Genomic DNA, 144,179 nt, shown 5'->3' on the forward strand with positions numbered 1-144,179 from the left:
CCCTTGTAGACTAACTGCCTTCAAGGGATGATATAGTCATCCCTTGGTACAGGTGGTTTAGAATTTGTTCCAAGAACCTCCAAGAACCTACGCTGATTCCAAATTCAGGGGATGCTCAAGTCCCTTATTTTAAATAACATAAAAAATAAAAATAAATAAATTAGTTGGGCATGGTGGCGTGTGTCTGTAGTCCCAACTACTCAGGACACTGAGACAGGAAGAATGCTTAAGTGCAAGCCCCCCAGGAGCTCCAGGCTGCAGTGTGCTATGATCGCATCACTGCACTCCAACCTCTGCATCAGAGTGAAACCCTGTCTTCATAAATAAATAAATAAAAGGACATAGTATGGCCCACTGTATTTGCCAATTCTACATTCACATATTCAACAAACCATGGATCAAAACTACAATATTTTCTGCCAGGCACAGTGGCTCATGTCTGTAATCCCAGCACTTTGGGAGGCCGAGGTGGGCGGATCACAAGGTCAGGAGATCGAGACCATCCTGACCAACATGGTGAAAACCTGTCCCTACTTAAATTAGCTGGGCGTGGTGGCGTGTGCCTGTAGTCCCAGCTACTAGGGAGGCTGAGGCAGGAGAACTGCTTGAACCCTGGAGGCAGAGGTTGCAATGTTTATACCACTATAAATATAAAATATAAAAGACATTATGTCAATTTCAACACTAAAAAAAGGACATCAGAATCAGTCTATATACCTATTAAGAAGGAATTAGTTACATATTAATATCTATATGATGAAATTCTACATTTTCATTCAAAAGCATAATGTTCTGCTATGGAAGAGATTCTTGGTATATCATTACTGGAGGAAAAATAAATCATATAAAAATGTGATTATTATGTCTTATTTATGTTTGCTAAGGTATTGCTGCTTTTATAGAAACTACGACAATCACATTTCAAACATTTGTCAACATTATTTTGTATCAAAACATGCTCAAAATATTATTCAAGTTATATTTAAGAATAATCTAAATAATTAAAACCTCTCCTAAATTCTAAAGAAAAGTTTAAATTTTACTAATCCCCAATTTTCTGATGTTAAGTATTTATAACAATCTTAGTGACATCTAAAAATATTATACTCTTAAGTATTTTATTCAATATAGGACTTCTGATAACAAATTCTCTAAACAAATTCAGAAAAGCAGTATCCACTGGTGTTTTGGAATGTGTAAGATTATTATTAATCAATTAAACAAATAATTTTTGATAATATGTCTAGTATATAATCAAACAGATTACAGGATGAAACTGTATATATATCAAATAAACATCAAAATAATGTGAAGTTATCTTTTGAATCAACTTGTAGACATTCAGCAGAAAAAGTCACATGTAGAAATGTCATCTGTATAATAAACAAGCATGTCAATTCTCCCTCACCAAAATCATGCGATAGGCAGCAGAATATTGATGCTAATTGGTATATGTTTTTCTTTTAGAAGTGAAAATTCTAACCTTTCACTTGACAGATGTTTGGGTAAAATGCCATGTAACATTTTGAAAGCTTATCTGTGCTCTTTACAGTTGTGTTTCTGCTGCCACACATTCGGGAGCAAACAAAGGAAAAAGTAAACAAGAGTAAAAATATGACTGCATTAGCTATTTACAGATAAACATATAAATCATAAGCAGGTTAATCTCAAATATGTAAAAATGTGTAACTGATTAATCAAATAAAATATCAACGTAGAAAGCATATTTCAAAATGTTTGGAACATTTAAGAATAAACAGCATATAGGATTGTTAAGAGAGTTGTAATTTTAAATAGATATGAAAATTATATCACTTATGAACACAAATTTCTAATTCTCAAATGCTCATTATGTTCCTTTCTGTCATAATTTAGCTACAAATGACTACCAATGCAATAATTATAGTGACGACTGTTTTTTAGAGTTAGTGAAAATTTTTTCAAATATAATCTGGTTCCCACGAATGTGGGTAGAAGGAATATCAGATATTTTATTAACATTTTTGAGATGAGAAAATTTAGCCTCTGTGAAGTTAGCTGACTTGCCTACTAACTAGACTAAATGAAAACCAAGGTACTCCAATAACATTTCCAACCTTATTAATGAACTGTCCACCCCCTCCCCACCTCAACAGTTATTAGAAACATTTAGGCACAATTAAGACTGCCAATAATTCTGTGTGTTTTATTATGTATTATTATTATGAATGTATTGTTAAATGAACTTATTAATGTTTCTATTGAAAACATTGGCCGTGTGGCTCAGGCTGTAATCCCAGAAATTTGGGAGGCCAAGGCAGGCAGATCACAAGATCAGGAGATCTAGATGATCCTGGCTAATACGGTGAAACCTCGTCTCTACTAAAAATACAAAAAAATTAGCCAGCCATGGTGGTGTGCACCTGTAGTCCCAGCTACTCGGGAGGCTGAGGCAGGAGAATCACTTGAACCCAGGAGGCAGAGGTTGTGGTGAGCCAAGATCGCGCCACTGCACTCCACCCTGCGGAACAAGGAGGAAAAAAAAAAAATACACAAAAAAAAAAAAAAAAAAAAAAAAAAAAAAGAAAGAAAGAAAGAAAAGAAAAAAGAAAATGTTTACTAAGTCCACATAAATCAATGAGTCGTAGACATCTTTTTAAAAATTTTTTATTATTATTATTTTTAACAGAGATGAGGTCTTGCTGTGTTGCCCAGGCTGATCTGGATCTCTTGAGCTTAGGTGATCCTCCCAAAGCATTGAGATTACAGGCATGAGTCACTGCTCCTGGCCTTGTGTCATAGTGTCATAGATATCTTAAGCACATCAAGATAAAAGATAAATATATTTGATTGAAAAGAAACACAGAGAACTGTGTTACAGTAAATTAATTCATACTTTCATAAACAATAGTTTATCAGTGTAGCACTAATGTAATTGATCCACTAAAAAATCTCATCAGATATTGGACCTTATATACACAGTAATATTAAAATATAACAATTTAGTATTCCTAATCTATGGAGTTAAGTAACAGAAATAAAAGCAGAAAGTAGTAATAAGTATTTTTTTCCTTTGTAATGTTAAGTTACAGCATAGCATATCAATAGGTTCTTATTTCATTTACCTATAAACTATTTTCTCCTTTCATTAGCTGATGTCTCAGCAATGCATTAAAATAAAAAGATTGTTAGTCATGCACCTATACCTAGATTGCTGTTATTCTACATAGGGGATAAATCATTTACTACAACTGTTATAATGGAAATCAAGAGAAAGTAGTATAATCAGTTGTTTGCTGTGGAACTCTCGGGTTTTGGAAAACAGATTTCTGTGAAAGAAAAGATTTGCCTGGTGACAAGAACAAAAGCAAACATGGAAACTGATATTGCTTATATGAGAGGCAGTGAAGTATAAGATACTAAATGTATTGGTGAGGGAAAATTGTACTACCTATTTTTATATTTTTTTAACGTAAATTAATATGCGTTCATAAAAAAAATTTATAAAATACAAGATGTTAAGAAGTCACCCACCATTCTACCACTCAGACATTAATACTTACAGTACGTCTTTATAAATGCTTCATGTTTTCCTCACCACTTATATTTCAACATACAAATGTGTACACACATGTTTTAAGAATGTTTTAATATTATATACTGTACTCTGTTACTATTTTGTTTTAGTATAAATTTTAACTGTTTCCATTTTATTAATTTTTATATTAACATTTTGGTAGAATGCTGTCATACAAGTTGCATAATTTATTTATTCAATTATTTTGTGGTTAGTCAGAATGCTACATTATATGGAAAAAAAGTACTTTGCAGATTTAACTAAGGTTGCAGGCTGATTCAGGGAAATTGTCCTGAGTTATCTGACTGGACCCAACCTAATAACATAAGCCCTTAAAAGCAGAGAATTTTCTTCTGCTGGAGGCCAAAGAAATAACACAGGAGGAGAAGTCAGACAGATTTAAAGCTTGAGAAGGATCAGGCTTTGCTGGTTTGAATATGGAAGGGCAACATGGTAAAGAATGCAGACTGCTGAGGGAGTCTCTTATCTAAGAACCTGCAAGGAAATGTGGACCTCCCTCCCACAGTGACACACCGAATTTATACAAATTTGGACCTTGGATGAAGCACCTTCCTTGTCTGCCTCATTCACTATTATAATTCCATGCCCTAAAATTTACGTCTCATTTGTCAAGTCAATAAATAAATTATATTCTTTTTTTTTTGAGATTGTTCTTTGATATCACTTGCTGAAGATTTTTTTTCTTTTCCTTGAGGAATAATTCCACTTTTCTTGTTGATTTGTGGGAGCTCAAATTTCTATACAGGTATTACATACTTAGTATTTGTTAGGATGAGAAATTCAGAAGACAAATCTGTCTTATAGAAGAAGAAAAGGACATGAAAGTGACTTAATGAGAATTAAAATAAATGAAAATTTAAGGAAAATTAAAAGAAAAGTATTTTTTTGCATAAAATGCAATTTATATGCAAAATTGGGTGGTCTCCCAAAGCAGTTCTGGAAAGCATAAATTGTGGTTGCCCCTTAACGAAACTTTTTTTCATCATCCTTGAATTTCAGTTGTCGGGGGAATATGTCTATGTTGGTTTTTACATTTTGCTGGTAGCCGACGAGCTGGTCTAATTTATGAACCTAGGCCTTTTCAATCTTTTTTCCTCATTTTTATGGTTACAGATTTTCCCCACTTTTCCCATTTTATTTTGTTTTCTTCTTTTAAACTTTCTGTTATTTGTTACTATATTCTGGTAATGGATAGCCTGTACTTGTCATTATATTTATTTTTCTCTGATTTTAGTTATCTCTTCATCCATCCCATTGTTCTAAGTTGTAGAAAAATATCTGAACTTTCCCATGCATTTCTCTAAGTTTTCTGCAATATTCTTTCTTCTACTGACTGCACTTACTGTAGTTTTGCATTTCACAGCCATGCTATTTTGAATTTCATCACTTTTTCTTCATGGTCACCTATTCAAGTTTCATAGATTCACTTTTTCCAAAAATCTTTCTGAGACCATTGTTATATCGAGTGAGTTAGAAGGAAAGTGCTACACTCTGAGTTCCAAATTAAGAGTCCTTATTTGCCAGCGACTGAGAGATGGCTAAGGCTCAAAACTCTCTCGGCCCCAAGGAAGGGGCTTGATTCCTTTTTATACCTTGATTTAGGTAGGGGAGGGGGAGCCTAGCTGAAGCGGAATTTTATAGAAGCAGAATGAGCAGGTTAGCGGGATGTGGTTGCAGGCCAGGGTATTTTCCAAACAATCACCAAGGGAGTTCCAAGGAGCAGATGTGCTTGCCAAGCAGGATGTAGTTACAACGGTTATATGGTAGGGTAAGCACAGGGTCAGCGTGACATAAGAACAACGTCAGTGTGGCCCAGTTATGCACCCGAGGGAGACATGGCAGGGAAGGAAAGGCAAAAATGGAGTTTACAACTAAGATGGAGTCAGTTAAGCCGGCACAAGCTAGGTTATTACACCATGATGTAGAATTTTTACAAAGACTTTCTTCTGTTTCTGCATTAATCCCACTTTGTAAGAGAAGGTATACTTTGATTCCTCAATGCGGTCCTGAAGCTCTAGCTTATAGTACTATTTTTCATGATGATACACTTAACCTTGCTTATCTTCACAGAGGGAAATCCTTGAGGGTTAGGATAGGTTCCCTGAGAGCCTGCAGATTTTTATCAAATCCAGACAAAAGTGAAGGCTGAAACTTCTGATTCAATTTTTATAGCTACTGATAAAATAAAATTTGCAACCACTACATTCCACAACCTACTCTTTGTGCATCTACTCTTCATGGACATATTTACATTATTTCAGGATCTCTTCCTCTTACTCCCACGGAAGTGACTCTGGGGAGCTAAGACTTGTGAAATGTCCTTCAATCTAGTTCCATCTCACCTGTATCTATAAAGCACTCTTAGTTAATCAGATATGTCACTGTTGCTCTTTCTAGAATCATGCACAATTTTCTTTGTATTTTTTTCCTCATATTTTTAATGACAGTTTAGCAAGATTTGAGGCAAAGGAGGAATACATGACAACTGCACATGTCACTAATTCAATTTAAAACTAGGACAAATCTTTAAACTGTGTTTAATCTTAGGTAGTTCTTAGATGTTAAGTTTCTTCTAATCTGGAGTCCAGGGATCATAAGCAATTTCGTAGCTTGCTTCTTCATGAATACCTTTTTAAAAGCATGTCATATTTTAAATGTAATGCTTTTATATGCAAACATATTGGAACTGTATTTAGAATTCAAATGCATTCAGCAGATTCTTGGAAGGGTGCATGACTTAAGAAGCTAGTTACCACTTTTAGAATATTGTTAATTTATATTTGTTGAAATGGCTGAGCCATAAAATAAACTTTTAAATCTTCACCATTTTTATGCCCTTCTCTGACTGCTCTTGCCTGTTCACATCAGTAGTGCCCTTTACCTCTAACTAAACGGAATTATACCATCCATCTTTCACCAGTCAGCGTGAGAAAGATCTCTACATCTCAATGGATTTGCTGCTGCTAAGCCTGAATAGTAAAGTAAAAAGGCTGCACCCTGGACCATCTTTTCATTCTTTCCTGGTTGTGAGATGCACTTGAACCACAATAGTTATAAGCTTCCCATTGTAAATGAAGTTTCTGGTCATAAGTACAGGAAGCTATTTGTATAAATAGATTTTTCAATTATTAAAATATGAGCATATTGTGTAATGCATTACACAAACTCATTTCACCTTTCTTAAAATTTTAATATTAGCAGATCAAAGCTAATTTCTGATAATTTTTCCAAACAGAGCTTCTTCAATGTTTGCAAACAGTGAGTATGCTAGTCAACTATATACAATTCCTACAAGCATTTATGAAATGAATTTACAGATCACCAACAAAATTATTGGAAAGAGGTTTTGTGGCATTCAGCATATTCTTGAATGGATCTTTGTAGCAAAGGAGTTTAAGTAGCATTATTCCTTATTGATATACTTTCAAAATATTGTTAATTTATATTTGTGTAAATGGCTGAGCAGTACAATAAATTTTAAATTCATCTATTTTTGTGCCTTTCTTTGGGTCTTATTCCCCGAGCATATTATTCAAAGAGGGGAAAATGGATCACCCTGACTCATATAATTATTATAACCAATATGTTTCTGAATTTAATCTATATTTTTCTGAGAAAACTTGGCCAATATTTAAATAAGCACTCGAGAATCTAAATTCCTTTTTTCTAATACTACACTTATGGTTGTCACATATCAAATGTATATTACAATAAGCATTCTAATAAGGAATTAAGATGTCTCACTTATTTACTACCAAAGTTCTACTTAGGTCTTTCAACATTTAATTAAAATATTATAAATTGTTCTATTTCTGTTTCAGTATTGGCAATTTGTAAATGACCATGGCCTCTTCCCTACACATTCTTCTTATCTTTACTCTTACCACTGGAAACAAGTGACAGTGACTCAGAAAGCTATAGATACTCTTTAAATATCTGAGTATAGAGATAGATTAGATTTCTGTAGGTCCCAAAATCAATTCAGCCCTGTTAATGTTAAAGATGTTTCATTCCAGTGGTTCCTTCTATTTAATATGTAACATAATTTCAAAAATATCACTCAAGTAAGAACAGAAATTATTTCACTGGGTGTGTACTTGTTTATGAATATTTTTGGGGAAAAAAAACTAAACAAAGGTGCTTTACCTAAAACAAGAGTGTGCTATTTTGAGGGTGACAGACAATAGCTGTTTAACAGCACTTGGTTTTCAATAGAAATGCTTCGAGTTTTAAAAGATAAGAGAAAATAATATGCTTAGCTCACTGAAAAGAGGAATTTACATAAGCAGAACGTAATTATCCAAGCAAGACCTAGTCGCTGAAACTTGGGAGGGTTAATGATTATGATGATAATTAAAATGCAGGGATTTGTAGAGTACTTATTTGCTTTCTGAAGAGCTCAGCGTACTTTTATATTTTTCTCATTGATCTCTGTGCGAGAGCTATACAACAGGCTGTTTAAATACCTCAGACTTATGGAAAGAAACATATGGCTTGTTATATCCATAAGTTATTATAAGCTTTTGGCTTTTGCCTCACCTGAAAGGCAGGACCTCCTGTGACACAGCTTTTTGAAACATCATTTTAGGTCATTGTTACTAAACTGACTCTGAGGAAAGAGTGCCACCTACTGAATCAAATTTCCCGGGTTCCCTCCAAGGGCTGATCTCCAGTTTTAGAATTGCCCTAACATGCTTAACTGTAAGAAATAAGGGGATTGCTGCACCATGCATGAAATCATGATCTTTATTTCCAGATTTAGCCACTTTATTTTAACAATCCAGTGGTCACATCTATAAATTAACTATTTAATTCATAAGCTTTTCATTTGTTTTTAAAAAGTACTGTACAAAGATTAAACAAACCTAATTTTCCTAAGAAGTAAATTTCCCTAATGCCTGAATGTCTCTCTCTATTGTCAATGTAACCACAAGGAGGAGCTAGCATGTAACTTCTTATGGGGCAGGTGCATTGAGGTTGTGTAATGAAGTGATCTTACTTCTGGCTGACAAATTAGGAAGGGATGGGAATATGCCACTTGAAACTCATGAAGCTCAAGACAGTTTTTCTCTGAATTACATTTTGCACAATGTAATCTAACTTTTCTTCTTAATATGTACTAGCTAGTACATCAGATAGAGTGTAACATATATTTTTTGGTCAGACAATTGCTTTTAATCCATAGTCAAGTCTACCTATACATACACAATTTATTTTGACCACACTACATGACGCTCAACTTTAAAACTTAAATGTACAAATCTTAAAATAATTTTAAATATGTCTCAGTACTTCAGAATATGCCCTGAAATATGCATCACTATTCAAGAGGTAGTCATTGACTACTAATTTATATTTACTTCTGACTTAGAAACTTAAAATTGTACATAAAGTACATAAATTTAGTTCATTTATTGCATGAATTACAAATTAATCTCTTGTATATGTTATTTCCTGTCTTTGTAGGGTTAATATGTGTTAACAAAAACACATATTAATAGATATGTATGTTATTATACAGTTACATGTCATAACATAGACATAATATTGAAGAAAATTAAAATATATTTCCTGATTAATTTTTTTCTAATACCAACACTTTGCAATTGTAATAAAAACAAAAAAGTTCAATATTAAATGTAAAATGTTGTCTGCTTATAGAAATATTTTATACTTTTTCTTATTATATTGCTCTGTAGGCAACATTGAGCTCTCAAAAAATTTAAAAATAAACAATAAATATATTTTTTAAATTATAAACAGATTTTTAAATGTTTTCCAGAATTTTAAAAATTCTTGTTAAATTACATTGCTTTTATACAGTCCACATTTAACATCAAGGAGAAAGAAATGTCTTAGCAATTGTCCAGTGGATTTCTCATTTGTTAAAAGGTAAAGCTTTGATAAAAAGTCAGAAAATAGTTGTGGACTGTGTATTAGAGGTGAGCCACACATATCTCTAAAACAAAAGGGCAGCTAAGGGAACTAGCTGTGAAGGAACTACTATCATTCATTTGATAATTTAAATGTGACATGGAAATCTTTGACACATATTTTATCTAAAACAGTTTAGCTATTAAATTTGCTTTTGAAAATTTTCTGTTAACGAATAAAAATATATAAAACCAGGCAGTGAAATGACGGTAAAAACGATAGAAAAAGAGAAAATAATTGTGGAGAGAATAATTTTTTATTCATATGAACAATGACTGCATTGAGAACATCAGCATTAAAAATGTCTCTTAAGAACTGTATTTTATTGAACTCAAGAACACAGCAAGTAGGACAAGTTGCTGAAGAATGTTAAAACTGATGCTATTATGACTGCATGCATCCACTCTCAGAACTACTACAACAAATAAATATGTATTTTAAAGAGTCTTTTTGAGCAAAGTTAAATAAGTTATATTACACGAAATTTGATAAAATAGCATTTTTAGTCTCCTCATTCTTTAATAATAGTGCTATTAATTCAATTATTGGAACACAATAGCAATGCTAATCATTTTTATCCATCTATAAAAATAGATTTTAATCCTTGTCGTTTTGAAGCTATTCCAACATAACGATCAATTTACCTTTAAAACTTACCTAGGCTAGTATATTTTGTTAATTAGACAAAATCTATTTATATGTCTTTCCAAATACTTTTCCCAATGAGTATGCAAACATAAGTAGTTTGAATAACTCACAAAATCCTTAGATGTTTAATGTATGTGTATTAAAAGACATAATTTTTGTTTAAGGTTAAGACCATCGTTTGTAACAATAAATAGCAATTATCAATCAGTCTCTTCTTAGGAATGTGAGACTGCAGGTATCTTAAGTTATTTATATACAACATACATTCTTCTAGATTACTCAGCTTGGGATTCTATGTCTATAGCCTTCTATGGTATTAAAAAAAAATTTCTGGGCCAGTCGCGGTGGCTCACGCCTATAATCCCAGCACCTTGGGAGGCTGCGGCGGACGGATCACGAGTTCAAGAGATTGAGACCCTCCTGGCCCACATGGTGAAACACGTCTCTACTAAAAATACAAAAAATTAGTCGGGCATGGTGGTGTGTGTCTGTATTCCCAGCTACTCAGGAGGCTGGGAGAACTGCTTGAAACCAGAAAACGGAAGTTGCAGTGAGCCGGGTTCGCGCCACTGCACTCCAGCCTGGCGACAGAGCAAGACTCCGTCTCAAAACACAAAAAAACAAACAAACAAAATTAGCCAGGGGTGTTGGCGGGCACCTGTAATCCCAGCTACTCAGAAGGCTGAGGCAAGAGAATCGCTTGAACTCGGGAGGCGAAGGTTGCAGTGAGCCAAGATCACACCATTGCACTCCAGCCTGGGCGACAGAGCAAGACTCTGTCTCAAATATATATATATATGTGTATATATATATATATATACACACACACACACACACACACACACACACACACACATACATACAATGAAGTCATTGTATATATATATATAATTTCTGAACTATTTGACGATACTTATATTATCTCTCTTTTTAAATTTAAGTTTAATATTTTAAATATAGTTAAAATATACTTCTCAATAATTATATTGTAAACAAAAAATATTTGGGGAAAATATAAGTCTTAAGAGATGGTTAAAAATTAAGAGTAATTATTGTGGTTAAAGGAAAGCCAAGTCATTGGAAATGAGATGTCAGTTAATTTCACTTCCTTTGAACATAAACTAGTTATGGGACATAAGGAAGAAAATTAATTTCCTTGGTTATATGTCAGTATTCAACAATAAAAGTTAATACTACAGGTTAAATAAAACAAATAAGATGTGTGATACATTTCTCTGTAGACACCCTGCGGTAGTCACTTAAAGTATGGTAGTTCTCCTTATATACACTAGGGGGCGATGTGACATAATTACTCCGGAGGGGTTATAAGCAAATTTATCTCTATGAGGATGTATTTTCATATCACTGGGTCGCTTAAACACTGTATTTCTAACAACTCTCAATTGCATGCCAGCATATATCATTAAGGCTAATCAATAAACCATAATACCCTTTCCTTGGAATTTTTTCCATTCTTTAGTTTTTGCTTTATGGCAAACCTCAAGGATATTTTTTGACTTTCTTTGAATTAGTGTGTAATGCAAAAAAGACATAGATTTGCTGTATTTAAAAAGTAATGATTAATAAATGAATGTGCAGTCACTATTCTTTATTTAAGTTAGCTGCTGCTTTTAAAGCCTTAAAGCCTCTGATCCTCAGCTCCCAAAATACATGCCTTGGGACAGAGGTATGAATCCCAAAGAGACATAAAACTGGCTTTTCCCAAGGCAGCATGGTTAAGCACCCACTCAGGAAAACAATCCAGATTTCTACAAAGCTCTAGCTCTCCCATTCAGCAATAGTACATGCGTGACAAGCTACCTATATAGAAAATACAAAGACATTTTAGGATTTAAAAGTCTGGCTGTAAACAGCTTCTCTTTGAAATTTTAAACTGTTAGAGTCTCATAAGTGAGTGGCGAATTTTGGATACAGATCAGACTGCAAATTCAGACTATAGGTTATCTCATTGAATACTCCAGGAAATAAATAGCTCCTATATCTGAATCTTTAGGCAATTATCCCAATAAGTCTTCAGAACTTTCTTTTAATTGTTTCGGATTTGATTTTCTTTGAATGCTGAATGATTCATGTTACAGACTTGTATGTTAGTCATTCACAATTTATAAATGGCAACTTAACTTCAGTATTTATGAATTGTGATCAATACTCTAGCAATCAAAACACTCACCTTTTCTATTTCAATACTTCAATTTTCTTTTTTGTTCTTAACTGTTTCTCAGAACTGCTGGATCACGAGCAAACCAGTCTCCAGTTGCAGTTGTTTGTGATAATAGGGAAGAAACCGGCTCTGAGATTAGTAAATGAAATTGGAGAATAGATGAATCAGAAAGCAGTGTGTGTATGTGTGTTTTGTATGTGGTGTGTGTGTGTGCGTGTGTGTGCGTGTGTTACGGTTTACAAAACAGGAATTTTAGATCTCCTAATGATTGGCCTTCATGTTTTATAGTTTTGTTTTCATGGAGCTTTGGCAAATGCGGTTATCAAGGGCTATTTGGTTTTAAGGATAAAAAATCAAATTACAATGTTACACTTTAATAACAAGAATGGAGGTGAACAAAACACCAAAATGTGTGTGTGTGTGTGTGTCGGGGGTGGGGGGTGGGTATCCACTTTATCTTGAACCTGGGCTGAGATGGTGGGGAAAGATGCCTCAAAAGGGCAGAACCTTAAGTAGTATTCAGCAGATTTGAGTTTTAACATGCTACAAAGCATGTATTGACAGGGAGTCTTTCTCCTTAAAGGGGAGGCTCTATTCCTCTTAGGAGACATGGCCTCTCTTTCAAGGGCGTCTGCTTTTCTTCTGAAACAGTTTCATAATTAAGTGACTTTCCTTGCATGGGTGGCTGGGGACCGCTGATTTTTCTCAGAGGATGAAGAAAGTTACCTATTGATTGCTATTGCTTGCGGCGTGTTCGTACCAGCGCGGGCAGAAACGGGCTCACGAGCGCCCTCGAATTCACACACACTCACCAAAATACACATCTCAGCCCGTGGAAACGCGCTCGCACACACCCACATACACGCCTCCGCACCTCATTCAGATGGGTCCACGCGGAGTCAGGGCTGCGCTTCCCTTGGCACAGGCGTGTGTGCGGCGAGGGCGTGTGTGCGCGCGTGTGTGAGTGTGTGTAGAGAAACCCATGAGGCAGACCGCAGCTACCTTATTCTGCAAGCATGCCGCGATTCCCGATCCTGTGTCTGTAAGACCACAAAAAAACTAAATCGCTGTTAAACTTTTTTTTGTCGATTCTCTTTTCCGAAGGAAGGCGGTGGAAGAATCTATTCCCGATAGCTAAAGACCCGCGAGACCCGGCGGCGAAGCCCGGGGCGCGTCCGCCTTGGCAGAGCGCTGGGCTCAGCCAGCCCAACTGGTTCCCCATCTAACTGATCTAATCAATGACTCCGAAGAGCTGGGGCTCCTGGCCCCGCCCTCGCCAGCCTCTTCTCCGCCTCTCATTGGACGCAGGCCGAGAAGGCAGGGCCTTGCTCCCTGCTCGGATTGGCTGGCAGGGAATCAGTATCAATGTTTAAGCGGCGGCGTGAGGTGAATAGAGTCAGTCAGCAAGAGACGCTGGGGAGAGAGCAGGGATCGCGAGCCCGGCGGATGCGGCAGCGGCGGAGGGCGGCTGGGGAGACGCTACTCCAACTGTTGAATTGAATTTTCACCTTTCCTTTCATCCGCTACTTTGCTTGCGGAGATGGATTTATTTGCTTTGAAATCCGCACATCTTTCTCAGACTGTGGGGTGATCCCGAGAGGCACCAGACTGAAAGAGGCCACCCGTGACAGAAAAGGAGGAATTAAAAAAAAAAAAAAAACCTCCACAACAGACTGCACAATTAACTATACACACGGATGCTGGACTTTGTGAATAGAGAAAATTGAGAGGAAAATCTTGAACTGTGATGAGAGGCTAAGCTGGGAACAATTACAGGAAACCTGATTTTGTTTTTCCTTTACCAAGACTGAAAGATTTCGGGGTGCCTCTCGCCTAACCAAGAGGAAAGGCTTTTAAAATAGTAATAATAATAAATAAATAAACCAATACACCTAGCAAAGCAGACGCCTTGTTTTCCAGAACCTCGGACTCCGGCAGAAAGAGGTAGAGTAAAAGTGCTGCTGGATTCAGCTTCACCTTCCTCCCTCCATCCCTTTCTCTTGCTTTTTCTTTTTCCCCCAAAACATGAATCTGGTTTTTCTTTCTATAGACTGAGTCAGAGAAAGCATTAGGAAGAAGCCGCAACTAATGTCTGTGAAGGGAGGACCATGAGGCGAGAGTGAATACGATTCGTTCCGCTGCTTCTGACTCATCCGGCAGATCGGAACACCTGCATTTCTGGATGTGTCATTCCCGTATGTCGAGGCGCCTCCAGAACCCGAAATAATGTGTAGACAGACCTGTGCCTAACATCTCCCCGGGGTGAGCGCCCCTGGCTGGACTGCCTTGGCCGCAGCTCCGAACCCCCTGCCCTCCCTGAGTCGCCCAGAAAGACTGAGAGCGAGACTGCAGAATGCATCACGCCAAACCTTGATGTGTTGCTTTCATACAGCCCACTCCTTCTACTATAAGAGAAAATTGAAGGGGGAAAAAACGTACTTTATTTGCTTCAAATATTCATCACTTTTATTTCTCGCCAAGGTTTTCTTTTCTAGATGAAGAGGACTGGGAGGCAGGGCTATTGGAAGGAGATGCTGAATAGAAAGAAAAGAGAGGCACTTGACAGCCCAGCCCTGTGAATGCAGAGACTGTTTCCCTTCTAGCAAGAGACAGGGAGAGTGTGTGTGCGAGGACTGGGAGGGAGGCTCCCCCTTCCTTTTTATTCCGCCACCCCTCCCCCTTCAAATCTGCACGTCCAACCATGAGTTGCCTGTTGATTTCCCTTCGCCTGGGAAGAAAAGCAAACTGGAATTAAACTGCTTGGAGAGAAGTCCTTGCTCGCGGGGATAGGATGGGATGGTAGCGGCGGCTACTGGCTTGGCTTAGAGAAATCACAGAGTGTGTTCTACAAACAGAGGCGAAGATATATCTCTCTATTTCCCCCTTCCCAATAGACTCACACAGCCAACGCTGATCAGGCTGTGGCTTTCTTGATTTCGGGGGAGAGCCTTTTCCGAGGAAGAGAGGGAGGAGCCTGGTGGGGAGAGGAAACTACAAATCGGGACACTAGTTCTTTACGCTGCATTTCCTCCCCTCCCTTTGGCTGCTCGGAAAGGAGAGAGAGAGAAAAAAAAAAAATACGCTTGGCTGGGAGATGCAGTCCGCCGCCGCCGCTGCCTCAGCCAGCAATGCAAGATTAGATCTCTAAATGCAGCAAAACACTGCCTGAAAACACACCAGCCCGCGCAGCAAGCAGACGTTTCACGGTGAGCTGGGGAAGCTTCAGAATATATCTGTGACTCTGTATTCGTGGCTCTTCATCCCCATCAGTTTCATCACCGGAGGCGAGCAGCAAGTAAGAATTTCACTTTCGGATCTGCCTAGAGACACACCTCCCTGCTCCCTCCCACCTCGATGTGAGGAGTATTCCGGAGGCTCCGGGCGGGAGTAGATTTGCAGCACCCTAGCGGGAGCGAGGAAAATCTACTGATTCTTTAGCTCATTATCATCTCTCCCAGACGAGATTTCCTTCTTATCGCCTGCCTCATCGCTCAAGTTTAAAGCCTCCCGAAGTCCAGGCAGGAGAGACCAAACCCCCGGCTCGCCCCCAGCCGCAGGAAGCCGCCGCCTTGCTCCAAGCCCCTGCGGCTCTGCTGCACCGCAGCTTCTCTCCCAGTGCGGATGCTGTAGATCAACAGGTTCAGGGAACTTGAGCTGAATAAGGAGAGACCACCGGGTGCCTCAGCTCGGGTGCAAAGGGAAGGAAGGACCCGTAGACTTGTGGTTCGCGTCGCGTACGCACCCTGCTCCAGGGCCCCAGGCTGGCGCTCCCTCTCTCGCTGGCCCCTCCAGTCCGCCTTTTCCTGCCCCCAACTTACAGGTCTGGGATGTACCTTTCCATCTGTTGCTGTTTCCTTCTATGGGCCCCTGCCCTCACGCTCAAGAACCTCAACTACTCCGTGCCGGAGGAGCAAGGGGCCGGCACGGTGATCGGGAACATCGGCAAGGATGCACGACTACAGCCCGGGCTTCCGCCGGCAGAGCGCGGCGGCGGAGGGCGCAGCAAGTCGGGTAGCTACCGGGTGCTGGAGAACTCCGCTCCGCACCTGCTGGACGTGGACGCAGACAGCGGGCTCCTCTACACCAAGCAGCGCATCGACCGCGAGTCCCTGTGCCGCCACAACGCCAAGTGCCAGCTGTCTCTCGAGGTGTTCGCCAACGACAAGGAGATCTGCATGATCAAGGTAGAGATCCAGGACATCAACGACAATGCGCCTTCCTTCCCTTCGGATCAGATCGAAATGGACATCTCGGAGAACGCTGCCCCGGGCACCCGCTTCCCCCTCACCAGCGCACATGACCCCGACGCCGGCGAGAACGGGCTCCGCACCTACCTGCTTACGCGCGACGACCACGGCCTCTTTGCACTGGACGTCAAGTCCCGCGGCGACGGCACCAAGTTCCCAGAGCTGGTCATCCAGAAGGCCTTGGACCGCGAGCAGCAGAACCACCATACGCTCGTGCTGACTGCCCTGGACGGTGGCGAGCCTCCACGTTCCGCCACCGTACAGATCAACGTGAAGGTGATTGACTCCAATGACAACAGCCCGGTCTTCGAGGCACCGTCCTACTTGGTGGAACTGCCCGAGAACGCTCCGCTGGGCACCGTGGTCATCGATCTGAACGCCACCGACGCCGACGAGGGTCCCAATGGCGAAGTGCTCTACTCCTTCAGCAGCTACGTGCCCGACCGCGTGCGGGAGCTCTTCTCCATCGACCCCAAGACCGGCCTCATCCGTGTGAAGGGCAACCTGGACTATGAGGAGAATGGGATGCTGGAGATCGACGTGCAGGCCCGAGACCTGGGTCCTAACCCCATCCCAGCCCACTGCAAGGTCACGGTCAAGCTCATCGACCGCAACGACAACGCGCCGTCCATCGGTTTCGTCTCCGTGCGCCAGGGGGCGCTGAGCGAGGCCGCCCCTCCCGGCACCGTCATCGCCCTGGTGCGGGTCACTGACCGAGACTCGGGCAAGAACGGGCAGCTGCAGTGTCGGGTCCTGGGCGGAGGAGGGACCGGCGGCGGCGGGGGCCTAGGCGGGCCCGGGGGTTCCGTCCCCTTCAAGCTTGAGGAGAACTACGACAACTTCTACACAGTGGTGACTGACCGCCCGCTGGACCGCGAGACGCAAGACGAGTACAACGTGACCATCGTGGCGCGGGACGGGGGCTCGCCTCCCCTCAACTCCACCAAGTCGTTCGCGGTCAAGATTCTAGACGAGAACGACAACCCGCCTCGGTTCACCAAAGGGCTCTACGTGCTTCAGGTGCACGAGAACAACATCCCGGGAGAGTACCTGGGCTCTGTGCTCGCCCAGGATCCCGACCTGGGCCAGAACGGCACCGTGTCCTACTCTATCCTGCCCTCGCACATCGGCGACGTGTCCATCTACACCTACGTGTCTGTCAATCCCACGAACGGGGCTATCTACGCCCTGCGCTCCTTTAACTTCGAGCAGACCAAGTCTTTCGAGTTCAAGGTGCTTGCTAAGGACTCGGGGGCGCCCGCGCACTTGGAGAGCAACGCCACGGTGAGGGTGACAGTGCTAGACGTGAATGACAACGCGCCGGTGATCGTACTTCCCACGCTGCAGAACGACACCGCGGAGCTGCAGGTGCCGCGCAACGCCGGCCTGGGCTATCTGGTGAGCACCGTGCGCGCCCTAGACAGCGACTTCGGCGAGAGCGGGCGCCTCACCTACGAGATCGTGGATGGCAACGACGACCACCTGTTTGAGATCGACCCGTCCAGCGGCGAGATCCGCACGCTGCACCCCTTCTGGGAGGACGTGACGCCCGTGGTGGAGCTGGTGGTGAAAGTGACCGACCACGGCAAGCCCACCCTGTCCGCAGTTGCCAAGCTCATCATCCGCTCGGTGAGCGGCTCCCTTCCCGAGGGGGTACCACGGGTGAATGGCGAGCAGCACCACTGGGACATGTCGCTGCCGCTCATCGTGACTCTGAGCACTATTTCCATCATCCTCCTAGCGGCCATGATCACCATCGCCGTCAAGTGCAAGCGCGAGAACAAGGAGATCCGCACTTACAACTGCCGCATCGCCGAGTACAGCCACCCGCAGCTGGGCGGGGGCAAGGGCAAGAAGAAGAAGATCAACAAAAATGATATCATGCTGGTGCAGAGCGAAGTGGAGGAGAGGAACGCCATGAACGTCATGAACGTGGTGAGCAGCCCCTCCCTGGCCACCTCCCCCATGTACTTCGACTACCAGACCCGCCTGCCCCTCAGCTCGCCCCGGTCGGAGGTGATGTATCTCAAACCGGCCTCCAACAACCTGACTGTCCCTCAGGGGCACGCGGGCTGCCACACCAGCTTCACCGGACAAGGGACTAATGCAAGCGACACCCCTGCCACTCGGATGTCCATAATTCAGGTAGGAGACTTTTAGCATAACTGGGACTTCACTTTATTGCTGGTTTTGGAGCTGCCCTGAAACCTTTGGAACAGGGCAAGCTACTCTGCCAGCAGCAGGGAGAGGGAAAAACATTGAAATGAAAACGGTTTACACTTTTGACACTGTATACATCACATTCTACACATAACCCCTCCCATGTGAATAGTCTCAAGTCTACAAGATGTAAATATCTTACTCCTGTTTCATTTTAAAATTTATTTTTATAGGTTTAAAAGTGTTAGCAGTGTTCAATAATCATAACTTATTTTACTTATTTTTATTTGTTAGTTTACATTTCTTTTCATAAAAGAATTCCCAGAGCAGAAACAAATGTTTTAGTTAGTTGTCTTGAAAATATTTTAATTCTTTTTTGAAGTGATGCCAAAAATGAAATAAATTTATAACCAAATATTAAGAAGTTAACTTCTTGAAGTACAAAATAGCAACCAGTCAGAATTTCAGAGTTTAATCAATTTGAACTAACTTTTCACCCCTTAAAAAGTCGTTTCATATTTTAAAGGTGAGGTGCTTTAAAGAACATGAATCTCACTTATTCATCATTCCATTATGCTAAAACTTCCGCATAATGCATTAATACATCTAAAGCTTTTGAAATGTGAGTTATACTCTGAAGCACTTTGAAAAGTCTGAATACATGCGGGCTCTGCATAATGACCAGGAACTATCCATGAAAAGTTTTCATTTGTTTTGTCTTGTGGTTATCTTGATTTGTTTCTTGGAGTCACTGAGGAGTAAATGAAAACAGCAGAGGACCAGAGACTCATTTCGTGCTATTGAAAAAAGGAGGCAAAGTTACACTGAAGGCAGTTGATGTGCCAAAAAGAATCCAAGATGCATTTAGTTTGTATAGTGTGTATTCTATGTATATCTCAGTGATATTTAATATATATAAGATAGTATGATTTAAAGTTATTGATAATATGACAAAACTAAATGACTGGATCCAGCCTGAACATAGATTCTAACAGCAGCACGTGACTATACAATGCCTAGTCATTGTCTTGTTTCTTTTACCCACTATTGAGTTGTGTCACAGAGAAACTTAATTCTTGCTTATTATAATTGTATGTTGCAACAAATTACTCTGGATGAGCAGTATGTGGAATTCAAAATTGAGCTTAACTGAAAGTGACACCTTGCAAGGAAGATTAGTTTGGGGCAAATGAAAATAATTTGTTCATAATTTTATGCTTTGAGAAGCAAATAACTTTTGATGACACTTGACTCGGAAATGTTTTTATGGTTAAGATGGAGAAGTAAAATTTCATAATCTTATTATTTCTAACATAAGTACACCAAACACTAATACTTAGAAAAATATATTTTCCTATAATAAAGTCCTTGTAAAACAATCTCACACTTGACACTACTAAATATTAAAATATCAATTGTAGTATTAAATCTTACAACTTACAGTGTTTACTGTATATCAGTGATCATGATTTTCTGAGGTTTATATAAAACCAAAAAAGAAATTCCTCACTTTAAAAAAATGTGGTTTGTCTGAAAGTCTTTCTGTGACTTTGTAAAACTGGCATTTATGATAATCAATACGTATTTAGAATGAGATCTTAAAACACGTGTTTACAGATTTGCTACATTCATTTTATAAACACACATGTTATATACCTTTCTTATATTATTATTATTGACAGTTACAAAGATGTCACAGAGGGTTAATGCTTCCATTTAAAGTGCTGTGAGTTAAATTTTCATTTAGTTTCCAGTAAAAATGAAGATGGTGCAGAATTTTCAACAAGCCTGTTTCCTTGGTTAGACTAATGAGGAACAATCTTCAATTGAAATATCCAGAGGTTTTGAGAAGTAGTGATGCCTGTAGTATATTGCACCATGCTGTTCTTGAAGGTAGTCATTGCTTAGGGAGGGGTTGATGATTTCTCTCATGAGCAGTAAAACTCAAGCCAAAGCAGACAGACACGTTTTTAAACAGACTCCAAAGGGAAAACTTTTTTCCCATTCCCTTTCTTCTAGACTCTTAATTCATGCCATAAAGACACAAACTATATTTTTGTTTTAAGTCCTTGAGATGTTTTGTGGAAATATGGCTCATTTTCCCATGTTTCTTCTGCCCTAGAAATATCCCCAACATGCGTTGTTTAAACAGGATTTTCTTTTCTATTCAAATTTTATAATCCTCTAAGGGGTGCTTTGTGGGTTCTTAATATGTTAATTCTCTTTTAAATATATCAGGTTTACCTCAATATTAATTATGGAGAACAGAGTAAATTAACTACAGGGACTTTTTTTTTTTTCTTAACTAGTGTGCTGCAAACACATTGTGCTACAATGACATTCATAAATTAAAGCATTTAGGTATTCCACAATTTTTTTCAGGTGCTTTTATTAGTGTATATATGTAATACAGCAACCTAAGGAAACACCCTATTAGTCTCATATGTATTTCTGAAGGCGGAATATTAATCCACAGAGTGCACTTGGCCTAACTGCTACTACGTCTGATTCATCTTTATTTCATAGCATCTGTGTTCTGTTTGGAAGCACGATGTATTCTATTGATGGAATGAAAAGAATTTTATAATTGTGTTGAAATACACTGGTACAGTGTGGTGATATGAAATTTAGGGATTTTATGATTTATGGAGGCTCACATTACAGCTAACGTAAGACTTGTTTAAGTATCAAGCATTTTGTGTGGGTCAAAGGGTCTAAAATGTTAAGATTAATGTCTGTAGGTTCTCCTTGGGCATAGGAGTACTTTTAATAAGTACAGATGCTAAGCATTCATATAAGCTGATATAGAAACAGTGTCGTTTGTGAGAAGAAACTTTATTTTAGATTTTCTTCAAGTTCCTTGAAAAAATTAAAGTATAAAGTATATAAACAGTAGATTAGCAACTAAATACCCACAATAGGGTGAATCATAATACAACACAGTTATAACTAAATATTGAATTATTTTTAAACCTATAAAACTGATTTTGAAGAATAGGAGAACAGATTTTGCAGTATATAAGGCAAATAGTTGATTATCCAAATTCATAAGAGCACTTTTATAGGAGCAGTTTTCATGTGAATTATTTTATGTGTTAATATGCAATCTAAAGTCAAGTAGAGAGACTATTACTAGTTCTCAAGAATAACTGCTTATCGCGATTTATCAATAATTAGTTGCTAAGTCTCAGGGTGACTTCTCAACAGGTGTTTTCAACGAAGGCCTTGTTGGAAAGAGAGGAGGAGGCTGGGGCCTTCTCACTGATGGAGACTTCCCAGTTTGTTTGAACATCTGTGTTTTCACATTTTTTCTAGCACTACTACAAGTCATTTTAATATGCTCTCATAGAAGGAAATATATTGAGCCAGCAGAATAAGATCTACTAAAATAAATTTTGAAAAGGAATACATTCTTACTCAGTGTTTTACAAATCAATTTCAAACTATTCACATTTGGGTTGACTTTAGAGTCTTTATGCTAGGAAGATAAAATCCTTTTGATAGATGTACATGGCCTTTTCAATAACAGGGAATTAAGGATATGGTAAATACCTAGAGCCAATCCAAATATATAAAAATGATATTGAAGTGTAGAGGACTAAAGTATCATAGTGTAAACAATAAACTCAATATTGCAGAATAAAAAGGTGAAAGGAGACTCCATCTTTAACACAACATTATCCACTGTATGCGTTTATTCCCACTTGGCTCTCCTACAAGAAGATTTTCACTGTGGGACTTATTCAGATAAGTTCCCAAGATCATGATCTTCAAAATTTCATCCTCTAGCCTATTAATTATTTCAGTAAGAAGCACAAAGTGCGTGAACAATTTCTTTTGACATTTATGATTTTGGAGATATTTTACTATGATTTTTATTCTAAGACAGCTGTTTAATTAGTATATGCGGTAGTTTCCATAACCTATATATACATCTCTAGTTACAGGCATTCTGGTATCTTGAGTAGGAAAGGAACACCCCTTTCTTACTGCGTGCCTTCCAGAGTGTTTAGTTCACTCGCTTATTTCTAAAAGGTTTTGAAAAGATAGAATGAGTGATTCCTATTTGAGATTAACATGAGTACACAATAATTACATTTTTTCTGTTTTATAATGCATTAAAAGTAGTGTAAATAAAGTAAATGAACTTAGTTTAAATATGATAAGATATTCAGTGTTTAGGGTATTTTTGGAGATGAGTTTAAAACCCCTAAAAATCTAAAAATTGGTATCATCATGCTTAATATATTGTTACTTTTATTTTTATATGCATCTATGAAAATTTTAGCTCCAATTTTAATGTGCCATTTCTCTATTTCCCAATAAATGAAAACACAGGAAGTATAAAGTATAACAATATGAGCTAGAAACAAGAGAATCTTGTTATTTTATATACAACTTTTTGTAAGGTAATAACTTCTTGATTCCATTAGCTTTTGGTTTTCAATAAAATTTTCAAAATGCAAACAAGTTAATATTTTATCATTCTTATTTTGAGATCACAATCCTTCAGCCTTTTGGAAATGTCAAGAATAAGATAATTTTTAATTTTACTTGAGTTATATGAGTTCTATAATTTCAATAAATATTACCATATGTAAGCATATGGCAAAAAATTTGGAATTTTGTTCTTGGCATCTTCATGTTCTTTAAGGCTGTATTTTATCATGAAAATATCAGCATAGAAAAGTATGCCCTAAAATTGTTATTTCAACTACTTGGATATACTTTTCCAGTCAAGGAAAAAGAAAAAAATTACCACCTTTGAATACATTGTTCAACATACAAAACACATATAAAATCCCCCAAAATTTCCAGAATGTTTTCTCCATAAAGTTGATGCTATAACATATATTATTCACTTTTTTCAAGTGCATAGATATAGATTTTGTATATGAGGTTAAAATAACCCCAAATATCATCTCTCTTTAAAAAACTAAGAAGTACACTTTCCAAAGATATATTTTATTTTAAAAGAAAAACTCTTCAAAAATTTCAGGTAATATTTAATCCTGTTTAAATATATAGCATTTATACTTTTATCATGTTTCAGTACTATTCTTCTGTTTCAGGTTTCGAATTTTTCACTGTTAGAGCTGCTTATGTACTATAACAAAAAGAAATGTATCTACAAATATAAAGGGTATACATTAACAAAAAATACATTTAAGATTAATAAAGGTTCACATGCATTTATTGAAATGAAATTTGGCTATGTCTATATTTATAAAAATATAAAAATAATTTTTTTGGTAAAATTAAGTATGTGTATAAATGTATATGTCTTTATATTTTCAATATAATATATGTAAGTACTTAAGCACAAATACTAGTCCAATTTTATACTTTTTACTTCAAAAGCAATTCTTCTCTATTTAAGGAACAGCTCAAGCTTTTATTTTTCTTTGAAAATATGTTAAAACTTTACTGTTTTAAAGTTTCAAACAATTTGAAGTCCCATAAAATAGAGTTAGTGACCCTAAAGAGGAGGATTTAAGGACCACCTGGCTTTCAGTGGGCAATAATCTTGAGCCCATATAGACAAAGAGAAACAAAAATCTTCCCCAAGTTTCTGATTCTTTTGAGAAGATGGCAGGAGACCTGGAAGCATTGTGAGAATATAGGCTGTGAGCCTGATGATGAAACACCAACAGGAGAAAGAAGAAGCCACCATAACTGGGCTCATGCCAGTAAGGAAGTAAAACTTAACTCCCTAATGCTGAGAAGTCATTGAATGCCATACACTCAATAGTGGGTAAATTCTTACAAATGCACCTGCTAATTACAATATTAGTCATTGTTCTAGAATGTATTCCCCTCAGAGATACTTCTGTTTAATAAATCCCACACGGCATTATCTTAAGGTCGTATTTTAGTAAAGCCATTAGGGAGGGGATTTTTTTTTGTACTAATTCCTTCAACCAATGACTGTACATTAGTTAGAGAATAGCATGAAGTTCATTTTGCCTATCATTTAGAAGCTAATGTGACTTCTGCCACCCACCTACAAAACACTTTTAAAGTTCATTAGACCTACACTAATTTATTGTCAAACTATTTTAGTAAAGAAGGCTTTGACAAGAATTTTCTTCAATGACATACAGTATTTTACAGTTAGTCATAAGCTTTCACCACTCCTTTGACAATGACATATTGCTATCTCTGGTCTTCTGAAATAAGTTGTGGACAATAAAGAAGTCCTTAATGATATCAACATCCCTATTGTGACTAAGAGAAGCATGTTTATGCTTCCTTGCTACTGTAGAAATACTAAGATCAATATGTTTAAGATAAAGCAAATAATAATAATAACAAAATATAGATGAAAAATTGTGACTCTGTGGGTGGCATCCTTTGCTTGTATGCACCAAGTTCTTCCAGGGACAGACTATAAAATTGGTTTCAGACAGTGTTTGAGAGAATATATATATTTATACATATACATATATATTTGTGTGTGTGCATATATATGTACGTATGTGTGTGCATATATATATGACATACTTGTGTTTGTCTGTTCTGGTCCTAGTGACATTCTGATTACTGGTATTTGTAGGCCTTGCCCTGGATTTATTCCAAGCAATTTTATTGTAGTGAAATGGTTCTTACAGTTCATTGAGCATCTAGCGTAACTGTGCTGAATATGATTGGCGCGTTTGCATATATTTATTCAAAAAAATAAGGCAGTTAAACAGCATAATTAAGGGAAAACGAATCACAACAATAAAAGACCATTTAAGTTAACAAGCTTTGTGATCAAAGGATAAATACAGGTTGGATAAATGACACTTTAGATGTAACTAATCTACATAAATAGACTTTGGTCTGATTAGAGGAGTAGAATATATTAAAATAACTTAATGGTATTAGAAATTCATTCTTTTTCAGTCATCTTTAAATGTTTAACGATCTATATTATCTTATTTTCTTTATGGTTCTATTTAACACGGTAGTGATACACCATTTTTAAGTTGTGTGAAAAATGCCAAGGTAAAGATAAATAAAATATTGTAAACTTCTGTTTGGTTCTGAAATATACCCTGTCTGAAAAATATTTAATAGTTTTTAAACCTTTAATGTTTTTGATTGATTTTTAATTAGCAGAACACATTAAAGGGACTATTTCAAAGGATCATTTCTTATTTACTCTACCAGCTAAAAGCAGCCTTTGTAGAGTTTGAAAGCTAGAGCATGAAAATCAATTTGAAGTTTCAAGCTATACATTCATAATAGTTTCGTAGATATATACTTTTAAAAAACATTGGTTATATGTTTGTAAATTCTATTAATACACAATATAGATAATGACTTGATATTCTGAAAGATTCTGATGGTATTTTGATAGCATCTATTCTTTACAATAACAGATTTAACATACAACTTCCCTAAAAATGTAATTTCTTTCCAACAACTATGGTGCTTTAGATATACTTTATTCAGCTGTTTTGGATGATAATTTTAAAAATATAATTAGGCACTGAGTCATGAATTGATATATTTCATTATATAGGATTTCCACCTGAATACTTAATAATTATTTCTAAACAATGAATTGGTTTTTTGTGTGCCTAAAATTTTCATGTTCTTCAATTCAGAAAAAAATTCAAAATATGTACATGAAATAATCAGCTTATATTAGAAAGTCCAATAAAAATGCAACAGGCATTTATTGTAGGCAGAAATAGTTATGAGGTTCAAAATAGTTTTTTATTGTTATAATACAATTTCAGACTATCCATGTCTCATGTAAATTCTTAAATTTGTATTTCCAGTACAAACATTTGCATCAGTTTTGAACAACTAAAAGTAGTTTTTAACCCTTAATCTACAACATTCTTTTAAAAATCATAGTCCCCAATACAAATACCTTTGCTAAAAGTAGTTCATTTTATTTTTCACACAACATATTTTAACAGAGTATACTGAAATTGTTGTATCTGAATACTTGATATGTTTTTGCTATTCTTTCATGGTGACAGGAAAATTGGATATGCATTACTGAATTTATAAAGCAATTCATCTTTGATTATCATGAAAAGATTTACCCAACCACATGTGTAAAATGGCTGTGTGAAATTGTTACTGATGTCCTCATTTTATCAGTAGATAAAATGAAATTAAGACATTAGAATATTTGAGAAACTATACACTTTAAATCCCAGCAAAATATAATAAGAAAAAAGTTATTTTAGTATTTTGAAAAAGGGAATTTGTTTAAAAGAAAATGTTTTCCAGTTCAAACTTGAATAAGTGCTTAATGATACATTTAATATAAATTATTAGTCATGAAAACTTCCTAAACAATGTTAAAAATAATTACTTCGATTTCCATGGTTCTGTCAGCAAAACAAAAACAAAACAGGTATCATCTAAATATCGGTGCATTCTATTAAAATAGTGTCTTCTTGGGTCCCAGAATTCATGTCTTGTATTTTGCTCTTGCAGTTATGCATGTATTTTAAAATAGTATATCCCAAATCAATTCACTGCATTAAAAATGTGAATAACAGCAGTTACAAGTCATACAAAAAAGATAAATCAATAGTCCATCTTTATTATCACTTTCATTGTGGTAGAATTAAGGATTCTATACAAACTTACCTTCCCCTAGTTTCAAGGCAAGGCACTTGATTGTTTTAATTACTCTTTGAAGCTTTGTGTGACCTTGTGTTATATTAATGAATATTTTTTATTTTTGTGCTAAGCCAATGTCTTGTCTCATGTTGTAATCTTGGTTGATTAAATTAGAAATTCCTGATTTAAAAAGTAAGTTGATAGATATGCGTTGATGTTACTTGGCATGGGACACATAGAATGCATTTATCATTTTAGAAAACAATAAAAATATTTTGGTGCTATGCCATACACCAAAGTACAGAGTAAGATACATAATTGTTGAAAGCAGATATATATGAAAAACCGTAATCATTTTAATATCAATGCATACCTTGAAAAATATTCATAACTTTTCACTTTTTAGTGTTGGCAGATGCATGGGTAGTAATTATTAGCTAAGTTCCCAGGTTCTGACCTTCTTAGGAAAGCTACTATTTATCCCTAGATGGTAATAAGGATGGAAATAAGAGAACCATCCTATTAAGCAAATCCCACTCACAGGACATTTTAAGGATCCTTGGCAAAAGTCTATTTGATGGTGTGGCTCTGATATCAGATGTGCCAATACCAACAAATGAAGCACTATGCCTGAGTGGAGAGAAACTAGAAAAGACAAAGAGTACATTTATAGAGACTTTTTTTTCTTCTGATTTTGAGCAATAGACTTTCCACGATTTTTTAATAATCAAGACGATTACATAGTAATTTGGGTTAGAATGCATGCCCAGTTCCCTATCTCAAAACCCAATTTGTTACCACCTGTGGCTATTTCTATTTAAAAAAAAAAAAAAAAGAAGCATAATTACTATGAGTCTCAGCAGTCTTAGAGTAAATTTTTGCAATTACAATACCTCCCTTGGGCAGATGTGTGAAAATGGCAGATTAATTCCTGCCAGGATCTTTCTGTTCTTTGTGCATTTTTAGGTTTGGTGTTGCCTGCTTATTAGAGTGCCTGTTTTGCTCTGGTTAAAGGTTATGTCAGTGTTCCCATAGTAAATCTCTAGAAATAAAAATCCACAAATCAGCCATTAAATTTTGCCTTAGGTGGAAAGTTGACATGTAATGTCTCAGGAAAGAAGTAGATAATATTTTCCATCACTTTCCTCTGTTGCCTGGTTAAGTTTGAAGTAAAAGAGAGTAAGACCATCTGACAATGTTGAGAAAGCAGGACTTAGACTAGGAGGGAATAAGAAAAGTGTGGTAAAATAATATCTAACCCAGTAGACACTATGGAAGTGATCTCAAAGCTACATGATGCCTAGGGATTTTAAAGAGCAATAAAAATATATTAGTATTGGATGGATAACAGGAAACTGAACACCCCACTAATTTCCATTCATTTCTTTTTGTGGTTGTTGTGTGTACTCTGTTCCTAACAAAGGTCTAATTGATCTACATACAAAATAATGAATGATATTAAGTCTGTACAGTATTAAGACTCTGGATCAGTGTTTTAACTCTGTTCGTAAGATTATTTTGTCTCAAAGCCGGCTAGAGATAGAACACTTTAAACCAGAAGCCACATCCATCTTATTTGTCACTGTACTTGAAAGAATATAGCAGTTTCTGATATGTAGTATAGACTTTAAAAAATACGAATTCTTTGTGAAGAAACTGAGACTTCTATAGTTAAGTCATTTTCAACAATCACCCATCAGATATATGCTGGAATTTGCATTCAAATCTAGATGTGACTAAGGCTAAAATCTAAGATATTAATATAAAGATGCTACAATATTGATATGCTGGTAAATAATTTATGTGAATATGGCATTTTGATATTTTTAAAATTTATAATTACTACATCATTATTACTATGAAAATTTATATATAATTTTATTAATAATATTACAACTTCATGGAGAAAGACAGGTGATCAAGGTTCACAATTATGGGTATTACGCTCTCACAGTATTTGTTTATATTACGTATAATTAGATATTGTATATATAATATATGCACCCAAACACAAACATGAAAATGATGTATCAAGAGGAAATCGTGTTGATTGTAGCATATATTTTTATCTTTTGTCTCACTCCTTGGTATGGTTTATATGGTATTAAAATGATGCAATTCTGATTTTATGTCTATTTTTTAAGGCTTTAAGGATCACCCAACCCTAGTAAGTTATTAAGAAACTAATATGATAATTTTGTCTATATATTAATTAATTTTAAGGTGGTTATATTTGTGGAAATGCTCCATAAAGTACAAATATTTATTTTCTATATGATTTTTTTGATAAGATGAGATTATATCTAAACCATAAAACAGTTATTTTTGGATTACATTTATTTTTATTTTTCGATATGTAATTTTACTAATCAGGCACTGATCATCTACTATGTAATAATCAGAAAATAAAACTATGTTTGGCAATTATCAAGTGTATGTATAGTAATAAGCCAACTTAAAATTTTTTCTCAAAATTTCAGAATCTGTCATTTGTATGTGGTAATGAAATTTTTATGCAAATATTGAGGAAATGTAAGCTAAGCCTTCATATAAAAAGTGTGTTGTCCATTTCAGTATTGTTATTTAAAATACATCCACAGCTTTCAGAGCTGTTTAATACATAATTATTACTTCAATGAATAAATAATGAAATAATTCTAAAAGCTGTTAATTGAAATAGTTTACTGGTTTTTCATTTTTTTATTTGTGCAAATTTAGTGGCTATGTGTGAAGTTGTATTGTTTAGTACTTTTAAGCTATACTGAGAGTTAGTTACTGTTTGTCCGAATTTTACATCTTAAAATCCATGTCAAACCATAAGGAGGTTTTATGGAATAAAGGTTTAGTCAGAATAAATTTTCAAGCATATTAAAAATTCAGTTATCCTCATTAGTCAGAGTAGCTGAGATAAAAAGTGAAGGAAAAATAGAAAGAAGCATAGAAATGTAATTTAAAAATGTTTAGAATTAATTTTCAACATTCACAGACAAGAGAGAAATTTTCTTAAAGATTAAACATCATTAAATATCATATAAGATTATCCCACAACTAAGTTATCAATGCAGAATTTATATCCACATTTGTCTAGGTATTATACTAATAGTTCAAGTTCATCTGTTAATTCACCCTGAAATATTTGGCATTTTTGAAAATAAGGCACATCAGCAATCAGTGCTACTCAGTCTTGATTGAGGGGGATGTCAAATAGGTCTTGGCTACATGTTACTACAAGAAGCCTGTGTGCCAGGAACATGTTTTCTATTAGACACTTTCACCCAGAAATTGGGCCTGTCATATTCCATAATCTGTTTTTTTTTTTTTTTTTCCTTTAAGATGAAGTCTTGCTCTGTCACCAGGCTGGAGTGCAGTGGCTAGATCTGCTCACTGCAACCTCCATCTCCTGGGTTCAAGCGATTCTCCTGCCTCAGCCTCCTGAGTAGCTGGGACTATAGGCGTGCACCACCAAGCCCAAAGTTTTGTATTTTTAGTAAAGACAGGGTTTCACCATGTTGGCCAGGATGGTCTCCATCACTTGACCTCCTGCCTCCCAAAGTGTTGGGATTTACATGCGTGAGCCACCACACCTGGCCCATACATGCTTTATTTTAAAGAATATAGCTTAGACATCTACTGGCAATGTGACTTCCAAATAATGTTGGTAAAAACCTGAATGTTTCATAAATACACCAGTTTGCAAGCACTTTTTAGGTTTTACATCAAACCTTATAATCTAAAAACACATATCATTTGTTTAAAAGACTTTGAAAAGTCATTTAAATATTTTAAAAGTATCATCCAAAATATATAATTTTGAGAGAAGAGAAAGGAAATAAATTATTATTTATGTCTATAGGCTGACTTTTTCTAATTCTATTATTTTTATCCTTGCCATCTGGTCTCTTTTCTGTGACATCCCAGCAGAAAATATGCTTTTCACAGGGATACTTAAGTACCTTGTATACCTACATCTAATGTATTTTTTAATGCAAATAAATATGTTGATGAGGCATGTTGGTGAATATCACCAGATTAATATTTAACTATATGCACATTTGGACCTGGGATCTATATAGCTGACTTTACATAGTGCATATATACAGGGATGGATTGGGTTGAGTAGTGTTATGTTTCTCATTTTAGAAGTGCATTTAATAGACAAGAAACTTTTGTTTATTAGCTAAAATAAAAAGCTTCTTCAATTTCTTTTAATTTAGGCTTGGGTATATATTTTAAGACATAAAATGTCGATTTTCTTTTATATAAACGCAATAAAATAAACTTCTCCACATGATTTCCTCTTGTGGTTCTTCAGGCAAGAGTGTGCTCTAATAAGATATAGTCAAGATAAAATTTTCCATCTGCTACTCCTGAATGTTAATTTTTTTAACCTCTTTGTAAACTTTCTTTCTATATTTATAGTATGCAAGTCAGTGTAAGCTAATGTATCAGTTCATCATATAAGGAAATAAATTTTATAGTTAAACTTAGTCAACACATTCCTTAAATTTATTTGTATTTGAAATTTTCCATTGAGTCTCAGTGAACTTAAACTTGACATTTGTGTTAAATACTCATTATTTAACTAGAGAAATCAAATCGCCAAGGAGACATCTGTTATTTAATGATATTATGGTTTGGATTTTTTTTTGGTTGGAAGTGTGGGATAGTGATAGAAAGGCTCTAGGGGTGAGAGAAGGGAAGGAGCTGTGGTTCAATATCCCCAGGTAATATAAATAATTGGAAAGTGAAGATACCTTTTCAGTTGGTTAATTGTAATAAACCTGTTATCTTGTTAGAGTATTAAGGTAGAATCAACATGTTGGAAAACAGATAAAAGGTGCATGAAAGCATTTAAAATTCAATCATTAGGTTTCATTGCACCCATCTGCTCCCAGGAAATATAATTGGAAATTTTATTCATTGACCTTTAGCTGCCATTTTGGGCAACAGTTTCAAAGTCTGTATTTTCGAGTTGGACATTTGAAGTTAATTAGATAAGAGCCATACTCAGTGCTTTTTTTTAAACCCAATTATTTGTTGGAACAAAATTTGAAAAAATAAAGGCAGGCTTGATGGGCAAGCGTATATTCGACAGTCAACATAGTTATTTAATCCTGGATCTGGTTAAAAGCAACTGATGTTCAACTTCATTAACATTTCTGCTCAAGTTTTTATTGTTATTTTATGTGCAAATTCCTACCTCCCATTAATTATTCTCTGGATCCATATTACCTTAGAGTTATACTTACAACATTCAATTACACTAAATTTACATACCATGATATAAGGAAAAAAATCAATGAAACTATTTAATATTTCAGGTGGTTATCTTGAGTTTTAAAATGTTGGGCACTCCCAATTCTTTTTGCCAATATAAGTGTAATACCACACAATTTTTCTAGAATATTTTTTAAGTCTCCACGCAGAAGGATGATGCATGATAAAACTGTGTGTCTAATATAAGAAGTACATTATGTAAATTGATAAAGATTTCTTGCCAGCATTTGTGTATTGCTCTGCTTCCTGAAGTTCATGTACCTTGGAAAAGAGTTATGATTAGACAGGTGTTTCTTCATCCTATGATATCAAATTTCTGAAATATTTATATAGTGACGAGCCAGATGTACACAGCCTAACCTTGTGATCCCATTTCACAGCTTTCCCAAATACTTGGAAACTTAAGTATGAAGCTGATTATTTTGGCAGCATATCCCCATTAATAGGATTCAAATATTCCTTATTTACAAGCCAGTTCTGTTGATATAATCTAGTATATTAAAACGGAAAACCGAGAATCCATCCAAGGGCAAATTGACAGGGAAGCTTTTCCTAAAGCTTTTTAATTTGTTTTTTATTGACTCTATAATATCAGAAAAGACATAGCACATGTGAATAATGTACATGTTTTGGATACCAGGCTACAACCATTTTGGTGTGAAGTAGTTAGTGCTCAGATCCCTTGTACGTCTATCGTAATCTTGATATAAGCCATATAAGACCCTGCAACTTTGCTCTTTACAAATGTCCATTTCAACATCCTCTCAGTGGCAAAGCTTACTGTCAGGTGACATAAAATTATTTTAAATGCAGTCATCTGTTTTTTTAATGAACAGAAGCAATACAGAATAATGTAATAATGTGTCATGATTTTCATTATGCTTATTTATTGGTTCTGCAATAATAGAAGGAGAGCATATTGTTATGCTTTCAGCTCGAGCTATTTATGCACTACGCTACTGGGTGTACCATTTTATATTTGTGATATTTTGTCCTCCCAAGAAAAAGGGTATCAAGATCCTTAAATCAAATTAGACTAGGGGAAGAGTTTCATATTTTGTCTGTTTTATATTAAGTGTATAGCTTTTATAAATTACCTGATTCTACTTGAATAAGCTCACACACCTTCAATGAGGGGAATACTCTATTTTCCAAGCTGTATGTAACAACCTGATTTACATGGTTTGAAAAGAAGGAAGGGAAAAGCAGGCTATCACAACTCTTTTGCTTTTTTATCCATAGGAGAAAATTATGTACTTGATGTTTTATATTTATACAACTATGCGTCTAATGCACCATTAAGAAGGTGACATAACTAACAAAACAAAACAAAACAAAACAAAACATAGAATTAAACAACCTGTAAAAGAGAGTTCTGTAAGCCCAGATGAGAGATAAACATTTGAGATTTCTGGACCCTTGATTTTTTTTTTTTTTTTTTTCTGTAGAATGACATATTCCAGAGATGAAGCTACTCCACTGAGACTATATGCCTCTAGACCTGTGTGGTTGAGATTCAGGCAGTGCTAGTCTAGTGCCTTTTGGATTTCAACTAGTCTATCATTGAACTGGAATCTGTAGTCAACCTCCAGGGATAAATTGCCTGCATTTGACTGCAGGGCCAGTTACTCCTCTCCTGTTTGATTTTTAGCAAGTCAATAGTTTCCCTGCAAAAAGATACTTTACTCCTGGGAAAAACAACAACTATTACAAAGTCCTGATATTCAAATATCCATGTTTTTATATTAAAATAATTTCAAGTTGTTTTCAAATACGTGTCTGAGTTTACTTTTCACTTTTTTCAAAATTATGACTATATTTTTTCCTAATTTTAAGAAACAGTATTATTTACGGCAAACATTCTACTAAAATAAATATCTAGAACAGTGTCTAGTGTATAGGAAGAACTCACTACATAATTGTGGACTGAAGACAGAGAAGGTTGCATTTATAGAGTTAAACTGCCTATAATTTACTACTCGAAGAGGACTATTGTTAATTTTTTGATGAGTAAATCTGCAATTCTTCCTTTCCAATTATAAAATTCAAAAGACTCAGACCTGACTGATTTAACATTACTTATAATCTTTATTTATTCTACCTACTGTGAATATCAACATTTTTCACTGCAGAGATATTGGTATTTTTAATATTGAGGTGTTCTACTAGTCCCTGCTGGGATGGATAATACATGACATATACATCAAAATATCATTCTCAAATATGAAAGAAGATTGGCTTACAAAATGAAAAAAAGGATTGTGAGCCTGTATCTCTTTCTACTTCTTCATTCTTGTGCACATGCACACAAACGCACAACTATATATTTTATAAAAAGTTGTATATACTAAACACAGTATATTAAACTGCATTTTCCTTAAAATTATATAACATTTCATGAAAAATTTTATACTATTTCATTTTTTCATGTCAATAGTTTCACATTATTTTAATAATGGAATTCTAGGCCAGTCAATGGATATATTAAAATTCATTTAATCAGTTACTCTCTGATAGATAGATTGTTTACTTCAGATTTTTTTTTTTTTTTTTCAAGACCAGGTCTCACTTAGCCACCCAGTCAGGAGTGCAGTGGCACAATATCAGCTCATTTTAATCCTTTCATGTCGGCCTCCTGAGTAGCTAGGACTACAGGCATGTGCCACTAGGGCTGGCTAACTTTTGTACTTTTTTTAGAGCTGAGGTTCTTCTGGGTTGCCCAAGCTGGTTTCAAACTCCTGGAGTCAAGAGATGTGTCCACCTCAGCCTCTCAAAGTTCTGGGATTACAGGTGTGAGCCACTATGCCCGGGATTCTGCTTTTAAGATTCCTGACTAAAAAAATATATATTAGCTATGCCGTCCACAGGAAGTTGCTGAATCTTTTTTTTATGTTGTTTTCTGCTTTCTCATAAGGCATAATATTTACTATCTATAGGGCGGTTGTAAAAATGAAAGATAAAATGTAATTATTCATGTAAAGAATATGATCAACAGTAAGTGCTGAATACACATTAACACATATTATTATTGTTGTTAAAAGCAAATTACATAAAGCATTCTGGTGCAGTTAAACTTTAGGATACTGATGGGCAGACATATTCTCTATAAAAACAATATTTCATGTGGCCTAAATGTTAGCAGTTGCATAAGAATAGGCTTTTATTCAAGAACACTTATGATTATAAAAAATTAATTTTACTGGAATGATAATTAATTTTATTACGTATTTCATTTTGCATCCTCTACACCAGGCTTGGTCACCTTTGCTTAATTTTTAATAGATGATTTTAAAAGTGACAAGCTTTTGGTAGAGGATTTTCCAAAAAGTGTTTCTAGACATTTTAAACTTCTTAAAATAACAAAGTAAATTCTAAAGTGGAAAAATGTTAAGTCTTCTCTATAAATTGTGATTTCTTTTTTATGGAGGGAGACCTTGTAGGAAGGAAAGCTCACACCAGGGAGAAAAAGAAGGGAAGTTTCTACCAAAGAACTGTTGTAGGATAATGAATATTAGAAATTTGGATGCGTACAATTGCTTCTGATTCCATTTATACTTCTTTTCTTACAAGGACATTGAAGTACAGAGATTTCATTCATGTATTTACAGCCAGCTAGGAATATAGAACTAATGTCATCGGATTCAAAGTTTAGGGTTCTTGCTTTTATACCACTTGGGATCTCATGATTGGCATGCGTTTATCATATTGAGGTAGCTACAGAGTTTGAGAACTTATATAGTATGAATAATTGCTGCTATAAAGTACTGCAACTTAGTTCCTAGATTGCAGATCACTTTGGAGGAGAATTTTTAAAGGCTTCAATATATTAAACATTAAAAGCTATGCTGTGACCTATGCATGACACATTGCCACAGGGGCTTTCAAATAGGAACCTGGCAGTAGTTTCAAGAGGTTCTCTAGCTTGGTCCTGTGTAGTAGAAGTATTCACAAATTTTGGATACTATAGAGCAGTCCAGGATTCTTATAGATGTAATCTCAGATTTAATGTATTAAATTTACTTAGTTTTATTAAATTTATTAAGTTAAATCAATTCTCAGATTTAATCATAGAAATGGTTCTGATTATTGTTTTATTCTAGTCAAAACAGTCCAGTAGATCTCATTGCTTGTATTTGTATTTCATCTAATTCACTGCTAAATAGTTAGGAACAAAACCATTCCAGGGGGTATGACCTGGTATTAGAAACTGTAGGGAGTGTTAATTAGAATGAGAATAATAAATCTGTAAAATAGATGCGACAGTGATAAATAGAATAGAATAGAAAGAATAGAAAACACAATACACACAAAAGCTGGACGAATCATATAGTACTTGAAAGAGTGCAAAATTTGAGTCAAAAGAAACTTGTTCATATTATTTACTCATATTGAAACCTTCACTAACCTTTCATAAATTCCGTAGGCCTTAGTTTCGCCATCCACAGAAAGAAATAATTATAATGGACCTATAGAGGTGAGGATGAAAGGAAATAGATTGGAAGATATTGTAATATAGTGGTGAGATCATTCTATAAAATAGGTGAGGAAGTATGAGATACAAAGAGTAAGTTCTGGTTATAAGGGTGAGTCCTTTGACGTAACCAAGAGCTGAAGAGCAATGTTGCTGGAAAGAACGGGTATTTACTCTTATACTAAGCACACTCTAGGGGAATTTATAATATGCTTCAGGAATCTTTATGTGTCGAAGTGCATTTTGTTTTCAGGTGTTCCCATGGCAGTACTGTTTCCGCAGTTTTAAGTAGGTTGGAATTGAATATAAACATGCTGCAAATCACCTAACACTGAAATCCACTTAAAAGAAATATGAACAGTTTTTCAATCAAGTGCTTTCCAAATGTACAACCTGTGAGGGAGGTCTGCATCCTACAGAGAAAGAAAATGATTTGTGTTTTTTCTAAACTATGACCTAATTAAGCATAGTGCATACATAAAAATTCATCTTTAATATATTATCTACAAAAATGTACAGAGTAAAAATTTTAATTATATGATTAAGAACCTAGATCTACATTGTCTAAGTAAGGAGTCAACAACTTTTTCTGTTAAGGGCCAGATAGTAAATGTTTTAGAGTTTGCGGTCCATGAAATCTCTGTCAGAAATACTTTACTCTGCCATTGAAACTGGAGAGCAGCCATAGAAAACAGGTAAATGAATGGGACACGACTGAGTTCCAATAAAACTTTATTTTCAAAAACAGATAATGGGCCATGAGACAACCATTGTTGTAAAGCATGACTGTTATCAATATTTCTTAAGTTCTTTTTCCATTTGTTTGTGTGTGCCTGTAAAAATTGCACCATGTAGATTATAAAAAGTTTCTAACAAAATCAAAATGATTATTATTTTAAAGCTAGATATAGAAGAACGCAGGCCTATTGTCTCATGAAGTAATTGTCGTTAAGTAAGATTGCTTGTTTCATTAAAAGAGAAAATTCTTGAAATTAAAATCTTTAAGAAAAAAAAAAAAAAACAAGATGCTTGCAGATATTAAGTGTCAGTCTAATAAAGAGTACGGCTATTTTGTTTCATTTTGTGCTAATGTTTAATTAAAAATATGTTAACACTAGTAAAGATAGACTATTTCCATTGAGTCGTACATTTTAAATGTGGTATATATATTCTTATATTTCAGAGAGAAAGTGATAAATACCGTAGAAATCTAATACTTATTAATTTGATTAGTAATCATAATTTTCCTCAAATTTGGGAATATATTTTCCTCATGTCAGAGGTGGTCTTTCATTCCTTTTTTGGATGGAATTGGTAAATTATCTTTGAAGCCTATGTAGAAGGTTGAAAATTTCAAAATTTACTCAGACTATTTATTAATTATTGTAAAATATGTTGGTTGATTAGCTAGTGGACTGACTTGTATATAGTTATAAAAAAGTAAAAATTCTTTATGCTTATCAAGAGTTAAAGGAAAAAAAATAGAAAGGCATTGTGTCAGTCCATTTCATCTTGGATTTCGTTTGTTTTATTTTGTTTTTTCTATTAGGAATTAAAATGCACCTACAAAGGTGACAGCTTGAAAGGTTGATGCCAAACAGAAAGAAAGTAAATTTGTTGATTTTTTAATTTCATTTGTCAAAGGTAACATTACCTAAATAACAACTGATTTGTCTTCTAATTGACAATTTAATATTTTAAGATGTAAGAATGGTGAATTGTGTTTACCAAAATTATTGTATTCATAAAGTTTCTTGTTTTAGTATACTGTGAAAAAATAAATTGATGAAAATATAAATAATAGACTTGTAGTCTGTTACACATTTGGATCACCTTTTAAAATAGTTATATTTTTTTTACCTAGGAATTTTACATAATGATTGAATAAATGTAACATATTAAATTTCTTTTGCATTTAAAAAGGTAGGTATTCATAGCTGCCTAGTTTGACAATTTATATGAGTATAATGATGGCAAGTAATCATATGGTTAAGCCTACTGCATGCATTAGAATATTTGATAATAAATGGCCATGATTGCCTTTTAATATTATTGATCAAAGAAAAATCTAGTTGTCAGAGTTACATATAAAAGTCAGCATATTAAAACAATAACATGAAAGTTTAGAAATGTAGAAGTACAGATTTTTTTCAAAGAATCGTTTTGGTATTAAGGGTGATAGCAGTTCTAGTTTTGTTTATTATGTAACAGTTAATTGTAAAAAGTATTTTCAAGGCAAGTTATATTGATTTCTCATCAACTTATTTCCAAAAATACTGGAATGGTTCCTTATTTTTCTCCATTATCTCAGAGAGGCAGTACAGCAACCAACTGGTGCTGGCAGGCTGTGGCAAGTGTCCTTGTTCTATAATGAATTGGGTATACGATGGACAAATCTATGAAAGTCACTTAACTGCAGTTTCTCTGTTTGAAAAAAAAAATGTGAACAATGCCTCCACTTTATCTACTAGGGCAATTGAGAAGAATGAATAATAAACATCGCTACAGTAATATACTGTTTTGTAGATCCTAATACAATACACTGTACTCTAAATCTCCCAGTGCAGAATTTAACTAGCGACATTATAAACAATATAGTTTATATGGAGTCTAAATGTATGTTTATAATGTCAACTATAGAACTATAGTTTCCAAGCATGTCCATAGTAGCTAAATAAATTAGATTAAAAACTGGCTTGATCATAAAAATTTAATTTGTACAAATCTATTTTTGTGTCTTAGCAGCTTTCTTAAATTTAATTATATCTAATTTTAAGAAAATATATCTACCAAAAGACTCTGCATTCTAGTGATAATAAGTAAAGTAATATCACTAATTTATCTTTCTTCCTTATATTCACTTTCTTTGTCTTTATATGCTGAGAATATTGGAAGAAGCTGTTTCAGAAATGTAATGAATTTTCACTGGCCACAAATAACCTTTGAATTCTTAGTCCAGGAGGCCCAAAGGCAGAGAATCCAGTTTTAGATATTTCTTTCAGTGGGGAAAGTCTTCAGTATTCCTAATAGAGATGGAAAAATAGCATGGGAGGAAGAAAGCAGAGGAAAGTCTCCGGAGATAAGTCTGGCTGAGAGATAGCAAAAAACAGAAAAGAAAAGAATTTCAAATGTACTCCTACACCGCCACTGGAATAAAAAGGGAAGACTGAGTTTTGAATAGGGCTGAGATGAAGAGGCTGACAACACTGAAGAGAATGGGTGATTCGAGGATGTTGGAGTTAGCAGTGTTTAAGTATTTTAATTTCTGTCCTCATGGCATAACATTATGCCATTGCCAAGGAGAAAGCACTTCCAGCATTTAGTGGCATCTCAGTTAGCCCTGGGATTCACGATTCAGCAAATATATAAAGGGGATGTATGGCAGTCTCTATTTTCTGTGCTCTCATAGATAACAAATAGGGCTCGTCTTACCTTTTGATAATTTCAGTTTTCTTTGTTCTTGTCAAAGATAACTTTTTTCAAGATTCATAAAGTACATAATTAAATGCTGGCACATCAGTTATTATTAAAGTTATCAGTGTCATTTCAAAGAGTTAGCATTCGCAAAAGATCTTAATATATACCCAGATTACTTTAAGAAAAAAAAATCTAAGTCATCCTCATTGAGCAGCAGACTTAAAATTCTTGCTTACAGGATGTGGCTGTTCCTGTACTCTCATTTTTAATTTAAAGGAATGCTGGGTTTTGCTCAATATTGTAAGAATATCCTATGTTTTTATTATGCCTTTAGTAGCAAAGCACAAATGTCAACCACACTATACTTGTATAAAATGTATTATTTTGAAAACCACTGATAAATACAGTTATTGCTATACTTCATGCACTTTAAAAATTCCACAGCCATAGGTGCTGTCAGATAACTTTATAAGTGGTGGCTTAAAATGCTGTTGCCTACTTCAGCAATGTAGAAAGAACCACACCATATATTCTGTGGAAGGCAAAGCTATCAGAAGCAATGTCGGTATGAAAAGGCTTAAAGTGAATTATTCACCTCTTAACACTCCCTTGTGTTCAGTCTACTGCAAACAGAATGCTTGTTATCAATGTGAAAAGCAATGGCTTTGAATTAAGGCAAAAACTTATTTTGTTTAGTTTTCAACCCAATGGTATCAAGGTAGGAAATCAACCTGCTGTCCCTAACTCAAAGGGATATTTTCAAAATTTTATGTCTCAGTATCCTTGGATTAGGAAAACACTGAAAATATAAATTTGACTGAATTTATAATTATAGGATTTAACACCATATCCAGAACAATTATTTTTTAGACAAAAATGTTGTTCTGTTCACTACACATCCAACCCCAAATTAGATTTTAAGAAATAAGTTGCTCTCTTAATGACATACTTACATTTATGCTAGATTAATACAGTAGAATTAAAAATGTCTTCCTGCTTATATTTCAAACAGTGGAAGATCATTTTGTGTTTGACATACTTGTCTTTATAGCCTATTTAAAATGTATAAAAATAACCTTGACACAAACATGTAAAGCTTACACAGATAATGCAGAAAATAAATTTAAGTACCATCTATTTATATTATTGAGGCAAATGTTTCTAGAACTTTCTGCAAAATGCTGCATCTTTTATTCCTTAGTCTCTAATCTGCTGCCACTCCCATCCAGTGTATTTTTTACTCTGAAATACTACAGCTTTTATTTTTAGACTTTCCGTTTGAAACATTTTTATATCTTCTATTTCTCTCTTTCAGGATCAAAATTAACGTGAGGCAAGGGAGGTAGTTAAGGCACTAGATTTAAGGAGACACTCTCCATGTCTTGCTTTTACATTCCTGAACATATTTTTAATATTTCTAATAAATTTTTAAGATCCTATCAGTTAATCCCATCAGCTCTCTCATCCCTGGATCTGTTTTTATTAATTTTTCTCCCAGGTCTAGGTTATATTTTCCTAGTTTATTGCGTGCCCTGTAATTTCTGATTGAATCTCAGATATTGCGAATTTTATGTTGTTGATGGTGGATTTGATACTGCCTATGTTCTAAGCTAAATGTACATCTGTGAAATGAATGTATCCACTGGGCTGAGTAATAGACTCTGTCTTAAAGGTTCCAGTTTGGTAAAGAAATAGACAGAGAAAGGCAAGAGGACTTCAAGAATGCTATTAGGGGGTTTTTTGGTTGGTTTGGTTTGGTTTTATTGAGGCGGAGTCTCGCTCTGTCGCCAGACTGGAGTGCGGTGATGCAATCTCAGCTCATCTCAACCTCCGCCTCCTAGGTTCAAGCGATTCCCCTGCCTCAGCCTCTGTCTCTACTAAAAATACAAAAGAATGCTAGCAGTTTGTAATCCACTGCTTCTTATGTCTCCACACTAATAATTCTGGAAATGTCAGAATTCTATGTCAGAATTGTTCCTTTCATAGGAAATTTCCTGAATATCTCATGACTCTATTTACAATGGGTAGCATAAGATAATACTGGCTAATTAGCACCAAGGTTATTTATATCTTATACAGATATATCTTATATAGAGTAGCATTACATATTTACATAATTATGTATATGTATTATCTCTATATATAATGCTACTCTATCTGTAATATGCTGCTCTATCTATAATGGGTAGCATAAGATAATTCTGGTTACTTAGCATCAAGGTTAATTATATACATATATAATCATCAGAGTGAGTGTATACTCTGATATATAATTATCAGAGTATGTGTAAATTAATACCAGATTGAATTCTAGCAGCATTTACTTAAATGGTATGTATGATGGTGAAAAACTGACCATAGAATGTTTTCCTACTGCTCACATTATTCTTCTGTCTTCCTTTTGCAGGGATACATTTGAAGCCTAGTATTCTGATATTTTTTCTTAGAAATTCATTAGAAATTAGATTTAAAATGATGAAGGCTTTATTTTTCTCATCCCACAGGTGTCTGATTTTATAGAAATCCAAGTGTTGTATTAAAGTTTACCATATACTCATCCAGTTACCATCATTTCATATCATTACAGCGCTGCACAGACAATTTAAAAATTAAAAACTTATGAGAATTGTATTATAAACTAATAAATTTGCATGCATTATCTCATGTAAATTTACAACCCCACATTTTAGATACTATTATATTATCTTAATTTTGCTGCCAAAGTTGTAAAATTATTTTGACAACATTTTGGGTACATTTTGATACATCTCAAAGGCTAACCATTTTGTATTACATGTCTTTTGGGTTTTTACAAAGTATGGCATTTACTTACTTCCAAAGTATGGCATTTACTTACTTACTTAGTTTTATGAGGCATTTTGAAAATTAAAACAATTCACCATTTCTGAAGATAAATTCCAGTCCTCCATGATCTAGCCATGTTTCTTTCCTATGGTCAAAAAAAAAAAAAATGAGAAGCTACTACTTTGCAACAACTGCAATTTGAAATTTTGCATGTATTTATTTTATGACTGGGTAAATCAGAGATGCATGCAAAAAAATAAATTCTTTGAAAGAAATAAAATTTGAAGGCTGAGTGCAGTGGCTCATGCCTATAGTCTTAGCACTTTGGGAGGTAGGGCAGGTCCTTTGAGCTCGTGAGTTCAAGTTCTAGACCAGCCTGGGCAGCTTGGCAAAACCCCATCTCTACCAAAAAAAAGAAAAAAAATTAGCCAGTGTGTTGATGCATACCTGTAGTTCCAGTTACTTCTGGGACTGAGGCAGGAAGATCGGTTGGACCTGGGAAGTCCAGGCTGCAGTGAGCCAAGATCGTGCCACTGCACTCCAGCCTGGGTGACAAAGTGAGGACCTGTCTCAAAAATTTAAATTAAATAACATTTGCGCTATGGATCTGTTGCTTGGATTTGCTGATGTGGTTAAATAGATCTTATATCCAAATCCATTTTTATTCTGTCCAAATAAATGTCAAATTTCTACATGGGTTTTAGAAATTGGCTCAGTCAAGTTCAGAAACACTATTTGTTGATAATATTCAAAAAAATAATTTGTATTATATTTATTTTCTGAGACAGAAGAATACTCAGCATATACGTGATACAGATAGTCACATTAGGAATATTTTGGAATTACCATTTGTTTTTAATATTAGTTACAGTAAAGTGAACCTTTTTGTAGGTGTATAGTTCTATGACTGTTCATACGTGTGTTGTTCCATGAAACAAACAAGATACTGAACAGCTCTATCACCTTAAAGGTTTCCTTATGCTATCTCTCTCTATCACACTTTCCCTAACCTTTAACCCCGGCAGCCACAGATTTGTTCTCTTTCATAATAATTTTGCTTTTTTTTATGAGTAGTCTTATAAATTGAATGATACAGTATGCAAATTTTTAAGATTGATTTTTTTCACTCAACATAAAGCTTTTGAGATTCACTTGGATTCTTACAACAGAAGTTCATTTTTTCATTACTAAATGGTATTTTATTATACATATGTATGAATATGTATGATAGTCTGTTTAACCACCTTTTGAATGATATGCTGATTCCAGTTTGGGGCAAACATACAGAATCTTGTATGAGCATAGTTTTTATTTTTTTAGGGTGTATCCCTAGAAGTAGGATTCCTGGGTCATATGATAGATTTACATTTGACATTATAAGAAACAACCAGATTGTTTTCCAGGGTAGCTGTACCAATTTGTGTTTTCACCTAAATGTATGAGAATTCTAGTTGTTCCACATCCCCATCAGCACTTAGTATTGTTAAGTTTTTAAATTTCATATAATCTAATAGATATATGGTGTCATTTTATTGTAATTGTAATTTTGATTTTCCTAATTGCAGATTATAGTAAATATCTCTTCATGTGCTTATGTACCATCAATATATTCTATATGATTTAGAGTTAAGCCTTTCAAGTGTTTTTTTTCCTTAGTTTTGACAGTTCTTTATACAGTCTGCATACACCATACAGATTTTTTCTCAAGGGCTTTAGCTCATTTTTAAATTCTCTTAACAGTGTCTTTGTAAAACCAACATTTCTAATTTCATAAAGTCCAACTTTTTCTTCAGTGGATCATACATAGATATTGTCTGACAACTGCCTAGTGCCACATCACGAAGATTTTCTGCTCAGTTTTCTACTAATTTTTTTAGTTTTATGATTTACATCTAGGTCTATGCTCCATGTTTGAGAGAGACAAAGAGAGACAGTGTATATGTGTGTGTGTGTGATGTGTAAGGTTCATTTCTACTGAATTACATATTGAATTGTCTTTTCAACTTTGTCAAAAATCAGTTGTTCATATTTGTGTGGGTCTGCTTCTGTCTTCTGTTCCATTGATGTATGTATTCATTCTTTTGGCAATATGCAGACTTCATTAGTATGGCTTCAATAGTAAGTCTTTTTCTCTCTCTCTCTTTGAGTCAGAGTCTTGCTCTGTTGCCCAATCTGGAGTGCAATGGTGAGATCTTGGCTCACTGCAACCTCTGCCTCCTGGGTTCAAGTGATTCTTGTGCCTCAGCCACCAAGTAGCTGGGATTACAGGCACATGCCATGACGCCCAGCTAATTTTTGTATTTTTCTTTAGTAGATAAGGGTTATTTCACCATGTTGACCAGGCTGATCTCGAACTCCTGGCCTCAAGTAATCTACCCACCTTGTCTTGGCTTCCCAAAGTGCTTAGAGGTGTGAGCCACCATGCTGGGCCCAATAGTAAGTCTTAAAAGAGAGCAGTTTAATTCCTTCAGAAGTTAATTCACCTTTTTAAAAACTGTTTTGACTATTATAGTTCATCTCCTTTCTCACATTAATTTAAGAATCATCTTGTTGAAATAAACAGAAAATTTTGCTAAGAATTTGCATGGAATTATGTTACATGTGTACATTATTTGGGGTCTGAATTGTCTTCCAATCCATAAACATATATCTCTCCACTTATTTCCGTCCTTTGAATTTATTTCATTGTTTTTATAATGTTCAGCATAAAAATCCTATACATTTCAAAAAATATTTATTGAATAATTATTTGATAGGAGCTATTGTAAGTGTATTGCTTTCAAAATTTTTGGTTTCCAGTAGTTCATTCTAGAATATAGAAATATGATTGATTTTTATGTGATGACCTTAAATATAGCCACCTTGCTTAATTTACTTATTAGTTCAAAGAAGTTTTGTTTGTTTTGGCTCCTTGCTATTTTCTGCCTAAACAAGGTTATCTGTGAACTCAATGATATCATCTGTGAATTTTTTTTTCTTTCTCTCCAATTTGTATGCCCTGTATTTTTCTTGCCTCATGGAACTTATTAGGGCTTTGTTAAAATGATGAATAGAAGCAATGAGAGTGGACCTCTTTATTTAGGAAGAAAACTGAATCTTTCAGTATTGAGTATGGTAATAGCTCTACATTTTTTTGTAGATGTCCTTTGTATAGTTGAGGGAGTTTCCTTTTAATCCTGGTTTGCTGAGAAATATTATTAACAGATGTTGAATTTTGAATTTTGTCAAATACTTAATATATTTAACTTTTTGTATTTAATATTTTAATAGTTAAAAAATCCATTTTCACTACTTTTACTGTCCTTTTAGATTAACTTCTTAAAGACATGTAAGTGGCCATATCAAAATAACCTACTTCCACAAATAGAGAGCTTTCCTAGTTTCAGCCAGCATGACTCAGTTTCATTACATGCTTTCTTTTGACCTTTTTCAGACAAGTTTCTTAAAAATTATAATAACTTTTTTCAGAATTAGAATCAGATAGTAAGTTGTAGAAGATTGCCTATCCTTAGGAATAGTTTATTACTAAATACTGCTGATAAAATTGTTGATTTTTAATATCATTTATAAATGTACCATAGGTTGCTGAATACTAGAAGAGAAAAAAAGGCAAATAATCAAAAACGGTACATTTTTCAAACTTTAACCACTTTAAGTCTTTGCTTGCTTGCTCACTTGTTTATTAAATAAGCAAAGAATATCTACATTTTTATTATTTTTAACACACCAAAAAATGACAAAAATCAATATGATGTTATTTCACATCTATTTTGTTATGAGGAAACAATCACTATTTTTTAAAAAGATAAATTTTGTCTCATTTATTATTGATTTTTTGTAGATTTTCAAATTGATCATCATTAAGTTTTTAAAATAGCTACTTGAAAACATATATGGAACTACTCACCAAATGTAGGTATATATGATATTTTTAATGATGAACAAATTCTCATGTTTACATGTTTATCATATAAAGTCACTGTGTTCAAGTTAAGTTTGAAGAGAAAACACTGTAGTGATTAGTTTGCATGAAAGACAAGGTTTTCAAGCATTGTAAATATTCATATTTAATTATCCTGCTAAGTCGTAAAATGTAGAAGTATCTCACCTCAAATTCTACTCTCTTCCAAGACTTAAAATTTAAGAATTATACATGGACAAGGTAAAACTCAATATTTAGAGTTTAGTGTTGTAAAATATGTGAAAGCTCTTCTACTTCTAATTAAATGATGCTGTCATACATATGGTTTTTTTCTCTGTTTTTCATTTTTCTATAAAAATACTGTTATTTTACATTCAGATTACTTTAAATGAATTTTCAGACACCCTTAGAGTCTAGATAATGAAAGTGTTACTTTTTATATTAAACCAGTGTGATTTTAATCGTGAATTAGTTATATGTTTGTTAAAGGCCAAATGGCTATGACATTATGGTAATTATATACACATACAATCTCTCATATTCCTATTTACTTTAATGGATGAGTGCAGACATTATTAGTAAACTTCTGTTACTCTGCTAGTGATTAAATTGCAAACTTTTAAAATTGTACTTTGTGAAATTCTATAATTAGAAACTGACTTCGTTTTTCTACCTCTTTTCACCCTCTCACCCTACTCCTCCTCCTTCATGTAACTTCCCTTTCTTTCTCCCACTTTCTTTCTCTTTCTCAGAGTTTGTTTGTTTAGTTTGTTTATTTTTGTTTTTGAGACAGGTTGCCCAGGCTGGAGTGGTGATGCTTTCACAGCTCACTGTAGCCTCGACATCCTGGGCTCAAGCAATTTTCCCACCTCAGCCTCCTGAGCAGCTGGGAGTGCAGGTGGGCGCCACCACATCTGGATAATTTTATTATTATTAATATTATTTATCGAGATGGGTTCTCAATATGTTGACAGTGCTTGCTGATCTCGAACTCCTGGGCTCAAGTGATTCTCCTGCCTCTACCTTTCAAAGTGCTGGGATTACAGTCATTAGATGAGACATCCCACCCAGCCTTTCTTTGGCTTTCCTTTTGTTTTCCCCGACCTCCCTTCTTTTCTCTCTTTTTCTTGTTTTTCTATCTTCACTAGGACAATATTCGGTAGCAGTACCATTGCCCAGAGTTCATCAAATACTCAGGCATAAATACATGTGTGTGTGCACATAATTTTAATAACTCTTCATTCAATGGAAATAAGATTTTATTTCTTAGTTTAAGTTTCTTATTTAATTAGAAATGCTTAGAATTTTAATAATATGCAAACCTTTTTAGATACTGTTCCTATCAAGACGAGAGAAAAAAGTTTCCTCAGCCTAATTCCTTGTGTCTAAATGAACAGGGATCCACATCCTATGAGGCTCCACTTAATTAAAACCATTAAAATTACAACACTACTTATAATAGTACTTATATTTTCTAATTAGAGTTTTTGATTTCACATTACATTTTATTGTCTCTTTGATAACTTGGATTTTGTTTTCTTAAAGTGTTCTAAAACACTCATCTTTAGCTCTCAACTGACAGCAATAGTGGATTAGATACATGTGTTTGGCCAATTCAAAGGATGAATTAGAATTTATTAAGTTAAAATGTGAAGTGACTAAGTAATTACAGTTTTAAAATTTCTCAAATTTTTTTTGCAAACATTTTTGCCACTGGTGTTGACTACTGCTATTAACATTACTAGAACATCAAGTTATCCTTAAAACTGATATTTTGTCAGTTTTCCATTACTTTTTAAAAAGTAAGATACTTCAGTGAATCTAGAAATTGATATAATACATTAATGGAAAATGTCTGCTACCAACTGCTAGTAAGACGGTTAGGAGTGAGCAACGAATCCACCTTGTTCACTTTATCTTTGCATGTACTTTGATAAAGGTCATTTGCACAAACCAAAAAAGGTTGTATGTTAAGAAGTTTGTGAGCGCTTTTTCTGTTCCCAAACTTGACACTGAAACTTACATAATACTTTAAACTATCATTCTTAACATGTTCTTTTCTTTTTTCAGTAATCGCTCACAAAGCCAAATGCTCTATATTACTATATGGGATGAAGAAAAAAAGAGTATCTTATTTTAAATTAGCCTGATTAATAAGGAAAGCACATATTGCACTACATTAAGTCTTACCTTGGGCCCTCTGCTTCATGAATTGCATCCTCCCCGTGTCACTGATACTTGTATGCTGGATGATCTTGTAGGAACCCATAGCTGCTTCAGAGTATAATGCCGTGATATTAACTGATACAGAAAACAGGAGAAGCTTTGTCACTGAGTCAGCTGCAAGAAGAAGTAATGTGTATGAATGTACAGTATAGGGAAATCTATGAAAGATCCAGTCTCTTTCTCCTAAAAGACTCTGTTCCATGATACAAGGAGAATTCAGTTCTTTTTGGCAGACCTCCACATCAGTTTGGAAGCAGTAAAAACAACTGCAAAAACAAGCCTGGTTTCTCAATGTCTTTTACGCTCATGTTTTAAGTAACACTTTTTATCTCTCTTATTTTTGTTTTACTTTGTTTTAATAACTAGAAAGTGAAATAGAAATCCATTTCCACTGGATTGTTTGAATATAATTTCCATAGTTCAGATGTAGCTGAGAATAAATTATAGAGATGAGTTCAACCATATGTGATATGCTTGTATCCATTACAGGCCAAATTTGAAGAAAAGGCCCTGCATCTCTTAATTGAGGAGTGGATGACTTTAAATGATATTACATCAAGAAAGCCATAGAATCCCAGCAGATGATGCAATTATGTTTAAAAATGAGTATTATTAAATAATTCACACTTTTAATATGGAGAAATTAGGTCATTTTCCCACTCCTCCCACAAATATTCAATCTTAATATCTAAGTAATTAAACAACACAGACAGTGTTATCCATCCTGGTACTAAAAGAGAATGCCAGTTATGACAGGCTCATTGTTTACTTTAACAGGTAATTTGTGGACCGGAATCATTTAATTGTTCTGAGTACATAATTACATGTCAGCAATTTCCAATTTAATTAAAATGTACAAATCTGAAGATTAAGGGAATTTTTGAATTATTAATCATTTTTCCACTAGGAAATCTTGTTGCTCTGCAGGAGATTTGTCCAGTGTACAACTATACGTATTTTTTTCCTTCTCTTTCACAGACAGACAATTTTCCCGCAGAGCCCAATTACATGGGCAGCAGGCAGCAGTTTGTTCAAAGGTAAGGCCTATTAAATAACTTTTCTCAGCTTCCCCATTTGCATTCGTGTCAAAATTGCTTTGCAAGAAACTACACTTCAGATTCAAACTAGTAGAGACAACACTTTCTCTTCTTTTTCTTTATATGTATTTCAGTAGCTCCACGTTTAAGGACCCAGAAAGAGCCAGCCTGAGAGACAGTGGGCACGGGGACAGTGATCAGGCTGACAGTGACCAAGACACTAACAAAGGCTCCTGCTGTGACATGTCTGTTAGGGAGGCACTCAAGATGAAAACTACTTCAACTAAAAGCCAACCACTTGAACAAGGTGAGTGAAGTCTTCCAATGCTTACAAAGTGAAAAGCTTAAGCAGTCATTATAAACCTATTAGTACTAGAGTTGCACTTTATCACAGTGGAATGGACCATTGATACTATATCAAAGAAACAGCAAATCTTGAGGTTGCCACAGACAAAAAGCAACCATTCAATAACAGTCAAAACAAAAAAGGATGGCCATGGATATCATTCATCAATTCTAGAGTAAGAACTTGACCAAAGTCACTTGATTGTTCTTATTTCATAGACATTTCCTACCCTTTCCTACTTGGGTTATACTATCAAGGAAAATATGGTATATTAGCTAGATAGTTATATTTATAAATTTACCGTATAAAAATTAGTAAATTAGTAAATTCAACACTTATTAGGTAAAACAAAATCATTGGAATTTTATAGCTCTTACCAGTGTTTGTTGGTTTATCATTTTGTTTGGATGTTAAGCTTCAAAATAGTTTTTCAAGAGTAACAGGTAAACCAGAGTTTTGACTTTCTTTTAATTTACATCTAAGACTACGTGGATATCAAATAAACATGAACTTTTTACTCTGATAGAGATAATAAAGAAATGTGTCTTAATAAATGCATATATTTTTGTTAAATTTTATCTCTAATTTATTCATCTCATGGCTTTTTATCAATTTTAAAATTGTTTTTGTTGTTTCAAATACAATAAAATGTTTCCTAATGATTCATCCATAGTATATTAAACTACTCTTACGTATAAGACTTAAAAACTGAATAGGCTTTTATGTTTTATTGTAAAAAAATGAAAAGACTTGTAGTATAAATCAGGTTTTACAATTACAAATGCACTAATTAGACTAGTTGATATAGTAATAGTCTTCAGACTATTAATAGTATTGAAATATATTTACACTTATTATTTCAGTTGTTTTGAATAACAAACTACCTTTAAAATATGTGAACTTAACCTCTAAGTCATTTATTGATTAGTGATGCATAGAAAGTAAATTTTTACCTGTAGGGCAGTCTGTTCTATCATATATACATCAACATATGTAGTGTTAAGTTTTCTAGTCACATTAACATGTTTAATGCAAATATTAATACACCCATATATAAGTATATACATACATGTTTATATACACTTCTTTATATTTTTTTAAAACAAAATTAGTATATATTTAGTATAAAATATACATTAATATTTTTGCACTAAATGCAATTACACTGAATTTATTTTAAGGTTGACCTCACAAAAAGCTGTTTTCTAAGAAATAATTGCTAGATCAATTACTTTTTGCATGATCTTTTAACATAGCAACTTTCTGTGTTAATATTGCAATATCGTTTTACAATTATTTTTAACCAAAGCAATGTGAATACTTATTCATTATTTTCATTTTCTGAAAATTTGTATGTTTACTTGAAGTGACTTAAGTAGTCATAATGGGCTGTAGCTCTGTGATATGATAACATATATGGATCTTGAAGACACATTTTAAATAATGGATTGTTGAATCTTGATATGTAAATACACAGCATGATATAGACCCTTCTATGTGTATGATACATAAAATGATCAATAGATAATTGATTGGCTACTATTTATGAAACTGCCTAAAGTAAGTAAAAACTGTTCTATCTTTACGAGGAACTCTGTTAATTTTTTAAAAATGAGCAAATCAACACAAACAACAACAACAGAAACAACTGCTGTTCACATTAACTGCTTAATTCCTTGCCAACCACTAACTTAGCAAGGTATTTGATTAGAGTGAATTTTATGTATATTCTCTTATAGAGAAAGAAAATGGTCTTATTTATTATGTATGAAAGTGCTGTTTATTCTAAAAAGCTCTTTTTCAATTTTGATATTGAAAACTGAAGTCTAAGGAAGGTGATTATTATTATTAAGAGAATGCCAAATGTGGCATATATTTTAATTAATATTGGACAGAAAATAATTGCTAGTCTAAGATTAAGAATGCCTATAGAAATGTCTCTTGTAAAGTAAGAAGTTTCCACACATTCCTATTTGTAAATATAGGAAAATTGTTATGAATCTAGAAGATACTCTTAAGTAATCTATGAATTATGCATAAAAGAATGACTTCCAATTTAAAGCATGATTTTAAAGTTAGTTAAAATAATATTTCACAGATTGATCCATTGATTTGATGTATTCATTCATCTAAAAAATATCTATTAATGCTTTGAATATGTAAGGAAATGTTGGATTATTCAGAAATGTCAAAAATAAATTTGACTTAGAGCCTGCCTTTATGTAATCATATGTAATGAATTACAGATGGGTGATCTCCCTCTCTTTCTTCCCCTCTCCCTCTTCATGTTTCTCTCCTTTGCTTTCTCTCCTCTCTTTCCTCTATGTCCTACTTCTCTATCTATCTCTCAGCTACATATATCTCTTTATCTATCTCCATTTCCTATGTCAACTGTTTCATCTGTCAGTCTCCTGTCTTTCAAGTATCTATGTTTGTATCTGTCTATCTAGATTTAGAGGAGGGGACTACACTTTATTGAGTTCTTACCACTTACCTTAAGCAGTGCAAACTTAATTTCAACATTAGGTTTTTTAACCTGCAAACTTTAAAAAGTTTTTATTTTTATCTTACATATAAAAATTGAACTAAATGGAAGTTTATTAACTGCCACAGCAGGCTGGAGTTTAATCCTAGGTCTGGGTATGGCTCTACCTCTTCTCTCTTCTACACATCCTTGTCTCCAAATGGGAGACTGCTCAAATAACCATTTTGACTCATTGCTATGAGAAGATATTGAATAAACATCAAAAAGTAAGTAAAAACTTGAGTTAATGTGTGTAAACCAAGGAGAAAAAGATCAAAATAGCTCATATGCATTGATTGAACTACTGTATTCTGCTCAGTATCTGAAATACATTATCCTATTTAATTTTCATAGCATTTATAGATAGAAAAGTACTGTTACTCTCACATTCAGTAGATATTAAGTAACTGTTAAGTGACTTTTTAAAATGTTCTGCAGTCATAAGTAGTAAAGGCAGTATAGGAATAAAAACAAATGCATTGAAAGCCTGCCCTTTCAAACAATGTTTTATACTATTCATATAATGAGTAGTTTACTCAGAAATAATGTTAAAGTGTGAAAGAAGCAGGTAGCTATTGTCTTGATCAATATATTTAGTTATTTTATTTGAAAAACATCATGAAAGACAATTCCACAATTACGTCAAACACATATATAAATAACATATATAAATTTCTTTATAGATTAGAGATGATGACAGCCATATCCAAATAATTATTTCACGTAGATTTCAAATATTAAAGCCTAATTTTAATAGTTTCAAAATTATCCTAAAACCAAGTTTCTTATTATGAGAAAAATTAGAACTAAAAGAAAGGAGATCCGTTTATCAGTCTTTTTCTCTTACTAAAAACTTGTAGCTGGGCCTTACACACATTTCAATTAAAATTCAGTAGCATATTTTATATTTTTGTATTACATTGTTTTCCAATTTAAATGATCTCATTTTAGAAAAATGATGTTTTATATTTAAATTGAAATATTTCTTTAATTTAGAAATGAAAATCAATTCAAAAATAATCTGCATATTTTCAGTACTTTCTTTGTTAATAATGGTTTTCCTTTGGAAAAGACAGGCCTTTTGAGATTTGATTTTATTAGCTCAAATATTCTTTTTTTTCCTCATCTTTTGTGCAGTTAAATTTTTTCTATTTGTTCTGTTTCTCGTATTTGTGTATTTTTGCTACCATTAATTTAATTCCAAATACATAGCAGAGGTAATATATTGCCTATTATTTTTTGCAAAATAATTTAAAAGAATTCAGCAGTTAATTGAACGTATGATGTACTGTATTATAGCTGAAGACAGCTTTAAGGATGTAATGTTAATAAACTCTTTAGTAGAGAGAGGTTATTTTTTCTTTTAGTGTGATGGGAAATAATTCAAAGGATGTACCTAGTTTATTTCCATTTTATTGCATGTTTGTGCCCTAGTTTTCTATTAGTTAATTAGATTTTCTCCATACCCCCCCATCCTTTATAAAATATAGTAGCTAGGTGGATAGATGAAAAAATTCCAAATATTTTGGAAGTTGTATAGTACCGTAATAGCATATTACTTAAGAAAGGTAAATATGTATTTTTACCTAATAAGCCATTGTTTATTTTTTAAATGGCAAATTAAAAAAAGGAATAGTGAGCAAAATATATCTGATTTATTATTTTACTGATTTTAGATTTTGGGAGAAGATAAACTGATTTATATCAAGACCCAATGAAAATAAATATAATATTGTTTCTGTAAAAAGAGCCACAAATAGTTCTATAAAGAATACAACTTTTATGAGTTTATGAAGCTAATGTTTTTTTTCTTTTTTTTTTCTTTTCTTTTTTTTTTTTTAAAGACGGGGTTTCACCATGTTGGTCAGGCTGGTCTTGAACTCCCGACCTCAGGTCATCTGCCTGCCTTGGCCTCCAAAGTGCTTGGATTACAGGCGTGAGCTACCACGCCCGGCCAGCTAATGTTTTCTTAAGCCTCAGAATATTATTCATACTTTAGCTTCTTTAAGTAAGTACTGTACCTTTGAATTTCTATCCATTAGAAGCCCTGCAAATTATTTTGATTGTTAGTAACAACTTTTCTTCAGTAAAAGATTTAATAAGCATTTTCTAAAATTTAGTAGTCTCTATTGATTTCTAAATAATAAATTTACAGTCCTCATAAATGCTTACCAGCAATTTCTCTGAGCGTCTTAATGATGCCTTAGTGATTGTTCTCAATCTTCCAAGGATTATCAGTCTTCTGATATCTTTATAATTGACTGAAACCAATTCCTTGAAGACTGAAGCTAGTGGAATAGAATTGTATATTGATAATTCTGTTGACAACCTGTGCCAGAAGTGGTTGTGGGAACATCACCAATTCTAACATCACCCTTGTTGAGTGGCCAGCTGTTGGTCCCTTCTCCTGTGACTGGATTCAAAGGCTTCTCTGCTTCCCAGGGATTGCCATTCGAGTTCGTTCTCATTTTTTCATTTTATTTAATTGCCTTGTAATTTCTAGTTTTCTATTCAATTCTATGGCTTCCCTCTCCTGCCTCTGCTGTTAGAAAATCTGAGTTTTTAAATTACATTCTGAATTAAAAACATTTCATAATGAAATTCCTAATTCAAATCTAATTTTTAAAATCCAGGAACAATTGACAGTAATAGGAATATCAAATATCTTTGGTTTGCTTTAGTGAATTCCAGTTTTAAAACTAAATTTATTTCTGAAGGATAGCCTTTTTTTTTCATTCTAGAAAATCACAGAAACTAAAGCTAATAGATATTGTTTGTTTCTTTAAGTCAGTATTTGAATTTTGCTTTGGGGTGTGGGCGGGCGGGGGGGGGGGGGCGGCGGGCACCATAATCAAAATAGGCTTTGGTTAGTCTAAATGAGGGCAGTCTTTGTTATGTAATTTCACAGTTGCCTGGGGGTAAGGGTGGGGGAGGCTCTGAGTTTCACTCCCTCAACTCTCTCTTTCTAATTCACCATAGAATTACTGAAATTTCATCATATTTCTAATTGTGTTTGGAAATGAAACTGACTAAGAAATTTTCCATCACCTGTGTTCTACCATAAAGGAACTATTTAAGAAAGCAGTAGCAAGGAAGTATAAGTTGAGGCTTGTGCCCACCTGGTTGAGTGTAGAACCACACATTCAGATCGTGTGAAGTTCGTGAGCTAGAGGTTTAAGGTGCTGAACACAAATCACTTACTTTAGCATCTTCCCTACAACTGACACTAAAAAGTGGTAGCAATTCTGTGTTCTAGTCTGCCTAATGGTTACTGCACTTCTGACTCTTCCAATCAAGCAGTCTAGGCCTTTTCCCAGAGCTTCCATAACACACAGCAACTAAACTGTTCTGGGACCAAAGAGAGGGTTGAGCTGCTTATTCTTATTTCCCAATAGCGAGATGCAGAGGAACTGGGAAAGAAGAGAATTTATTTCTGTAACCGGGTACAAAAATATCGCCAGACCAACTCAAAACTACAAAGTTTTCCAGAGCTTACATACCCTCTAAGCTATATGTCTACGTGTAAGTGTGTAAGTGTGCATTTTTCTAAAGACATAAGTGATTAACTTTTTCTAATCTATAACTAAGGTCAGAGTCCTGAAGACCTTCCTCCGGAGCCTCAGTAAATTTACTTAATCTAGATGAGTTCAGGTGCTGGAGGGGTGGAGGGGTGATTACCCTCATCTTGTCTCCTGCTAAATCATGGAGGTTTGGGAAGTTCCTTTAGATCCCCAATAAAACTTGTTTGTGGAGGTCTGGGAAGTTTCTTCAGACTCCCAAGAAAACCTGTTTAATCCTAAGGTTTAATTTGACTTACAGCCTGCCTTTATGTAATCATACGTAACTAATTCCTGTTAAGAATTCCTTTGTTATCTTGTCATGCTTTAAGGCCCAGGAAAGGCCTAGGCAAGACTATTGGTGGGCTTTTATTACATTCCAGACTTTGTTTAGGGGCACTGGCTCTTTCAGCTTTTAATGTTTAACCTAACCACACAGTCAGTGCTGAAATAGTTGTCTTGAAAGCCTGCTGGTCAGCTGTTAGTGAGACCTGACCTGCCACAAAACCACTTCCACATAACCAAGATGACGGTGTCCCTCGTCCCTCCTTGTAGCAGCCATCTGCCAGTCTCTGAAAACAATTTTTAAAAGAAATGCTGCTGTAAGCTTATTAATAGTAAATTTGTCTTAGGAAGAAAATAGAAAATTACTATCATATTCGTATATGGGGGACAGGAATAAACTACTGAATATTTAATGCCAGAAAAAAAGTACTTAGAAATTTTTAAAGACACTGATGCTTTGTAATTCACATAGGTGGCATGTAACAAACTGCCCGATTTGCCAGGACTTCCAACTATTTCCAAGGCCGGTAAGGTTTTACTAGAATGCATTTATCTAATAGCATCTCTGTTTCAATATTCCCACCCTCCTGTGCTGTCTTTCAAGAGTTTCAAAATTCATCTTGGTTTATGATTTCTGGATAAAATATTTCCCAAATTTTAAGCAGCTTCAGTTTATTTTTGCTTACCAAACTTTGCAACTGCCCCATAGTTCACCTAACTTTAAAAGTTTCAATATCATTTTCACATGTGCAAACATCTGCTTCTAGAATCAAGAGGCAGATATAATGAAAATAGAGATTTTATGATCCTCATATTTGTTCCTCATTGTAAAGTCTCCTAACAAGTGTTGCATAATTTACTATGGACTCATGATTTTGAGAATCTTCTTGCTTTAGTAAGGACAGCAATGACTTTTGCTAAAATTAAGGAATGTTGTTACTGTATTTCCAAAAGTCCTAAAAGGATACCCTCTCCTGCCTTATAATTATTGTATCTTTCAAGTAAATATCTCAACACATCAGAGGATTTTCCTTTTGAAGTTTTATTATAATGACAATATTTTGTTTTTATTTTTTATTTCATTTTATTTCTTTCTAGAGACAGGATCTTGTTCTGTTTCCCATGCTAGAGTACAATATTGCAATCACAGCTCATTGCAGCCTTGACCTCCTGAGCGCAAGTAGTCCTCCTGCCTCAGCCTTCAAAGTTGCTAGAACTACAGACATACACCATCACATCTGGCTAATTTTTCAAATTTATAGAGATGGGGTCTTGTTTTATTGACCAGGCTGCTCTTAAACTCCTGACGTCAAGCAGTCCTTCCACCTCAGCCTCCCAAAGTGCTGGGATTACAAGCCAGAGCCACTGTGCTCAGCCTTATTTTGTATTACAAAAAATCATGTACTATTATTAAGTGCACTTTTATTAAACTAGGAGAGTGCTCATACACTATTAAAATTCAGACTAGTTATCAGCATCAGTTAATTAAGAACTTAAGGAAATAATTTTGTTAATAGTTCTAAAACATCCCCCAGAAATGTTCTCTTACTTCACTTTAAGAGTATGTTCCAATATTAGAAGTCCTCTGTTCTTTTAAGAGCCATATTACAAAACATTATGGTAAGAAGGAACCTTTAAGTATAACACCTCCATTTTATACATAAAAAAAAGACAGTTTCCATTGAGTCTTCAGGTTAGTGGCAAACGCAGTATTAGTTCCAGATTTATGGTTTTCCATTCTAGGGTTTTTTCTATCCTACCACGCCATTTCTGTAATACACAATAGAGACTCTGAAGTCTCCAAATAAGCACAGCACATCTATAGCAGCACATATGCCACTATGCCACTACTTTTGTAATGATAATGGATTGCTTAGTATTTTATTTGAAATTAGTTTTTGGGATATGGAATTCTAAAGAAAAAAATGAATTAATATCTAAATAAATGGAATATTAATTGAATTACTTAATTAGTTGTTTTAAATGTTAATATGTTAATTTTCTCTAAAAGTCCAATGTTTAGATGTTTCTTAGAATTGACTCAATAATGTAGAATATTTAATTTTTTTTTAAAGATGGCAGGAAAAAAACAAAACACAACTTCAGTTAACCAAATCTTTGAGAAAACCTTCAGAAAACAATTAGGTAGTATAAAACTTGATGTGTTATTGTATCTTAGGATTGGACTTAAGTAGCTGCCTAAATAATGGTCCAGTTTACTAAGGTGGTGAAGACACGATGAGGTCACGCAGGGACAACATTTGGGTTGTATAAAGAAGAATTTAGATTTATTTCATTACCTGAAGGAAATCTGAAGATGTAAGTGGTCATGTTTGAGAGCCTGATTCTTGATCCTTTAACGTATATTGAATGAAAGCTCTAAAATATATCAATCCAGATGTACCCACTGAAGCTATTGTGCTATCACTGAACACTAGGATGTATATATTTTGTTAATCTGTGCCCAATATCCGCATTTCTCTTACCTGTTGATTGCGGATTCTTTCCTTAGTGTTGTGAAGAATCATGGAAACAGGAAAGCTTTTTACTCATTTATTTATTCACTCACTGTTTTAAAATAAATAGCTAGACCACGGAATATAAAGATGAGCTGAGGCACAGACTGGAACCTCAAAGAGCTCACACTGTCATAAGAGAATCCGACATACAAACTATGAGGTCAGTGCAGTGAGACATATGTCCACAAGATTCATATAGAATGAAAACCCAGCCCAGATTTAGGGAATCAAAGAGAATTTGTGGAGTAAGAGACATTTGAGCAGACCCTTCTGCTCACTTGGCAAAGTGAAGTCGGAGGAGGCAGGATGACAGGAAACACTCAGAAGCACAGATGAAGTGAACCAGTGTATGGCAAGTTGCTGTTAGGTGCAGATGAGTAGGGATGTGTGAGACTAGGAATGGCAGATATGAGACTAGGGAGGTGGCTGGAAGCCCAGTGATGCGAAGCCTGATAGAGAGCCATTAGGGGTGCTCAGGAGGTAACATTGCAAACTTGCATTTTAAAGAGATGATGTTTCTGGCAATGTGTCGGGAGAAGGAAATAAATTAGGAAGCTTGGGAAGTAGTCCAAGGCAAGACAAAATGAGGCTAGAGTGGTGAAGAGGTAGGAGGAATAAGCAAAGTAAACGATTGAAAACTTGTTTTGAGATATGCCACTACTTTTGTAATTATAATTGATGGATTAGTATTATATTTGAAATTAGTTTTGGGGATAAGGAATTCTAAAGAAAAAAATGACTTAATATCTAAATAAATGGAATTTTAATTGAATTATTTAATGCCTTAATTCAGTTTTTAATGTTATATATGTGTTAATTTTCTCTGTGTCCAATGCTTATATGTTTATTAGAATTGACTCAATAATGTGGAGCATTTAAAATTTTTCTTCAGAGATGCTAGGAAAAAAACAAAACACAACTTTACCTAACCAGATCTGTGAGAAAACCTTCAGAAAACAATTAGGTAGTATAAAACTTGATGTGTTATTGTATCTTAGGATTGGACTTAAGTAGCTGCCTAAACAATGGTCCAGTTTAGTAAGGTGGTGCACATAGGGTGAGGTCACTGCAGGGACAACATTTGGGCTGTATAAAGAAGAGTTTAGATTTAGACATGTTAATTAGAAATGTCTAAGGCACCCATATGGAAGTATCAGAAGAGGCAGCTGGCAATTGCAGTTTGGCAATCAGAGAGGTCAGGAGGTATAAACTTGCAAGTCATTGGCATAGAATTATACTTAAATCCAAGTAAATTAATGTGAAAGAATATAGGGAGAAAAGATAATAGGATTTATAACAAAATTCACAGAACACAACACTAAGAAGCTAGGAAGAGGAAGAGGTCAGTAATAGTTCAGCCTGTTAAGAAAAATACTTGGTATGTTCTGTGGGAATCCAAAATCTAGAGACCCATAGGTGAAGTATTTCACTGAATCCTACAGTTTTTAGATTTCATTTCCAGCCGAGTATAATTGATAGCCAAATTAAGTCAATATATTAGTTGAATAGTGCTGTTTCTGTTTAAAACAAAATATACTGAGCTGGTTGTATTTTATGAGTCACAAGCTAGTCCTGAGAGCAGCACCAAATATGTGATGATGTGTCACTGGCATAAATATATAACCTTTTCAAGCTCACTATTTTGAAAAAAGAAAAATTTACTTGAAAAAATCTGTTTTGAATTTTTAACTAACTTTCTGTCTAGTGCCCACTATGCATATGGGACTGTCTCAGTTGCTATGTTGAATGCTTATTCAGCAAATATATATTGTATTTCTGGTATGTGACGGATACTGTTTCAAGTGTTGAGGATTGAGTAGTACGTGAAATAAATATTCCTGCTCACATAGAGCTTACGTTCCAGGGAAGACTTCTAGCAAATTCCCTAGACTTGCTTGGGACTCCTGAAACCTATTTTCAAAGAATTTACAGTCTAGTAATGAAAATGAAATGTATATTGAAAATATAGTAAAATGTAGAAAATAATGGATTTTTGTTTAGGTATAAAAGAAAAAGTCTGAGACTTCTAAACAGAAGGGATAGAATACTAATTATTCAGTGAAGGTTTCATGTAAGAGTTAAAATTTGACCTGGGACTTAAGAGATGAACAGGATTTTAAGGAGAAACTTAAGCAGCATAAACAATCATGGAATATAGACGGTATATATAATGTTTGAGGGATAATGAATTGTTTGATGTATTTAGAGGAGAATGGACAGAGAAAGAAGAGTTTTCAGTAAGAACAGGAAAGCGTGGTCAGTAAGGAAGGAGAGGAGTAGGAAGCTACTTAGTCACAGTGGCCAAAGCTAGGCAAGAAGACACAATGTGGATTCTTTAGAGAAATCTAACACAATAAAGTTCAAGAAACACCTATACAATCTGACAACTGACAGATCACTCTTGATTTCCATGAGAGAAGTTAAGATGTTAAAAGATAAGAGATTTCAAAAGGATATATATCGTGGCACAGAAACTCAAATACTGCATGATCACACTCATGAGGAATCCCAAAAAGCTGATCTCATAGAAGTAGAGTCAAATGGTGGTTACCAGAGGCTGAGGTGGTTGAGGGGTTGGGCTAGAGGATTAGAGAGATGTTAGTCAAAGGATGTGTAATTATAGTTAGGAGAAATAAGTTCAAGAGATCTTTTGTCCAGCATGGTGACTATGGTAAAAGGCGATATATTGTTTTCTTGAGGAATGCAGAGATAGTGGATGTTAAGTGTTCTCCCTACATAAATAATAACTACTGTATGTGAGGTAATACATTTGTTAATTCACCAGGTTTAACTCTTTCACAATGTATATATACCGCAAAACATCATATTGTATATGACAAATAGGTTTTTTTTTAAAGAGAAATATGCCAAGTAATTATGGTCAGAGATTGGAGACAGAAAGTTTCCTCCTGTTTCAAGAACACTTAGCAAGTAATGGAGAAGAGAAGGAGCTGGGGTAGCTAAGGAAGATAGTGTTGTGGATGAAAAATGCTGGCTGGATGAGGTGACTCAAGCCTCTAATTCCAGTACTTTGGGAGGCTAAGTCGGGTGGATCATCTGAGGTCAGGAGTTTGAGACCAGCCTGACCAACATGGAGAAATCCCTGTCTCTACTAAAAATACAAAAAAAAAAAAAAAAAAAAAAAAAAAAATCGTGGGCTATGATTGTGCATACCTGTAATCCCAGCCACTGGGGAGGCTGAGGCAGGAGAATCCCTTGAACCCAGGAGGCAGAAGTTGCAGTGAGCCAAAATGGTGCCATTGCACTCCACCCTGGGCAACAAACACGAAACTCCGTCTCAAAAAAAAAAAAGAGAAAGAGAAAAATGCTTTGACTATTCAAGAAAACAGTATCAATATACTGAGGCAAGTGATCCAATTAGGAGGAAGTATTGAAGGATTGGACTAGAAAAAGGATATTCATTGAAGCATAATGGGGAGGCTAGCTTAAAATAAAGATAAAAACTCTTCTGTAAAGAAAAGAATAAAGAAATAAATTTAAAAACATAAACAGAGATGTGAAAGAAAAGGGTAAACAATTACTGATAGTTTATAATAGGTGGCTCCAATTTCTATAAAGTGCAAGGCAAAGTCCATTAATCTCTTATTTCACATAAACAGTTATATAAATGACACTCAGATACGTAAAAATTCAGAGAAGCTCAGAAAATTACCAAGATATTCTACCACAAAGTGCACATGTGTCAAAAACACTTGTGGCCATTATTTCATATTTATAATTGGTAAAAAAAAAAAGAAATAGGAGCATGATATATCAAACAAAATATTTTAACATGTTAAAATTAATATTTTCTTTACTTTTCAATCTCAGAGTTCTCATGAATTTTTGAAAATTGAAGTTATGATATATAGGTCTATAATTCTTGGAACTGAATGATTTCCAGAATTAAATTTTTTCTGATCTTAGAAAGGTGCTATAGTGTCTATACATACATTATGTAGTATTTCCACTGGAATCTGTGCCAGTATCCATAATCAAACACATTAACATTATCCCAGTGAAAAATCTGAATATTCACAGTAAATGGGGTAAACTAATAATATAAGTAACCTACGTCAGTTCAAGTCAGTTTTATTCACCAAAAAAGTAACAAAGTTACTTCCAGATATGAATTTCTTTTATTTTAAAATTATGAATAAGGAATATGCAGTCTTATATTTAATTTGCCTGTTACAGCTTTTCCTTTTTAAAATTCTTGATGACAAGTTATATTGATGATGATTTAAGTAGTCATATAATGAAAAATATTATCCACTATCAAGAGAAATTATTTAATCTAATATTCTATGAAATCATAATAGAATTGTGCAGTTAGGAATCTTTGGACTGGATACAAAAAAAAGGAGTATAAGTGGTGATGGACTATTTAGTCCAGCCAAAGTAAATATGATATATATTTACTTTGGGAAGCAAAAAAGTAATCTAGACACATGATAATGTATAATCATGGCATAGGATCATTTTGAAGAGTGCTTTTAGGATTTGCAGACCAATAACCAATGCACTCTTATCTGTGACACTGGGCTTATTTTTGAAACAAAATATATATTTCATGGAAATTGATTTGTCTTCCCTAGATTTCATTTTCTTTGAGGGTTTGAAAATTCATGTTGAAAAAAAGATTGTTTTGTTTTGTTTTTGTTCTGAGTCATTTTCTTTCTAATTTGAATTACTGTGTTCATTATGTAAGATTCTTTATACAGACATCTGACCTTTTACCCCTATAAGCTAGCGGTATTTATAGTATTTAATGGGAGATGGCAAGAAAACCTGAGAAAATTTTAATGCATAAAGAGTAACTTCATGATGTATGCAAGCATTACTCCACTCTGCTAAAAAAAATAGACAAAAGTTTACATCTTAAGTAAATATAAATCTGATCATTTTTTCTTTACTCATGGGGTTATGTTTTGATGTTTGTTCAAGGCCAGGTCTCATTATCATTAATAAATATACGATTAAAGTAATTAGATGAATATTTCTTCAGCACTCATGTATATGACACCGCTTTTGCCATCAAAGTGTCTTTGAGGATATCAACTCTATTAATCTAGCCTTAATTCCACTAGGTAAATGTTATATATACATATACATGTGTGTGTGTGTGTGTGTGTGTGTGTGTGTAATTGATTTTGCTAGAGAGGTAAATAAGGAATGACTTCACAAATTAGATGAGCTTTTAATAGGGTCTTGAAAGTAGGCTCTATCAGATGAAAATATAAAAATTACAAAAATTGACAGTAATTTAAAAAGTGAATTGAGTGTTTAAAGGTGGGATAACAGCATCATCAAACAACTGGAGATGTAGCAAGTCATAGCATAATCTAGAAATGGCAAATAAATCAAAATATTTTTACTGGATTGTAGGGTTATAATGGAGATAAATTGGACCAAAATAATTTGTTGGGGTCACATTATGAAGGACTTTGAATGCCATACTAATGAGGATAAATCTTCTTTTGCAGACTCAGTAGAAAGCTTTATTTTCAGTGTGGTTACCTAGTCAGGTTGTTGCTTTAGAATGATTATTTAATGATACTCCTGAGGAGGATTGGAAATGCAAATAACTTGGTGCCCAAGCTGATCATTCATAAAGTTTCAGAAGGACAGTGGCATGTTTAAAACTTTCTGATTTTTGTGTATTATAATATCATGTAATTTAATTGCTGTGCCCAAGACTTTTATTGAAATTATTCTGAACAGTAAGCATAAATCACAAGAAATATTATACAATATATCGATTTCTGTTTGTTGATGATAATCAGAGTTGATTTTTCCCACTCACTTTTACAGCAGAGCTGACACCTGTCCCTTAAATATAATTCCTAATGAAACTCTTAAAACAGTATAAATATATAACAAACCATATAAACTTATTCAATCAGATAACAAAGATCAGCTAGTAATAAGAGGTAATTTGAAGAAAAAAATTATTAAACATCTGCTGTGTGTCAAGCATTGCAGCAAGTGCTTTTAAACACATTTCCCCTCAAATTGATGATATTGCTGCTATCACCTTTAAAAGATGAAAACCTGAGCATCAGAGAACTGACGTAACTTGCCCATTTTGGTGCCTTTAGCAGTACAGGAGTTTTCTGTCTTATGCCATGTCTGTGCTCTTTTTTGCTTATTTACAGTCTTTTTTTTTTTTTTTTTTGAGACGGAGTTTCACTCATGTTACCCAGGCTGGAGTGCAATGGCGCGATCTCGGCTCACTGCAACCTCCGCCTCCTGGGTTCAGGCAATTCTCCTGCCTCAGCCTCTTGAGTAGCTGGGATTATAGGCACGCACCACCATGCCCAGCTAATGTTTTGTATTTTTAGTAGAGACGGGGTTTCACCATGTTGACCAGGATGGTCTCGATCTCTTGACCTCGTGATCCACCCGCCTCGGCCTCCCAAAGTGCTGGGATTACAGGCTTGAGCCACCGCGCCCGGCCTACAGTCTTAAATAATGATGTGCAAAGGAGAGTTTGCAGAACAGTTATATATGTTGCTTTTAAAAGGCAAGTTGAACTGTACCCTTTATAACTAAATTTAAAGATTTATGGAGAGTACTTCAGCACCACCTATAGTTATCTGATTGTGATTATTTTGGTGCTTATATAGATGAGTTGCCTTTACCCAGAGTAATCTCTATTTTATTGCTACAGAGTCTGCTCTGTGTTGACACATTAATACCATTTAAAAATAATTTAATTTCTATATACTCCTAAAACCACCCTTATATATGAGGCCTAGCTTATTAATATATAACCACTGGTGAAAACAAGATATAATGAAACAATTCTAAGTATATGGTCTATCTCCCAATTCAGTGTCTTTCAGTGACAAATGGTGCTTCTGATAATTTTGAGCAATAAAGATCTTTTTTTTTATTTTTTAAATAGGGTATTTATTAAGTGCTAGTATGAGTGTTAACGTTTAGAACAATCTCGGACTCTTCCAAGATATCTATATTACACACACAAATTTTATTCCCCTTTAAAGAGACCCTACAATGTGCAAAACATTGTAGTCCCTCTGTATTCATAAGACATTTCACAGTTCTCTAGGTACTTGATCAAAGGTTTTGCATAATTAAAATAGAGCAAGAACAAAGAAACCCCACATACTTGGTTGACTTCCATTTAAAGAATTGTTTTCTCCATCCCAAACCTGCCAGCATTATCTTCACTTCCATCCCAAGCCCTCCCCAGGCATCCTCCTTCTTAGAATCCTCCCATTTACCTAGTCACTCCAGTTAAAAACAAAGGAACTCTTTATTTTTTTCCTTTCTCTTCCTCATGCTAACAACTGTCATTAAGCCGTGCTTCCACCCCTCAGTTCTACTCGAAATTTCTTCAGTTCACTCACCCCCAGCGTATCTCCCTACCCAGGCTACCTTTCTTTCTCAGAATACCCTCTCAGGTCGTCACATGTTTTCTTTGTTGTCAATCACCAACAGTTAGCAAGAAAGTGATCTACTTGACATGTAAATTAGGTCATTTCACTCTTCCAATTACAATGCACACAGCTTCCAAAACAATGTAAACTTTTAACCTTGGCCAACACATCCTCTCTGTCACCCTGCTAGCTCACTCTACAACCAGCTATTGAGGCAGTTTCTTCTTTTCGGTTTTTTTTTTTTTTTTTATTGTTGTTTTTGTACCAACTTGTCTCCACAAGTAGTCTGCAGGCTTTGTGTGGAGAAGAAAATATTTCTGTTATTCTCCAATATATTCCCAATGATTAGATTACAAGAAAAAAAGATTGATCGAGGACTAAGAACACCTGTTAAGGAGAAGAATTCAGAGAACGTGAAGTCGATATTGGGTAAATGTTAAAGGATCTTGATCCGGTAAATGACATGATATCAAACTATTCATAATGTTTAAGCCTTAGGGCAATTCTGTTGAAGTCAGAAGCAGATACAACATTTAATAACTATTCAAAGAATAGAATTATGTACACTTATCTCAGGAAACATACAAAAATTTCACCAGTTTCATAAGATAGGCATTTTTATTTTCATTTGGAATGAAGGAAATAACTGTTCTAAGGCCACTAGAGCTTTTGCGTGACTAAGCCAAAATTTTAGCTTAGGATGTCTAATCCTAATTTCATAAGTATTTTTATTATTTTACAGTGGTCATAGCCCATGTGAGAAATAATGAAGTTCTAAACAGCCCAGGTGGTAGTTAAGAGGGAGTCATGAGGATGATTGTATTTGGAGAATAAAGTCCTTAACATTTTATTGGGGAGTTGGATATCCTTGATAGAATGGTCATTTTTTTTAGTACTAAGAACTTCTGTTAGGTTTTAATGATACTGTTGGGCCATTAAGTAGTATTGGCTGGCCAAAACAATGTGCAAAGAAAACAAATGATTCAATAGGAAGAGTGGAAAGAGAACCTGGACATTGCAAAGAAGGAGTGCAATCCATTTTGAAACGTGTGACTTTTTTACTTGAAATATGTTATTGCAGATGCTCAGAATATAATGTAATCTTGAGACAAAGACAGGAAAACTTAGGTTAGCTTTTAATTTTCTATAACTGATTTTGTACTATAAGGTACATACAAAAATTACAGTAAGTTATAAGCTGACACCTTCAGGAAAATAGTGAATCAAATCGACACTGTGAAATGCAGGAGACAAATCAGCAAAATAACAGCTCATTCTGTGAGTAAATATAATAAGGACCTCAGGTGAGGCTGGTAAAGATTCCTCGGGACTCAAAAATGGCCTTTCCTATTACTGTATCCAGAAGACACATTTCTAAGTAAATAATTCAATTTGAACACCCAGATAGTAGTGTGCATTTATTTGTGAAATGCTGATTCAGTTAGCCATATATATGCACTGATTTAAAAACCATCAATTTAGGTAAGTTAATCTAAAGTGATTGAGATGTAGAGAAGTTAATGACAGAAATGAAAGATTTACTGAAAGCAATCAGAAGACATCACCAAGAAAAGGAATAGCAGCAAAGTACTCACATGTACATAGTTTCTAAAGAGAGGAATAATGTGCCTCTGGGTCACTAGGTGAGATCCCCTAGAATTTAAACTTGTAGGAGAACACATATTTAAAATAATAAAGGTTAAAAGAATGACTCTCCAGAGGCCAGAGTTTTCCAGGTTTCTTTTTTGCATTTTTACTGAGGAAAACAATACTATGTTCCTGCTGACACTTTCCTTCTGTAATATATTGAGATTTTTAAAAACTAGGCTACATAGAATCCTAGAGGTTAGAAATAAATCTCCACCTAGATTTGTTCTTATGAGATGCAGTTTGACTTTCTATATTTGATTACTAAATATATGTTCTGCTTTATAGCCACACATACATATATATAAAACATACATTATTTTGTTTATACACTTACCTTTATATTCAAAGTTTAAATAACATAAGCTCTTCAAAATTTTAAAAATTACACCTAGCCTACATCTCCCAGAATATTATTAACTTCTTAAATATATTGTAATAGTGCCTGGAAATTATACCAGGTTGCTAGGAACTTGTCCTTGAAATTCCAAAATGTAAAAACAATAGTTAATAATGCATTTTCACAGACTTGTTAGTACACAAGTATTCAAAACCCATTATTTATCAACCTAATTATTTCTGTGTTCATATGACAATATTTCATTAACCATCATTTTTAAAATGTTGAATGTTGAAAAGAATGAAAGAAACAGCTTTTTCAAAGCCATGGGGCAAGTTATTGGTTTTATATTATGAGTATTATGCTTTTATGAATAGAGGATAAGTAGTTTACTTAATTGGCTTTAGAACTATGGTGTTATGAATATAAATATGTACATTCATTTTACTATATTTATTACTTACGTATCACCAGTTCATTTGAATATGCTTGATACATGTGTTAGTGCCAGCAATGTTCAAGTGATATGCTATCATTTTCTTCTAACATAACCAAATTTTTCTGATACCGGTTCAGTAATGTCAAACTACCCAAATTCACTTAATAGTATAGCATAGTAATTAATTCTGCCTTGGGGGGAATCTATCTGCATTATGAATTACTTTAAAAAGAAGTCAGATTTTTATTTGCTTTAGTTCAACATCATACTGAAATTGAAGTTGAGTCAATAGTGTGTTGCCATATAAATTCTTATTAAAATCTTCAAAGATAAATAGAGATGATAGATAGTAATTAGTATGTTATCTATAATTTTCTTCTAATTTACTTGAGGGAGATTAAAACTAGTTTGGTCCCTTAGTACTATAAGTATACCCTTATAATTATCTTTATGCTTTTAATATGTAATATCTATTAAAAATATTGGACAAGGTAAAATCTATATAGCAATAATGGTACTGACATATAAAGCATTACTGATTCTTCAAAGTGGTATACATTTTTTTCAATCTTCTCAAATATAGTTTGCATTAAGTGATTCAACAGTTATGTGTACCACTATATAAGGAATGAAAGTGTGAAATTATGTACAAACAAGTCTAAAGCCTAATTCCTGATCTTTTAAAGCTCACTTACCCTCAGTTGCTGTTTGTGTTGTTAAAGCTTTTGGAACAATATGTAGTTTGAGATTGTGCTAGTTATGAATACTAGTCTAAAAATACTTTAAATCTATGAATATCAAGTAATGCATGGGAGTTGAGCATAAAAGTTGGTTGGATTAAAAATTTATCTTACCTGTGGGTGTCTGGTTTGTATAATGAAATCATAATAATTTTTAAATAGAATAAAAAATTGTGGAGTCAGGTTGTGGATGGGATCCTAGAACACAAAAAGGACATACGGCAATAACTAAGGAAACCACAATAAAGTATGGACTTTAAGCCAGGCACAGTGGCTCGTGCCTGTAATACCAGCCCTTTGGGAGGCCAAGGCAGGAGCATCTCCTGAAGGTAAGAGATCAAGACCAACCCAGGCAACAAAGTGAAATCCCCGTCTCTATGAAAAAATTTTCCTAAATAGCCAGGCATAGTGGCATGCACCTGTAGTCCCAACTACTCAGGAGGTTGATGCTGGAAGGTCACCTGAGCCCAAGAGTTTGAGGCTGCAGTGAGCCATGATGGTGCCACTGCACTCTAGCTGGGGTGACACAGGGAGATCTCAGTTGTGACAAATGTACCATACAAATAGAAGATGTCAATAATAGAGCCAACTATTTGTGAGCAAATTGGAACTTTCTGTAGTAACTGCTCATTTTTTCTATAAATCTGAAATAATTCAACAATTTTGAATGTATTTAAAAAATTACTAATGTTAGCAGAAAAGGACTGAGGCCAAATTGTGCAGAACTTTGGATGTTAACCTGAGAATTTGAACATTTTTAATGATCAGTAGGAAACCATCAAAAATATGGAGGCAGAAGCATAACATGATGCAGTCATTTAGGAAAGCTTTTTCAATGACTCCACAGACAAATTGTAGGATGGAAAAGATGATGTCAAAGGGGCCAATCTGAGTCTATTTCCCATATAAAGTGATATGAATCAGAATTTATGTGGTGGTCAGTATGAGTGGAAGGATGAAGATTTGAGATAGTTTGAAATAAATAACAGCGTTTGGCTATTAGATGGATGTGACATCTGTAGGAGAAACAAAGTCTGGGTAATTTAGAGAAGGGATATATTGTAATATAAAAAACTAGATTTGGAAATATGAAAATAATATAAAATTTAGACTTTAAAATTAAGTTGCTAATGGTATTAAACCTAGATAGTGTAAAAAACTTATATTTGAATTCTCAAGGCAAAGTGAAAGTTTAATTGTTTCCTCGAAATATGGTCTACGATTAAATAATTTGAAAACCTCTTGAATACTCAACAAGGGATGCTTAGAATTTTTCAGCCTAGAATGCCACTGTGGTCTGTTTCACAAATCTTTTTGTTATGATGATTGTGTTTTATTTGAAATTCCAGCATTTTATCTTAAGTACATAGTGAGCCACATCCTTTAAATGTATAACTAAGGGTTAGAAGTAAAATAGGAAATTTCCCAAGTGCCGGACTATTTTTTAATGAGTAATCTCTAATATGTATTCAGAATAGTTAAATAATGGTTGTAATAGAAGTCTAAAAATGGCACATCGTGCAATTCCAAATTCAGTTGATAAAATGCAATTTTAGGAAGTTTATTTTATTCTCATTTACATTTCTACTTTTCATTATTAAAAGTAACTTTATGTTCTGTATTTCACAAGTGGAAAGTAAATTACTTTTGAAACATTAAAAGAAGGGTAAATGGTTGGAATTAAAGAATTTGAAAGTGGCCAAGAAAACACCAGCAAATTACTTGAGAGAGAGAGAGAACTAAAACTTATTTCTAGGTGTGTGAAACAAGCCCTTTGATTTCAATGGAGTTTCTTAGAATGTTTTTGTAGGTGTTTTGATGTGTTCAAATTAGAAGGAGCTGGCTATTGGAACAAACACAATCTCAATCTCAATTAGATTTACATTTGCATTATATAGATTGACTCACTTTTGAGGTTCATTCTTTAATAATGAAGCTAACTTCATTTATCTAAATCAAAAATTATATTATCAAAGAAGTACCTATGAAGGAATTCACTTGAAAAAAATTAAAAAGATTTGCTTTCATTATTGCCCTGTATAGTGCCTTTCATTTGGATTCAGTAATTTAAAATATTATGATTAAAATATATAAAACAACTAAACATTAGACCCCCAATTTGACCGTAAATACCTGAAAAGAATAATGAAAGTTTTGTCCACATGAGAGGATGAATAACATAAATTCTTCTATAATGATGAGTCCTCTTGTTTCCCTCTGTCACTCCTGTCCAAGGCTGAAGTTGTGGAGGGAGCTCCCCCAGTGGAGCTAAGTCCTCACACATGACAGATTATCCTCCACCTTCATCAAGTGCAAATATATTCAGGATAGCTGGAATCCTGTGAGAGTATATAGTCAAGATAAACTGTGTAGAGAGACACTGTTCATTTGTATCCCTTATAGGGCAATGAGCTACTAACATCTGTGGAAATACTTTCTCCAGTGAAAAAGATTAATTCAATCATTCTTCCACCACCGCCACCCCCCAACCCTGCCATTTTCTCTGATACCTTTAGAAGTCATGGGCTTCGCTCCTTCAAGAGTTACGTAGTTGAAACATTTAAAAATATTCGGGGTCATTTTGGTGCATACCTATAGTCCCAGCTACTCAGGAGGCTGAGATGAGAGGACTCTTTGGGTTGAGCTCAGGAGTACTAGGCCACAGTGATCACATGACTATACTCCAGTCCTCCAGCCTGGGTGAAAGAGTGAGACCCTGTCTGAAAATAAAATAAATATAAAAAATATTTGTGAAACATTGTGTTTGTGTGTGTTAAGTATAATAAAATTTTCCTTTTGATACTAATAAACACATAGTAATGCAATTTAAAAAATTTTATCAGAGAAACGTAAGATGAATGGCTATTTTCATTAAAGCTGATCTTTCTCCTTAATTCAAATTTTGTGTTTTGATGTGTATGTGTGTGTACAAGTTAGTTTTCAAATATTTACTGACATTAAAATGTCTGTTAGGGTGTATGAGTATTTGCAGAAATGCTGTATATTATCTCAAGGTACTTTAACATATCATCAAATGCACAACAGAAGACTTGAAACATTACACATCATTGTAATGAATGTTAGATCAGGAGTTAGACTCACTTGCAGTATTGACTCAGTAATAATATCAGGTGCAGATCTATGTCTCTGGCTAAGACTTTCCTTTACTTGGCTGTGTCTTAAATTCCTTATCCATAAACGAGAGGAGCAAACTAGATTCTCTCTAATTTGTCTTAACACCTCATAATGCAGTGTATGTACAGATATATGGAGAAGTTTTACTGTTGTATCAACCTTGACTCTAATTCCACCACTGAAGCATTGGCATCCCCTGCTTGAATTTCACGATTCATTTTCTTAGTATAGAAGAGGCCATGATAAATTCTTCATGGATAATATTAATGAGTAAAAATTCATTAGTGAAGAAATTCATTTTTGCTTTCAAAAAATTTTAGCAATCCTGCTGTTGCTAATGATAAAGATGATACTGTGTTAATAATTACAAATATTTCTGAACAACAAAATTCATTCATTTAACACCTTTTTTTGAGTACAAATGTGCAAGATACATTGTAGAAGGGGTAGACAACAATACTTAGGAACAATACATCATTCAAGTCAACATATGAAAGAAATGAGAAAGTACAACCAGTAACTCCCTGGGGAAGAATTCTGAGCAGAGAAAATCACCAGCGCATTTCCCAATTGTCTGACATACTGAATCAAAAGCACAAAGTCCAGCATGGCTGGGACAGAAGAGGCAAATTTGAGATTGGAGGAAGTCTCAGTTTGGGAAGAGGATTGTATTGGACTTTATAGAAAATGGGAAGGCACAATTCCTGGTTTATTACCTTACTGATGATGTTTGTAATCTGTTTTTAAAAAGGATACTCTAGATGAGGTTCTCTTACAGTGAAATATAAAACCTTCATGGAAATTATAAAGTATAATCAAATTTACATAGATCTTAAAAAATACATTGCATATTTTCTCAACAGGTATCTTTGAGTGTATTTTTTGGTATATACATAATGCAATTGGATTTATTCCAAATATATAATTTGTACATTTATTTTAACACTTAGCATTATATGATAAGCAAATCATTGACTCCTAAATTTCTTCAAAATCATTAGTCATATTCAACTCAGTATTCAGAATGGTGAGTGAAGCATTCTTTATTGATGCATACCTCTATTGTGAGAAAAAATACATATACACATGCATTTTATAATTACTTTTATAAATAATAGGCTATTCTAATTACACTTACAGATATAGTAAATATACTATTAAATATACTGTTAAAGATATGTCTTAAAATAAGATCTCTATTTTCTTAAGAAGTGACACTAGAAGCAAAATTATTGTTTCAAAGGATTTGAATATTTTTAAAGGTTCTTGATGAAAACGATAACTCTAAAGGAAGTTAAAATAAAATTAATAGACTATAGATTCCTCAGAATTTTCACAAAACCAGGCCAGTGTCCAAAAAAGAAATACTCTTCAGAAGAAAATATAATTAGATTTTTATATTTCATATTTAATTAGATTTTAAAATCATGTATGAAAAATAATTATTTTAATATTTAGACTAGCATCCTATCCATATTCACGCTGGGTTTTTACTGTATTGTTGGCATTGTTTGGGCACAAGCGTTTTCACAAATTAGTGAAAACATATCCTTTTCATAATCTTTTATTGGGACACATCTCTAAAAGTGGCAATACAAAAAGAAGCAACATCAGGTGAACTAATAGAATCTAGAGTAACTTTTAAGAATTACTATAATATCGGCCGGGCGCGGTGGCTCAAGCCTGTAATCCCAGCACTGTGGGAGGCCGAGGCGGGTGGATCACGAGGTCATGAGATCGAGACCATCCTGGTCAACATGGTGAAACCCCGTCTCTACTAAAAATACAAAAAAAATTAGCTGGGCATGGTGGCACGTGCCTGCAATCCCAGCGACTCAGGAGGCTGAGGCAGGAGAATTGCCTGAACCCGGGAGGCGGAGGTTGCGGTGAGCCGAGATCGTGCCATTGCACTCCAGCCTGGGTAACAAGAGCGAGACTCCGTCTCAAAAAAAAAAAAAAAGAATTACTATAATATTATTTTAATATAATAAAGAGTGTAGGAGATTGTATTCAAAGGTTCTTTAATTAGAATGTAAAGAGATTATTTAATGATGTGTAAGGGAGTTCAAGTTTTAGATAAAGCCGATTAGAAAACCTAAAATTATTGCTGTAATGTTTACGAATGACTATACTTTGTTTTATCAACTTATGCAACTGAAACTAAATAGGAAAGTCGAAAATGAGCAAAATCATGAATTTCATTAGGTGAAATAGTATATATAATGTATACTTAGGATCAAAGAATATGACTTCTAAATAAAATCAGAAATTTTCGGGTAGGAAAACTTGATACAATGCATAATCCATAAATATAAGTCCTTTGTAGTATCATTTAAGTGTGATATAAATCATGAAATCTTTACCTTGTGCCAGGTATAGTTTTCATGATAATCTAAGCACAGCATATTCACTAATTGCATTACTCTAACTAGCTATATTGTATGCCCTTCCTTTGACAGTATAACTGTATAACCTTTGAAAATGGTATCCCCTTGTGGTTTTTAAACGCAGTATCAACATTTTGGCAGTATCATTTTACAGACATTTAAATTACATGCATTTAAGTTAAAAATTACAGTCTCAGAATAGTGTCTGAAATACGTATATTTTTTCTTTTACTCTTGCTCATTGGAAGTATAATAAATTAATAATTCTTTGGTGACTATTCACCAATTCATTAGTCAAAAGTATGTACCAAAATTAAATTTGAAATAATTATGAAGAAATATTTAACTATTTCAGCTAAAATTCTATTATTAAATGCAAGAAATAGAAAAAATGAAGCAAACATTTTGTTCATTTAAAATGAACTTCATTTACTCAATACACGACCATTTTTATACCATGTATTGGGAGTATTTAGTAGGATGATCATACAACTTATAATTCAAAATGACTAATTTTTTTATTATACTTTAAGTTTTGGGGTACATATGTAGAACATGCAGGTTTCTTACATAGCTACAAAGGTGTCCTGGTGGTTTGCCACAACCATCACCCCGTCCAAAATGGCTAACTTTTGAGGGTGAAATGGACATTTTTAATTCTTTCACTGGGACAGATATTTCAGGACAAATCTTAATTTATGGCCAGACTAATAATAGATAATTTGTTTAAAATAATGGGATAAAAAGTAATCATAAAGAAAACCAAAGACATAAGGACCACGGAGAGAGAAAAAGTGTGAAATAAACTAAGTATTATTCTATCTGCCTCTCTTGTGATTATTTTTTAATGTTAAAGCTTTTAACATTTAAATTTTAATTTTTAAAAAGAATGTAAGCTATTTTTGGTACTCATAGATGTAGTATGTGTACACATCAATTAAAAGTTTAAAAGCTTTACAAATAGCTTCATACATCTCCCTTATGTATTTAAAAGTAGAAATGGGTAAGTTGAAAGGGAATCCATGAGAAAAAAAAATATTTAAATTTTAATTTATGGAGAAAGTGGCCGCTCTAGAATAATTTTAGTTGCTTCCAGTATGAAAATATAGTTTCCTTACATATTTTGCCTTTGCCTAATTAATAAACACATTATTGTTATGCTGACTAATAAAGATATTTTGTTTTTGAATTGAAGGCAAACCTATATTTGAATGCATATCAGACTGTCTTTCTATTTTGAAAGTATTCTAGAGCTTATTAAATTTTAATACAAGTAAACCAATTTAAGGTGACTTATGGTTTAATAAATGCCAGTGAGAACAGGAAGTTAAAGTGCTTATAAAATTAGGAAGATAATTTCAACTTGATAATGTTTCATGGTGCAGGCTGATAACATTTTCTCTTGCTATTTCTTTTCATCCTCTATTTTCTGGTATCCAGACACTGATATTTAGCATTTTCATGCCTTGAATAATAGTTCTACGCTTATTATTAAGTTGTTTGCAATTTTATGGATAAATAAATGAGAGAGTCTCAATTTCTTAGCCATGCCCAGGAAGCATACTGGCAGTTTTTATTTCCATACATCAACTGAATGTTACCTTAACTAACTGCTCTCTTGGCTTATCAACAGATAATTATATCTGTATTAATTTACTTTAAAGTTTCACTTTTTAAATGTTGTAATATGTTTGACGTTAACCAGGCTGACATTTAGGGATCTTATTTACAATGAAGTAAGACATTTAAAGCCTTTGTACTAAAATGAGTTAAGATGTGCCATAAACTAATTCAGCTACTTTTATAGTAATTTAAATGTTTTATTCAATATGTAAGAGCTACATCTGGGAATGTTAAAATGCTATATGCATTTCATATCCTTTTATTGGAACACATCTCTAAAAGTGGCAATATGAAAAGAAGTTGGAAAGAACACAAATTAGCTTATATTTTAATATTCACTTATTTTAGATTGAGTATTATTTTTCTTTCATTCTTACTCTTTTCTTTTTTAGTCACCATTTCAAGCCTTCCTTTTTGAAGGGGAGAAAAAAAGCTTGGTTAGTTTTCTCAGCTCAGCTTATGAACATAAATCTCATTTTAAAAAGTACCATTCCAATTAAAAAACAAATTATACATTTTATATATTATATATCTTCAGCAGTAAGATGAAGTATATTGTAAAAACTTTGAATTTTTATTTATTTGAACTTGTTTTATAATCAAATTATTGTATGCCCATTTCTCTTGCAAACACATAGATATAAGAGGCATAAGGATTTTTTTCGATAGAAGAAACAGAGACAGTGGAACTTGTCAACTTTTCCATAGCCAAAAAGAAATCCATGACTCAGACTGAATGGGAGGTCATAGTTTCTGTATTAATCTCAAGGGATGTGCCTGGTGTCAGGATTTCCACTTTCATTTATTTCCATAATTTTCAAACACCTAGAAAGTTAGTGCTTGTTGAAATACTAAAGGTGAACACCTGAATGCAGACCAACATTTTTTTTTTCATTTCTGTTTAATAACTAATTGTGGACTCAAGTAGTATTCAAAGTAAAAAAATAAAATTAAGAAACTTGGTATGTTTGTTCACCTATATCCATATATATATATATATCAAGGAGTTAGGATACAACGTATCTTCTCTAAGAGAATACTTAGATTTTGGGATTCTGATTCATTTAAAAATTTTACATTACTCTTTCATACTTTTTTTTTTACGGTTTAACTTAGAAGAATTGCAGATAGGTTAGAGTGGATGTGAGTCCTATATATATTATTTGGAAATGGTGAATGAAGTCAAATTTCTTAAAAGAAATTTCTTAAGTTTCTCAAATTTGATTTCACTTAAAATCATTTGGATATTATTATTTCAAATATTATGGTGGGGGGACACAATGATTTAAAAATGGTGATTGCATGATTTTATAACTTACAGCTACACAGATATCTTTTATGAAAGATTAAATATTATACAGCATTTCAGTTTAAATAATTACTTTTTAAATTATATAGGTTTTTATGTTATTTTTCTCACATTTTATAATCTCTTATTTTCTTAGAAAAAACTGTTTTACAAAATCTTGATTTTCATTTAAAAATTTTTCAAACTATTACATTTTTAGATTTCATTCTTTCTACATGACAATCCAAGTTATTTCTTCAGAGACCAATTAAATCAAAGGAGGTTGTAGGAATACTTCCAACTTACACATTGTAAATCTTAGAAATGACACTCCAGCATTCAATCAAGTGTTTTTCTTTTCTTTTTAAGGTAAATGACTTAAACAGTGGCATACAAAGCAGGTCTAGGCAGCACATCCTGAATATTTCATAGCCAAGTCTTATATTTCCATCTAGATCAAGTTAGATGTAGAATAAAATCAATCTGATCTTTATTTGGCAGGAGTTGAGTATTGACTGAGTTGTTAAGACATGAAAGCTGGAAGTTGGTAAATCAGTCCAGGTGTATGGGTTTATGCTATGTTTTCTCAGTTAAAGATGTTTGTTGTTAAAAATGCCCAATGGATATGAGTTCTATGTGAAATAGTTTTGGAGAACAATATAAAGGCTACATTATAATACCTTCTTTCTTATTCATAAAATTATGTCAGCAGTACCTTGCATACTTATCATAAAGAGCAATTGTTAGAATCCAATGAGCAATGAATATGAAAAGATTTTGATGAGAATGAAAGACTTTCTCTTTTCTTTTGTCTCTTTCTAACCTGTGCATTCTTATATATAGGGGTTCCTCTATTAAAAAATGCATGTCCAGAAAGTGTTAGAAAACATTTGTTAATGCTGAAGTTAAAAGGAAATTTGAACCTTCAAAACATATCCTGTGCAAATTCAATTATTGCATAAACACACTTAACTCTGGTTTTGGTTTACAACATGGTAAATTTTATGTGTATTTTTTATATACTTTCCTGTAGTAAACTCCTTTTTCTTGAGGACAGCGTTTTATTATTAAAAAATTTGTAATCTTTTACAAAATTTCTCTGAAAACCAAAAAAAAAAAAAAAAAAAAAAACCAGTTACAGTATATGATAGTATAATTGTTCCATTTTAATAGTCTATTTTTTCCCCAGTCCTCAGAGAGATCCTATGTAGGCCATTGCCAGATGTATCATTCTAGAGTATATTAATCAAGGATCTGAATCAGGATGGCAACTCCTGTGTGTCCAAAGAGCTAGGTCAGGATGTTTCTGTAATTCCCTGATGAGGAATAGAAAGATATTGGCCTTTTGTGCTATATAGAATTTAGTGTTTTGTATTTTATTAACCACTTGATTGCTGCTCAGGATACTTGCTAAGTAGGACACATTTTTGTAAGTGCAAGTCTCAATTATCCAATTGAATTAAATTTTTAGAAAAGTCTCCCACTGGCTGAAAAAAGAACGGAATCAATTGTTTTTTTTTCTTTCTAAATAAATTAAAATCAAATATATAGAGAAAAAGGGAAGATTGAGTTACCATCTATTTATTGTAGTGTATCTGTTATCAAACAAAAGCTTCAAGTACATTGATAATTTACATTTTAAAATATTAAATAACTGTCATGAAGGAGATTATCATATTTAGTTTGTACATTTTTCTCTTTCATTTAGCAATTTTAGCACAAACCCTTGGTTTTGAGATGCTGCCAAATTGGAGTTTTCGTCTGAAGGCACACTAGGTAAATTTCAGGTTACAGAGAGAAATAAAGAAAGAAAGGAAGGAAGGAAAGAAAATGAAAGAAATAAAGAAAGAAAGGAAGGAAGGGAAGACAAAAGGAAAGACAGAATAGTGGGGGGACATGGAGGAAAGGATGGAAAAGATTGGTTTCTAAAGGTAAATTTTGTCTTCAGGATAAATAAATGTATTTATTCAACTATTTTAATGAAAATCAATCAATTTTTTTTTTTTTTTTTTTTTTTTTGAGACGGAGTTTCACTCATGTTACCCAGGCTGGAGTGCAATGGCGCGATCTCGGCTCACTGCAACCTCCGCCTCCTGGGTTCAGGCAATTCTCCTGCCTCAGCCTCCTGAGTAGCTGGGATTACAGGCACGCACCACCATGCCCAGCTAATTTTTTGTATTTTTAGTAGAGACGGGGTTTCACCATGTTGACCAGGATGGTCTCGATCTCTTGACCTCGTGATCCACCTGCCTCGGCCTCCCACAGTGCTGGGATTACAGGCTTGAGCCACCGCGCCCGGCCAAATCAACCAATTTTTAACATATAGTCTGGCAGTTATAATTTCCTTCTCAAAACTACACTTTTCTGAAGAAACATCAATTTAAGGATGGAAATTTGGGGCCAAATTTAAGTTATGGACCAATGTGGTAGATTATAGAATTACCACTTACCACGTCTCTATATTCAGCCCTTTCATACATCATTTCTGTCCTCACAGATTAAAACCATTGTAATTTGTATCTTATTTCCATGTTACTTAAAAGACAAATTATGGGTGAACAAGCATTCTTGTAACTTAAGTCTCTGCTCTACCCAGGATATATTGTTGTTTCATATAAAAGTAGACAATGAAGCAGAAAATCTGGGACCTGGTTTAGTTTTGTCAGTTGCTAACATAGATCAAGTCCCTTTAACACTTTGGATTCAGGACTCTCATTTGAAATCCGAAACTGTTAGCAGTGATCTCTGTGTCAAGATAAAGTTCAAGTGTATTGATACATGTGAATACAATGTGTGAACCCTAAAACTCTATACATAGATAACATAACAGTTGTTCTTAGTAAAAACTTGGAATATATAATTGATCTTTATATTTTATTTGTAATTACTACCTTGATTTTCCAAACTAGTTACTTTTGACTTTTAACAAACATTTGATGAAAATACTGGCTAACACTAACTATACTGTCTGGATTACAAAGGAAAAACTGCAGATAATATAAAATGTTTTAAATCTTTATTTTTAAACAGCCAAATTTTTCTTATTTTATAAATGTTCAAAAAAAGTAGATTAATATTTTTGTGTAAATTAATAGTATTTTATTCCCAATATTTTAAGAGAATTATATTAAATGTATAGAGAAATACAATAAAATAGAATATTGATGGAAAATGTCAATGTTACTTAAAATAGATCATTTTAATAAAGAAAAATACAGATATCTACCCACTGCAAAAATACAAATGTGGAATATAATTGGACTGTTTTTACATGCCTTAGAATGAATTATTTGTAGCCTATCTTATATGGTATCCATTAAAATATGCCATATTTTAAAATATATTTCAAAGAATTGGTAATAAAATTGAAATTTATTTTGTCACTTACATGGGATAAAGAAACTTAAGCGTTCTGTTTTTTAAGCAAGATGCCAGATTTTACACATTTTGAGTATTAACAATGGAAATTAGAACACAGCTATAAATTGAGATTCAAAATAAGGCAAATGCCTTTTTTTTCCTTCTAAATGCAGTGAAATTGCTAAAGGTTTTGTCTGTGTTAGAAGAAGAGTCAAATATAAAGGTTGGCAGTGCTTTCATCTACTTAAACTCCTGCCGCATCCATAACTGACTGACTGACAGTCTCAACAAACTGATAATTGCCCATTTGGTTTGTTTTAAATAATTCTTAATTTTTTGTATTTTTAAGTAGACTTGAAGAAATCATTAGGAAATACATGCATCAAGTGGGATCATTTGCTTTTGTTAAGGTAGGGAGTCCAATCTTCATGGAGGCCATCTTCTATCCAATGGGGCACCTGCTTCAGTTTTCAGATGCCCCTCTCTTCATTAAGCTGCATGAGCTTGTTTTGATTAAGTGAAAACCCCATGAATTCAGGCTGGTTTTTTATTCTTTCTGATCTTTCATGGTTAGACGGAGTATTCATAAAATAAATGGGTTTTATGCAGATTAGCCATGGTGCAGAACAGTGATTTAGCAAATTTTTGCATGTGTTCTGCGCTAGAAATCTAAGATGATTTTCTCTTTTCCTCAAAAGATATTGGATTTTTAAGTTATCATTTTAGATTTGTGTTAATAGGTTTAATATCTAATGTGTACAACTCGTATAGAAAAAAAATGCAATGATCTTGCCAAATAAGCAAAATAGGCTAAATGGTCTTAAGAAGCCAACTATTTATTATATCCAGCATGAATAGCTATGTTACCATTGTTATCTAATAGTTAGGCTTGTAATAACATGTTACTACCAAAAGTTAAACTGTGAGCCTCCTGTTAACAATTCATATTGGCTGGATAAAAATGACTGTCATTACATACGCTCTATATAGAGTCAAAAGTTAAATAATCAGAAATGGTATTTAGGAGAAAAAAGAAGATAGATTGCAAATAATGAAATAAAATACAGAGTATATATCTTAACATATTCATCCTAGAGCTCAAAACAAAAATGATTTTGTTTTAGGGCATGAATGAAAGTTGGAAAAGGAGTTAGTGACAAAACACAGAACCAAAACTCCTAGTCTGGGGGTATTTTACATTAAATCAATTTAAATTATATTTATTACACGAAATTAAATAGATCGTAATTTTACTTTGGGTTCCTGTGAATCTTTCAAATGTATTAAAATATTTTTAGTAGTCCTGATAGTCTTCAGTTATTTCCATAGATAACCACATCACAGCAGTAGGGCATCTGTATTCAGGGATAGTGAACATTTTTGGCCTTCAAAAAGCTGTGCAATATACATTTGATGTAACATTATACACAAGTATTTCATCAAGTAATATTTTACCTTGACCTAATGTATTCTCTGGTGTCTAGAATTATAACATGTTCTGAACTGATTGAATTGAATCATTTCTATATATAAGTATGAAGATAATAAATATATAAATAGAGAGAAAGACACATACACGTATACACACACGTATAGATTTTGTCTTGTTTAGTTATTTAAAAAAATAACTCAAAATTCTTTATTCATATGCTGAAGTACCATTCCTAGAATATATTCATGGAAACAAATATTCCCTGTTGACCTTATGGGAAAATTGAGGCTAGAGAGCCTATCACATAAATATTCTGTTTGAGATAAATTTTGGGCTTAGATATTGGTTTTCAGGGGTTGAGAAAAATCATGCTGCTTTCTCCATCTTCCCGGAAAACAGAGGCTGTTTAAACAGTATGGGCACTATTCCTACTCATGTTACTGAAAGACACCAAATAGTATATTGTGCTTTTCACAATTTCAGTTGCTAATTTTGAGCACTATATAGTGAAATAAGTTTACCTATTCCACAGAAATAATTGAATAATGTGATCCTCTCAGGAATAAGTCCATCATATTGTCTCTCACTCTGAAGCTGACAAGGAAGCCTTCATTCAGGTCATAGAGATATAACGATCAGAAATGATGCCTTATAAAATGGCCTTCAATACTGTTAATGCTGGGCTTTCAGAGTGAAATAAATGAGCAGTCACCTTCACATTGTGTAGCATATCTTTATGAGAAATTAAAGAACGGATAGTGATCTATGGCACCTTGTAGAAAATCAGAATTAAATACTAGCTATTTTATGTCAAAAATTGAAAGGAAAAGGAAAAAAAAAATGGTAGATAAAACCAGCTTGACATCTTTTTTCACTGACTCTGATTCAGTTATATGTAAACAGAGCTCTATTTTGACAACTGTTTAGCTCACGGCACAGATTTGAGGTATTAGAGATAATGGCAGATTTATTAGATTAACTTTTGCCAGGATCTTTTAGTGTCCTAGATAATTACCAGCCATGGTGCATCTCAATGGTTCCAGCTTGTATTATTGTAATGTGTATGCATTCCCTTGTAGTCATTGATGTTTTGTCATAGAGCTATCAGAAAGTTCATACTTAGCTTTGTTTCATTGATTTGTGTTTTTAAAGTGTGTATATGTGTATGGGTGTGAAATAACTCATATCTCTGTTTCTATATTCCTTAAATTAAAAAAAGGTGAAAGTTTAATTTCCTGAATTCCTAAGAAACTATCCTCCTAGCTATCTTTATAATTTTAATTATTGATCTGTCATTCTTTGATTACTCAAGTGAGCGGCACCAGAATTCTTTCATCAAATTTGCACATTACATTTCTCTCTCCTGTTTTATATGATTAATTTGCACAGTCTCTTTGCAAACTTGCATTTTCATTCCGGATCTTCATGCCTTTTTATCCTTCTTTTGTTTTTACCTATTGTTCTTTACTAGCTACTTTATATATTATATTTGTTTTTAACAAGGCATATTTTTATTGCTTCTTTTATAACTCTTTATTTGGTTTAAAGTTTTTTGATTAGCCTAATATTTTCTGTGGCTATTCTTACCATTTCCCTATTCCTGTCCTTTGTGGTACCTATTGTTTCCCTCAAAAATGATAAAGATTTTCTACCACATTTTTCCACGTACATGGAAGGAGTCTTCTTTTCAGTCAATACACAACTGTTTTTAAATTTTAAAATATTAAAAATTTATATTCTTTTCCATGAAAAAAATGTTAAAATTATTCAACCCAATGAAACTCATTTCTTTTGCTTTTAAAAACAACCTTGTCAGAACAAAACGAAGGATGCTAAACTTGATCTTTCTTTGCCTTATGAGTAGGGATATCTTAAGTGATGGTTTACTCAGAAAAATTTCTGTTTATACATATTCTCGCATAATTATTAATAGCAGCTCCTATCACTTTCAAAATTGCCGTGGTTTGGACAATACATTATGTGGTAAACCTGTTATGAGTAACTACCACAAAGAAAAAGAAAAATATAGGGATACATGAAATGTGGGAAGAGACTAGAGTTGGCATCAGTTGAATAATTCTTGTTCTGCCCTAACTATCCTGGACCTCAATTTTCTTACCTGAAAAATAAATATATTTTATTGTGTGATACCTAACATGCCTCACTTCCTAAAAACATAAACTATCACACATAATTACATCTCTTTTGAGACTCAAACTACACAAAGATTATGTACACATATGAAGAGTAGCTGCAAGGGAAGGAGCTTAGATGGATATATTTGTTTTGAGGGATTAAAGAAGCTGAATTGTAGGTGTAAATATATTCTTTCTTTTATTTGAAATTAGGTTGATATTGTCCAAAGGCCTTTGTCTTTGGAAAAAATATAAAGTAAATCTATTAATGTGCCTGTCAAGGAAGCAGTCAGTCATGCACATTAAAATCTGAACTAGACTAGACTAGAAAAATTCAGAACAAACACTTCTGAAATAGAGTTATTTTCACAGTGTTCACTTAAGAAGTAAATAAGATGTACTTTAAGCCAGACCTGGTGGTTTGTGCTTGTAATGCCAACTACTTAGAAATTGAGGCAGGAGAAAAAAATGTGCCCAGGAATTTGAGACCAGCCTGGGCAACACAGAAAAACCCCATCTCAGTAATAATAATAATAAAATAATAATAACAGCAACAATAATGTTCTTGTGTCACCATTTATTATCAATAAACAATATATAAACAATAACTAGGTGTTTAGACTAAAAATAAGCCTTCCTTTTTTCTTCCAGCATTAAGACATGATAAAAAATAATTTTTAAAAATGAAGTATAGTTTACCAAAAAAGTCACAGACAGACAAAAGCTAGCATTCTTTTTCTTTTTCATAGTTCACCAAACTACCTTGTCACAGTGCTACTTTATGTCTCTCCCTCTTGTTTGTTTGTTTGGTTGTTTGTTTATTTGTCTGTTTGTTTTTTAACATAACTTCTAGAAATGAAGTGAAGGGTGGTGGGAAAATAACTTGTATGGCTGACATCAGATATTGTTCTACATTTTGCTCTGCCTCTAATGTGTGTGGGGCCCCAGTTCTCAGAATTTTCCACTAAAGGATCCCTAAAGGCAGAAAAGAGTAATTACGTACTTGTAGAAGTATTTGGTTCTCATATTTTAAATTTAAGACCTCCATGACTTTGCTAAAGCAAAATAAAACATACATGTCTTATAATTTCAATATTATTTAAGAGAAGTAATGTTATAAATTATTTTTCATTTAGTAATTTTATTCTTCAGAAAAATATGCCATGTTTGTTTTCAGTTTTGTGTATCCTGAACATAGTTTCCTATTAGAGATGTATGGTTATAGATGACCAATGGCTCTGAAATTCTGACTCTATTCATTACAGAAATGACATAGAAGTAAAGAATATTTATGACATTTTTGTTTCAACTGTAAATGAATACCATCCTCAAAAGTTTTGTGTATTTGTTTATTACATATTTAAATTTCGAGTGAGAAGTTTTAAGCGTATTAAAATTTTAAGTGTATTAAAAGCAACCACAATAACTGTTTTTTGTTAGTTAGTTTGTTTGTTTGAGAGGAAGTCTCATCGCAGGCTGGAGTGCAGTGGCACCATCTCAGCTCACTGCAACCTCCAACTCATGGGTTCAAGGGATTCTTTTGCCTCAGCCATCTTAGTAGCTGGAATTATTACAAGCACGCGCAACGATGTCTGGCTAATTTTTGTATTTTTATTAGACACAAGGTTTCACGATGTTGGCCAAACTGGTTTCGAACTCCTGACCCTAGGTAACCCACCTGCCTCAGCCTCCCAAAGTACTGGGATTACAGGCGTGAGCCACCGTGCCCGGCCTGTTTTTCTTTTTGACGCTAAAATGTAGCTTCAAAATAAATGGTTTTCACTCACAAAAGGCTCCATGTCTAAAAAGAGTTTGTGTCTGAAATATATTGTACTTTTATAATTGGCCCATCCAGCCCTAGCATTATGACCTAATAGTAGTATTCACTGAGTGCTTTGCATGCATGTATTCACTTAGTCCCACAGAAACCCTGTGAGGATATTCCCATTTCACAGAGGAGAGAGTGTAAGAATATGCAGCCTAAAATATTTGATCTAGAACACCTATAGTAAAACTTTAAATCCAGTTGAGATTGCCAAATTCAACCTGTCGCCTTCACCAATGTTCTAACTGCCAGACATCATTTATATTTGCAATAATCCAGATCTTCAAGTTGAAATTCTCAACTCCTCAAACAAAGCAGGCTGCTAGAGTCAAGGGATAGTAGGCATTTTCTCTCTTTGCCTCCACTGTGCTCTCCAAGTACGGAAAGAGCTCAGCAGTGTCATATGCAGCTGCATGTGGCAAGACAGCCAGTCTCCGACTGTAAATGACCCATATAGACCCATAGGAGAACACTGCCCTACTCTTATTGTCTTTGTCACATTCTGAACTGCTACTGCTGTTGCTGAGTTCAAAAAATGGTTAGAAAAAGTAGCTATTAGAAGCAGGCACAATTAGAGATGCTGGCGGGCTCCACCTGACTCTGACCTTTCTGCCTATCTCCTTGCAAAAGTATGTAAGTGTGTGTAAGTGTATTGTGTGTGTGGTGTGTTTGCATGTGCACATATGCATATGCGTGTTTTGCCTTGTTTTCATTTTTATGTCACCAGTCTACTTTTATTAAAATTTCACAAGCGATGGAGTTTGCTGGCTTCTGTAAATGTTCCCTGCTTTTTAACGACACATTCTCTTTTGAAAAGATATGAATTTAAAAATCCATAAAAGGCATCTTCTTTTTCTCTAAAATTTGAGGTTATGGATTTTTTAAGCCACATGACTTTGAATATAATTTAATCAGCTTGCTTTTAGGCCTAACAAACTCCAGATATAAACTTCTTGGCATTCAAAAAATTTTTATTGAGAAGGGAAAACTTATAGGTAATTCGGGATGCATAGAGAATTTCTAGGCATAGTAAATAAGTAAAGGTGACATTTCTCAGTTAGGTTAACAAATAAATTCTAATAAATTTAGGGATGCAAGAGAGTGTATAGTGGAGGAAAGATAAGGAGGAGTGAGCAAAGGAGATTGGAGTAAAACAAACTCTTCTTTCATGCCTCTTCATAAAATCATATCTATGTCCCAGAAGAATGAAACTAGCTCTTTTTCTCCTGCACATCCTATTATGTTTTATTGTTCTGTTCATAGACTTCAGATTAATTGCTAGAACTTCAAATTAATTAGCCTGAGTTACTATTTTTTTAGATCAATTGTACAGCATGTTGAATATAGCTAATAATTAAGTACCATACATTTAACGATAGCTAACTGAATAAACTTAATGTTCTGAGCTAATATTGTTACCATTGTAGTTAGTACTATAATTCAGCCGCCCTATGAGTTTAGCATGTTTTCGTAAACTAAACTAAGAATCTACTTATTTATGACCTTTTTAATGTAGCAAATTTTTTATTTGAATTCTGAAAGTCAAAATAAAGAATAAACTTTCAGAAAATAAATTATCCTCAGTTGTAGAATACACATAGGCTCAGAATTTTTGATTGCGTAGTCGACCAGTGATGTTTGTTTTCTGTCATAAGAATATTAACTTGCCTTTTTATTTTTACTGCTGCCGCTACTATTGTTGAGCTAGAGAAAGTCACAGAAAAATTTTCAGATAAGATTTATTCTTGACTTAGTTGGATATTTTTATACCTTTAGATACCTGTTCTCTGATTTCAAGACTAAAATGAATGAGAATTCGGCTGTATAGGTTCGTAGTCTCTGAAATTTAATCACAACCCAGCTGTACCTGTCAGTGTGCCATTTTGTTTTGACATCAAAGTGAAATGGTTTAAATGATTTCTCTCTTCTTTGTAGCCATTGTCAAGAATAATGATGATTACATACCTTATTATGTCTTCATGACTTTATGGTAGGCATTACAGATAACAAAATCTGCTCTCTCAAACACTCTAGTAGGCAGCAAAAATTCTGTAGAAAACCAAAAATCTATCGAGGTTTTTCCCTTTGATTATAATTCTGATAACCTAAACCATTTTTAAAATTAATTTTGCATTATATTTGAGTCATCATAATGATTGATAGATAAATATTAGGAATAATTTTAGTTTAATAGCTATTCCCTATTGCAAATCCTCGCTTGCTGACTCAAATCTCTATCCAAAAAAAAAAAAAAAAAAAAAAAAAAAAGCTGCTGAAACCTACGATATGGGCACAATAATTGGAAGGCATTATATGAAACAAAGTGACAAGGGGTAATTTGCTATGCTACAATAAAACATGCATTGATTTTTCATTTAAAGAAATTGAAATAACATGGCAGAAACATTCTACTTTGAACAATATCACAAGACAATAAGAGATATTTTATTGCATTTGTGTGTAAGATACTCTTGTCAGGTTTTACACACAATTAGGATTAACCACTTTGATGTATATTATATAACTTGGATATAGATTGATTTGTAAGATCTGCACTTGCTAGGACATGTGAATACTATATATACATATACATTATATAATGTATATATGTGTATGCATATATATGTGTGTATTTATATACATGTGATATAGAATTTCTTTAGCAACCCACAACCAATCAGTTTTAAAGTTTGACTCAATTTCTTTTTAAAGCTACTTGACATTTATGCTCCTCTTCTCCTTCACAAAATTTATTTCATGTAGTAGAATGCCTTAGAGGGAAAATATGACTTAATGTTAATATAGATATAAAACCCAAAAGAAGCAAAATATGTGCATTTGTGCTAAATTGAGAAATGTCTTTGTTAATAATCCATGTAATTATTGCTAACATATAGTACATTTTAGTAAAATTTAGCATTATCTTTCTTAAGGAAAATATATTTCTGCCTTTTTTATCTAAATGAAAAATATAAGCAATACCTCTTAATAAATGTATGAATAAGAAATATTTTTAATGTTTAAGTTTTCATTTTCTAGAAAAGTGGGGAAATTATTAATATATTGTCTGAAGAAACACAGAATATCATCTATTGGCATCATCCATTCATAATATCTATATTAAATACGTGACTAAGAGCATGCATGTATATGGAGCTATATTTACAAATACAGACACATGTATTCTCCTTACAGAAGACTATCTATTTGATCATTAATCCAAATATCCATATTCATATGCGCACATTTTGTGCATATGTATTGTCACACATTTCATTTAATAACTCACCAGTATGTATAGAAATTTTAAGTAAATTTGCCCTGGAGATGATACCAAACATCTGATATAATATACATTGAAATCAAACACAGTACACAAACTGAAAAGAGAAGCTTCAGTAGTCTTAAGAAATAAGCAGCCGGGCGTGGTGGCTCACGCCTGTAATCCCAGCACTTTGGGAAGCCGAGGCGGGTGGATCACCAGGTCAAGAGATCGAGACCATCCTGGTCAACATGGTGAAACCCCGTCTCTACTAAAAATACAAAACATTAGCTGGGCATGGTGGCGGGTGCCTGTAATCCCAGCTACTCAGGAGGCTGAGGCAGGAGGATTGCCTGAACCCAGGAGGCGGAGGCTGCGGTGAGCCGAGATTGCGCCATTGCACTCCAGCCTGGGTAACAAGAGCGAAACTCTTTCTCAAAAAAAAAAAAAAAGAAAAAAAAAAAAAAGAAATAAGCAAACATAGCAATTAATTTGTAGACATTTTAAGAAAAATTTTTTCAAAGTATTTGGTAGGATTTGGAACAACTGCATATGTGTTTCTTGGCTGATGTGAATAGAGTCTTACAGTCACCAGAATCAATTTTACTGGTGTATGTACTTATGTCTTTTGTCAAATTATTTATTTATGAACCATAATATAGAAGACAAAAATTGAATTTTTTCATTTCAATCTTGTTTCATCTTTTCACAACCTACTTTTTAAATTGCCCCATTGTCATTCTCAGCAGCAGTTTTTTGTTTGTTTGTTTGTTTATTTGTCTTTGAGACTGAGTCTGGCTTTGTCCCAGGCTGGAGTGCAGTGGCACAATCTTGGTTCACTGAAACCTCTGCTTCCTGGGTTCAAGCTATTCTCCTACCTCAGGCTGTCGAGCAGTTGGGATTACAGGTGCCTGGCATCACGCCTTTGTACTTTTAGTAGAAACAGGGTTTCACCATGTTGGCTAGGTTGGTCTTGAATTCCTGACTTCATGATCCACCAGCTTCAGCCTCTCAAAGTGCTGGGATTACAGGCATGAGCCACAGCACCCTGGTTCAGCAACAGTTTTTGTTTGTTTGTTTGTTTGTTTATTGCTATGTAGGTATTTTATGTTTTGAAGTTTCTTTTTCAGTATCCTGGATTCATTTCCTAGGGCTGCTGTAACAGAGTCCCACTAATTGGGTGGCTTAAAACAACAGAAATTCATTCTCTCACAGTTCTGGAGACTCTACATACAAAATCAAGGTTTAGCAGGGCCATGCTCTCCCTAATGGCATATTCTTCATTTCATCCCATCTCTGTCCTTTCAGTTTAAGTTGGCAATGTTTCTGCTAGTATAAAATTCTCAAAAACTTTGTTGATCTTCTGTATTGACAGGGTAGACATTAGACAAAATGGTTCTCTATAGATCTTTCTTCAATAACTCCATTTCTAATCCTAACCACTGTTGAAATAGTAGATTGGATCCATAAGTCACTTGCTTAATCTCTTCAGCAAATGGTTGTTGAGTCACCCTTGGCTCTGTTTCCAAAGCATACTATCTGATTGGCAGCTGAGAATTTTCCAAATCAAGTGCTGCTTCCATTTTGCTTAACAGTTTACTCCTCAATTATTCTATTTTCTTTTAATTAATTTTCTCAATTTTCTTTGCTCATCTTAACATAGTTTGGGCCAACAGTAATAGTGGTTTTTGCCATTATAGAAATTGCCAAAACCACAAGTACTTTCCCACCTAGCCAATATAAGCATCAAGAAGAAACCACACCACATGCATCACACTTAGCTTGGAGGTCTGGACTAAGCATCCAAGTTTATCACTTCCAAGTTCTACCTTCTACTTAGTAATAGATCACAATTTGGCAAAGTTTTCTGCCACTTTATAACAAGGGTTGTCTTACTTTCAGTGTCCAAAAACATTTCCGTTTGAGACCATTTCCATTTATGACCACATACATGTGTGTGTGTGTGTATATATATATATATATTTATATATATATGTGGTATAAATATATATATACATATATGTTTTATGAATATATATATACATTTCCATTTGATACCATTTCCATTTATGACCATATATATATATATACACACATACACACATATGTATTTGGTTGTATATATATGTGTATATATATATGTATGTGGTCATAAATGGAAATGGTCTCAAATGGAAATGTGTGTGTATATATATATATATATATATATATATATATATATAGTCATAAAAAAACCTTTCTCTGTGGCTTTGTTTGTGTTATATGACCATATATATCTATATGGTTAATGAAAGTTTTCTCTGTAGCTTCCTTTTTGCCCCTTTCTGAGCCCCCAGCAGAATCAACTTTAATGTCATTATTTCCTGTGATAGTATATTCAAAACAATGTAGGCTTTTTTTATCAAGCACCTCAGAGCTCTTTTAGCTTCTAACCATGGCACAATTCTAAAGTCACTTCTACATTTTTAGATATTTTTTACAGCAGTACCTCACTTCACAGTACCAAAATTAGTAATGGTTTTCTAGGGCTGCTCTAACAAAGTACTACAAACTCTGTGGCTAAAAATAAGAGAAATTTATTATCTCACAGTTCTGGAAGCTAGAAGTCCAAAATCAAGGTATCAATAGGACCATGCTCTGTCTGATAGTTCTAGGAGAGGACCCTTCCTTACCTCTGGTGATTGCCACCAATCTCAGACACACACTTCAATCTCTGTGTCGATGGTACTGTGATATTCACCTTACGTTACTGTCTCTGTGTCTCTGTTTTCTCTTCTTACAAGGACAAGAGTCTTTGGATTAAGGTCAGCTCTAATCCAGTACGACCTCATCTGAAGTAATTACATCTGCAAAGGCCCTATTTCCAAATACGGTCATATTCTGATGTTCTGGGTTGACATACATTGGGCAGGGTAGGGTGGCGGGCAATATTCAATCAAGTACACAGCCTATAGCTGTTCTTTCTCCAACTTGGATGAGATCTATTTTTCTGATTAAAGGAGTTGTGTAACTTATATGACTCTGCTTATATGATTTTTAAAATATATGAAATATTTTGAAAATATCTAAAATACATTAAATATTGACTATTGAGTTTGGAGTATTATCAAGTAAATGTAAAGTACCTTCTACATAGTAAAACAGTCAATGGATATTAAAAAGCCTTATTGTTAGTAGGACTGAAAATCTAAGAGGGTCATGTTAAATGCCAAAAAGACAAACGAGTTTGGTAACAAAGTAAGAATAACTGAAAGATGTAGACTATGAACTTTTTTTATATGTATTCAGCAAGAACTAGTACTTTTTGAGAATTTCAACCTGAACATAATAAGGCAATTTATAGATGATTCTTTTTTCCTAAACATTCAGTATATTCTGTATTCTCTTTACTCTGTTAAATATTCCAATAGTCATCATTTAAACATGTGCGTGAGGCAGACTTATTTTCAGGTGTTTCCATCTGTTGTGAGAGTATATTTTAAAAATAGGACAGAAACATATACAAATTAAACACAAAACCAGGGGAAAAAGAAAAGAATGAAAGAAACATCCCCAGGGCAACAGTGAGAAAAAAAAGCATTTGAGCTGCCTGTTATTAATTGCCCAACCTGTTTTACCTTGGAATCCTGCATAATTATATTCCAGGGGAGGGGCAAACAACAGATGTTGAATAAAGGTTGAATCTCAGAAATTGAGACTATTTTAAAAATAAAGTTACTCTTGCTCGCCAATAGGCATTTTTTTTCCGGCAGGACTTTTAGGCAGCAATTGATTTCTCATATTCACTGTGCATTTCAATAACATTAATGCAAAACAAAATGTTCTTTTTTTGTTTGTTTTACTCTAAGAAGTAAATATGCATGTGCATAATATATCTAAGTTAGAGGCCCATAAAAAGCACAACAAAAACAAAAGCTAAACTATACTACAGCGTATTCTTAATTTTGTATTACATACATGTAATACAGAAGATGTTAGAAAAATAAATATATATTTCTCATTGCTAAAGTCAATACATTCTTAAAATAGGTGACTGAGTAAGGGATAAATTACAAATAGTCTCATTTCAAGTTCTAGACACCGTATATTGTATAACTAACATTAAGATGCAGTACACATTTTTATTAAAACCTTGGTAACTAGGGATATTATAGAATAGTTTGTGATTTTAATTTTGGTGGCCTGCTTGTTCACATCTTCTACCCACTATTGCAGAAAATTATTTTATTTAAGATAAATGAATGCATCATCATCATCATGAGTGTATTTTTTCCATCGGCCTAGGAATACATCTGGTTACTTTGCACTGTTTTCATCTCATCTAAATTTAAATACCCCTGCAAAAGTAATTTTCTTCCAATAAGACTAAGTCTTATGAAGCTGAGAGAATACCAATGACCATATCTTTTAGATATTGATCATTTTAAGGAATTTTAATATAAAAGTTAAAATCAATAGAGAAGGATTCATAATTCAGTTGGCCCTTTTTCCTACTTGTTTTTTTCTATTTGTTAACTAAAAATATTTTATTTTTCAAGCATTCCCGACTTTGCTTTCCTTTGCTATCCTCACCCTACACACCATCACAAGTAGACTTCAGTCTGTTGATCTGCTTCCTCCAGGTGAGCAATTTCTTCATCTGCTAGCTTTCTTCTCTGTGATCCAAATTTTACTTGTTAGATGATAGCACTCATAAAACTATACATTTGCAAAACAACATGTGGACTTCAGTTTTTTAAAGGAAAATAGCATACTAAGTGAATAATTTTCTTTATTGTTTCTGAATTAATGTTCTTAGTATTTCAGGAAAACTATACAGTGTTAACAGTTGAAACAAGAATCCAGTCTTACACCTGGTTTTTCATATTTGTTATTCTTAAGTGAGTTTAAGTGTGCCAATTCTTAATTATTTTGTATTTTGAAAATTCTACCACTTATATTAATTTCACTTAGGAGATAGTGTAGAATAAACTGATAGAATGGAAAGTGGGCTGTACAGGAAAGAAGGACTTGATTCTTTTCTTTGGTATAAGTTGGGGTGGATGCAAGCTGCTTCACTGTTACTGCTTATAGAACTGTGTTTCACCTGAGAAACTGAGTTCCCAAATTCCTCTTTCCTTTTGGACTCAATTTAGCTAAGTGTTATTTTGTGAAATTATATTAAAGGCTTCTTTACACAATACTTTTAAAAACCTTTACATAACACCTCCATATAGTTCCTAAAGGCAAGGCAGAACTAAAATTAAATAAATTATAATGGCTAATGAAACGAAATATTTAAATCTGTGGAACTCCATGCTCTCGATGTGATTCAGATAATTTTGGAAAACACGTTAACAGGTGAAGTAACTGGAAAAATTAAGTAAAAAGCAGGAAAAAGTATTTCTATCTCAGGTGAAATTTTAGATCAACATATTATACTATTCTGTATCTGGATATTGTCCAAGTCTTTGTATCATTTGAATGCTTTCAGGGGATTTGATTGGTTTCTGAATAGTTTAATCACTACATAAGAATAACACTTGCTATTGGAGAAAATGATTATATCAGGTTGTTGCTGTGCTTGAAAAACATAGATGCGTATTATAGGAATCTACAAATCACAGTTTGTCTTGCTTTATTCATGCCAGAGAAAGAGACAGAGTTGCTTTATTATTTGTATGGAAATGAATGGAAATTGGAGGAAAAACAGCTTTAAATAGACAAGGTTATAGTTGGGAAAGTTATACCAGTCCTTCATTTGGGGGTTATAAGGTGAGAAGTTTGAAACACAAGTGTGTGCATGTGCATGTGTGTGCACACACACTCACACATATAAGGTGTGTATAACATCTTCCTTGTTACCCCTGAATAGATGTGATTCCACATTGCTTAAAATTTAATCATTTAGAATAAGTTACATTTTTTCATTCAGCAAAAATTACATTCAAAGGTACCATTCATACTAATAAATCATTTTGTTTCAGAATGTAAATTCATATATAATATTTTATAAATATATTTTTGTCTTGATGTCACATCCATTTTCTGCTCAAGTGTATGTGAATGCCCACTGGTGCATACATGCACAGGGACATGCATGCCTGTGCATAACCATTGCCATTTACCAAGAAACATGGAGATAGTGTTGTGGTTGATCACCAGAAAAACTGGAAGCTGTTGTTAGGTAAATTGTCTTATTTTATACGTCCACTAAATGGTTCTCAGAGATTGTTGCCGTTAGGCAAGACACCTTCTATTCATTTCCATCTGTTACAAGAATGTATTTTTTTAAAATCATGTGTATGAAGGATGCATGCATAACTATATGTACACTTGCTTTATAGCTGTATTTCTTGGGTGATAACTATGTGACATATTTGAAGTTATTATTTTAAAACTTACATTTTCTCAGTTAAAGTATCAAGATAATCAGGATAGCAAAGTTTGCAAATATGTTCTATTAACATATATGCTACAGTAAAACTCTTCAATTTAGAATGCAATTATTGAGGCTTACAGAATGTAATTTCGAATATATATTTTTGATTATTATAAAATTAATATAATCACATTGTTATAAAATAATCAGAACAATAATAATATATTTATTTTTGTTTAAATTGTCTCCCAAATACACAGTTCACATAGATATTATTTCTATGTTTTATAGGTAATAAATACATCAATTAGTTATGTATCTTATGATGTATACTTTTTAATATATTATTTATCTAACAATACATTATTTATATTGAGGATTTTATGCAAAATTATGTGCAGATAGATTTATTTTTAGTAATAAAACAACTACACTCAATAAGAAAAAAAGCCTAGATAGAAAGTTTCTTTTTACCAAGTACTGCTAACCTAACAATTTTACCATTTTATAATAATATCAGGTAGTTTTCCTTTGTGATCATAAATAATTTTATCATTTAAAGAATAAGTATTAAAATTAATATATTATTGGAAATTTCTCAAATCAAATAGTTAAATTGTAGCTTACTTATGGATAGACCTTGGATTTTAATACGGGGTAATTTTAACTCAAGTCAAAAACTCATCTGAACCTGAAAAATTAAGTCACCTACACACTCAGGGTTAGAGTGACATTTACTTAAATTCAAGATTTTTTCTCCTTTGAGCAGAGACTTTGTAATCCCAATTATGTGTCCAATGGAAGTGTTCACATTATCCAATTGATTTATTAATTGTATTTCTAAAGGAATGTTAGGGTCCAGTTAGAAGATTACTGCTATTTTCCTAAGCATTATAAAGAAATTTGCTGTGAAAGCCAATCTAAAAATCGGACTGGCTAGAATTTAAATTTATTTATTCTTTAACAATGGAATTGCCTAAAAAATTTATTTGGGCCATTATGGAGGTCTTAGAACATCAAACTGAATAATTCATCATACATCCATTTTTGGTAATGAATATGAAAATTGTTAAATAGTTTCTTGAAAATATCTTTGGCAGCAACAAAAAATAACTTATTTCTAATATTGATTGCAAAGATTTTTAGTAAGAAAAACTCAAATATAGCATGCTTGAATTAAGAAAGATTGTCTTTACTAGTTCTTTTGTGATATCAATACGAATTCCTTTTTAGATTCAGATTGCAAGTCTGAAAATAAAATAATTCCTTATATTTTTGTATTTATTTTCTTGTTAATGTTACCCTTGAGAAATGCACTTCACTCTTACCACCTATCTTGTCTTTGTTCTGGTTACGGCTGATTATCAATGGAATCACAGAAAATACTCTCCAAGATAAGGAAGTATTTAAAACATCACTGTGGACACTTTTCTATCTCCATACTGCAGGATGCATGCTACCATTTGCTTTAAAAACACATTTTTATCTTCACTGTGATTCTAAAAAGCCCTCTCCAGTAGCTTTTTTCCCCCTGAGTTTGATTACATAGCAGAATAATCTAGAAAGCCACATCTCCTCTCTTTTAATATGTAAATTTCCTGACCTCTTTTTACCAATTTCTCCATTGCTTCAGTGTGTTTTAATGATTGCAAAATATTAAAGCTGTTACTAGAAAAATGGCTTGTCATTGCCAGTAAAACGTATTACAAGAAACATTTCTGTATATTTACTTTAGAACATGGATATTGAGTGCATTGATTTTACTTAAAGTTTCATTCTTGGGATGAACCAATCATACAGGATAAAACACATCAGCTTCCAATAAATTTATAGCACACTTACAGGTAATAAGAACAGAGTGGTTTCAGGGAGGTAATTCCAAGAACAGCCTTTATTTGAAATGTCAGTAATCATTCCTTTCCTACTCCTTATAGATATTTTTGACTATTTAAAATAATAGTAGCCATAATAGTCATGGTTTCAGCAGCTTAGGGGTAGGGGTACATGTTTGAGTAAGATCAAATCCAAGTTGTTTAGGTCCAAATGCCTGTATTTTATTCTAAAGTTACCTTTAGAAACTATCATTTTAATAGTCCTCTCAGAAAGATTCCATTTCATAGGAGACATTTGTGGTCAAAGTACATATTTATTACTTCTCTGTGTTTGTGCATGGGTACACATGTACACATGTGTACAAACACATTGAGGGCATTAGCTATAGTTTGTTTTTACATTTTTGTTATGTAGGTACTTTTTGCAGGAATCATTTATGGAGTAGTATAGTTTCATATATATTTCTCACTCATTTGAATCTTTTAAAAAGAACTTTTGTATTACTTCTTTCTTCAAAAATGTAATATTTTTGAAAATATGTGTCTGAGCAAGACACCCAACTGTTCTTCTGCACATGTCCATCTAATTTAACGAAGAAAACTTTAGATCTATCCTGAGTAGAATTCTGTGAGTTTAATAAGTAGCTTTTGAAAACTAGAATGCCATTAAAGATATTAAAATATTTAAAACATTCTTTAAAAATCTATCCTGTGGAACTCCCATATCCTATTGGCAGAGGTTGATTGCTAAATAATAAGCCAGAGAAGATTAACTGCATCTGAATTAACTGTGTTCTGAGAGCGCTAAAAATGACACCTGATTCTGTTTGCTTGTTTCTAGCAACTGAAAACAAGAGCTGCTAGAAACAAGATGAACAACAGGGTTTAAACTAGTAAACAGATATACATCCCAATAGCAATCAGATAGCAGGCAGAGAAAAACACTAATAAGACTATCTTGCTTGCTTCTTACAATGAGTTTGTCTTAATAGGCATGTTTTCATTGACCTACCTTACAGGATTATCACTTTGCTAGGAGGATGTGTTGAATCTTAGATGTATTCATCCATGTCATCAAAAATGGTGTCATTATCAGAGATGGGGTTAGCTTACAGAGGCAATAAAAGCATAAGGAAAACATCCTTTCTGAAGATGAAGAATAGCAGAATACTTAAACAGCCTTGGGTCTGAAATTCACAGTATTATTTAAGTTGCTAGAATTTTAAATTTGTCCTTGTAAATCAAACAGCTTTTGCTAACTACTGCATGTCAGAGCATAGGTTTCTCACTGCATATAAATCAGGTTCTTTTGGGATTTGCATTAACCCTTTCAAGATGCTAAAATTACAAAGACTTATTAATTAATTCATATGCTGATGATAGCTTTTGGCTAAAGTGTAGGATACAGAGACAGCTCACTTAAAAGAGAAAACTGTCTCATTTGACACAGCAATGCAGTAGAAGAAAAAACAAAAGAGAAACCTAACAGAGAAGAAAAAAACCTATAGGTGCTGAGGTGTAGTTTTCACGATACTCACTGTTTTCCATAATTTAAAATTATAAAAAGGTGATTATTTAAATATAGGCTTTGATTTCAATAACAGTGTCACCGATTTAAAAAATTTCCTAAGGGGAAATTATTCTGACCTCTATGTTTGAGTAGAATATATGTCAGGCAGAATGTATTTATTTCATAATTTGAAATGGTATCTTCAATAATAAATAGAGAACTTTATATTTTCTATATAAACATTGTTTCTAACAGACATCTGATATTACTGTAAGCAATATGTATCTCTCAGCAATAGACAGCTATTATGTACAACTTCATTTGGTCCTGAGATCACTCTGAAAATTGACATTTTAGGCTCACAAATGAATGGTACCGAAATGAGTAATTTTTAAAGTATATAGTTGTTCCCATTATAAGTTACCCATAGTATTTGACACCTTTTAACTTAAGGTTCCTTTCCATCAATTAAAGCATTTTGTTCAAATTCAGAGTGTACATAGAGTGTGTCATGTATTCAAGGAATGGACTGCTGAAGACCATACTGTAGTATCTTGATCTCAAGGGAATTTAGGGTCTCTATGTAAATAGAGGAAAAATAATAAGGAATGCTGAGTAATGCTGTAATATATAATTCAGTGGAAAAATTATTACATTATCTTCAAACAAAATATAAATGCTTATTTAGAAAAAAATGGGAATTTTTAAAATTTACTGTTGTTTATACAGTGTATCAAAAACCTTTTCAAGGGTGCATCAAATTGGAAAAGTGTTCTGAGATTCAACATCCATCTTAGGTGTTGTTGTTCTCTTTGCTTTGTTGATATATTTTTTTACCTCTCTTTTCAATACTAAAGAATCTCCTTTGTCCCAGACTCTCCATTTTCTGATCTTCTAAAATAATTCTTTAATATTTTAAATATTTTATCACATGAAATGTTATGGTTGGTTAATGATAATAGAAAAATTAGAGGAAGAGGGAAGAAATATAAAGTAGATGTAGGGAAAATTTTTCTAATGAAGAATTTAAAAATGCAAGATTTATGGTGGTAACATAAAATACCAGTTTAAATGCACATTAAGGCCTTCTTTAGTTTAGAAGAAACAGGATGAGATGAAAGCTGAAAGCTGAGTTTGGGGGCTGGAATGCCTATTCCAGCGAATCATCAGGTCTTGTTGTGTCTGTCTTATGGTTGAGCCAAAAACTCTAGGTATCTGTTTTTAGAAATAACGCTGATTTGGATTCTATTTACCCTATAACTCATCCCAGTTCTGTAGTTCATAAATGGTGTCTGATATCTTTCCAAATAAGCACCGAAATAATTCAAGAATCTTTGAGACACATTATACGCTGCTCAAATACTTATACTAGTGCTCCATTACCTGCTGCATTAAATTTGGTCTTTTACTTAGAACTTTTCCATTCTTTTCTCAGATCCTAGCGAATTTTCTCTACATTATTATGTCAAGTGTTGGCATTGCAGTGTGAGTCCTTTGGCCTATAAAGTTGATCTCTTACTGCCCTGTGAAGAGCTCATACCTATATGAGGAGTGTTTCTTTCCTTAATCCTTTACCCGGAGCGCCCTCTCTCTGCTCTCCACTGTGTTGAAATCCTGATCAACCTTTGAATCACAGCTCAAGCACCACCTCTTGCATAACATCTTTCACAATATTACAACCTACACTTTTCTCTGTATTTCTGCTACTTGACATTCACATGACATAGTTCAAAATGTAATTGATCATAAATTATTTCCCATATGGTGGTTTCACATCTACTTTTTAGTTTCCAAAGGTTAAACTCATCAGTAAAGAGATTTAGTCTTACAGACTTCAGAATTTTAAAAGTAGATAGACCTAGGTTTATCTGCTCTACCCAACAAAACATTCATTCAACAACATTCTATCCAAGATACCCCTCCTTGAAAACTTTCAATTCCTAGGCATGGGGTTGGGGGAGGTGTGTAATGCATTCTTACCTTATACATTATTGCATGTAACTTGTTTACAGTAACTGCTGAACTACACACATCTAATGCTCCCAGAAAATGCGAGCTCTGCTTACGCTGGTGGGACGTTTGAATTATATTGTTTTTCCTTGAAAGGCTCTGTCAGTGTACTTTTCTCAAAGTGAATATAAACCTTCTTCTAGTGGTATAGTATTGACCTAGAGCCAGTTCTCTTCAGGGTACCTGTTAGGAAAAAGATGGTCCCATTTAGCTGTGCCTTCACGTCCAAGCACCTGCTGCTGCCCCAGGTGATGGTTGTCCCTACAGAAGGGAATTCAGGAAAGGAGTAGATTAAATTTTCAATGTTAATCTCAGAGAGGCATGCCATGGGACACAAATTATATTTGTGCCATAAATTTCCAATGCATGGTTTTGATTCTCATTGCTATGTAGTCCTAGCGCTTCTGTATCTGTATTGCATTTATTCATTAACATAAATTTCATTTCAATTTGTCTTAAGTTCTCTTCACTTCAGAGCACTATCTATGTGTGGTAAATATATGTGCCAGAAAATTCCACTCTGGTAAACATTTTACTATGTCCAAAGGGTCACAAACACTTAAAACCATCCCTGAAGGTGTGCAGGTGCATTGAATAGTAAGTGCAAATGCTCCAAGCAGCTCCAAATACCCAGCTGTGATTGGATTCACTTGCTTATGATATAGGACAGTGATTTCTGGTGTCTGAATGCAGCCGTGGCAATACATTCAGAAGCACTGTGTGATGCAGGTGCACACTAGAGGACTGGTACTTCAAAGCTGCCACGGTTTAACTATTTGATAGTATTATAATAGCTTCCTCTTCAAAATGTGCTCTCTGCTATCAAAAGCAGGTAGAATGGCACTTCACAACTAAAGTAAAATCTGAAGCCAGATAAGCAGTGCATAGTCCTCAAAATGTATACGTTTTATTCTCATAGTATTTGTATTATTTGAGCTATATTTTAAATTTCTAATTCTTTATGGGGCTGATTATTTTTAAAAAATGATTTTAGTTCCTGGGGTCCTATGTCTAATTTTTTCTCATTATATCACTGCCAACATGCTAACAGGCAACCTCATGAAATAAGGGTATCATAACAAGATATATTTTCCCTCTTATATTAAAAAAAATCAAAGCAGCAAAAAGACATTCCATATCTGTGTATCTGTATATTAGTTACTTAAGAAACAACATGTATCCCTGTGTTTAGTGAGACACACGGGAAATAAAATGTTAAAGAAGAATAGTTTAGCTAAGCAAGCGATGGATTCTTCTCATTAACATTTTTTCTTATCCAACCCTGTTCTTCTCAGCATAAAGGATAAAACAAGCTTATTAAAAATAGCATTAAAATAAAACTTGGAAGTAGGAAAAAAATTTCTGTGAAGATTTATAATATTAGATAACCAGTTTTTAAAAATCAGACACAGGAAAAAATTATTTGGAGACAACTTACTTTTCCAAAACTGTCTCTAGAAATAATATTGAAAGTGAAATTTTTACTCCTTTCAATCAGATAGCGAGATCAGAATATTTATTTTTAACTAATATACAAGTAAATGGGATATAGAAGTCATAAGTGTAAAGAATAATATGTATGAATATAGACTGTTATCACTTATACAGAATGACTCACCCTACCATTATAACAAGTGTAAAGGTTTTATAGGATGGGAAAAGGAAGTAAGTGAATAATAGTCAACATAGCCAAAAAAAGACAGAACCGTTTATGTTAGAGAAGTGTCAGTTCACAGGATGTTGTAAGTTATGCCAACTCACTCAAAGAAAAATCCATTTTATTAGAGGTTTGTTGGACTATTTTCTGATGAGATTTCTATTTTAGCATTGATGTTTTTCTCTATGTTAGTATATATTGGGATAAATTATAATCTGTTTTGACCATAGGAAAGTGTGTGTACATGCATGTGTGTGTAATTGTGTGTGTGTGTGCTGAAGAAAGAAAAAGACCATAAAATCAAGTTGTTGTCATAGCATGAAACCTCTTAACAGAAAACTATTACTGCACATGAACTGCCGGTCAAAGGTCTTGGCTTGGCTTGGCTTGGTTTGCAGATAGGTAAGGAATTTGTGATGGGTACTTAGCTTAGATTCTGTGGAATTAATCTACGGAACACCTGTGCAGACCATAATTAGAGATGGGTACTTGCTCTCTGATTTTTCAGACAGCTAATTAGGTATTATAAAAGCTTACATTGGTGAAAGAAGGCAAATTAGAAACAAACAAACAAACAAAAAACGGGAACAAATAAAAACTGGACTTCTATTTATAGAGTTGTCTACTTAGAAACAACTCTAATTTTATGATGCTGTTAGAAACAATACCAACTACCACAGTAATAGAAGAGCACTCTTTTATTTAAATTTGTTTACAAAGCAGAAATAAGACCATTTTGTTGACAGTCATGAAGCACAGATAACTCTCAGAAATGTCTTTTTCCCCTGGCCACAATTTGAACCTTCTTTATTGACGCCAGGATCTATAGATTTTGGCTTTTAAATGTCTATAATGCAGACATTTATCTCAACATTATAGAAAAGTAAATCAGAGGCAAATACTGGATGCATATAGGATACTCCAGTGCTGGAAACTATATGCCTGTTTTCAGTTGTACAAATATGTGAATTCCCAAGGCACCAACTAAGTCTGAAACTCAGGAGAGGAAATCCTTTTATGTTCTCTAAAATTTCCCTAAGTGGTCACAAATTACTTTTGTAGTGCTTTGAAGACAGGGAAAATAAGTTTAAAATTCTGATTTGTGACAAATTTCTGCCTGAGAGCAAGACAGAATAGAACAAAGAGGTAGATTCTCTCCAAAGTAAGACTTTTTTTGGCTGGTTCCCAGGCATATTTCCTTTGCATTGAACACCACAAAACCAGGACCCACAAGAGTTTTTCCCTGACTTTTCCAAAATAACTGTGTTCAACTAAGGCCCACTTAGTCTTGGTTAATCTTTGTCAATTTTAATAACATTTTGGTTTCAACTTACCATCTCATACATGACAATTTTTTGCATCATTGAACTAGCTATGCACTTCTGTGATATAGTGACATTACAAAATTAAAACACATTTTAAAATTAAATTATGTAACATTTGTGGGAGACTATTAAAACCCAACAATTTAAAAGCAGATAATTTGGTGTTTTATCTAAGTATTTTTTCCTCATATAAATATAATTTAGAATAATTTCACAATAGCTTAATTCCTCTGAAGGTATATTTTGTCACAAAATGATTGCTGGCCTGATATCCTTAAGATTAAGCTATTAAACTGCTTAGTGTATGTTAAAAAAGAGAAAGATAGCTTTCAGATATTATCAGCCAATATGAATATGCAGATTTTGGGTATCTTTATGTCCAAATCCATTTTAATTACATGAAATTCTAAAATCAGAGACTGTTAAAGTGTTGATCTAATCATAGGTTTTGCACCCAGGTTGTGGTAAAGGAAAGATTAAAATGTTGCTTATTGGTGCTTTGAGTCTGAAAGATTTATATATATCTATATCTAGATCTATCTATCTATCTATATATATACATGTGTATGTGTGTGTGTGTCTGTGTACATTAATATTTATATATTCCTTGTTAATACATAAATATATATTGTTATTTTATTTACAACAATAAAATATTGTCTTATTTCTGTTACTCCTTACATTGTGAATATAGAGCTTTCTGTGATTCACCTGTATTTCTGTTATGGTAATTGCTAATAGTTAATGATCAGAAATGCATTGGTTATAAAATTAAACATTTTTATTTTATTAATGAATTTTTAGACTGTGTCTTGGAAAGAGCTAAGTTTTATCACAAACATAAAAATAGAGGTTTATATACAATATGATTATGTGTCCATGAGTGTGTGTTTGGTTTATGGTGCAGCTACACTGTAAATACTATAGTCTTTTGAGTTACTCTCTCTGTTTTGCAAAAATGTCATATAAATTAAGAGGCATAATTGAACTAATTAAGGTTACTGTATTTAGACACTTCCCTTTGAGGCTTGCATAAACGTCAGATGCAAGAACAGTATAGAAAGTGATTCTTAATACTAAACAAGTGTTTAAAGTTATTTGATTGTCACATATTTCAGGGAATCATGCCTTTAAAAGATTAGGCATATAAACTTATCATTTATAACTATAAACACTACAGTTTACAGTGTCTAATATAGGCAGAACTGCCCAGAGTCCCATCTGGTGGACTTTAGAACTGTTTTCTTTCTGCAATATAAACATGCATATCTGTTAGTATCTCTCATCTGCATACTATTTAGATTATGCTATGTTTCTTGGCAAGGATGCAGTCTGTGAAGGGGTGAACATGTTATATTGAGGAAAGTAAGAAAATAAAAGTAAATAATCTCTTGGTAATCCCAGATTGAACCTGAAGGAAAAAGTGAATATTGGGTCAACTGTTTCTGTTTTGATTTCTTCTGTCCGGGGTTTCTGGACTTTTTTCTGGTATAAATTTTGAATCTATGCAAATGGTGACTCTCTAAATAATTTGCCTTTTTTCATTTCTATAGCTTGTAATTCAACATACCTATTCCAGAATCCATTCCTTTTAAAGTACAGTGAGCAGTTTGATCATCTACCTTAGAACTGTAGAGCTTAAGTAAATATTCCTCAATGTTATTTTTTATTATACACACAACTTATTGAGGGCATTTAAAAATGTACAGTAGAAGGTAGACATGGCAGAAATACTGCTAATACAACTTTTCTTGCCTTCAACAAACCCTGTCTTTGTGGCAGTTTTCCCTTCTTCTCCCTCAGCACTCCATTCCCCCTTCATCTCCCCCAAGCCCTTGTCTCCCTCTCATCCGCCTTTCCCTCCTTCCCTTCATTTTGTTTTGCTTCTTTCCTTTCATCTTTCTTTCTTTTTTTATTTGTCTGTTTTTTTTGTCCAACCAGTCATTCATTGTATATTATCTATGTCTCTTTTTCTGGTATTTACCTAATCATCTATTTATGTTTCTTCAAAAATGATTCCCCTCTCTCATGAATTCTAACTTGCCCCTTGACAGTTATAGTTCACTGCAAGGCAATCTGCAGTTTCCGCTATTTGTACAAAAGTGTCCATTCAATATTCTTCAGTGTCTGTGAACTGCTGCCATCAAAATTATAGTCTAATCACAAGGTGAACAGCTTATAATGTATCATAATCAATACTCAAAATTTGCGCCCCATGATGTGACATAAAGTAGTCAAGTAAAAAGCTGCAGGTTTTCAGCTGTGACAAGCAAACAATCATTTTATGTTGCTGGTTTCAAATTTAAGGTCTATTTTCACTTTCAAATGTATGCATTATTCTTTCTTTCTCTCTCTCTCTTAAATTCATATTGAATTCATTCAATATTAGCCACCCAAATAGCTGCAATGAAAGGCCAGTCAATATGAAACACAAAACTGCATTAGCATAGTTCAAAGACAGTGTATGAGTTATAATGGAATTTAAAAAAATGATGCTAGAAGATACAAAGGTATTACTGAGTGAACTAGATTGTGGTTTTCTACTTTTCCTTCTTTGCAAAAGATAAAATTTGCTGAAAGTTATCTATTTGTCAAAATGATATTTTTTTCCTAACATTTACTTGCAGATATACATAGAGATAATATTTATGATTCCCATTTAGAGTAGGTAAAGGAAACAAATGCCTGATACCTGATATTGAACATTTCCTTTTGCTTTTCTATTTATTTATTTACTTAATTATTTAGAGACAGGATTTAACTCTGTCACTTAGGCTGGAGTGCAATGGCATGATTACGGCTTACTGCACCCTTGACCTCCTGGGCTCAAGCCATCTTCCTTCCTCAGCCTCCTGAGTAGCTAAGACTACAAGCATGCACCACCTCACCTGGCTAATATAAATTTTTTATTTTTGTAGAGGGATGTCTTGCTATGTTGCCCAGGCTGTTCTCAAACTCCTGGGCTCAAGCAATCCTCCTGCCTTAGACTCCCAAAGTGGTGGGATTATAGGCATAAACCACCATGTCCGGGCAATATTGAACTTTTCTGATGCCCCCTTTTAAAAACTTTCAGCCCTAATTTAAATACATAGATAGAGCCGTCTAACAAAAATTTAATGCCTCGTTTCTTCTGCTTTTTATGTCTGTCTAACAGTCTTTCAATTTGTAGGAAGCTTTGGGTGTATCGATGCACGGTGAGACTAGTTTTCAGCATTCTTTTCTGCACAATAAATTTAACAGTGAATATTTAATTCACTAATAATAAATTTTTCTCTTAAAAAATGACCAATTAAAATAGAAGAAAGAGACTTAAACACTTTCATGATGTTTCACAGATGTGAATAAATAACATAGTATCTTTGTTCTGTCAAAATATCATTTCAATTTCTTCCTACAAAATTTCAGTCTCTTCCTACAAAATTTTCTTCCCACAAAGTTTTATTTAAAACAAAATAAGAAAATTATTTTATTTTAAAATCTTTTGAGATAAAACAGGTTGTGGGCTTTTTAATGTAAAGAATTGTTTACATGTTTTAAGCAAAAATTCAAGTTTCATATATAACTTTGAGAAGTAATAGACAAATTTATCAATGCTATTACATTTGCCGCTATTTTAAATATCTTTTATGTGGACTTCTTTTTCTTGCACAGGACACTCTATATTTGTAGGGATCATCTAGCACCAATTAAATGGCAATCCCAAGGGCTCCTAAAAGTGTAGGGACTACTATTCCCATTACATAAAGCTAAATTGTAAATATCCTCTCCTAAAAGTCTCTGATTTCAAAACAGTCATCCATTAACCACAAGGAGAACAACCACTTATAGACGAAAGGGACAACTGGGAGGATGTAGCTCAAAGTTATGGTTAAAAATATTAGGGTCAATGGAAGTATACAGCTGTTCTATAATGAAGGAATTTTTTTCTCATATTCTACGTTCACCATCTGTGAAACAGAGATCATTGAAAGAACGCTTTAGATTCTCCATTGGCAAAGGAAAAAAGTAAAAATTCCCACAGAAAGTATTGTTATTTAAAATGGGAAATCATGATTTGTCATTCATTCTGAACTATATCTGTTGAGTAAATGCATTTTCACCTACTTACACCCAAAACAAAAAGCTGAACAGAAAACTGATTACATGATCCATACGCCTATCTAATAAAATAGGGATGTGCACTTTTTGACAAGCTTATTCATAATACATTCCCATAAAAAATTCCATTTGCCACTCTCAGTAGGAAAAGTAAGCATTTAAAGGAAACCTTTTATTTTGTGACTGTCATCCAAATAACAATTACAAGCAAAATAGTGATAAAACATTTTTTAAAGAGCAGCTTAGAACTTGTTATAGAAGTTTGCAATCCAGTTTTTGCCCTGTTATTTGATTTGAAAAATTAATCCTGATAATCCTTTTTGAAGTTCACTGTTTCTAAGATGAATTATACAGAACAAAGACTAACTGATGTCCCCAGGAGTTTAGTTTACAGTGATGTTCTATTCTACTGAGAATGATTCTCCAATGGCCACCTCTTACTTCTTCCCAGGCTATGGGAATTGGTTAATATCTAGAGAATAGATTTAAATTAAACCATTGTCTCAACCAGCAGGTTTATGCAACCATCCTGAAATGTTTTAATTATTGTTTTTTCCTTTTTAATTAAGAGACCAGAGGTCAAGCAAGCCCATTAAGAGCTGATCACAGCCTCTGTAGAAATTTAAAGAAAACCCTAATGATTGGATTTGCTGTTTTCTCTTTTGTTTTTCAGAACCGGAAGAGTGTGTTAATTGCACAGATGAATGCCGAGTGCTTGGTCATTCTGACAGGTGTTGGATGCCACAGTTCCCTGCAGCCAATCAGGCTGAAAATGCAGATTACCGCACAAATCTCTTTGTACCTACAGTTGAAGCTAATGTTGAGACTGAGACTTACGAAACTGTGAATCCCACTGGGAAAAAGACTTTTTGTACATTTGGAAAAGACAAGCGAGAGCACACTATTCTCATTGCCAACGTTAAACCTTATTTAAAAGCCAAACGTGCCCTGAGCCCTCTTCTCCAAGAGGTCCCCTCAGCATCAAGCAGCCCAACCAAGGCATGCATCGAGCCTTGCACCTCAACAAAAGGCTCCCTGGATGGTTGTGAAGCAAAACCAGGAGCCTTGGCTGAAGCAAGCAGTCAGTACTTGCCCACTGACAGTCAGTATCTGTCGCCCAGTAAGCAACCAAGAGACCCTTCTTTCATGGCTTCCGATCAGATGGCAAGGGTCTTTGCAGATGTGCATTCCAGAGCCAGCCGGGATTCCAGTGAGATGGGTGCTGTTCTTGAGCAGCTTGACCACCCCAACAGGGATCTGGGCAGAGAGTCCGTGGATGCAGAGGAAGTTGTGAGAGAAATTGATAAGCTTTTGCAAGACTGCCGGGGAAATGACCCAGTGGCTGTGAGAAAGTGAAAAAAAAAAAAAAAAAAAAGGCATTGGCATTTTCTTCTCTCTTCTGTTGATTTAAAAATGATCCCTCCTGGTGATAACCCATTTTACAGGGATGAAGAAAGACCAATGCTGCTTTAAGGCTTTTAGTGAACATCTGAAGTGCCCACAGTATGTTCTTTCCACTGCTGTTTCTTTTTCAGAGATAACAATGGTTTTGTTTTGACCAAACTTATATTAGGACAGAATTATTGATGCTTAAAGAGAAAAGAATAAAAAAGAGAAGAGAAAGGAGAGAAGAAAAAGGAGGATGAGGAGAAGAATTACCTTTTGACAATCTGTTAGGAAGGTATGCAGTGTGAGAATTGAAGTATTTCTGATCACTCTCAGACTGTCCTCCGTGATTTATGCTGACTTAACTGTTTACCTAAAAACCCCGTACAAAGCAGGGTCATAATTTGTGATCTGTGGTGGATTTCTAGCAGTCATCACAGGCTTCTACTGAAAGTCCTGAAAAGACCTTGCAGTAGTCCAAGCTACACCAAACATTAACACATATTTGTGGTAAACATTTCTGTATAAAGTTACCTGACACACATATAAACACAAAGAACATTCCATATCATTAGTTAAAAACAAAACAAAAACAACAACAAAAAAATCTTTGGTCATTTGTAAGACACCTCATGTCGTATAAAAGTTAAATGTAAAAAGATATAGTCCATCTTGTCCTGCACACACGTAGACTAATTCACGTCATTAAAGGAGAAGAAAATTTAAAGATTTAAAATGCCTATTTAGCATTTTAGTGTCCAACAAAGATTTAAATAATGATGAGTATGTTTTAAATTTGACATAGAAAAGTTCTTCAAAATAGTTACCATTGAGTGGTAAGATTCAGATAATACTTGATTAATATGTTTTATTCATTTGTGGACACTAAAATAGCTCAGGAAAGTGAAAATGTCTTAGACATACACAAATCACATGACCATTTAAATGTGCAAATGTAAGAAGATTCAATGTGTTTACATCAAATGACATATTTTTATTGATTTATTGCAGATTCAGTGCATATGAGCCAAATTGTTGAGTGTATAAGAGCTATATTGTGTATTTTATTAAATTAATATATAGTTGTGTTGCAAAAATATTTGGGCTTATATTGTAAATGGCAAGTGTTGCCTCGGTAGCTGTCGAACTCTATGAGTTTTGTTTTTTCCTGCTTCCTTTTCCCCATGGAGTGTGGGAAGCAGTGCCTCAGAGCAAAGTCTCTTGTTTAATGTATAGTCTACCAAGTACTACAGTACATAATCTGTTCAAAATGTGTTTGAGTGAGCTGATGGAGCTAACTGAAAGGTCAAAAAATACATCCATCAGTCATGGTTATGTGCAAGTCCTTGTAGAAGCTTTTATTAAAGTCATGCTAAATCACAAGAATTAACATTTGTACCAATACCTGACACTTCTTCATGTTTTTTCAGTAACATACAGCTTCTGCCTATGTAGATATTAAACCATCAGTTGGTTCTCAAAAGTATTTTAAGTGGTTCAGATGTGTGTTCCCATTATATTTCAAAAACATGAAAAATGCTTTAATGCATGTATGTACCAGCAGTGGTTACTTGCATTGTGTAGTGTTTTTCAAGAGGTCTGGGTCTTAACAAAATGTTTTCCTTTATCTCAGTGCTCTTCTGCCTCTTTTTGTTGGTGTCCTTTGAGAACAATACACCTTCTATTCCTTCGTTGGGTTACACCTTTTCTTGTGACATTTAGCGAGTTTCAAACTTACTTCCATATGAGGCTAAGAAACCTCAAATTTCAGGAATTGGGAAAAACAAAATTAGCACTTGCAGAAGTAGCAGCAGATGGGAAAATGCCTTGATTGACATTTTCTTTCAGCATTTAAAATTTTTGGCATTTTACAGCTTCATGACAAACAGTTTTGTGCCCATACCTTAGAAAATGTGGTGCTGAGTTAAATAAAGGCTGTTTGAGCACTGGAGCAGAAAAATGCATTATTTGCAAACTGGTGGAGAATTTTGTGCCTTCTCTTCTGGCCACCAAGCCAGTGTAGAAACAGCATAAATGTCATAAAAATTCTTATATTTAAAACAAAAACAAAAGCAAAAACAAACATTGAATTAAATTAAGTTTTGTAATTTTAAACTAAAAAATTCTACTGAAAATATTTCTGTCAAACACCATCAATATTTTAGACTGTACCTCGTCTGCAAACTGCTTTGAGAGGGAAGAGTGGACAACTCCCATCAGCCTTATTCTCTTGAGAACTATATTTTGGTTCCTAGTAACAGCCTTTCCAAAGCTCTACTCTTGGTTTTTATTACTCGTAAATGTTTAAATTAGAAAAGAAGGGATCTTGTACATGTGAAACCTAACTGACTCTCTATATTTTGGACAATTTATGTATCTGAAATGTGTTGTCTCTGTTATTTGATGTTATTTTTGCCAGAAGACTACAGGTTGATTTAGCTTGATAGCTGAAATTTGATGGAAAACTGATTTCCATTTAGTCTTATCAAGTGTTGCCTCTCTCTTACTAGACAGATAACCATTTAGTAAAATCTAAAGCCGTATTTAAATGAAATCAGCAAAGAGAGTAGGGTTTATTTTTAAACATTCTTAACGCTAAGTAACCGGTTGTTCAATTTATTACATGTGTCTGAGGACATGAAAACACCATAAGATTTTAAGAGCTGGTTGTGCCAATGTGTGAGGGATTTACCTTTAGGCTCTCTGTCACCAGTGATTTACTAGCGTTAGCTGTTTAACACATTATCTGTATTTAGTAGTGATTATTTATTTACAAGTCGGTGGCAATTCAGCAGTCAGGACTCTAAGCTTTTATAGTTGAATTGGGGAAATCTCGCTTATATTCATTTAGCTGGCAACTGCCTTTATCACAGACCTCTGGTGCTTCGCTTTCAAGGAAGCCTATGAGATGCCAAAATCACACGTTTAGGGAGCAACTTGCTCTAAAAGGTGATGCATGAGCAAACAGTGAGATTTGAAGGGGTTTTAGCATAATTTAGAACGTGAAAAAAATGAATTCACATCTTTCAAGTACTAACCCCTCAAGAAAATCCCACACATACAAATTATGTGATGTGATACCACTTTGTCTTTTAGGTCCTTAAGTAACTGAAGTTAAGCACAAAAAAAAAAAAAATCACTTCATGGAAATTTCAGTAAGAAACCCAAACTTCTAAAAATTGCTTACAGACGAATTAAAAATAAAAAATCAGTAACAAAATAACCTTTTCATCAAAGCTAAAAGTAGTGAGAATCTATGGTAGGTATACCTATGCCAAGTAAACATTAAAGAGACATATCACGCAATTTCAAAGAATTCTTTCATGTTATCTCTTAACCTGACATTCCTAACTTTACAGGGAATACACAAAGATTGGCTCACTACTCCATAGATTAATTGAATTCCTGGTTGAGAAACTAACTTGTTTTGTTTTCTAAAGTTAGATGAAATCTTGTAAAACATGACTTCCCTTGAAAGGATCTACACACTGCTCAATTTAAAATATGGCACCATAAAAACGTCCTGTAGTAACAGAGCACATGCTTTTTTAGAACCAGGTTAAAAGCTGCTTGTTATCTAATAGAGTAGAAGTTACTGAGGTCAACAAATAGACAGGTCTGGCATAACATATGCCCAGTCATAATTGTCTAATTATATTCCCTTGACAAGAGACAGTATTTATCAGAGCATTAATTCAAATGAGAGTTTTGGCTATCAAGATGTGTTGATTCGAAATATAATTGAATGAGACCTGATTGAAGTCTGACTTTCCTGGCCCCAGTGTTTTGCAGGTTGACTATTTCCATTATCAGCCCCATCGCTCCATAAGGTTCTTAGCTGCACCAAGTGCTTGGTGAACAAGGACAACAACAAAAGCAGCATACATTGTTTGGATTTATCTCAACGCTATTGTTTAATGGCTGTGTTTAATGTGACCTATCTGGAAAATGAGGATTCCGAATAAAAAGCTATTACTAATAGTGATGTTGCCTTCCCTTGAATTCATTAACACAGAAGGGATGTGTTACACACTGCATACCACAGGGTCTCTGATCATAATTATCTTGGAAAAGCAAATGGTGGCATCACAACTCATTTTGTTAGTTATCTGTTTGCCAGTAAAATAAGACTTAAAAAAATTAATAATATCACTAGTTTCTCAGTAGAAATGAATTAACAATCTTTCAGATAGCTTTGATAAAATGGCTAGCTAAATAATTACCATATTATTTGGCCATAGAATCATTCTTTGTAGAATGATTCTATGGCCAATGATTCTATGGTCATAGCCTAATTATATATGTGGTTTTAATATTTACAATTGACATAAAGATAATTTGGCATAAGATCCCAGAAGATTTCACAAAAGTAAGTTTATAAGCCCTGTTATAGTCTCATATGACTGATGAAAGCACATAGAATATTCCTCCCTCATCCTCAGGAGAAACGTTCCGAGACCCCTAGTAGATGCCTGAAACTCCAAATAGTATAGAACCCAATATATATAATATGTAGACATAGTATCTTAAAGTAAACACATATTTATCATGGCATTTTAAAATAACAAATCTCCTTTTCTCCTCATTCAACAAGCATCTACTGCATTCCTACTATGTTTTTACCTTGGGCTGGGATGACCCAGGAGTAAACATTTAAAAAGAATGGGGAGGAAGGCAGCAAATCACACTGCCACGTGTGTTCCTATGCAACAATTTTGCATATTCTTCACATGTACCCCAAAACCTAAAATGCAATAAAATAAATAAATGGGGGAAAAAATAATAATATGCATAAAATTAATTATGTAAAAACATTGGATTTCATGGAATTGGAACTAGTTTGTAAGTGGGCTCTACATCTCCTGTGTAGAGAAGAGATAAATGAATAAACAATAAAAATATTAAAAAAAAAAAAAAAGAATGGTGTCAGGATTACTAACTGGTTAGAGAAGTCCTCAGGTACATTCTAACACACATTACTCCTTATATAAATTGGATTTGGTTGTTTGCATTTTTTTCTCAGTTAATCCACACATCCCATATATCTGCCATCTTACTAACTGAGTGACATCTTCTAAATTTCAAACAAGTGTAATATTCTGCCTGTTCAGATTTTTTTAAATTTTACTTTTCTTCCAGTAGCATAACACATATCATGAAGAGTACATTGCTTTTCCATATCTAAGAAGATTTTTATGGGTTAAATTTATTGTTATAAACAAAATAACTTGCATATTTATTATTTTGCTTATTTATTTGCTTGCTTTTTATTTTTTATTGAAGACCACTTAGGCACTAGGCACTATACAAGGATCGTAGGGTACAAAGAAGAGCTAAGCCAATTACATTTTGCCCTTAGAATACTTATGGTTTTTGCTTGATGATATTTACTAACACAGGACTTGACCGTATGCTACCTTGACACTATTACTTAATAAAAGTAATTTCATTACATACTGAAAATTACTTCACTTTTAAGAATAACAAAAACTGTATGTTTACCATGACATTTCTTCACTGCTCTCAAGCAGACCAAGCTGTTAACTGAGTTACCTGAACAATCTGTCCAGGACTGAGGGAGTACTGAGTCATTTAAATGAAGTTCCCTATTTGACTATGCTGCAATGAGGAGGAAATTGTGGATGGGACATATATTACAGATATTCCTCAGTATCAATGAAATGTCAACGTCCTCCAAATAATATTTACTTAAGTAAGTATGCTCACTAGATACAATTATTTGGCCATAGAATCATTCTTTGTAGAATAGGAAGAAAATTAACTTGTAAAGGTCAGTATAGCATCAATATGGCATATACAAATAGATTATTCAGCTAATGACCATCTTATAACTCTATTACCTGCTTTTCCAGATGGATGCACATGACTTGCCAATGAAATGTATCATTTTCTGTTCACTTTAGACACTAATGATATTTTGAGAAATCTATTCTACATTAGGGATCAAATTCTTAGTATTCCTAAAAGAGGGTGCAGCTTCTTTTAATGTTCCTCATTTTTAATATATCAGAAAGAGTTATCAAAAAATAACAGGTTTTGGTAAAACTATGGCAATGAGTATTTTACAAGCAAGGAGTAAGTAAGGGAGGGAAGATATTGGTGAGCTTTTGTGAACTATATCACACAGGTCAACTTACCATTTGTTAGCTCTAAATAGATGCTCTACTTTTTCTCTTACAAAATGAAACATTTCACTTTGCGAGGAATGATTTGTTATTTGTTCCACTCTCCTTTTCTTATACACATTAAATTATGTATAATTATTCAAGTAAACTAAATTGTAATTATGATTCATATTTTAAAATATAGCTTTCTGAAGTTACATAATTCAAATTATTTCATAATATTTTCCAAAGATGGTAAAGAAAAGAACCAAACTTGGAACCCCTTTTTATTCACTTCAAGTAGATTATCATTATATTTTGTTAAAAAATGGCATTCAAGGCTGTTTATGTGAAGATTAGGCTTATTTTCCTACAGATAGCAAGGAGAAGTTAGAACCTCAATTAATACTAATAAAACCTGCTTTTAGAGCATATTTCAAGCCATAGAACACTTTCACAAATTTATAAGGTGTTACAGAAGTAAGGATTCTGAAGCTCAAAGAGGTCAATGGACTTAACCAAGGGCAACTAGTTAGGAAGCCTTTTACCCAGACTTGAACTAAAAGTTCAATTCCTCCTCTTATCTTAGGCTTTGTAAATTCTGCAATCTTGCCATATTTAATATCTTACCTCTCTAGTATCTTCAATTTATCATTTGAAAAAATTTTAAATTATGCCACTAATATGATTTTTCAAATTCATTGTTACATCATATATTTAGATCATCGCTATGTTAGTGGTTCTTAATGGTTCAGAATTATTTCTCCAAGATTGCATTCAATTTTTCATTGCCATTTTTAAAGATATTTCACAACACTGGTGATATGGGCACTAAAAATATTATGGCACATTAGAATTTTTAAATTGCTTGGTATATTTTCATGTGGAAGCAATTATGTAGACTGTACTGAATTCCTTTAAGTCATAAAGTTTTGCATATATTAAATTAATAGGATTATCAATTGGCTTCTTAGAAATGATTACATAAGTTCTAGTAATATTAAAAAGATATTTAAATATTACGTCGATACCTATGAATTAACACACACATATAAAAGCATGAGAACCTAATAATTTCAGAAGCCAGTATCATAAAACAAAGGGGAAGGAGAAGTAAAGTAACAGCAATATGGCTAAGAAATAAATAATACATTTTAAAATGTCTGATGTGTTTCATCTATATTAAATAAATGCAATGTTATTGCCTTCTTCAAAGATCAGATGGAAAGGTAATATTGCAATTGTGAGCAGTTACTTTCAGGGTGGTTAATCAAGTGAAGTTGGCCTAATTCTGAATTTAACTTACTAAAAAAGTTGTTTAATATCTCTCCTTATAACATACAGAGATCCATCTTATTCTCAAAAGATGCAGTAATACATTTCTAATGTTCTTTAATCACTAATTACTTATTTTATATTTTAGAAATCCGAATTAAAATAGATGAGATGGGATATTCACTCACTTGTTTCACTGATCTGCTAAATATCCCAATACTACCTCTTTAACAGTATTAAATCATATTTTGATAGTATTTTTCCTTACTACTGCAGTTTAAATGCTGTCTTAAATTTAATAATGGACTTTAAGATAAAATTTTTGAAATTTTATTTTATACTTTCCCTTTAAGAGTCAAATTTATGTCCATATCTTTTTGTCCATTGTATTACTAAACAATCTATAATGGTTGTTTACTATCTCCCATGTGATTATTATCATATACTCATTTGCATTTCATAATTTTCTCTCAATGACAACTAAATATTATTTTGTCTTTCTCATCGATTTATTTCTTCATTAAAATAACCTCCATATGTCCACATGTTGTAAAGCAACTATGGAGATGATAATGATCTACTCAATAATTACATTAGGTAAAATGTGTCCAAACTACTTATGTAAACCTGAAGGAAAACTAACAGTAGTCTTTAGGTATAACCTACATGAAGTGTGAAAATGGACAGCATGCATTTTAAATTGTAAAAGGAAGTATAAAAAGTGATAAACAGGTTAGGACGACAAATCTCAGATAAAATCTTTATGCAGAAATGATTAGCTATTTCACTGAAAAACTGAAAAAGTGATAGAAAGTAAATTATCTTACTATATTATCACCAATTCCTATGTATTAAACAAGCCTCATTTTAAGATCTCAACATGTGAAGTGTTTGACTTTGATTTGAGGGTAAGAGAAGATAACCTCTGAGATTATGTGCTTATGATTTCTTAATCTTCATTTCTTCCTAAAAATTTATAAAATTCAGTTATATGTATTTCATTATTTCTTTCATTTTACACAACTACAAAAATTAATCTATCTTTATAATCTAGAGGAGAAAAGGAAATAAATAAATGGGTCAAATATGACTTCTCTGGTGCCTTTTCTTCCAGAGAATGTTCATTCCGATTCAATTCAACAGTAATTCATGGAGCATGTACTGTATATTTCAACATCATGGGGCATACAGATATTAACTAGATCTAGTCTTTGTCTCTCTAGAATTATAATGTATTGAGAAATGAAGATATTTACAAAATACACCTTGTAGTTGGTACTATGAGAGAAGTAAAAGTCACAGTGAGCAAAAATTTTTTCCAAAAGAAAAAGCAAGTACTTTCAATGGAGGAAATGAGAGGTCAACACGGGAATCAGTTAACAGCTTCTTGGAGACAGCAGCATCTGAATTGAGCGTTTAAGGTAGGACAGGATTTTGGCAGCAGAGAAGCACAGGAAATGCATTCTGGAAGAAGAGAGAGGCAGCCTGTATAAAGACATTTAAATAAAGTCAGGATATTTTCTGATCAGAAAGTTAAACAGGGTTAGAAAGGTAGGTTCGAATGAGGTGGGGATTGTTCCAAATGTGTCGCTTAGGAGATGTCATCATGATGTCTATCCCAAGGAAGAATAGTCTAAGGACACCTGAATTAGGCTCACTAGCTTGGAGAGTTCTGCAGAAAGTTTGCCAAGCTGAATGTGAATTCAGGGAAATAACACTAGGACAGCTTGCTGCTGCCTGGTGATCCATTCTTTATAAGATGCTGCCTAATAGCACCTTGTTCTTGGGCCAGGTCCAACTATCTAGAGGCAATGCCAACTTTGCTGAATCTTGCATTTCTCAGCTTCAAACCATCATCAGAGTATTGGTGTGTATGTTCCCAGCTTCCCAGAAATAATTCTTCCTTTGAAATCTTAAATAATCTTTAAAGCTTTGGCAGGCAAAGAGACAGAAGAGAGAGGTGAAGATCAAGGGCGGGAATGATAGGAAAGATGTCTATGCCTTAAAAAAATGGCTTTTAAATATTCCCAGATCCTCCAAGAATCTCCTGAAATCTGCTGCATGAATTCTGCTAGGCAGAATAATTTCATTCCTAAGAATTGATTACGTATGTCCACTGTCCCAGGAACCCTACAAGTTGATAGAGGTGTCCTTTCTTAGCTCTTCTATAATAGTCTATGTTTACTGGAGTTTGTACTAACTGATTATTTAGGCACTGAAATAGAATATAAGTAGTTTCCAACTAGGGGCAATTTTCTCCCTACAGATATTTGGCAGTGCCTAGAGACAATTTTGATTGTTAAGACATGAGGGTGGAGAAGTTGTGATGCTTGCATCCAGTGGGTAGAGCCAGAGGTGCCACTAAGCACCCGACAATGCACAGGACAGCCACCAACAACAAAGATTTACCCTGTCAAAAATGTCAATAATGCCCAGCTTGAGAATTCGTGCCATAGAAAAAAAGGATGTAGTTAAGAAAAGAGGAGTGAACAACACTGGGCTTTGGATATTGAATATTAAATAGATTAACATGTTTTTTTCCCTGTAGTTTAGAGAGAATTTCTGGAGATTTTTTCCTTAGCATTCAGTACTTCTTCTCAACTTCTTGTGAATATATTCTTCTCTGGAGACTGGCAGGGCCAGTGTCTTCCTGCAGCTTAGAGGATTATCTCAAGCCCTAGTCAGTAGGAAATCACACATACAGGTAGAATCTCCATGGAATGTAAGGGAAGGGCGTTGCTTGAGATGCCTTTTTTTTGATACGGGATCTCACTTTGTTGCCTAAGCTGGAGTGCAGTGGCATGATCTTAGCTTACTGCAACCTCTGCCTCCTGAGCTCAAGCAATTCTCATGCTTCAACCTGCCATGTAGCTGGGATTACAGGTATGTGAGAGTGTGCCCAGCTAATTTTTGTATTTTTAGTAGAGACAGAGTTTCACCATGTTGGCCAGGCTGGTCTCGAACTCCTGACCTCGTGATCTGCCTACTTTGGCCTCCCAAAATTCTGAGAGTACAGTTATTAGCCACTGCGCCCGCCTTCTCTACTCCTCTTGCGGAAATCTAAATGGATTCCTTAAGGAAGGAATGTAAAACAAAATTTCCAGCTATGAAAGGAGAGAAAATAATGTGCCTCTGGGGCTCTCTCAAAGGTCTAGCCTTCTGTTGCTTTTTAGGCAGATTGGCATACCAACTATTCTCTGTCTGAAGTCACCTGACTGAATGTGTATGAGAAATCTGTCTCTACCATGACTTTGGGAAGCTAGCTAACCATATGTATCCCTGAATGCTGTAAAATGAGTGGAGATCTTTACTGATCTCTTAGGTATCTTCTACCCATAAACACTGATTTTAATTCTTTCAAAGTAAAACATGAAATGCCAAAAAAAAAAAAGTCAGATTGACTTTCTAAATGAGGTGAGGGGAAGGTGAGTGCAAACGTCACTTAAAAGTTTTTTTTATCTTGACACATATTCTGTTTTACCCATCTGTAAGGCAGGGTAGGCGGTTCCAATGCACATTTTATGAATTTGAACTTGAAATGACTCTAGTTTTAAAATAATAATGGTAATGTGTTAAAAGGTTGACAAGAACTCCAGTGGCAAAGTTGAAAGTCTGCACACTGACAGGCTAATTAATATAAATAGTAATTACCATAGCCAATCCACATTAAAGACTGGATTTTATTTGGCTAAGTATGCACTAAGTGTGTTAAAAATAAAGCTATTATCCACTGTGGTGAACCCTAGTATTACCACCAGACCAGGAACACTGAAAAACAGAGACTTTCACAAAGGGAGGCAGAAGAAAAGACTACAGCCTCAGCCTTGTGAGTGATCCTTCCAGTGGAGACTCAGTAACTGCTCCAGCACATATACAAACGTGTGTATGTCTTCCTATTTTAAAAAGCAATATAACTGTGATATACCACTACTGTTCAAGCTAATTTATCTCCTAATGGTTTATTTGCATAGTGAAATTTACATTTTATTTTACAGCAAATATTATTACTCCACCTGCCCTATCTTAGATGGAACACCAAAACTAACAGTGAAAATAGAAACAGTTTAAAAAGAGAACAAATATTGGAAACATCTCAGTTAGGCATCCTCACTTGAAAATACTGAATTTGGCAGCCAGGATAGGGCATGCCAAACCCGGATGCTTTCTACCTGTCGCTTATGACTGTACCAGCTTTCTGTTTCAATCACCGCTCCCTCTGTCTCTCTGTCTCTCTCTCTCTCTTTCTGTATGTGTGCTTACGTGCAAGTGCTGTGTCTACTGTTGCAGTTCAATAAAGGTAATATCTACAAGTGATGCTATGCCATACTAAATTCATTGCGAGGGCGTATTCATACTGAGAAATGTTAAAGACAAAGTTAGAAGTTACATGCAGACATAGAATGACTTACCAATCTTTAACATTACTCCTGCCTACCTGACTTTTATTGGCCTCAGACAAACAGGAGTCCAAACCGTAGATTACAGTCTAATATAAAAAGCATTGTGGGTCAGGCATGGTGGCTCACACCAGTAATCCCAGCACTTCGGGAGGCCAAGGCAGGCAGATCATGAGGTCAGGAGTTTGAGACGAGCCTGGCCAATATGGTAAAACCCCAACTCTACTAAAAATACAAAAATTAGCTGGCTGTGGTGGCGTGTACCTATAGTCCCAGCTACTTGGGAGGCTGAGGCAGAAGAATTGTTTGACCTGGAGAGGCGGAGGTTGCAGTGAGCTGAGATCGAAATACTGCACTCCAGCCTAAGTGACAAAGCAAGACGCCATTAAAAAAAAAAAAAGTATGCTTTCTGACTTTCTTATGTTATTAAGAGCACAACATCTGGGGATATATTTCCCTTTTTGCTGAAGCACATGTATCATTATATAAAAATAAACCTATATATAAAAACCCATATATACATGTATATATATGGCTTTTTTCCTGCTTCAAAGTCCAAATTCTAGGGTGAGAGCTGTCATTTTAAAGGTGACTCACTACAGTCATTTAGGGGGTCCTCTAAGAGACAGATAGGACTTTGTTCCCCAGGGAGCATTGACAGGTTACAAGTCTCAACAGCTTTTAATCATTTCAACAAACTTATACACATGTGTCAATTACCCTATTTGGGAAAGTTAACACAGCAATCTGAGAACAATGGGGTGTGGAATTAAAAGAAACATTATTCCATAAAATTTTACACACAGAAAAGAAAATGTAAGTGAAAACATATTTGAAAGTTAATTTTTTTAATCCTTAGGCGAAAACTCTGAACTTTCAATAGTAAATTTCATATTTATGTTATTATTAAAGATAATTCTTATATGCTTAATAAATAAAAATATTAGGAACAAAACAATAAAGTATAAAGAATTAAATAAAATATTAAATGCACATAATTAAGCAAAGTCATTTTTCTCTTTGAAAACTTTAATCATTGCACAATTAAAGGCTCCCAAATGAATGGAATAGGAAGTATTTTCAGTTAAAAAGTCACAGAAAGGAAGTAGACAATGGAGAAGTCATAGACTCTGCAGCTTAATGACCTCAATTAGAATCATAACTTTCACCTACCACACTCAACTATGTGTCCTTGTATCAGTAATAAGCAAAATACAGCCTTTGGGCCAAATCCACCCCCTCATCTGTTTGTGTAAATTTACTGGAAGCTAGCTATGCCCACTTATTTACTTATCATCTTTGGCTGTTTTCCAGCTAAAGAGTTCAGTTGTTAAGACAAAACTGTATGTCCCCAAAAGCTAAAAAGATAACTATTTGGCCCTTTATGGAAGAAATTGGTTGGCTCTCAAATTAAGTATGTGCTATTTACTTCAATTTCTTAGTATGCAAAATATGAATGATAACAGTAACTCCTGAGGTAATTGTAAGGAGTAAATGAAGTAATACATGAAAAGCTTGGGACTATTTGTACATATAATAAGCTTTCAAGAAATGCTATCCATTATTGCAAATGGTCTTTTCAGTAATATCAATCTATCCGCATCCAACCACAGTACATAACTTCAAAATCCTGTTGAAGGTCTTTGTCAGACAAATCCTTCTAAAACAAAACATGACAAAACAATAACTATAACAAAACAGTTCAACTATTGACTGAGCTTATTGTAGTCTCCAAGCCATTACAAGAAACTATATTCCTTACACAATAATAGCCAATAAGTTATTTAAGCACTTAGCATTATTATTTCACCAGAATCCGAAGGCCTTTACCTTGTTTGCCACTAGCTTGTAGGAGTCTGTAGTCCATGGTCAAATGCGTCTCAGTAAAGTTAAACAAGTGGCAGCTGGCACCATACAGTTCTGTTATAATGAAAACATGAGGTGGCTGCCATTACACAGTCCTGCACTAATGAGAACAGTAGGAGGCTAGCATTACAATGGTCTAATGAAAACAGGAAATGGCTGGCATTAAATTGGTATAATAAAAACAGGAGGTGGCTAGCATTACCCTGGTAGAATAAATAAATTAAGAGATGTCAGGCCTACCCAATCTCATCTCCATTATATATGACCACGGTACTCACAATTTGGACCAATTCCACTCAAAGTCAACCCAGTGTTGGATGAAAACATGATTTGATTTTTTCACACTATGCTTCTAAAGTTTCTTCTGTTTCAATTTGTGTTTTCCTTCAGTGAGTGCAGCATGTTATAAAATAACGATATAATTTACACTGAATTCTTTCCCTCCCCCTTTACTCCAAAAAAAGCAACATTATTTCTGACTCAGAAGAAGATTGGCTGGAATAAAAGCCAACAATTCAAAAGGAGTTTCTAATTTTGTCCTTGCCTTTTCCTCACCATTCTCTTTTAAGTATCCAATGGTGACTAAACACTCAGAGTTGCATAAAACACTCTGAAAAGGAACACAGAAAGAAAAAAAATGCATAGAAAAAAAAAAAGCATAAAATCAATCATTTAACTAATGGACTTTTTTTTCTCTGAACAAAAGGTCAGATTTTCTCATACATTGCTTGATTTTTAAAAAATGTATTTGTGTAGCTAGAAGACTCTTGTGTATAGCTCTCAGACAATAGATTTGTGAGAATCTGTGCTCTGTTGCAACTCACAGAGCCAGCTGTATCTGAATCACCCTGTTGTTTCTTTTTTCGGGGCGGGGGGCTAAAAACTGAGCAAGCTGGCACAGTTCAAGGTGAGTACGTTAGGACAGCACATCAATCCTCTGTTATTCAGTGGCTCCAATTTCCATTTTAAAATTATATATCAGCTGCTTTGTTTTTTAATTTTAAAATGCATACATATGTATGTATTTGCCAACAACTTCCAAACAAAACAATGCCAAAAGTACTAAATATTTCTCCAGAAAAGGTCCTTTTTCTGTAGGCTCAGATCCTGCTGAAAGCTTTAGGAGCCTGATGCCCAAAGCAGAAGCAAACACTCTGGTAAGATACTCAGGTGAGAAAACAGCAGTGTGATTCAAATAAGGTTAAAATATTAATAACCAAATAAAACTTTTTAGTCCAGTGGTATACCCTGATAAGATTTTAATTTTCTCTGCTCCATAATTTTTCTTGGCTTTCTCAAATACTTCTGAATATATCCAATTTCATGAATACATTTCTAATACACGAAAGCAGGAAGGTGACAAGGAAACATAATTTTCTTCTACCATCCCCGCTTACCTCTACATTTAGGTAAGCTAAATTCTATTTTGCTGAATATGCCTTTATTAGAAATCATCAAAATTGATACAAAATTTAGAAAAATAATCGGTAACAAAAAGTCAATTAACATTTCTTAATCTTTTCAAAGAGATGGAAGTTATAATATATAAAAGTAATTTTGTCACATGTTTAAAGCCAGAATAAAATCAATGATGCCCTGAACCCTAATACATAAGTTGCATAAAATCTGTTGCTGGGCTTGCATGGGACTCACAGACATGGCTTAATCGAGACACAAACTGATGCGTGCCATGCATTCAAAATTAGCATCTGGCTCGGGGCCACTAAATTTGGCATCCCAAGAACTGATTCTAGCTTCTGCCAAGTTTCTGCAGGGACTAGACTCACTGAATTCTGAATCAGAGCCTGTAATTTCCTCTTCAACAGAATCTCTTTGAATTGTGAGACCGGAGAAACTTGCAAGTGAACATAAATTTGAATGTGAAATATATAACTCTTCAAAGAACATTCTAGACAAAAGTTGGATACAGAACATGACATATTTCCAGTTAATCAATTGTAATACGGACTACATACTAGCCAGCCTGCCCCATTCAATTTGTTTATCCCTTATGTAAAGAGAATACACTATATACACTGCCTGTGCTGGAAAACTCCAAAGAAATACATGAAAGCTTATAAATTTTGCATATCATAAATTTACTTGACAAGTTTCGTCACATTGTAAGCAATATTTTTTATTAGCCACGTTTGTGGAAGAAATGGCATTTTGCCCTATTTTCAAACTAACTAATTCTGTCATAGTTGGCATCTTTATTACATTATTAAACATATCAGTCAATACCACCTGATGAGATTGAGTCCTGTTATGTAATAAAGTTGTTAAAACTGTATATTTTTTCCCCCAATATCAAATCAACAGGTAGAAAATAAAATTGTTTGCAATGGAATTTTTAAAAAGTACCACCATTGAAACTATTTCTGATTTAAAATAATAAATTGACCCTTTTTCAGATTATGCTCAAAATCACTTACTGTGTTTTACGGCTAGTGCTGCAGCAAGCATTTGATTATATATGATTTCAGCTTTTGCAATCCATGAAACCGAGCACCTGAAAATTACAAAGGGATCACAAATGAATGAGGTGGTAAAATGTAAAAAGGACTTGAAAAGTCTTGCTTAGAATTCAAAAGAGGGGAAGAAAAAAAAGGGTTAGGGAACAGATCATTTAATAGGGGGAAAATAAATCGTTCTTTATTTTAAATTATTTTTAAAAAGCTCTACAGAAAAAAGGTTAGTAAGTTTTCTTGAAGGTCAATAAAATTATTTTAAACACAAAAGATGCTAAGAGGGAAAAATCAGGAAAAATATTGCAAGTATTTAGTTTCCTTCTCTACTGAAACTCATTAAAGCAGCTTTAAATATCAATATAAAATAAGAACATAGAATTAAATTAAATTTTCGTAGGCAAAGTTAGCATTATTTAAAAAATTTAGTATCTTATCTGGAAAGAGCAACTTAATTTCTGATTTACTCTCAAATCAGAAAACCTAAGAACTATTCAATTGTTTTTCAAAGAAAAGCAAAATATTTAATCATATCTAGAAATAACACAATTTCCATGATAAAATTCTTGTATTTTTAGCGTACCTGAACTCAGAATTCCACAAGAACTCTTGGTAATATTTCACATTGGAGCAATTTATATGTGATTCACCTCATTAAAAATAAAAACTTAAATAAAAGACTTATTAAACAAAATATAAAATGCAAAATGACTGTGTATTGTTATTTAAATTACTATATAAATATTTTATATATTTATGGCATACAACATGATGTTTTAAAATGTGTATGCATTGTGGAATGGCTAAATCAAGCTAATTAACACTATGCATTATCTCACAAATCATGTACTTCCAATAACATTTTACAAAGCATAATTGGTATAAAAACATAACCTTTTAAAAATATTAAACATAATTTATATGTTAGAGTTACACATACTTTTAGGAATAATTTTATTTAATACAAGTAATTCTTTTAATTTATGTTGAGACCAAATTATCCTTAAAAGCAAAAAATGTCTCAATGTATAGGTTCCTGCAAGGCCTGTTCTAGAATTAAAAAATAAAATAAAAGACCACTGGAAAGTAGTCCTCCAAATTTGTCCTTTAATTTTTACATATTGTCATTTCTAACATTTGTAAAACAGCATTTAAGTATTATTGAATATTGGGTGAAGGGAAGGAAAGAATTGTTTTACAAAAGTCGGAGCTCCACACCTCACCTGTCAAAAACGGATCTGCATTTACTGCACTTTTAAATATCACTAATAGACTCTGCTGAATACTTTGACAACATAGATGTAGTTACTACAAAGTTTATTTCCTATCTCTCATGAAAAGTTAGGTTCTTTTGCTGATTTTATCTTATTTCAGTTTCTTGGTTTTTGCTTTTCTCAGGAAACCATCTCTATTCAATTACTGTTTCATTTTAGAGATCTCAAGAAATAATGACTAAAGTTGATATGCAGTTCACAATTTAATATTAAGTACTTAAGAACTTAATGAATCCACAACTGGGGGTATAGGTGATACATACAATGAATTTCTTAGTAAGTAGACCATGCCCATGTTAAGAACACAAAGTAGGAAGTGGCATGAAAATAAAGGCAAAGTTTTAAGATGATTTTTCATGTTTGATATCTTTAAAGGATCAAGTTGATTATGGGGAGAATAATTATTGCTCTCCTTACAAATATGTTTTCTTTTACTAACATATTTATTTTGAATTATATATAGAGGAGTATAATATTTAATTTATATGTTTTTTTATGATAAATCTCTCTCTCTAGATAGAAACATAGATACACATATAGATCTATCTATCTATTTCTTACTGGTTCTAGCTCTCTGGAAAACCCTAACTAATATTATTACTAATACTATTACAAGGGTATACCACAATAATTTTAGTGCTTGGAGTAATTTGTTTCATACTAGTTTTGATTTTGGGTTTTAGGGCTGTTGAAGAAAATGTTGGGAAATGCAAGCTCAATTCGTTTTTTTTTTTTACCCAAAGCACATATAAGTCGATTATTCCAAATATCTTTTCAAAAGAACTGACACAGGGAGTAACTACCCAGCTGTTTTAAAGAATAAGTAGAAGTTTGTGCAGTGAAGGAGGGATGAAGAAATTCCTAGAAATAATTCTAGGAAATTGAAGCACTACATGCAAAACCAGAATGCCTGAAAGATCTTGACTTATTTAGAAAATTATATTAGTAGGAAGCTTTCGACTAGAATGATCAATTGCTGTCACTCACATTGAATGACTTCTTGGCAAGTATGTTATAGAGGAGGATTTCTCAACGTCTCTTTAAAACACTTGGCTTCCTTAAAAAAATATATCTAAAAGTCTTATTAATAACAAATTACTTATATAATCGTGTACAATACATACAAAGTAATATGACTTCATATATTGATAGCACATAACGGAACAAAGCAAACATATTTAAAAATTATATATAAACAGGAATACAAAACCAAGAAAATGCAAATTAGCCTGTAATCCCAGCACTTTGGGGGATTAAGGCAGGAGTATTGCTTGAGCACAGGAGTTTGAGGCTAGCCTGCTCAACATAGTGGGACCTGTCTCTACAAAATAAAAATAGAAAATTAGCTGGGTAATGTGGCACATAAGTGTAGCCCTAACTACTCAGGAGGCTGAGCTGGGATGATTACATGAGCCCAGCTCACTTGAGATTTCAGTGAGCTATGATCTTGCCACTGCACTCCAGTCTGGGTGACAGAGTAAGACTGTCTCTAAAAATAAATTTTAAAAAAAGAATACTCAAATTAACCACAATTAATTTAAGATAATGAATAATTGTGTTTTGCTGAAGCCGAATTGCCTCTTGAAATGTTAATATGAATATAGCACAGTGCTCTGTTTAGGGACTGACTGCAGGTGGTTTAGAGTTTGGCACTGTGCATCTTACAATGACGTAAATCTCCTACCACTCATCTGTTTTTGACCCACTGTAATACTCATTAGTACACATACCCTGGTGTCTTCTGAATGAATGCATCATTTACATATTAATTATGTCTCTATTCTTTTCTCTTTAGCCTACAAATATGGTGTTAGGTTCAAACTTAACTAATTTTTAAAAATTATTTTAAAAATGAAAACCTATACTTTAAAAGTTCTGGGAGAAAACGTTCCAATACCCGGGAATATATCTGCATATTCCAGGGAACATATGGGCCCCAATTGAAAGAAATTATTATAGAAAGAATTTTTTATTATGTTAATTTGTTATCCCCTGGTATTTGAGCCCAAATTCTTACTGTTCTTCTTATCTTGTTCCTCAGAAAGTTTTATACAGAATATAAGAATGAAATTGTGAAATGCAATAGAATGTGCCATAGAAACATAATGAAATCATGGTACAGCTTTAGTGATTGTATTTGATTTCATAAATAATAGTGGAATTCATGCCCTTATCCACAATTTGTTTGGAAAAAGCAAATCAGTGCCATCCACAGACCCTCCATACTATGAGAATAAATTTAGGTGGAGTGATAATCTTCCATAACTTTCCAAATAAAGTAAAGCCAGAGAGATATGGCACTCCTTAACAAATCTTTAAATTGCTCTGGCTTGGCAAGGTTCCTAACAAGGAAGCAAGAAGTGGCATTGAAGTATCTCATTCTTACCTTGACAAGCTCTTAAAATGTAATTTACTATTGCTTTCAATTACTATATATTCCACAAGTGTTGACTATTTTTGGCTTACAGCAGCCTCGTAGTCAAATAATGATGAATGAATATAATGATCTGTTCTCTTTTAACAGAAATATAGTGTTAAAGCAAAATAAGATATTTAGGCGAATCTCTATGACTCCCACTTGAAGTTTTAATAAACTGCCAAAACAATGTGTTAAAACTAGAGTGAAACAGTTATTCCAAAAAGACAGAATTTTTTTTCCAGGAAAACAAGTGATTTCCTTCCTAAGTAAGTGATAATTTGGCATGTTTTCCAAATGTGTTATTTATATTAATTATCTCAATTCTAGAGGGTCCTATTTTATATTACTAAACAACTTAGTAGGTAGCAATGAATTCAAACATCCTGAAGTATGGCAAGCATTCCCCAATTACACTTTAATCGAAAGTAACTTTTCTGAAGTTATGTCATATGGGTCATATGTATCTCACGACATGTAAGTGTGTGTACATATTGGCTGTTTAAGATTTACCTGGTGGCCCAAAGCAAAACAACAATACAAAGCAAAAATCATTGGCAGAGAAGACGATACATATGGATGTGGGTGGCAGTGTTTGAACAACAGATCTTGTCGTCCCTAAGGGAACATTTCAAAAAAAAAAAAATATATATATATATATATAAAACAAACTAGTGCATTGTGTTACATTGAGTGAGAGTTTCTATCAAATATTTGTGTGCTATCAAAATTACAACCTTTGCCATGGTTAGCTTGGTGCCCTTAGATCTTATTTGTGAGGTAGACTTTAAGATTCTGCCTTTCTCTCAATTTGTCCTACACATTTTAAACGTTGTTTCACTTGTATAGAATTAGTTTTAAAATATTGAATTAGCATCATTTCTGTACATTGAATAACATGGATATCTATATTTATTTATTGCAGCAGCCCGTAATGTGACTTAGAAGAAATCAAGCAGAACAAATATATTTTAGATTCATTATATAACAAGTCCTAAAATGCTCATTCCTTTTTTTTAACTCTCATTGAAAACTTGCCCTCCTTCAAATATAAGCGATATAATTAGAGATCATTTAGTACGAACACAGACTTTGAAATCAGAGGGATATAAGTGCAAATCTATCTCACTTTTACAAATTGAGACATTTATTGAAATTATCTGGGTCATTTTTATATGTATGATTATGGCTACTTCATTAGGTTATTGTGAAGGTAAAAGTGTAGCTGTTTATGATCTGATGTACAAACAATTTAATGTCTGGATCATATTAATTTCTTTTTAAATGCTGGTGCTGATTATCAAGAAATCCCTTTATTACTCAAGTTACTTCAAAACAGAAAACATTTATTGAACTTTAAGGATATATGCTAATCACATATTTAACATAAAAATATGATTAATCTTAGGTGTATAAAAAGTGAATATAGATGTACTTAGGGAGGTGAGAAGAAACATTTGTTTTGTTGCATTTATTTTAACAATTTCAATCCCTTTGATTTCAAAAATACTTTAGATTACATCTTATCGTCACTATCTCTTTTTTATAGATGAAAATATTGAAGCTTAGACAACTTAAGAAAATTGCTTAAGGTCATGCAAGATTTTAAGCAAAGTTCAGTTCTGAGATATGTGTTTTTGCAACAATATCCAATCTGTCAGGCAACCTATTGGCACTTTTTTCAAGTATTCATATACCATTCACTTCTCATGGCTTCCACGAAACCATTCCACCCCAGTCCAATACATCATTGTTTCTAGCCTGGGTTACTTTGTAATTTTCTAACATATCTTTCTACTTCTAGCTTTTTTCCTTAAAGTGTCTGTTCTCAACTAGGATGGTTGATTTTATTTGTCACCTTGACTGGGCTAAGGGATAGCAAGACACCTGATAAGACATTATTTCTGTGTGTGACTGTGAGGATGTTGCCAGGAATTAGCATTTGAATCAGCAGATTGAATAAAAAAGATCCCTCTTTCCAAAGTGAGTGGACATCATCCAAACCATTGAAGGCCTGAATAGGACAAAAAGGTAGAGAGGACAAATTTATTCTTTGTTTGAGCTGGGACATCCATCTTCTTCTGCCCTTGGACATTGGTGCTCCTGGTTCTACAGCCTTCACTCTCAGACCAGGACTTAAACCATCAGCATCCTCCTGTTCTCAGGCCTTCAGACCTGAACTAAATGGGATCACCAGTTTGTCTTGTTCCTCATCTTGCAGTTGGCAAATGATGGGAATCCTTGGCCTGCATATTCATATAGTAAAGAGAAATTCTTTCAGTGGGCAGAAGCTCAGGTGGTGTACTTTTTTTGGAAGGAGAAATAGACAGACTTGCCATTATATATTAATGTATGGGATGTAGACAGTTGTCTAGGTGAATAGTAAGAGATTTAAAAGGAATGTGATTGGGAAACTGGTGACAAATTTGGGGAAGAATGTGGCGAGATCTTTCTAAAATGGTACAAAATGTTAAGAAAATTGAGCATTCCATGAGAATGCTCACCAGATGTGACCTCAGCAGGAGAAGATTTTAATAATTAAGTGAATAGAATAATCTGTTTTATGGACACCTTTCTCCTAAGTCACCCCGGCCATTGCCCAGTGGGCTCATAAACAAAGTGGCCATGATGGCACTGAGGGAGGTTATGCATGGGCTAAACAATGTGGGTTTCCACTTACCAAGCTGACCTGGGTATGGCTACTGCTTCGTGCTCAATCTGCCAGGAACAGAGACCAAAACTGAACCCCAGATATGGCACCATTCCCCAGGGTGACCAGCCAACAACCTTTTGTCAGGCTGATTACATTGTAATGCTCCTACTGAGGGAAGAGCAACATTTTGTCCTTACTGGACTGGACATTTACTTTGGATATGGTTTTGCTTTCCATGAACATAATTTTTTTCTGCTAATACTACTTTCCAAAAACTTAGAGTTCCTTATTTACCATCATAGCATTCCACACATATGGTGCTTCTGACCACAGAACTCACTTCACAGGAAAAGAAGTGTGGCAGTCAGCCCATATTCACGGAAATGACTTATTTCGCCATCCTCTCCACAATTTTGAAGTAGCTGGTTTAGTAGAACGGCTATTCAATGGCTGTTTTGAAGTCTCAGTTACAATACCAGCTCCTGCAAGACTCTTCTGAAAGGGTGTGTATGTTCTGAATTGGTGTCTATTATATGGTGCCATTTTTTTCTGATAATCAGGATTCATAGATCTGGGTTAAAGGGGTGGAAATAGGAGTCGGTCACTCACTTTTTCCCCCAGTAACCCACTAGCAAAATTTTTCTTTCTGTTTCTACAACTTTATGCTTTGGTGTCCTAGAAGCCTTGGTTCGAGACAGAGAAATACATCCACCAGGAGACACAGCAATGATTCCACTGAACTGAAAGTTGAATACTGCCACCTGGCCACTTTGGGCTCCTCATGCCTCTGAGTCAACAGGCAAAGAAAGGAGTTACAGTGCTAGCTTTTGATACATTTGGGCTACTAAGGGGAAATTGAACTACTACTGGAAATTGGACCACAAAGGAACACTATGGCTAAAATACAGAAGATCCTTTAGGGCCTCTATTAGTATTACTGTGTTATGTCGTTAAGATTAATGGAAAACTACAACAACCCCAGCCTTGCAGAATGACAGATGGCTCAGACCCTTCAGAAACGAAGGATTGGGTCACATTGTCAGGGAAAGGACTACGACAAGCTGAGGTGTTTGCAAAGGCAGAGAGGATTCAGAATAAGTCGTAGTAGATGGAAGTCATAAATACCAGTTATGACCACATGACCAGTTACAGAATTGAGCGCTGTAATTGTCATGAGTATTTCTTTCTTATTTTATTATGAATACATTCATATGTATATAAACATATATTAGCAACTATCTTTTATCTCTTTCCTCTGTTCTTTCCTTATCATGGAACACAAGATATATTACCTTGATATCAGTGTTTTAAGTATTTTTAATTTTATATCTTAATATTCAGGTTATAGGCTGTTAGAAGAATAAATGTCATTCAAGGACTTTACTTTTCTGGGGATGGGATTATTGCTTTTTAGTTGTATGCAAGATAGTTGTATCATGTTTTGTGAAATTATGGCTGCATTATTGTCTTCATTTGGAGATTAGATATAGTTTAAAGAGATGTTGGTATCAAGTTAACAAGGGTTTGGACTTTTAATTTTATGTGTCAACTTGACTGGGCTAGGAGATACCCAAACAATAGGTAAAGCATTATTTATAGGTATTTAGGATGGTGTTTTCAGAAGAGTTTAGCATTTTCATGAGTAGAGTGAGTAAAGAAGATTGCCCTTATCAGTGTATGCAGACGTCCTCTAATCCGCTGAGGGCCCGAATAAAAAATAAAGTGGAGGAAGAACAAATTAACTCTCCCATTGAACCAGGACATCCATCTTCTCCTGCCCTCCTACATCAGCACTCCTGGTTCTCATGGTTTTGGACCAAGACAAGGACTTAAACCATATGTTTTCGTGGATTTCAGGTCTTGAGACTTGGACTGAATTACTTTACTGGCTTCCCTGGTTCGTTAGCTTGTAGACAGCAGACTGTAGGACTTCTACACCTCCACAACCATGTGCTCATATGAACCAATTTCCATAATAAATCAGTCTGTCTATCTATCTATCTATCTATCTATCTATCTATCTATCTATCTATCAATCATCTATCTATCTAACTAGTGTTATTGGTTCTGTTTCTCAGGAGAATCAAGGCCTATATATCAACCCGATTTCCAGAGTCATGCTTTGAAATCATAACCTGCAAATAATTCCTCATGTTACTCAGAGAAAAAGCCAAAGTCCTTAGTAAGGCTTACAAAAGGGGTCTTATCTTTATTGCTATCATTTTACATACTACTGTCCTATTCTCTCACTCTATTTTCAGGTCCACTGAACTCTTTCTATAGTTAGTGTAACTACTTGTATTAAAAGTAATCATAATACCTTACATTAAAAAGCTAAAAGAAACAAAGAAAGCATTGAAACCAAAACCAAAATTAATATACAACATAAAATAGTTTACTAAGTTTGCAAGATACAAAATAAACACACTAAATTCTATTTTCTTTATATATACAAGAATTAGGAAGTATAATGGAAAACTCAACTATAATAGAAAAAAAGAAAATGAAAAAGAAGGATAAAACCCTTAGAAATATATCTGACAAGAAATGTGAGCAAGCTCTATGAGGAAATATAAAAAATTTCTGAAAGATACAAAAGTATATTTGAGCAAATAGAAAAGATATATCATGTTCATTATTTGCACAAGTCTGCTTAATAAAAATGTAAGCTGTACCCAAGTAAATATCTAAATTTTGTTCAATATCAATGACTTCTTTTTAATACTTAAGCAGTTGACTTCATAATTCATACAGGAAAAAAAAATATTTCTTAGCCTTGTTTATTAATGTAACATACAAGCAATGATACTCTGGATACACCAAAACCTAGATCTTGCCTTCAAACACTACCCCTAACTAAATAAACAAGTTTCTTGAAAGAATTATTTTTAGTCTAGGCCTAGGGAAACAAAGATGAGTAGTAAAATTGTATTTGTGCCCAGAAGACTGCAAACAAATGAGATTGTGTCAAAAGGACATAGACTCACTTGACTTGGCTCCCATCAGCCAAATTTAGGACAATTTGAGTTTCTAAAACAATATTGACTTTCTATAGTTAGTATAACATGCTGAACAAACAAAATCCATGAGAGCATAGTGATACTCAAGAAAGTAAAGAAATGAGCAAGGCAAAAATAGTCACCATTGAAGGTAACTATTACACCAACTTTGAAAATTAGTAACCAAATTAAAATAACCCAGCACTTATCCTGCCTTTAAAGAAATGACTAACAGTAGTTTATCCCCAGAATATCAAGAAAGCATTTGCATATGAAAGAATATTAGCATACAAATTGAGAAGAAATTATAAATTGGAAAAACATTCTAATCTGCACTGAAATGATTTGTAAAAGCAAAGATCATTACTGTGTATTACCACAATGAAAAATTTCAGTCCAGAGATTAAGTGCTTCTTGCAAAGGGGGAAAAAATAACTCTCACATATTGATTGAATTTAGCATCATCCTGGCATAGTGGCTCATGCCCCTAGTCCCAGCTACTTGGGAGGCTGACATGGGAGGATTGCTTGAGGCCAGGAATTCAAGACTGTCGTGAGTTATGATCTCGCCATCTCACTCCAGCCTGGGCATCAGAGTGAGACCTTGCCTCTAGCATCACTGATAGTGAGCAAATGTTACAGCATGTGCCTTCTTGATACAATACAACGGAACTAGAATTATATGTGTGTATGTATATGTATATATACACATTATATATGTATGTGTGTGTATATATAGAGTCTATATTTATACACATATATTTATGTGTATATATATATATAATTATGTGTCTGTACTCACACACACACACACATATATATATATGTATATATATATATAGAGAGAGAGAGAGGGGAAGAGAGAGAGAGAGAGAGAGAGAGAGAGAGTCTCACCCTCTCACCCAATATACCGAGTTACCGAGTCTCACTCTGTCACCCAGGCTGCAATGCAGTGGCAGGATCTTAGCTCACTGCAACCTCTGCCTCCTGGGTTCAAGTGATTCTCCTGCCTCAGTCTCCCAAGGAGCTGGGATTACATGAGCCTGCCACCACACCCAGCTAATTTTTTTTTTTTAATTTCAGTACAGCTGGAATTTTACCATGTGGACAGGCTGGTATTGAACTCCTAACATCAGGTGATCCATCTGCCTCAGCCTCACAAAGTTCTGGGATTACAAGCATGAGCCACTGCGCCCGGCCATGGTATGTTATTAATAAAAGTTTTACTTGAATTCAAATCAAAAGCTCAGAATTAGTATTCACTTTACAGAAAATGCCAGAAATAGAGAAATCATTTCAAAGAAGCCATAAGAAAACAACAGAAAAATCTGGCACGTAGAATACTTAAAGATGACTGGGCCATTCTCTTTAAATTTCGGTATCCTTTGAAAAAAAATGTAATGAAGCTGTTCTGCCAAAGAGAGGCAAAAGAGACAAAATAACCAAATGCATTGCAGTTTTGGATTTGATGTGTGTTCAGGGTAAAATGTTAAGATGTCTGCAACTTATTTTAAGTGGTCCAGGATAAACAAATAAATAGGTAGATATTAAGAAAATGTGATCAAATGTGAATAACCGAATCTAGGGATATGGGTATTTAGTACACTATTATTTGAAATTTTCTCTGTTTCAAAAAATTGTCAATTAAAAGTGGGAGGAAAAAGAGTAGACAGTAAGAAAGCTGGAGATGATGTGTGAATATTTTCTCCCATTCTGTAAGTTTTCTCTTTACTCTGTTGATTGCTTTCTTTGCTGTACAGAAACCTTTTATTTTGGCATACTGCCATTTGTCTATTTTTTCTTTTGTTGCCTGTGCTTTTGGGTCATATCTAGGTCATATCTAGAAAATTACAGCTCAGATTAATGTCACCGAGCTCTTCCTCTACGTTTTCTTCTAGTAGTTTCTTAGTTTCAGGTCTTTATTCCAGTTCGAGTTGATTTTTGTATATGGTGAAAGGTAAGAGATTAATATCATTCTCCTGCATGTAGATATCCAGTTGTACCGACACTATTTATTACAGAGAGTGTCTTTTGCCTTTTGTGTGTTCTTGGCATCTTCATCAAAAATCAGTCGGCTCTAAATGTATGGATTTATATCTGAGCTCTCTATCCTGTTCCATTGTTCTATGTGTCTGTTTTTATGATAGCATGATGCTATACATGATAAATATATACGATTTAAAATGTCAGTTTTAAAAATAAATAAATAAATTTGAAAATTAAAAAGATAAAGCTGAGAAATAAGTGTGGTCAAATAATATAAGCAAGCCATGACTTGGAGTTACTTAGAACCTGAATTATTTTGTATAAAAGCTCCTATAACATTTATTTCATTAAAAAAAAAATCTTCTTTATAGAACCCAGCAACCTTGGGAAATCATACTACAAAGACAAAAAAGGCTGTAATTTTTTCTTTATAAATGCATTTTGAGAAAAAGTGAGTTGTATAAGAAAGTAATTTTGTAAATAAAAACAGTTTATTATTTAATAAAATACCCATATTACTCACTTTCCCTAAAATTAAATCTTTGAAAGTATTTAGAGAAATATAAAGGAGGCATATTTATGCTACTAAAGCGGTGATTTAAAATTGAACATTAGGTGTTAATGCTTTTCAGAGTGTTGAGAATAATTGGTATTTTTGAAGAAAAAACGTTCATAGCATTTAAAGTTTATAAAATGGTTTTTACATGCATATTTGTTAGAATAAAAAGAGCAGGCATAATTTATATACTTAAAGCTTAGTAATCTTAGCATATAAAATGTTTGTCCTCACAAACCATCCAGTTGTCTATGCATCTCTGCCCTGGAATTTCTATTTCTCTAGGATTATTATATATAAGAGAAAATGCTAAGCAAAGGCTTACTATGTTCTAGGCACTATTATAAGTGTTTGATCGCAATTTCCCTATTTATGCCTCAGAATATTTCTATGTAATTATGTTGTATTGTTACTTTAATTATATAGATAAGGAAACTGGAGTTCAGAGTCTCAATAACTTGCTCACGGATATACAAACAGCAGGGATGGAGCCACAGTTCAAACCTACTCAGTAGAACTGTGGAGGTCATGCTCCTAGCCACTCTCTATTTACTACTTCTATGAAAGGAAAGACAATGTGAGATTTGTTTCATCACAACTATTTTAGAGTTACAGGCAAACAAAAGTGGAAATAACATACAATATGGAAATGTATGGAGTTGGAACAGCTCTCCGTCAGATTCCCTGCTTGAAGGGACAGAATTGGAGAATAGGGTTAAAGCTGGAGAATTATATAAAAGTACTAAAAGACAGCACAGTGGGGAACTTCTGAACTCAAAGTGGAAAGCTGCAAGCAATGTCCAGTATCACTTTGCAAATGATCTTGTGTCATGTACATTAAAAAGTCTGTTGTGGTCACGCCACATTGAAAGGTAAATTTGTCTGTCCTTGGAGACCTGAGGACCTTGAAGACAGTCTTTCAGGTGATTGGAAGTGTCAGTAGTCACCTTGAAAGCAGCATCAGGAGTAAAAAGGGTGAACACTTCACAGGAAATTTTCACAAATGCTTATTTTTCATAACCTGTTTACTTAACATATGAAATTGAGATTTACAGTTGTGTTACTTTAAGATTAGCCATAACAAAATGTCAGAAGTACTCTTCACTTTATCCTTTCTTCTTTCATTGAGATAAATATAATATGTAATAAGATTCACCAAGGGTCAATTAACGTTCTCTGTCTTTTGCTATTATGGTTTTAAAATAGCATAGGGATGCATTATGTAAGACAACTGAATGTAGAAAGCCAACCTGAATAGTTCAGGCTTATCAGGCTGCCTTCATTCAATAAAAGAATGTGTGTCTGGTATTTATAATTTTGCAATAATCACTTCATCTTCACTTTGAGTGTGTAGACACAGCGAGCATTAACTTTTATGGAGTGTGAAATCAAGCAAACTGGAACTAATTTAAATATTAGTCAACACTGTACTCAAGTTGAATAAAACAAGATTAATAGGGCTCAAGTAATAATTGAGAGATTCATCTCATTTCAGATAATCTCATCTTTGAGATAATTAATATATTCTATAACATAAGCTATAAAGCCAATATGTCTATCTACCCATTTGTCTATTATCTATATGTAACTTTACAGATATACATGCATATATGTATAAATGTATTATATTATCTAAGAATCTTACTACATCATAAGCTTATAATACTACAGAGAGGCAGTATAGCCTAATATTGAATATGGCTTCTGAACCAGACATTAATGTTCAAATTTTACCTGTGTGACTTTAGGCAATTGGTTGTCTGCAAAATAACAACAGCAGTACCTATTTCAGAGCTAAATAATTACTATAAAGTACTTAATACAATAGCCAGACCTGATTGTGAGCTCAATAAATGGTGCCACATTGAAGAAGTAAAGCAATGACTCAGTAAAATAAAGCATATAATCCTACATCTACAAAAATATCTTCAGTTATTCTACCTATCATACCTCATTTCCTTGTCAGGCTCTAGTCAGGTTAATTTAGAGGTTCTCAACAAGGATTGATCCTAACTCTCAGGGACATTTAGCAATGTCTTTTGGGTTTGTCATGAATTAAGGAACAGGATTTTCTACTAGCATCTACTGGGTGGAGGCCAAAGATGCTACTAAACATCTGATGCTCAGGACAGTGGTATACAACCAATGACTACTCAGTCCAGAATGTCAGTTCTGCAGAATTTGAGGAACCTCTGCTAATCCTATTATATCTGGAATTTATAATGATCAAATTCTAGTGTCAATCCGTAATTAGCCTATTGTGTGACAGGCTGAGTACCGAGGATACAGTGTGTAGTACAAGGCCCTTACCCTTGTGTTGATTACAACCTATTCTTTCTACTCTACTTTTTTCTGTCCCTCTCCTTCCTAAAACTATGTCTCCATATAAGTTATAGCGGTCTTTTCAGAACTTTCCACAAGCCCTTTGTGGCCTCTCCAATTTTTACTAATCTTCTCTTTTCCAAAGGTCCACAGTACTGTTGTCTGTGTCATGTATTTTGGTATTTACTTATATCCCATGCTGATGGTTCACTAGCTGTTTTATGTACACTAATTTCATCTTCACAACTAAAGTTTCATTGAGAATCATAACTATTTTGCAAGATGCTTTTTTAATGATTAATTTATATAGCAAGTATAAATTGTCTACTTATATACTTAGATGTGTAAAAATATAATTTTTTTTTCTCTAATTGAAGAAAATTTATATAATGAGCCATTTTATCTGACAATGAAAAAACTTAATGTTATCAGTTCAGGACAAACTCAGTTGCTTGAGGGTTTCTTCTGCTGTTCCGGTATAAATTTGATTAATGGTGGCCTTATGTTTTCTCAACTTCTCCCTAGCAAGCCATCCTAGGTTCTAGAATATTTATGTGGCCTGTGGGGCAGATGTCTGAAAACTTCATGCTTTCCTTGACTTAGCTGAAAGGATATTTAGGTCTTCTAGTTCGGGCCACATTCACGGGCAAAAAGAAAGGGATCTCCTGTTCCCCATCAAGGAGCAGATTACATGAGGTTGCCTTATATTTGCCTCTACTTCGCTCTTTTGTGTTATGGTTGCCTCTCAGCCATGGATGGGTAGGAACATGATCTCTTCTCAGGAACACTTAGCAGCACCTATGTACATTATTTTACTTTCCACTTTAATTCTATCACTATTTTAAACGATCTTCATATCAACTCTGTATGTCTTATGTGTATGTGATGGGGCGGTGGGTGGGGGGTGTGAAGCAGGTAGAGAAAAGGGGATTGACAGCAAATATTTGTTCTGCCTGATTATTTGCAAGTCTTTTCCTACAGCTGAAATGCCACTTTTGAAATAAAAGTCTTTTTTTCTACACCTGAAATGCCACTTTAAAAATATAAAGTCCAAAACTGTATATATTTACTTTCTGGGTCTGCTTTGACAGCCTACCTCTAAGCAATAGAGCCCAGAGTAATCAGAAATACAAGAAAAATCATATCTTCAAATTCTCCATAACAGCCCTTTGTAGCACCTGGAGCACCATGGAACCGCTTTATTATAGCTACTCCCACCTCCACCCTTCTGCCTTGATTATTCACCCAATTATTTTCTACATTTTACCTTTGGAGTTTTCTATATGCATGTAATTTTCAGTTTGTCTTCCTTTCTGTAGACATTTTCTTCTTTCAAAACTTGCCATAATGCACACACTTTTATGCAGAAAATTATACATAAATTATTCCATATCTAATGAAAGCAATGGATAATTTTGCATCTAAAGCAAAAGACTTATTTAGTTTCATTGTTTTCTCAAATTATATATTTCTAAAATCAGAGCTCTTAATCTAACTGTACAGTAGCAGTTAGCACACTGTGGGAATACAATAATCAATTGCATTTATGGTTATATATGCAATATATACAAGCATTTGTATTTCTAATATAATCTGTTCTGCAGAACACGAAAACACTTGAATTAATTTAATACACAAATTTAATACAGCTTGGGCAATATTGTAGTTTCTGTGTAAATATCCAGTACAAAAATAAAGCTGAATATGTAAGAAGATGCATGATAGCAACATTTTGGTTATTTGAATATGTACTTTATGAGCATTCCATATTCTGCATTCTCACTACACCCATATAATGGTGTCATAAATATTTCAGTACTAATCTGAATCTGTTCATCCCTTTGTACAAGCAATTTCATTTTCCTTTGCTTCCTAGGATAGCACCAATTGCCCATCTTTGCACTTCCAAACAAAAGCAATCCAGTCTCCCACAATTTTTCACCCGATGCTAGTAATAAACAGTCTGAAAAATGGAATCTTCCTGTTAATGTCATCATTTGCATAGCTATCAGTATTCTAGTGCATCATTGTATCAGAGAACGGAGAAAAAGTAACATTGTATTTTATTCAATCAAAAAACAATCAGTGTCAAAAGCCTGATGTCCAAACCTAACCTTTTAATTATAGTTTCCTTCCATATGGGATTGTACTGTGAGGTACAAAGGATAATCCCTTAATAAAAACAAAGAGAGCTTACCCTACTCAGGAGAAATCCACAACAAAACTATGGCTGAATACCCGAATAAAAATTATGTGTGTGTTTCTCCAGGGAAACCTTGGTCCTGAGCATTCCTGAAATCAAATATTTCTATGAGTGTTGACTGAAGAAGTGATTGTTTCACTGTTAGATTAGGTCAATGCTGCCATTGCAATCTGGTAACAATTTACCAGCAAGGCAATTTCACACAATTAATTTCTTTCTTTAAAGGAAGTAATAAAAGATAGGCAATTGGAAACCTCAGAACTTATACTAATATTCTTTTTTTTTTCCCATTTATTTATTTTATTGCATTTTAGGTTTTGGGGTACATGTGAAGAACATGCAAAATTGTTGGTAACTAGTGTGCACATCTGTAAAGACAAATATCCCACTTTGCGTACACTTAAACACACAAGTACATTCAATTTTAAAATGGCAATTGGATTTTCACAGATCCATTTTGAACTTGCTGCCAAACAAAGCAAAGCAAAACAAGACAAAAGCAAAAAAACAAAAAAACAAAAAAGAGTATTGTTAAAAGCAGAGAACACAGACTGACTCCCAGCTCCCAGATCTGAAACGCCTCTACAGGTATTTCTGTACACTTTGGGTATTTAAGAGTGCAGTGGTAGTACACAAATACACAAAAGGAATAGAATACCAGAAATTAACATAGTATGAAGACAGAATCTCATGACTAATTTCAAAAGCTTGGAAAACATTGATTTCATAATTAT

General features: G+C 33.9%; 1 protein-coding gene and 1 long non-coding RNA gene across 5 annotated transcripts in view; one reads left to right on the plus strand and one right to left on the minus strand.

The window, feature by feature from the left end:
* LOC116551253 overlaps nt 1-2,294 on the minus strand; it is a 9,034-nt gene extending 6,740 nt beyond the window's left edge. Inside the window, exon 1 of the long non-coding RNA XR_004268802.1 lies at nt 1,484-2,294. This is a non-coding gene — a long non-coding RNA (uncharacterized LOC116551253). The remainder of the gene's footprint in view (nt 1-1,483) is intronic.
* An 11,405-nt stretch (nt 2,295-13,699) lies between these two features.
* Nucleotides 13,700-114,887, plus strand: PCDH17 (protocadherin 17). 4 transcript variants are annotated; one of them, XM_032277321.1, is made up of 6 exons: nt 13,701-14,285; nt 14,392-18,733; nt 50,419-50,477; nt 50,612-50,784; nt 95,266-95,349; nt 110,194-114,887. In XM_032277321.1, exons 2-6 carry the CDS (start codon nt 16,169-16,171, stop codon nt 110,874-110,876), a joined length of 3,564 nt encoding a protein of 1,187 aa, XP_032133212.1. In that variant the 5' UTR covers nt 13,701-14,285; nt 14,392-16,168; the 3' UTR covers nt 110,877-114,887. The 4 variants fall into 4 exon arrangements, with proteins under 4 accessions (XP_032133213.1, XP_032133212.1, XP_032133211.1 ...); XM_032277322.1 differs by having other exon boundaries at nt 13,700-18,733; nt 50,615-50,784; XM_032277320.1 differs by having other exon boundaries at nt 13,701-18,733.
* Nucleotides 114,888-144,179: the final 29,292 nt, after the last annotated feature.

This window comes from Sapajus apella, unplaced genomic scaffold, assembly GCF_009761245.1.
Source record: "Sapajus apella isolate SASKATOON/1434 unplaced genomic scaffold, GSC_monkey_1.0 scaffold9, whole genome shotgun sequence".
Lineage (NCBI taxonomy): Eukaryota > Metazoa > Chordata > Mammalia > Primates > Cebidae > Sapajus > Sapajus apella.

Coding starts and splice junctions, on each gene's coding strand:
- PCDH17 (XM_032277320.1), top strand. CDS start 16,169: ATGTACCTTTCCATCTGTTGCTGTTTCCTTCTATGGGCCCCTGCCCTC. Junction 18,734..50,418: donor CTCGGATGTCCATAATTCAG/GTAGGAGACTTT, acceptor TCTCTTTCACAG/ACAGACAATTTTCCCGCAGA. Junction 50,478..50,611: donor AGGCAGCAGTTTGTTCAAAG/GTAAGGCCTATT, acceptor TATGTATTTCAG/TAGCTCCACGTTTAAGGACC.